This window comes from Urocitellus parryii, chromosome 3, assembly GCF_045843805.1.
Source record: "Urocitellus parryii isolate mUroPar1 chromosome 3, mUroPar1.hap1, whole genome shotgun sequence".
Classification (NCBI taxonomy): Eukaryota; Metazoa; Chordata; class Mammalia; order Rodentia; family Sciuridae; genus Urocitellus; species Urocitellus parryii.
Genome location: NC_135533.1, coordinates 84799894 through 84937953, shown reverse-complemented (window position 1 = coordinate 84937953; position 138060 = coordinate 84799894). Strand labels below are relative to the sequence as shown.

The following is a 138060-nucleotide window of genomic DNA, read 5'->3' as shown; positions in this document are numbered from 1 at the left end:
CAGAATCAACGAATTCTCCTGGAAACAGGTTTTTCCAGTGAAGAGGCTCTGGCAAATGCGGCCCTGCTTAGGCGGGAGGCTCCCAGCTGGGAGAAGGATCCCTTTCATTTGGGGATTTAAGGCAGGAACTGACATAGTACAGTGTGCTGCATTGGGGTCAGCAGAGTTTGGATTCACAGGGTCCTTTCCAGGGGAAGCCATCCCTGGCTTTAAAAGCTGAGGGTTGAAGAGAGGAAAGTCACTGAAAATGTTCTGAAAGAGCAAGTTGGGGACAGAAAACAACTGCCTTCAGAGGGAAGTGGGGGCGGGGTTATGGAATTTGATGTTTGGGGGAGGCTGCAGACTCCCAGGAAGGCAGAATAAAACCCCTTCAAACTGACTCTTAGCAAATGTGGGGTCTGGCAGGTGGACTGGGCTTCTCTCCACTTTGCTGAGGACAGGAGGTGGGCACCTTCTGGGTTCAGCTCCTCTTTCTCTGTCCCACTCCCAGGAGCTTCTATTCTTGGATAGCCAGTCCAACCCAGCCAGAAAGGGTGGCCCCTGCCCCTCTCTCCTTTTCCATGTCCCTTGACAAAGCCCCAGCTTCTAAAGAAATGTTTCTACTGCTACTTTTTTATTTTCCTTTTCTCTCCTTTTTTGTTTTCTCTACTCTCCCTCAAACTTCTTATCCTTGGGGTAATAGAAGTGGTGGAAGAAGCAAGGGGTTTGAGGACAGACAAAAAAATCTCTCCCTACTCCTGTTTTTCACTTCTTTCCCAAGTCAATAAGATGTTCATTAACCTTGCCCGGGGATAGGGGCAGATGTATCTGGAAGTAGTGTCCACATAGATATCTCCACTCCCTAGGAGTCCCAAAGCCACCATCTGCTGAGCACTGCTAGCCCAGAAATCTGGGGAAATGTTTCAGAGATCAAAGATGAGCAACTGGGAGTAGGAAACTGAAATTCCAGAACCTTTTGCTGCCATGGGGAGTCATCCATGGATTCTGTAATGCCCTGCCTTTCCCCACCAGCAGCCAGAACCTGAGGGAGCCCTGGCTTGTTCTCTCCTCTGTCAAAGTCAAGATTCGTGAGTCTTAGTGTTGCCTGGGTTGCCCACTCTCTGTGAGGTTTGAGACTGGGTAGCATCCAATCTCCTTCTCCTCATATCATGCCACTTTCTCATAGACACCTCACTACCCCCACTCCTTGGAGCTGATCCTCAGGAACTCCAGGCTCTGCTGCCCTGCCTCCAGCTTTGCATTCAATGGGAATGTTCTGTGTTTGATCCTCTTTTCCTCTGGATTTTCCCTGAAGATGAAAGCAGATGGGATGTGAGATCAAGGAATGCCACTTAGTCTCCTTCCTGGGTGGGTGGGTGGAGCAGGCTTCCCCTTGCATCCCCTGGAGAGGGCTAAAGGTGCAACCTCTACAAAGGGCCTGCCTCCTTTAAGCTCCAGATCCATAGCTTCAGCAATATCTCCCCTCCATCTGGACCCCCACCCATACCTTTCCAGACTTCAGCCCACCTTTTCAAAGCAGCCTCCATTTCTTCAGTCCTTAGGAGGTACTGAACGCCTCGGGTTCATGAAGAAGAAAAAAATCAAGCAAATGTCACTTGCAAAGCATCCTTTCATCAGTAGCAGGTGAAAAAAAAAGGTTGGATTTTAATGAGAAGATGAAAAAAGGAGGGACTGGTAAAAACTCTTCTTTTGGATTTTCTTGTGTGTATGGGGGTGCGCTTTAATACCCTCACTACTGTATCATGAAGGTTATCCACTGAACAGCCCAAGAAGGAAGGTAAATTCGGAGTGCCCACCAATTCGGCAATCCCACCAAAGCCAAGAAGCGGGCGATTGCAGCCAAAGTGGGGTCCAGCCTACTCCCCTTCCCCCATCTCACTTCCCCGCTGCCCTGTGGGCCTGCAGTCCCTTCCCCCGCTGGGCGACAGGCTCGAGTCCAGCCGGCTCCTCTCAGATTGAAATTCTCTAGACTTCAAAAGTTCCCTGGCTCGCTTCCGCTGGGGCTAGGCTGGGCAGGGGGTGTGTGGGAACCCCAGGGAGGCGACTTGGAGATAAGATGCGCCGGTCGGTCGTTTTAAATGGAATTGGAAACCCAGCTTGGGCCACCAGACTTGCTGAACCGCTGAGATTGCTTCACTTCCCAAGAAAACCCGGCTCAGGAGAGCAGTGGCAGGGTTTGGGGGCTGACTCAGTGGTCCGAGGTCCTCTCGGGTGCCATTCTTTGTGGCCCTGAGCACCTTCCCAGCCTGGAGTAGGGTGGCTCTGGGCAAGCACACACCTTGGCCAAAAGGAAGAAGAGGGAAGTCCTGGAACAAGAGCCAGGAGCTGGTTTGTCCACTTCGTGTCAGCAAAAATTTGATCAGGGGGAAAAAATGTTTTTGTTTCTCTCTTCCATAAAACGTCAGAACAAAGGGAGCTTCATCTTAAACAATAAGTGTTGCCCAGCTGTCATGGATATTTCTCTCCATCCTAGGGTGCCTTCCAGGCTGTGGGCGAGGAACATTGCTTTCAATGTTCCTGTGGTCTGGGTCTCTGTAGCAGGGATAGCCACAGGCAGTGGTTCTGGTGATCAGTTCCCTCTTTACTGGCAGCTGCCAACGCCCCTTTGGGAACCGACCACCACTGGTTGTACCCTCTAAGAAATACCCCTGGGAGAACACCCCCTTAGAGAGCAAAGTCCACTGGATCTCGGATTCCAGAAGGTCAGGCTTCCACAGGAGGGGAGAGCATAGCTGAACCACTCCTCCCACCCCTCCTACAATGGGCAGCAGAGGGAGTTGGTGGCAGTGTACAGTAGCAAAACACCACCTATTTCTCTTACAGACAGGCGGAACCTGATGCTTCTGGAACTGTGGTTTGGACAAGCTCTCTCTCTCTTCTCCGCCTGCCCCTGGAAGAGCTGTGGGCTGGGCATCTGGGACAGGAAGCTGGATGCTTTCTGGCTCTCCCAGACCTGCTGTTCCTCAGGTCACCCAAGGCAGCCAGCCCTACCCTGCTTCTGCCTCTCTACACCTGTCTGCCTGGGCTCCTGAAGGCAGGATCCTGGCAGCTTCCTAGCCCTGATCTGTGGATGTCTGCCTGAGGGGTCTCACTCCTAGCCATCTGGAACAGGAAGACCCAGGGCAGAATTGACAGCAAGCCAGCCAGGCTCCCCAAGCTGATGCTTGCCCCTCCCTCAAGCCAATGACTACATGGACCCAATGCAGCTCTTCTCATCCCAAAGCAGTTTTCCAGCACCAGCACACAAAAGGCAGGGACAGCTTTCTTTACCATCATTGCAGGTGGTATGAGTTCTGCCTTCATTACTGTCCTGAAATTTGCTTTCATTACAAACACAGTAACACCCATTTCTCCTCTAATCTACATAGGTTCCTTTTAAAGGACGCAACAGTCCTTTTCTCTCACAGTTGTGGGTGACCAGTGGTCCTTATTCAGATGGCCAAGGTCTGGCTGAGTGTCACCACCAGGCCTGATTCTTATTTGAAGGCCCCAGTCCTCCCCGGCCTTGAAAGATGCCTCAACCCCCAACAATCCCTTAACTCCATAAGGCAACCCCACAAAGGCAACCTCCCAGCTTGGCTTGCTGGACCTGGTCAGTCCAAGGACCTCTTAGTGTGTCTTGCCTGGACTCAAAAGTACTTAATGGATAGAAGGCTCAGGCAAGGCCCACACAGCTGGTCTAGTCTTCACACTGCCATCCAACACCCACAACACACGTAGTCACAGGTAGTCACAGTCACATACACATGCACACTTTCTCAGGAGGGCAAAAGAAAACCCACTGATAAGAGCAGTCACTGTTCTAAGCATATCATGTGTATTAGCTTTTTCCATCCTAACAGCAGACCCTGGGGAAAATATTATGGATCATCCATAGTTTGCAAGCTGAGAAATCTTAAACCCAGAAAGGCTGCTAGTACATATGTAAGAGGGTTCAAAATTCTCCCTCTGAGTGGGTACTGTGGTGCATGCCTGTAATCCCAGCAACTCAGGAGTTTGAAGCAGGAGGATCGAAAGTTCAAAGCCAGTCTCAGCAACTTAGCAAGGCCCTAAGCTATTTAAACAAGACCCTGTCTCAAAATAAAAATAAATAAATAAAAAGGGTTGAGAATGTGGCTCATTGGTTAAGCACCTCTGGGTTCAATCCTGGGGAAGGAAGGAAGGAAGGGAGGGAGGGAGGGAGGAAGGAAGGAAGGAAGGAAGGAAGGAAGGAAGTCCCTCTTTCCTGAAACCCACTCCAAAACTGGAGGTGTGGCTCAGTGGTACTCACTAATAAGTATGAAGCATTAGTTTCAATCTCCAGTTCTGAAGAGAGAGAGAGAGAGAGAGAGAGAGAGAGAGAGAGAGAGAGAGAGAGAGAGAGAGAACCTTGAGCTGTAAACAAGGTTCTAAGCATGGGGTTCTGTGAGACTTTTCTTAAAAAGAAAGAAAGAAGGATGAGCTTGGGAGAGGGACAACTAAACTCTGGCTAATCCCCTTGAGCAGCAAGAAAAGTAAAAAAAATCATTACAAACTATTTGGAAACTTGCCTCTATATGACAGAGAGCAGAGGCAGAGGCCTGCAGGGAGGCTGAAGCCACCCTCAAATATATGTTGTAGGAGAAACTAATTATTGGGCTCAGGCTTGTGGGATCTTTGAGGTCTAAAGGTGAATTCCCAGGATCTGAGTTCAGAAATATCCAGAATATCATTGCAGCAGCTGACCCTAAGAGACAATGCTCAGTCCCTCTCTGACCATTAAAATTTGAGGCCCTAAGCAACTTTCTGGAAAGGAGCAGCACTTACCAGGCCCACACAGCCATTTTTAACCTATTAGGGGTATGGTTCCTTCACATATCTAGCAGTTTTCTTCCTAGACAGATGCAGGGACACCGAAGTTGGCCTTCAGTTCTTGAGTTGTCCCCATCTCCTACATTCCCTCTAGAGTCACCACACAAGCACAATCACCTGATCCATTAATTAGGAATATACTTTAGCCAGGGTCTTTTCCTTTACATGGTAGCTTCCTCCCTTAAACTGTCTTCCAGGATTGATTGACCCAAGGAACAAAATACTGAAGGGCTGGCCAGGCCTTCCCCATCTGTGACCTGGCCAGAGCACATACACTGCTCAAAACCCCTCAACCCTGGTTCTGCATCAGGGTAGAAAGTGACCTAGCTGTGGCTTCTCCTGTAAAAGGAAGAATTTCCCTTAAGATGAAGACTGAGGACCCAAGCAACTTAGGGCCAGGTTATTACCACATTACTCTGTGAGCTCCTTTTCCTTATGGAGGGAGGGGATAGGTTCTCGGTAGTTTTTTGTTTGATGTTGTTGTTAGCTTGGTGGTACTGGGGATAGAGCCCAGGGCCTTGCACATGCTAAGCAGGGGCTTTGCCACAGAGCTACATCCCCTGTCCTGCTTGTTTTTTGATTTAAGTAGATTTTGACCAGAGGCAGAACTTTCCAGGTGCTGGAGAACCCCAGGGTCAGATGAACGTAACTGCCTTGTCCTCCCCTGACTTAACACCCAATTCTCATCCCATCTATTAATAGTAATAAGAGGAAGCCTGCTCACTGTCAGGTTGGCCCAACCACGGGATCCTGGTTCCTCAACTGGCTGGAATCTTAAATCGTGTGACCTTTTCTCTACAGATTAATGAGCCTTTAATGCTCCCTCCTGGGTACAGGCATCCCTGTGAATCTGTCTTCAAGTGTTTTGTATCTCGCTCGGTTCCCTGAACGGTGGCGAGACCAAGGCTACGGAGGAGGAGGAGGAGGAGGAGGAGGCCATACTCCCTTTCCCTCCCGCGCCGCGTCTGAATCTTACACCCTGGGAGAAGCGGCAGACTAAGAAGGGCCAAAAGGACCTCCAGGTGTCGCCGGTAGAACCACCCCTATGTCCCCTCCCACACCTGAGCGGGTGGGCAAGTCCAACTAGGTGGGCGGGATGAGCCTCTCCCTGCTTTAAAACGGGAAAACCTTTGTGTGGGGATATCTGCGGACTGGCTAGAGACCCCACCCTGCCCAGAACAGTCCCCCCTTCTGTTGGAGCTTCAGAGCGCCCAATGGGGGTACAGACCCTCCCTCTGTGAAACTCAGAGAGGTTGAGGAACTTGCCCAGGGACACATAGCTGAAAAGTGGCCAACCCAAGGTTTTAACTCAAGTTATGTGGCCCCCAAAGGCCAGATTCTGGCTCCGACGTTAGCGCTGCGCCCCCAGGACCGAAGACCACGTTCCCCTAACATCCAATCTCGGGTATGATTGAAAGACGGGGACAGGCTCCACCCTTCCCAAATAGGTTAGGCGGCTGCGGTTCTGGCAGTTACTGTTAGCATCAAAGAAACGGGGCACTGCAGAAAGGGTGTCTGAACAGCAGGAAGGGCCTCAGGGCGCCGCGACGTGGAGGGACTGTGCGCTCCAGTCCCGGAAGCCTGTGGGTAAGTAAGTGAAGGTGCGCGCGTGCCCGCGGCGGTGGGTTTCGGGAGTGGGGGACTGCCATCAGGAGTTTGTCGCAGTGAGGGAGCGCAGGAGCAATGTCAACCCAGAAGACAAGGTGCTGAGGAACCAGGACAGGAGTGCGGAACACAGGCTGGACCCTAGTGGGGAGCCTCAGCCTCTTCCGCTCCTTCCCCAGGGCTGCGCCAGCTGCAGCCCAGGCAGCGTCCCTTTCCGGCCTGGGAGTCAGTCAACCAAACCGTCCTGTCCCCGCAGCCCTTTTCTGCGTCCTCCGCCCCTGGCTGCCGCAATGACAAAGCGCAGCTCCCGAACTGCTGTCTTGGTGCGCCCCCCACTGCCGATCGCCAGAGACGGAAGTCGCCGCTCGTCCCAAGATCCTCGCTGGCTCTTATCCCAGGGTTCTGCCAGGGATATCAGCCCAAAGCCCCCATCCCCAGAAGGCAGCCAATCTACTCTGCCCTATGAGCCAGCACTCGGTGCTGGACCCTAGAGGGAGGACAGGTGGAGGGGCTCGGCCCTTTAGCGTCGGTTTCTTGGGACACGTAATTAACCGCAGGTAAGGGCTGGAGGTAGATCACCTGCGATGTCATTTCCACCCCACCCTGCATCCTTTGAGAGTGAGGGAACATGCCACCCCCGACACTCACATGCACACATCACACCTGTGGAAGCCTGGATAAGGAACCTTGCATGGAGTGGAAGTGCCATACAGATTCCTCTGGTCAGCCAGTATGTTCAGTCATGAGAGGGATTGTGCCCCTCTCATGTCCTGTGGAAGAACAGAATGGAAAGAAGGGCCTGGGAGTAACTGGGAACAACCCCTTGGCCTTAATGTGGCTCAGGTAGCCCAGGAAGTGGGAATTCCACGCCCAGTCACCACCACCTCCCAAACACTGGTGTCTCCACAGGCCTGAGCAAGTCTTTCTTGGTCCTCACCTAGTTTTCAGGCCCACTTATATACAAGACAGCCTGGAAGCAATGCTCAGATTTCCCATCGCAGTGGTTCTTGAAGTGTGGTCCCACTCACCTGGGAATTTCTTAGAGACAAGAAATTGGAAACTATCAGAAAATCTTGGAGTGGACCCAGAAATGTGTGACCAGCCCTTCGGGTGATTGAGTTAGTTGTAAATCCATGTTTAAGATCTGCCCTATGGATCATTTCTGTGATTCTCCACTCTGCCTAAGTGCTTTTTTTTCCCTGAACCCTTAGTGTAGACTCTTATGCATGTTGCCCATGTTTGTTCACCACTGTTTTTTCTACTTTATCACCTCCATGTATCTTTTTGTGCACTTATCACCTCATGATGTCATTATCTAATTTGCTCCTAACTCACCCTCTCATTCATCCACTGCCTAAGGACATGGAAATACTGTCTCACTCTGTGAGAGATCAGAAAGTGATCTGAAACTGCTACAGCTGGAGTGGGAAAACTTGTCCTACCTGGAGATTTCTCTCACAAAAGGAGACCAGGAACCTTAAGATGTGACTAATTGTCTTGCTAGCTCCAGAGTGGAAAGGAGCAAATCTTGCCTATCTGGGTACCATGCCTGACCACCCCCTCTTCCATCCTGCTGGAGAGTAGATAGAATGGAAAGAAGGGCCTGGGGAATAAGTGGGAAAGGTGAGGAATAGAAACAGGTTTTCTGAGCCTAGTGCAGTGGCGCATGCCTATAATCCCAGTGGCTTGGGAGGCTGAGGCAGGAGGATTGCAAGTTCCCAGCCAGCCTTAACAACAGTGAGGCCCTAAGCAACTCAGTGAGACCCTGTCTCTAAATAAAATACAACTGGGGTTGTTGCTTAGTGGTTGAGTGCCCCTGAGTTAAATCCCCCATAGTCCCCCCCCAAAAAAGAGAAAGAAATAGGTTTTCTGTGAGCCCCAAGAACTGGGGTATATTAATCTTGACACATACAGAACTCTGTAAATGCCTCCCACAAATAGCTTCTTAGGTTTGAGTTTCACAAAAACACTTTGTTTTGTTTTTCAGAGCTGAGGGATAGAATCCAGGGCCTTGAGAATGCTAGGCAAGTGCTCTCCCACTGAGCTAAACTCCCCACCCCCTAGTCCCCACAAGGACTTTTCTTTTTAGGAATTTTAAGATGATGATTTAGTGGAGCGTTGTGCACATGCCTGCAGTCCCAGCGATTCAGGAGGCTGAGACAGGAGGATCACGAGTTGGAGGCCCTCCTGAGTAACTTAGTGAGCCCCTCAGCAGGTTAGTAAGACCCTACTCATACTTAAAAAAAAAATCAAAAGGGCTGGGGTATGTCAGTGGCATAGTACCCTTGGGTTCAATCCCTACTACCAAACAAATTAATAAATAAAGCATTTTTTAAAAGTAAAAAAAGTGATTTAGGCATCTGCTCTGACTGGTTAAAAGCAAATAGCTTTAGAGGAAACTAAAGGGTCCAAACCACATAGCTAAAGATATAGATGCTTTTTCATTCTCAGACTTTTCTAGTATTAGTTACATCCTGAGATGCTATTTAATAAGTTAAAAGTTAGAACAAAAGTTATAAATTAGGCAGCATGGGACCATGGTACTCCCAAGGATACCCAAAATAATGTCCAATGCCCAAGAATAATGATAGCTATAAATATCTTCTGAGAACAGGGTACTATTCTAAATGCTTTACATCTATATCACTTAATCCTTGCAAATCCAGGAGGTAACTATAATTATCCCCATTCCACAGCTGGAGAAACTAAGTCCAAAAAGGGTTAAATGTTTGCTCAAGTTCACACAGCCTAATAGTGGCAGAGTTGAGATCTGAATCTCAGCAGTGTGATTCCAGGGGCCAGGCTCCTGCTTACTGAACTAAATCCCTGCCTCTGGAAGCCCTCAAAGGATTGATTTTGTTTCTAAAGGTGGCTAACCTAGTTGAAGCTCTGGAAGAATACTTTGCCAGGAATTCATAGCATTAGTAGCATTAATAATGATTGACAAGTGGAGGGTGTAGCATTGTGGTAGACAGCATGCTTAGCATGCATGAGGCTCTGGGTTCATTCTTCAATACCCAAATAGTAGTATCAACAATAACAGTTGAACAGTCTTTCTTATTCAGGTAACACTTTCATACCCACTGTCTCATTTGATACAATAAGCTGTGAAATAGAAAGAACATCTACTATTATAATCCCCACTTTACAGATGAAGACACTGAGTCCCAGAGAGATTAAGTACCTCCTCCAGGGTCTCTCAGCTAATGAATGGCAAATTGAGGAGCACTATTATTTCTTTAAAAAAATATATATTTTTAGGGACTGGGTTGTGGCTCAGCAGTAGAGTGCTTGCTAGCACATGTGAGGCCCTGGGTTCGATCCTCGCACCACATAAAAATAAATACATAAAATAAAGGTATAAGAAAACAAACTATATATATATATATATATATATATATATATATATATATATATATATAGTCAATGGAGTTTTTATTTTATTTATTTATTTATATGTGGTCTGGGGATTGAACCCAGGGCCTCACACATGCCAGGCAAGCGCTCTACCACTGAGCCACTACTCCGGCCCCAGCCCCACTATTATTTCTTTTGACTTTTTTTTTTCCTTCCATTTTCATTTCAGATACATATTCATGTGCCATCATATCTTACCATCTATGAGCAGCCCAGAAGGACTTCCCCATCCAGCAGTTTGCTGGTTCCTCCCCAGGTCTTGAACAGGTTAAGAGGGGATAGAGTTGTTCTTTCCAGTTTCCAGTTGAGAAAGTCAAGATTTGCAGAGGTCAGAAGACCTGACCAAGTGTACGCAAGATCAAAGTGTCAGACTCTTCATGGAGCAAAAGTTTGAATTTTGTAGTGAATTCTACAGAATGAATGAATTATTCTCAGGCCCTGCCCCATCCTTAAAGCCTGGCAATACTGACAGACTTACACAGGAAAGGCAGACAGTTGTAAAATGCCACCAACAACATACAAGTATCAAGACATAATGTACTGTTAATGCAAGCTTTTATTATAATGGACTTAAGTTGTTTCATTGCTTTCATTATTGGCAATATGTCAATTTTGGAATGTTTTCCTAATTATTCTGGAGTCAGCCTTACTGTTCTTGGAAAGAATTAGAAGAGGAAAGAAAGGTCACTGTGACAAAAATAGTTATGGAAAAGGCCGAAGGAACCCAGATCTGGGATTTAACTTTGTCCTGGTCCAAGGCCCTGAGGAAGGGGTTTGAATACTTTTGCATGTGGCAACAGTCTTTATCAACTGAAGAGCCAAATTCACCAAAAACTGACCAGGTTTTCTTTCATTAGAACTGTGCTGCCATCACAACTCCCATCTTTTCTCACAGGCAACTAAAAAAGGCATGTGCCTTGGCACCAAATGAAGAATATGGCTTGTACGCTCATTTAAATCTCATAACAACTCTCAGAGGGAGAGACCAGTCTCCTCATTTAATGAGTGAGAAAACCAAAGTGTAAAGAAGTCCAGTAACTTGTCTGAGGTCACACGATAATAAATAGGAGAATCAGGGAGAATCTCATGCTTGTAAATTTTGTTTCCAATGGCCTTGAATTCTCTTTCTCTATGGACATAGAGAGGGAAGCATCAAGAAGCTTTTCTAAAGTGGAGTGAGGCCTCAATTTCTAGTCCGGGAAGGAGAAAGACAGATCCTAGGGGTTTGGGGGAAAGGAAGTTGATCTTTAATTGCAATGAGAACCTAACTGATAATGAAGCAATGCTCTCCAACTTGCCCAGCCAAGACTTCTGGTACTTCAAAGAAAATTAGAGACATGGCAAGAGCATGTAGTCGGAAGCCAGACAGACCCCAGCTTGAACCACAGTTCTAGCACTTACCAGCCTGACCTCGGGCAGCCCAAAGCTGTAGGATGTCAGATCTAAGATGCAGCTGTCAGGGGAAAAATAGGAGGCTGCCTCTTGGAGCTGTTCTCAAGATTTAATGAGATGTCAAATGAACAGGGCCTTGCACAGTGTCTGGCCTACAGTGGGCACCTTGTAAGTTCAAGTTCCTGCTCATCACCTTGGCTATACCCCAATTCCACTCTAATATACCTGTAACTCTCCTGTCTCAACATCACTCTCTTGATAAATGAGAAGCAGCAGTGAATGGAAAGGAAGGGTGAACAATGACCAGGGAACTATATCATAGGTTTTTGTACCCTCTCCCTACATGGGAGCTAACATATGCCAGAAATAAATGGCTACAGAGCACAACTAGGATGCATTCACACTTCTGTTGGAAGTAAAAAAAAAAAAAAAATGTGGAGATGGTAAGTGTGAAACTGAAATAAAGAATTATCTGAGCCAGGCCCATTGGTGTCCTGTAATCCCAGCAGCTCTGGAGGCTGAGACAGGAGGGTCACAAGTTCAAAGCCAGCCTCAGCAAAGCGAGGCCTGAAGCAACTTAGTGAGACTCTGTCTCTAAATAAAATACAAAATAGGGCTGGGGATGTGGCTCAGTGGTGGAGTGCCCTGAGTTCAATCCCTGGTAACCCCCCCAAAAAAGAATTAAAGAATTGTCTGAGGGCTCAGGATGTAACCCAGTGGTAGAATGTTTGTCTACAGTATGTGAGACCCTAGAATCAGTCACCAGTACTAAAAAAAAAAAAAAAAAAAAGAAGAAGAAGAAGAAGAAAGAAAGAGGGGGGGGGAATCATCTGGCTTCTAACTTTGCAATGCCATTGTAAATGGCATCCAAGACCCTTTGTCCTTTCTACAAAGGACATTCACTGGGATCTGAAATAATGAGAAGGAAAACAAGATATGCCTAGTAAGATAGTAGAATGTTACTTTTATGGTGAACTAAAGTCAGCAGATCCATATATAAATAATAATAGGGTACAGGTATTACTCTCTTAGCTATAATGGCATTTTTTAAAAAAAAATTTGGTACCACGCATTGAACCCAGGGGCACTTAACCACTGTGCCACATTCTCAGCTCTATTAAATATTTTACACAGAGAAAGGGTCTTGCTTATTGCACAGGGCCCTACTAAATTGCTGAGGCTGGCTTTGAACTTACGATTCTCCTGTCTCAGCTCTGAGCCACTGAGATTACAGGCATGTGCCATCACACCTGGCCCACAGTGGCCATCTTGAATCATGGATAAGAACATAGACTCAAACTAGACTGCTTGAATTCTTTTTTGGCAGGAGCAGGAGGTGGGTACCAGGGATTGAACTCAGGGCACTCAGCCACTGAGCCACCTCCCCAACCCCATTTTGTATTTTATTTAGAGACAGGGTCTCACTGAGTTGCTTAGCATCTCGCTGTTGCTGAGACTGACTTTGAACTTGCGATCCTCCTTTCTCTCGCTGGGATTAGAGGTGTGTGTCACCGTGCCCAGTTTAGACTGCTTGAGTTCTAATTCCAGCTGTGCCTCTCTCATTATACTTCTGTGTGATGTTAGGCAAATTACTTAAATTCATGCCTCAGCTGACTTGTCTGTAAAATGGAGCCAATGAGGATAAAATGAATTAGTACATATAAAACACCTAGAAGAATATCTAACACACAATAAGACTCGATAATTGTGAGATATTACCATTATTGTATGTTAATTTCTTGAATGGGAGTCTGAGGGACCACCATGAGTTTATGGGATGAAATAAAGATGAGTAAAACAAAAACCCCAGGCCTGCAGCAAAAATACCAACAGGCAGCAACATATAGAGAGAGCCCAAAAGACCTAGAGGGTTTTTTGTTGTTTTTGTTTTGTTTTAGTGCTGGGGACTGAACCCAGGGGGGCTTAACCACTGAGCCCCAATCCCAGCCCTTTTTAATATTTAGAGATAGGGTCTGAGTTGCTTAGTGCAGGTATGTAAGACTGCACCCAGCTAAGATCTGAGTTTTAATACTGGCTTCACTACTAGTAGGCTTGGACAAGTCACAATCTTCAGGAGCTTCAATTTCCTCCCCTGTAGAAGGGGATGAATAATCCCTGATTTGCTTTCTTCATGTAGTTATTGGCCCATATAGAGCCCTGCTGCCTGTCATCTTAGCTTTTATCTTTGGACCACAGAGCACACACTCCTGGGAGGAGCTGCATGTTGAGGCATTCCCTGCTCAGGGCCAAGTGATCCATTCACACTTTGCCAAGTTGTAGGGATGGGAGGGAGGAGGGCTGGTGACAAAATGCAGGAACTGAGGAAGACACTGTGGAAAACATGGGTGGATTTCCAAAATAACTCACTGCCCTCATATTGTTATCCAAGCACTTTCTGCTCAGTGTCTTATAATACCTCTTCGACTACTGTGATATCATTAATTACCAAAAACTATTCCTCTTTTTTTACTTTGATGAAAGAGATAGGAGGTATGGGACTTTCTCTGGTATCTGTGGGGGTGAATATGTTTTAAAAAAAAAGAAAGAAAGCCAGCCAGCCAGCCATGGTGGAACACCTGTAATTTCAGGAACTCAGGATGCTGAGGCAGGAGGATCCCAAGTTTAAGAGTAGTCTCAGTAACTTAGCGAGATACTGTCTCAAATTTTAAAAAGTAGGGGGTGGGGTGGGGATGTAGCTCACTGGTAAAGCACACCTGAGCTCAATCTCCACTTACCAAAAATTAAAAATAAATAAATAAAAGAAGCCAGGCTTGGTGGCACATGCCTATAGTTTCAGCTACTCAGTAGGTTGAGGTGGGAGGATCACTTGAGCCTGGAGGTTTGAGGCCTACCAGGGCAACATAGTAAGACCCAATAAGAGGAGCTGGGGATATAGCTCAGTTGGTAGAGTGCTTGCCTCGAATGCACAAGGCCCTGGGTTCAATGCCTAGCACCAAAAAACAAAACAAACAAAAGACCCAATAAGAAAGAAAGACAGAGATAGAAGCTAAACTTGATCCTCTCACCAGATTATTTCCAGCTTGTTGTCCCTAAACCCAAGCAGAAGTTTCAGGTGTTATTAATCTTCCTCATGAAGGTCACAGAAATCCTCCAAGAACACTTTAACTCAATCTAATAACATGTACTGAGTCCCTACTATGTCTCTACTTTGCTTGTAACTCAATTACATAGTTAACTGTGACAGAGACATCTCTCTACCTCTCCCTCACCTCCTCCCTCTCTCTCACTCTCTCAGACAGGATCTTGCAAAGTTCCTCAAGATGGCTTTGAACTTGCCATTCTCCAGCCTCAGCCTCTGAGTCACTGGGTTTACAGGCACGCAACACCATGTCTGGCTCATTCTCTCCTTATATGACGAAAGAGCTTCCAGCCTTCATCTGTGCACATAGCTTTCAAGTCTAAAGCCCATATTCCCCTGCCACACTTTCACTTGCAACAGAAAGTAGCCTTGCAACTAAATTCTGTCCCAATGGAAATGTAAGCAGGAACATCATGTGGCCATTTTCAGGAGCATTTCTGAACCATAAGGTATAAGCCTTTGCATGGTCCTTGTTTGTTTGCTCTCAGTGCTGGTCATCTAATCCAGGGCCTCACAGATGCTACACAAGAACTCTACCACTGACCTACACCCCCAAGTCCCTTGCATGTTCTGTATTTTTCCTGAGTCCTGCCTAGAGCTTGTCTACTAGCCTTCTGGGCCTACATAGACAAAGCAAAAGGGTAGCAACGGGGCTTGCCTAGCATGTGTGAGGCACTAGGTTTGATACTCAGCATCACATAATAAGTAAATAAATAAAGATATTTTTTAAAAAGGTAGCAACAGCACACCATGATGTCATGGTGCTCTGCACCAAACCTGAAGCCACCTGCCACCGCCCCCCCCAGGTTTGTAGGTAAGAAACTTAATCTTTTATCATGGTTAAGCCACAGTTAATTTAGATTTTGTTTTATTTGTGTTTGTTGGCACTGGGGATTGAACGGATAGGCTTATGGGTTTGATATACTAAGCTAATATATCATTAAGCCATATATTCCCAGCCCCTATTCTAGGTTTTGTGAGACTGAGAGTCAGTGTTATTTCTCATTAGCATTATGTGAGACAAAGTTCTTGACCTAAGGAAGCTGAGCCTGCAACTCCCATGAGAATATACCATACCTATTCTGTTCATGTCTTGTCAACAAACAGCTAAAGAGATGTCAAGAGGCTGAGTAGTAGAGCTCTATCCTATCATGTGTGAGGTCTTGGTTCCATCCCCAGCACTGTAAAAATAAATAAGGAAGACACAGAATCATTTAGACTCTGTTCTAAAACAGAGTCATTAGAACCAAACACCTACAAGAGAATAGGAAATGTAGGAGTCATGTTTTCTAAATGAGAAAAGGTGAAACAAATATCAATTTTCCCAGTCTTCCTGAGCAATGATAAAGGTGTGTGTGTGTGTATGTGTGTGTGTGTGTGTGTGTGTGTGTGTGTGTGTTGTGTATGTGAGTGGGGGGCGGATTTTCCACTGGTAAGTTCTACATCTTCATAGAACTGAGACCATAGTAAACTCTTTCCCATGCAGGCAGCTAAGCCAGAGAAAAAGTCGCTGGAGTACAACCAATACCCAATTATTTTTACATGTATAATGTGCTACTTTGTAAACATCATTTTACCTGCACAAATAACACCTAAGTGACATAGACATTGGGGAGGAACTGTGAAGAGGACAGATGACAACTTTTTCTGGAAATGGAATGAGAATGAATAAGCCTTTATCAAGAGCCCAGTTGAGGGGGAAAAAAACCAGCCATCTCTTCCATTTCTGCTCTCAATTTGCTGTAAGACCTTAAGTGAGCCATTAAACATCCTGGACCTTATTAAAATGGGTGGTAATTTCATATAGAGAGGGTATTGTTAAGCCTTCTTGATTTCAAATCCAAATTGAGCTTCTGCCACAGAAACTGTAGCTTTTGTAAGCTGTGCGCTTACTCGAGGGGAGGTAAGGAGATATGTTTGAATAGCTAATGCAGTTACAGATAGATATTCCATATGCTAACTTAACATAAATGCCTCAAACTTTTATTTCCTTGTTGGAGAAACATCAAGGTCTCTGGCCTGTTTTACATGCTTTAGGCTTGGGTGGGAAATACTCCTACGTAAAATATGAAGCCACTTTAGAAGTATTCCTCCATTCCCACACTAGTTATTATCACCAACAATTCATTTTCCATCCACTGTTTTATGGTAGGGAGGCTCCACCACCATAGGCCTTCTGCTAGTCTAGCCAATTCTTTCTGGCTTCTCAGTGGAAAATGGGGAGCAGAACTCAGAATTATGACAGGGCTGGCAAGGGACATAGCTGTTACTTTTCCAGTCTCTATCTACCCTGTAGGTGGCAAGTTTGAAAGTTTGGGGAAATTCTCCTGATGGCTAGAGCTTGCAACTGATGAGCTCTGATGGCTCATGTTGCTCCAGGCTCAGGACTGCAAGTGCAAGTCCCTGTCTTGGGCTTGGCAGGACCAGGCGGTTATGTGTGGGGGCCAAAGGGATCAGATTGGCACTTTCAAACTGGGCAGGTCTATTTTCAGACTACAATTGAGAATGAGAAATACCTGCCCACAATTTTAGGCAGTTGTTTCCTAGACAAAAACTCCACACCTGAAAGCAAAACTCATGCCAGCACTCTTGGATTCTCTTCATTCTGTAAGTGTAGAGAGAGCCAAAGGTTGGTTCAGAGCCCAAGAGCCTAGAGCAGGGTTATGTGCAACATCTTTGGCCCTTGGCTATGTTTTATTAAGGCTCCTGTGCAGCCAGGAGAATGGATCAATGGTCAGGGAGGTAAACTCTAGCTAGGCCTGTCCTTACCACAGTTTAGCAGAGTACCAAGCCCAACTCATGAGTGACCAGAGTACCAAGCCCAACTCTGCCACACACTGGGTGACCTTGGCCAATTCAAATATCAGGAAAAGGGATTTCTTTTTCAGGGTGCCCCAACTGTAGCAGTCTGTGACTCCAGCAAGGGACACACACCAATGCCTACATAGAAGGCTGTCAAAAGAAATGGGAGAAGTGGCCTTGATAACATTAGGAACTTAAAAAGAGGGAGGCAAAAGATTCTCAGCTCTACTTGATAGTATTGGCAGATACTTCATTTTCAAAAGTTGGAAACTGATATTTGTTGAAACTATTTTTTTAAATTTCTATATTGACCAATTACTACAGCTCAGAAGTGGCCTGAGGGGCCAATTTGGGCTCCCACAGTCCAGTAACCCAAGAAAGATGAAGACTCAGTGGGAACCTGGGACAGTGGGGGCGGGGATGCAATCACTACCACTTGGAGGTCACCGCATCCTGGACAAGGTTGGGGTTAGCCATTTGGCCGTTCTGAGCTTCCACCCAAAACAAAAATAAAAATGAACTCCCAAGGCGCCCACATGTAACTGCCTGGTCCTGCCAAGCCCAAGACAGGGATGTGCGCCTGCGGCCCCGAGCCTAGAGCAACATGAAGGACCTTCCACACTGGCAGCAGATTCTGCAGCGGCCTCGGTTTTAGGGACTTGAAGAGGAGGAAGTAGGGACACCTAAACGCGCACTCCCTGTGGTGGCCGCCTGGGCTCTGCTGGTTGCAAGCTCAGGGAGACCTGCAGGTGCCGGGTGACGCGCGCGGCGCCGGCGGGCCCCGGGGCTCTGGCGCCTCCGGCTGTGCGCACAGTCACGCCGGCGGAGAGCCCCAGGGCTCCCGGCCTCGAGGCGGGCGGGCGGGACACTCGGCTGCTGGCGGGAGGGCCGCAGGGCCGGGGCCCAACGGTTCGTATTTGTTGGGAGGAAATTCGACGCTCCAGGAACGGTGGCCCGGTGTCTGCGCCCTTTCCTGTCTGGGCTTAAAAAGGATTCTCCGTCTGCTGAGAAAGACTCGGGCTGCGGGCCGCGAGGTCCAGGCCCTCTGAATCGCAGAAGCCCTGCACCCACGAGGGTCCTCGCCTCGACCCGCCCCTCCACTAGAACCACGCTCCCGGATCTGGTGCTCCTTTCAAGACCCCCACTTATTCCAGCCTACCCTCCACCCGGGAGGAGCTCAGCCAAGTTCAAATAAAGAAACCCATTTTCAATATCATTCAGTTTGTATGAAGATCTGTAAAAACAGATTGCAGCGTGAGAAGACAATGTCACTTTGGTACTATTGGTGAAATGGGAGAAATAACACAGTCTAGTGTCCCATGTTTTAGGCAAGTGATAAATTTTGTGCGTTCTTTATCATGTTACAAAGGAAAAGAAAAAGTAAAGCCTTTTGGGAGGCAGTTTTGACATTTGTAAGTTTGGTTGTTACTCAGTTTGTCTTCAAAGTGTCAATTCTGGAAAATTTTCCTACATCCTACGTCCAAGAATATTTTCTACATCATTTTCATCTTAATGAGAAAATGGAACCAACTCAATAGTTCATCAATATGTAAGTAAAATGATGGTTAAATAAAATTTTTAGCATAGATATACTTGATATGCAAAAGAGATCTGTGTATTCACAGGCAAACAAGTCTAAGCTTACATTAATTGAAAAGAGTAAGTTGCAAGGAAAAAAATTTGTATAGCATGATTCCACATTTGTTAAAATGCAGAAAGAAATTCTAAGCAAATGTCTGCAACTAATCAGATATGATCAGTGACTTTTCATGGGTGATTATATAGGAAACATATGTATATTTTATATGCACATATATCTGGAGGAATATATGCCCAACTGTTACTTTGGAGCAGGGGAGATGTGGGGGAATTAACTTGCCACAGCATATATTTTTTTCAAAATTTGATATCTCTCTAAATGAGCATGCATTAGTTTAGTATTTCCTCCCACACAAAACAAGAATGATTTTTAAAAATCGTATCCCTTTCCCATCCCAAGACTACTAGATTGTTATCACTTGTCTGCTTCTCTCTGATCTTTTCATTACTGTGTTAATTTTCCCTTCAAACTCTTCTGCCTGTACGGTATCTAAGAAATCGGCATTCCTTTCATTTTCACTTATGATTTCCTGTTTTATAAAGGCACATAGTTTTAAATCTTTAAAAAATGTTTTATTCGTGCATTATAGTTACACATAATAGTTACATGTATTTTTGACATATTCATACATGCACTTAATATATTTTCTGTGTTCCCCGGTACTTCCACTTTCCCCCCTACCCCCTCTCTCCTTCCCATACTCTACTGGTCTTCCTTCTATTTATTTACTGTTTTATTTTTTAATTGGTGCACTATAGACATATATAAAAGTGGAAATCACTGTGATATATTTATACATGTAAATCTTTTAAACAAGAGAAAGAATATTATTTCCACTCAAATCGTTCATACAATTTAAATGGAAAGATCTGGTATAGTATTTTTTGACCCTTGGAAGTATGACAGGTTTTGTATTCTTTGTCTGTTTGGGGTGGGAGTGGGGGTTGGACCCAGGGCCTTGTGCAGGTCTGGCAAGTACTCTACCAATGAGCCACACCCCCAGCCCACCATCAGTTTTTTATCCGTTACTTCTCTCAAGTTCTGTATCAGTATGGCCTATTATGTTCTGTAACTGCACATATTCTTTCTCAGTGCAGCAAACCTAAAGAATGGATTTTTAGGGGCTGGGGCTGTAGCTCAGTGGTAGAGTGCTTGCCTAGAACACGTGAAGCACTGGGTTTGATCCTCAGCAGCACTACATAAAAACAAGTAAATAAAATAAGAATATTCTTTCCATCTACAACAACAAAAAAAAAATTTAAAAAGAGTAGATCTTTAAAACACAGTATTTGTTTCTATTCAATTTGGAAAGACTTTATACTGCCTGGAGGAATAGATTGGAAAGGTGAAGAAGATTTCCAGGGGCAGGAATGGGGGTGGGAATTGCACTCTTGGTTGAAGGACAGGCAGTGGGAATGAGGCTGGGGGAGGAGGATGTGAGTTGGAGCTTGGGCTGTGATTCTGGGATTGTTTAAATCAGTCCAAACGTTGTTCCAAAAACTTGATCTCAGTTCATACTATGGGAATGAGCATAGCCACACTTCAAACATTTAGAAATGAAGGGGTTGTCTGGCATTTTAAAATATTCATACAGAAAAATGGCACTCTGCAGCAATAAGCAGGGAGAATCCACCCCCCACCAGGATCTGATGTGGTTCTTATTTACACATGAAACAACATCACATTTCCTTAAGCAAAAATCTTTGGATATTCCAGGCTCAAACTCATACAATGTAACTCAAGATTTTTGCTCAGACTCTGACATCTCTCCTTTTTTCTTAAAGTGAGGATCAAACCCACGGGTGCTTTACCACTGAGCCACATACCCTCTCCTTTTTAGTTTTTATTTTGAGACAGGGTCTGGCTGAATTGCCAAGGCTGGCCTCCTGGCTCATCCTTTCAAGTTGCTGGGATTACAGTCCTGGAACACTGTGCCCAGCTTCTTCTCTCCCCACCCGCCCCCAGGCTTTTAATAGGCATTAATATCATCAGGGTAAACTACAGGTGCTCTGCATTCAAATCCTGATCCTTCAATATATTAGCTTATGACTGTGGTCAAGGTATTTTACTCCTCTGTGCTTCAAGTTTATCATCTCTAAAATGGAGCTAATAACACTACCCAATTTGCAATATGCCATGTAGTTTTTAAAAGCCAGTGGATAGGGCTGGGGATATAGCTCAGTTGGTAGAGTGTTTGGCTTGCATGCCCAAGGCCCTGGGTTCAATTCCTAACACCACATAAAAAAAAAATAAAATAAAAGTCAATGGATATAAGGCTTGTAGAACAGTACCTCACACATACTAATAGTTTCATAAAAGTTAGCTACAATTAATATTTACTCTTTTATCCCCCCCCAAAAAAAGCTTATTCTTCCCCACTCTGCCCTCTTTAAGACACTGTCACCTCCACATTGTACAGCTTAGTGGTTTTTAGTGACTACCAAGTGATGCTATCATCACAATTTATTTTAGAACATCTGCACCACCACTCCCAGTAAGATCCTTCATTCCTTCATAGTCTTTTATAATTAACTGCCCTTCCCATCTCCAGCTTGAGACAACTACTACTTTCTGTCTCTATAAATCACATTTTCTGGACATTTTCAGTAGATGGATCATACAATAAGTGATCTCATATCCAGCTTTCTGTACTTAGCTTAATATTTTGAGGTTTACCCATGACACAACATGAGTCAATAATTCTGTCTGTTCTGATCAGAATAATTTTTCTGCCATCTCTATGAAAATTACATTATATGACAAGATTGAGAATTCATAATTAAAGTCAGCTCTTACTGCATCTAGGCACTCCAGGTCCTGAGTTAAATGCTTTATTTTCATCATTGAACTTAAACTTTGTAACAACCTTATGGGCTAATTAGATGACACTATTATATCCATATTCAAGTTGAGGAAAGTAAAGTTAGAAATATAAACTATATTATGTTACGAAGCTAGTAGGTGGCAGACTGGGGACTCAAATCTAAGTCTCTGGTTCCAGAAGTAAAGCTAGAATCACTCATCTTGCATTTTAAAATGAGTAAGTGGTCTTTGAATTACATACCTTTCTTCTTCACAAAAACAGAACAAAACCCAGGGAAGCATTCATATTAGCCCATGATGGAGAAATGACCACTGGTATGTAAGGAATTCTTACTCTATCATTTTCTCCACACTCATGCTACCCTGTTCTGAGATCTTCTAGCTCCCTTGGTTTAAGCTGGTGGCCTGAGGACTCCACTTTGCTGGATCATGATTTTCATTTCTGAAGAGTTGGTCCTAGGGAGTTTTCTGGTATACCTCCAAGCCAGGCAGTCTGAGAAGGAAGACTTAGGGTGCTCCCCAGGGAGTTAGGCCTCCTACTGTTTATTTTTAGATTAGAATTCAAGGCATGGCCTTAGCACAATGGGGCTGAACCCTTCCCACCACCACCAACCACCCTGTGGTTCTTTAGGGGACTATCCGGCAGGAAGATTCTGCTCACACAAGCAGCAACATCCTTTTCTAAAGCCAATCTAGGAGGACTCTTCAGTTATTTAAAGTAGTAACTTTTCTGGGATTTCATGGTGAGACTCAGGCCCCACATTTGTTCCAACAAGTCTGCTGGAGACACCTTCAAACATATGTTATTATGAATGTATTAATATAATATTTGTATTAGTAATCAGAGCAATAAGCTGCATTCTGAAGCTGTCCTTCTGAGATACCCCCATCTACCCTCATCAGTCATAGGAGAAAGGGTCTCCAGAGAGAAGGCCACCCTTTCACTCCACTGAGGAGGGCCACAGGGATTGCCAGGTAGCCTAGGTGCTCTGTAACAGGCTGGAAGTGAGAAGCCAAGCTCCAGTCCCTTGACAAGACCTAGAAGCAAGTAATCAGACAAATTTCGTAGCAGCTCAACAGTTGGTAAGTAAATAAGGGAACATGGTATTGACAGCACTTTATTGACAGAATGCAATGCCCTCACATATTGCCAATAAATTTCCCAGAATTGTTTTTTTTTAAATAAATATTGATGGTAGATGTTAGAATAGAGGCTCTCTTTGATGACAGTAAGGTGCTGGTTATGTTCTGTTCTCTCGATAGGTTGCTGGTTACACAAGTGGTTTCATTTTGTGATATTTTGTTGATCTTATGACATGCACTTTTTGTATGTAGGATTTCAATAAAACTTCTCCAAATAGACACAAAAATAAATATTTCAGAATGTAAAGTGCCTAGCACAACGCTTACCAAGCCGTGGGTGAATATTAAAAATGTATTCGTTGACTGTATGATCTCATTTGAGCCTAAGGTACCGGGCAGGCAAGCCCACAGTATTATCCATGTGGTCATTATGACGTTTTCTTCACGGGTTACAAGTTCCGTGATTTTGCCCAGGATCACGCAGCGCGGAGCCAGGGGCGCTGGCAAGAAACCTTGGGTTCCTCCCCACCTAGAGGGAAGAGGGTGCGTCCCGACTGACTTCCATCTCGGGACTGCAGCCACATGGGGTTGGGAGGGCGCTTCCCTCCGCGAACCCGGCGGAGGGGAGGGCGCGCGGGAGGCGCCTGTGCCAATCCGCAGCCTGGATCGAGCTCCGAGGACGTGGCCCGGCCCCGCCAGGAGGACGCCTCACTGAGTCTGAGCCCGGCCCGCAGGACTTTTGCCGACCTGTAGCCTGGCTCCGTGGGGCTTCGGTTTCTCGCGGTCGCTTGCCAGGCGTCGCCGGCCCGCCAGTCCACCCACGCCCTGGGACCCCCACTAGGAGCCACAGTGCCCTCTGACCTGTCCCTAAAAATAATGTTTTTTTTTTTTTCTCTTCTCATCACTATTAGCTATGTTCCTACAATGGGACTGACGGCGACAGAGGGGGAAATACAGAAATATAACAACAGCACACTCTTTAGTATTCATTTTTTTTTTTAAACAAAAACAAGCAAAGCCACAAACGGAAACTTCCCACAGGGTTCCCTTTGACCTGATTAATGGCAAATGCCAAGCCCTGGGTTTCCCCTTGTGGACCCTGCTCAGAGTAGTAGAAAGAGGAACTGTCTGCCACTGAGCAGAAAGATCTTACACCAGTCACTAACCCTCTGCCTCTATTTGCATACCTGTGAAATGGGGATAACGCCAGTACTCAGCTCATAGAAGTGTTGTGGGGGACCTGGTAAAATAATCCCTACAAAATACTGCATTTGACACACAGCAGGTGCTGGATATACTTCCTTTACCACCCATCTCTAGCCAAACATTGCTGTACCTAACATCTCCCTTGCATCTCCCCCATGCCCAGACAACTCACTCTCTCTGCCTGCCCAGGCCAGAGATACCCGCTAGACCCAGAAGGACACCCCAACCTCCTTGCTTCCCACCTTCAACCAATCCCCTAGAGCCCTCTTAGCACACTATTCATAAAGCTTCATCCCTGGGTTCTTATCTCAGCTTTTCAGTGCTAATTTATACGGTGATGTCACCTCATCTTTGTCTCATCCACAACCCACACATGCACGCACTTACAGATTGTTAGGGCTACTTGAGGGTAAGGTCCACTAAGCTCATGTTAAATGCCTAGTGGTGCCCAGCACCACGTTTTGCTGACTAGATAAATGTCTGCTCCTAGGAAACTCTGGGCTGTGAATAGAGAAGGCTGGCCCCACCTCCAGCCTCCCCACCCAACCTTTGCAGCCCCTCCCCCAGCCCTGCAGCTGTGGTGCTAAAAGGTAAGCCTCCCCCCTCCACCAACTCAGAGGCCATATTCACCCTAGCCGTGGTGACAGGTTGACGACTCCTATAACAGGCCCCTTTCCTCTTCTGGGGGGGTTCCTGCCTTTACAGAGCCTGGTGGAGGGGCCACCAGCAGGGCCGGAAACCTGGGGAGACCGTCTCTGGCTGCCACTGATTTCTGTTAGTAGAATGGATGTTTTTCTACAATTACAACCTTCCCTCCTTCATTATGTCTCCCATGTTCCTGGAGTAGTAAATACCAGGGATATGCATTACATTTCCCATAACTTACTTTCAATTATCAGAAAAGCTTCTATTAATAGACCCACTGTTGACAAGGAATCTGGCCCTGAAGCTCAAAATAAGGCTTCTAGGGCAGTGGCTACCTGCTTAGCACAGAAGTGCCTACCTCTCCAATAGCTGAACTCTGGGCCACTGTCCCTACCTAAAAAGTTAATAAAAGACAACAGAAATTAGTGGTTAAAATATGAGCCCTGGGCTGGGGGTATAGCTTAGTGGTAGAGCCCCAGGCTTAGCATATGCAAGGCCCTGGGTTCCATTCCCAGCAACAAAAATTGAAAATATGGGCCTGGATCCAATACCTGGATGCAATCCTAGCAAAATAACCCTTACTAGCTGAATAACCCTGGAGAAGTTAATCTGTCTGGGCCTCTGTTTCCCCATTTGTGAAGTGGAGATGATTATAATAAATTTCTAGAATTGTGTTAGGTAGATTAAATGAGTTAATTTTTGTAAAGTGGTCAGCACTTTCTAAGAACCCAACAAGTGCTTTTTGTCAAATACCTAAAGACCGTGATTTTCAAATGGACCTTGCTATCCCTAAATGTCTATAACCCCTTCTAGTACTGAAATATACATACAAAGATCACACAACTTAACCTTCATGTTATTATTGACATTCAAACCTAATGGAACTATCCTTGTGAATTAACCAACTCCTCTTATTTTTAAGTTTCTTCATTTGTGTTCAATGTGGACACATTCTAAAAGGAAATTCAAAAAGAAGGAGGGAAGTAATATGATTAAAATAGTTGATTATAATAAAATCCTTATTTTTAAGTTGATTTTCATCTGCATTATAATAGTAGTGCCAAACATTCAATAAATTATGCCAAATTCACTTTCTCTTGGTCCTTAGCAGATTCCAGAAAGCCTAGGTAAGAGGCATTGATTCAGAATCAAGTTGGTTGGGTCTCAGAGCTGGAGGAATGAGACAGGTGCACAGCTATAGAGCCACTTACCGAATAAGACTCTGCCTAACATCATTCTAGAGACAGTCTTTCACCCCAACATGTGCCACAGGCTCTCCACTCACTGACAACATCATTTACTGGTATAAATTGCACAAAATCCTGACTGTTTCCCACGTCAAGGCCAAACACACCAAAGAAAACAACCTTACTTTATTCAAAAATGCAGAACAAGGTGAGGCCTAGATCCCCCTCCCCTAGCGTTTATCCTGAACACATGGACACACACACACACACACACACACACACGTTTTTCTTGGATTCAGTGTGTTTAAAGGTTTGGATTTGAAGCTACATCTTCTTGATGAGGGTGTTCCAATGGGGGATTCAAGATACCCCTAAGAAGATATTCATGATCCACCTGGCTGTAGAGGCCCAAACTAAAAAACAAAGTATCCACCAGGCTCCCTCTCCAAAATACTAAAGATCATATTAACCAAAGATGTCCACTTTTACCCTAGAAATGCCTGCCTCATAGAGGCTCAAACTGCTGCTCTTAATTGGAGGTGAGGGTTTTTTGCCTCCCAGGGGATATATGGCAATGTCTGATTGTCATTGGAGTAGGGGCTACTGGCCTATAATAGAGGCCAGAGATGCTGCACCATCATCTAGCACACAGGACAACTCCACAGCAAAGGATTATTTAACCCCAAATGTCAGTAGTTTCCAGGTTGAGAAACCCTGGCCTAGGGTAAATCCCACCACCTTGAAAAGAGGGTTCCCTCAGGACTCCTCCAGCTACTAAAGAAAGAAGCAGCCTGGAGCTTAGGAAGGGAAGCCCTTCTCAGGCCCCAACTAAGAATGGGGAGGTACAGCAGACCCCTTCCTCCTCCTGCTTTGCCTCCAGAACACAAAAGCCTGGCATCTGAAAAGATTAAATAAAATCCATGATTCCCAGCTCCTCGGGCTACATAACCCTGCCCCCTCATATCCTATTTCCCTCCCGCACCCCTCACTCTTGGAGCACAGTTGGAAATTCAAATTGGAATCTTTACTGTCCAGCCCTCAAAGGCTTGGCCTAGCTTGCTTCCTCTCCCAGGGACAAAGTCTTCTGGCCGTCCTGCCTCCCTTTGAGATGAACCCCCAACCCTGCTTCTTGCACCAACTGTAAGTTTTTCTTCCCCCATTTCCCTCTACCCTCTTTCTCTTTCTAATTAAGCCACTTCCCTGGTGTTGGGGGTGGGGGAGGGTTCTGAAGGCTTCTGTGCTGCAGGTTCTGGGGGCCTACAGCCTCATGTTTTTTTGTGAGGTGCCAACCATGCTGTGATCATTAAACCCCACAATGGCGGTGGTGGTGGGGTGGCTTTTCTGATTGCTGTTAACCTGGAAGCCTGCTACATCTTGTTTATCAGACTTGTTTTAATTCAGCTTGGTCAGGTTCCAAGTGTTGAGGTGGAGATTAAAGGCAACTGAAGAATCCAATTAGCTGCCCAGTCTTCTTTAAGCCAAAAACTCAGGTCACAAACTAGATCAAAGTGAAATTATTTCTCGACAGCTCTGTTCATTAAGGGGAGGGTGGGAGCTCACACTGCTAAGCTGGGCTCATTACTGGGACTGGCATTTTAAATACAGTATCTCCCCCAAATTACATGTTTCAGAGGTCAGAGGGAGAAACTCAGATTATCTTACATGAAGTCCCTGGCTAATAGAAAACAGAAAGCCAAAGAATGAGCATATAGCTTCTAGGAAAAGATTTAAACAAGGATCCAATTTTCTTGGGCAGGAAAATCAAATCTGGAAATGAATTGGCAACAAGCACTTCCAACCAAGGAATCCCTCCTCCAGGGACCTAGAAAACTGAGAAATGTAGGTCTTCCAGGTGGCCCTATTCACCCATTTCCCAGAGTCCTTCAAAACTCGTTCCACCTCTTTCCCTAGTTGGTTACAATTGCAAGAGAGATCCCCTTGCTGCTCAGACAACCCAGCCAAACCTCTCCCCAGCCTCAGGACATAAGCAGCCTTTGGAGGGAAACCACTCACCGTTTTTGGATTCTGGGTCTCATGCAGAGTCATTTCCAACAGCAAGAGACTCCTCTGGGTTTTTCTGTGTCTCTTTGGGCTCTTTTGAGGCAGCTGAAGAACAGAGGAGGAGGACAGCAAGGAAGAACCTGATCTGGTTCGCTTCCCATAGAGAGGATCAAATATTGTATTGCTGGGAGGGTATTTAGAAACTCAGAATTCTACATGAGAGAAAGAGGGAGAAAGAGGCCAAAAAATTTACATCAGGACAGCAGTCACAGGTCCTCCCTCCTTCCACTATGAACACAGATTTTGATCCGGAGTCAGGAAATGTACAGAAACAATGGCTTTTCACTCTTTGTCTCCTTCTGCTTGGGAAAATCTCCTCAGCCTCTGAGGCAACCAGGCACCCTTGGGTTAGAAGATGGCATGTTTAGGACCTTCAGGCCACATGCTTGTGGGACAATGAATGTGGTTAAATTTTAATTTTTCAGCCTTTAGAACATAGCCACCTCTAATGTCTCTGAAATAAATGAGACGACCAGTGAGATCTTTCCTCAACCTTCTTCTTACCCAGATAGGACCTGGGAGCAAAGCCGAATGCACTTACAGGTCTGACTTCCTTGGGTGGAAGAAAGGCGGGAGACAGTAGAGAATATAGGGAGTAAGAAAGAACAAGAAGAGAGCCTGAAAGCTTTAGTCCACACCTCCTGCCAAGGTCTTGCTGTCTCTAAATATCTAGCTGATGCTTAATTAACTTGTCCTTTCAGGTCTGAGGAAGCCTTGGAAAGCTCATTCTGCAGAGTCACTCAAAGCATAGGGTTCTCTTTGCTGATGCAGCTACCCAGGACCCCCACTAGCTTTTCCATCTGTGGCTAGAGCCTGTACTCTCAAGAGAGAGATTGGTGGTCTTGGCGTCCTCCTCCCACCATTGGTGAATCTTAGGGCCCCAGATCCCAAGCACCAGTAACTGTAGAGGAGAGGGATTCTCTTTGGATGGTGTATTTGGAGCAGGAACAAATCACGTCTGCTAGATTTTGTTTTTCTTCTCTGTGTGAGCGTTGCCCTCCCTGGGATTTCGTCATCCTCCCAGATCCATCCGCGCCCGCCTATTCTCCATGCCCTGGGGCGGCAACAGCGCTGCCAGGCCTCAGAAAATGCGCCCCTGGATCCCAAACAGATTTTCTTACATGGCCCACGACACAAATCGAGCTTCCAATGGTTTTGTTTTGTTTTGTTTAAAATCAGCGACCTAAAACGAGTTTCAAAATCCGAATTTTTTTTTCTAAGGAGACAGGATTTAGGCTCAAAGGCGGGTTAAAGGGAGCCGGGACCCAATGGCTCCCGACGTTATCTCTGCCCGCCTCCAGCAAAGAAGCCCTTAGGCGGGCATCGGCGGCAGCCACTTCGCTGGGGCAGAACTTGTGCCTTGCGGGTCGCCAAACCAGAGGCTCGCCGGTCTGGCACCTGGACTCAGGGAGGCCCCAGCAGGACACCGCGGCCCTATTTGTTTTTGTCCTAAAAATCAAAATGGAAATTTGGGACGGGGAGTGGGGTGGGGGAGCTACTATTGGCTTGCAAATGCACACCTTTGTTGCTCAGGGGCCGGGCTACCCGCAAGGCCTGCTGTTCCTGCAGTAGTCACTTTCACTAGGCGGGAGGGGCCGCAGTTTGCACCCGGGGACCCAGTGTATGTCACTGGGTGGGGAAAGGTGCCAGTACGATACCTTACAAGGTTTCCGGAGAGCCCAGGCTCACGTCTTGGCCACTGGGAGGGTGGGGGATTGACTAGTCCAGAGGACGTGCAGGCCCGGGATGGAGGCGGGGGTTCCTCATCCCAGCTGTTCTCCTGGCCCCGCTGGACCTGGGACCCGAAATAGCAAGTTCAGCCCGGGTCAGCCTTGCCAGGGCTGACCCGGCACCTCACCCCAGCAAAACTAAGTCCGCGTCTTTGAGAACTGCTCCCGGGCCGGGACCTTGGCCTAGCGGTCTTATTTCAATGCCAAGCAGCCTCGGAAACCGATTCGGAGAGGGCGATCAAGGGAGGGTGCGGAAGAGCCCAGAACAACCCTGTGCAGCTGGAGTATCTGCCCCTGCCCAAGGTGGGCCAGCTGCAGTGCCAACCGCCAATCAAAGCCTGGCCCGGGCGTAGGCACTAAGGACCCGCATGGGCCGCTCCTCTGCTGGACTCGCTCGTTCTCTCTCCCCTCACGCCTCCTTCCTCCCTCCCTCCCTCCCTCCCTTACTCAGAGCCCTTGAACCTGGAAAAGAGGACACTTCGAACAATCCGGGATGGGGCGGGTTGGGGGGGGGGGAGAGCCAGAGAGAGAGAAGAAAAAGAAGAACCCAGTTGGCCGCATAAACGCTGCTACTCATTCTCAAAGTTTTCCTGGCTTCTCGTAAAGGTGGCCGGGGCCATTTACAGTAAGAGCAGAATAATGTTTGCGACTGTACGACATAATTATCTCCAGACCTGCCTCTCGCCCGCCCCCAGCTAGGGTTTTCACCAGCGAAAGCGGCTAATGCATTTGCACACATTAAACATCTTGAACGCATAATTACAGGCTGCAGACAGGCTGGACAATAAAATATCTCGGCTCGATATTTTTGGAAGCCTTTTGCGACTGTGCCTGGAATAAATAACAACTGCTTTCTATATCCTGAGCCATCTAACTGCAGTCACCATTATTTCAGTACACCCCCACCCCACTTCACTAGTGCTTTTGAGAAACATGGGGTAGGTGGCAGGAATCAGTGGGAGAGGTCTGCCTGGCCTCAGGCTATGCAGTGGGATGGTATGAGCAGAGATGACTAGAATACAAAGAAGAAAATGTGTTTTGAGTCCTGGGGATCTACTTCCTCATTCCAGTCCCACAAGTGGGGCCCACTAGGCCTCATAGCCTCTGGACACCAAGCCCTCTCCACCATCTCCCTATAGGCGAAGACTAAAGCATTTGAAGGAGGAGATTGTCATGTTCCTGACTCACAACCTTACTTCAAAACGCACCTCTAGGGGCTGGGGTTGTGGCTTAGGGATAGAGCGCTTGCCTTGCATGTGTGAGGCACTGAGTTCCACTCTCAGCACCACGTAAAAATAAACAAAACAAAGGTATTATGTCCATCTACAACTAAAACAAAAAAAAAAATTTTAAATGCACCTCTAGACTGAATTGACTTCAGCCACCTGAGAAATCTGCTAAAAAAGAAAGAGCTGGCTACTGAAGCAAGACTGAGAGGAAGAAGCTCAGGTAGTTGTTTTCATCCATGCGGTCTGGGACTCTAGCTTCCCCATGAGTCTTAGCTGAGGGGTCTGTAAAATGGAGATGATTATAATATCCTTGGGACCTACTTCACAGGTCGTTATGACGAAGCACTTAAAAAAATTTTTATTGCCATATAACTTACATATAGCCAAGCATACAAATCTTAAGCACCCAGCTCACTGAATTTTTATATATGTATACACTTGTGAAACTACTACAAAGATCAAGATATAGGGTATTTCCAGCCCCCAGGAGGCTCCATGAAGTTTTAAAACTAACTTTAACCAGTGATAATATCGTCTCTAACTAGAGAGGTCAGCTCCCTAGTCTAGTATATGAAGCTTCTTGACACTTGGGGGTGAAAACTGATAAACCATGGGCTGGAGATGTAGCACAGTGTTTAATCTCCATCACCACCACAACCACCACCACCACAGCAACTACAAAAATCAATAAACCAAATATACACTACTCTCCCATAGTTAGGAGCTGTGGAAATCTCAAGTCTGGAGGAGCATGCAGGGGTCTTATCTACAGAGCCTCAGGCACTAGGGGTTTGGGGAAAATTGAAGATGCTTCATTTTTTAAAATATTTATTTTTTAGTTTTAGGTGGGTTGTAGAATCTATAACCTGGGTTCTAGATAGTTACTTAAGACAGAATAGTTAAAAATTTTATTTTACATTTATGTGGTGCTGAGGATCAAACCCAGTGCCTTGTGCATGCTAGGCATGTACTCGACCACCGAGCCACAATCCCAGCCCCAAAGATGATTCATTTTTGAGTCAATGAACTTCTGTTGCTGTGCATAGCTGGGGCTTTAAGTCTTTGGCAGGCATCTTCATCTCCAGGTTAGGGGGTGAGCCCCAAAGGAATCTAAGAACCTCTCCCAGGAGAAAGGAGTCTATGTTGATGCCCATAAAACTGAGGTCCAAGCCTTGGGATACCTCCTTTCAGCATTCTCCCCTGAATTCAAATCTGGTTTGATGTATGGAGAAAATTTCCCCCAGAGGGACACTTGACCATGTGTGTTTGAGAGAAGAGGACTTTCTGAGAGTGTAGCTAACACCTAAAACTGGTTCACTTCACAAATAATACCCCAAAAAATGCATTTTAAAAGAACAGTGGGGGCTGGGGTTATGGCTCAGTGTAGTGCACTCGCCTAGCACATGCAAGGCCTTGGGTTTGATCCTCAGCACCACATAAAAATAAATAAAATAAAGTTATTGTGTCCAACTACAACTAACACACACACACACACACACACACAGTGAGAGGCTTCACAATACGTGCTGTCCTGACCTTGGGTGTTTTCCTAAATATTGCCTAAGACAATTCTCCATGACAGGTGTACTGGCTCAAAAAAGTTACGTTCAGACCCAGTGACTCATCGAGTGAAACTGAAGCTAACCTTGTGTGGCCCAACACACAGGAAGGGCTGCTACAACCTGGGTTCTAGATAGTAACTTAATGCTAATGAACTTGGCAACCTTCAAAACAATTGGCTATGTTGGCTTCTCCATGAATACTAGATCCCCCTCCTTTCCTGGGTGATGAGCCAAGCTGGGAGACAATGAATCAATCAAAGCACTGACCATGACTTTGGAACTTCAACCATTCTCTTGGATTCTGAGGAAATTGGAAGTGCCTCTTGGAATTTTTAACTATTCTGTCTTAATAGCTATAAAAACTGTGCTCTGGTCGTTGGTCCACCCTGTGTTTCCATCCCCAATCCCATTTTTCAGTCCACTTTGGAGTTCAGTGGGGTGACCAAGGCTTTGATTCCCCACCCAGGCCTAGGCAGAGGCAGGGGGGCATGGTAGGGACCCAGCACTGTGCCCTGAGACCTTGGACCCCACAGTGTCTGCCAGGAGACATCGGAGGAAACGCGTTTACCACCTGGGCGACCTTGACTGCAACCGATTAAAGTTTAATCCGAGGTGTGTGTTCAGCCTTGCCATGTTATTTAAACACATCAAAGGTCATAAAAAGATTCCAATGGCATGAGCCGGTCGGACGCGGGCCCGCAGGGAGCCAACATTTGATTCTGGTTGATTTCCAGAGCCAGGATGTGGAGCACGGGACGAGGAGGGGGTCGTTAGAGATAAAGGGAAAGGTTTACTTTCTCAACGAAACGCCAGACTTCCAAAAGAGGCCCGGGAAACCGAGTCTCAGACATTGGGACAGAAACAGCATCCTGCAATTCCGATTAACTGGGAAGACATCTAGTGGGAAGAGATCGCAACTGCAGCGGCGTTCAGCGATCATCCCCAGCTTCTGCCCACCGCGACCTCCACCTGGGCTGACTGGGCGCGGGTGGGACGGTGCAAAGAGAAGCCCCTCTCTTCCTAGCCGCCCCTTAGACAGTCGAGTGCTTGTTCGGCTATCTTAATGATCCCCAGGTCCCAGACCGCGCTTCAACTCAGGGGAGAGGCGCCATTTCCACCTTTAGAGGAAAGATCCGACTTTTGTCATTTTCCTCTTCTCCATGTTGGGGTCCTGGTAGCCAAATGACACCACGAAAGGTTCCTGAACCCGGAGCGGGCAGAGCTCTGGAGCGCGCATATGTGGGTTCTCTTGGAGCATCCTGAGTGGCTCTGGGAATCAACAGATTTCCCCAGAAGCCAGGTGAGTTTCTCGCCAACTGCGGATTCCTCTAAGCACGTTAGCAGAGTGCAGGAGCCCCGCTTTCCAAGATGCGCAGGCAGTATTTTAGCCTCCATCTCCTTCGTAGAGTGTCAAATCTTATACCGGCTGGCATCTCCCAGTCAGTCTAATTTCTGTAGAAGACTGGGCTGTCCGGTTGCCCCTGCAAAAATAAGCCTCACATATAGAGTGCTGTCTCGTCTTTGTTCTCACAGCTCTAGCAGCTGTTGCAAACCTTAAGGCTGAAACAGGACTCTGTACAGTCATCCCTACAAGCCACAGAGATAGATGCCAATTGCAGTTTCACCTGCTTTGAGTGGGGGTCCCCTTTTTTAGGAGGCCTCCTGGCTGATTCCTTTGGCTGGGTCTGAGTTTCCCCTTCTTACTCCACTTATTGTAACATCATATCATCCTAGAATTGTCAGGAAGAAAAAATATCACCAGGATGTCCCTTTTTTGGATAATACAGAAGGCCCAGACACACTGCTTCACATTTCAATATATGAATCTCCGGACATTTTGTAGCCACAACTGGGCCTTGAAGCAGGGGGTCTGCATCTCTGCTCATAGACTTTTCAGGTCCTCTGGATGGGACTACAGGGGACAGTAACTGCTATAGGGAATTGCCCTCTATAGGGTTCCTACACCCTTTAGTGCTAGAGACCATGGCTAGCCAGGACTGTAACCTCCTCTTCATTTTGCCCATCAAGTATTGTTCACCACTCCTACCCATATGCCTCCCCAGGGTTTGGACTCTTCTTGTTTCTCAAAGGAGGGCTCAAGTAACCCTGTTCTCTGTTTTGTGCTACCCCACCTTCCCAAATGAAAGTAAATGAAAATGGTGGGGAGTCCATTCTCGGCAAAATGCCTTGGAGTCTTTTATAGATATCACCAACTCTCTTCACACACAGAAGTGCATTCCCCAAAAGTCTGTGCTCCTTTTGTCCCCCCACTTCCAACCCCCATCACTTATTGGTGGGATAAAATTTAGCCATTCAGATAGGGAGACTCCCTTAGATTTTACTGAATCAGCTACAGACTTTTGAAGCAGGATTCGGGGATGGGATGGGAGGAAGGTGTGCAGTTGGATTAACCAGATTTAACTTCAGGGAATGAAAAATATGATGTGTGGATTGCAAATGGGGCCTGCAGTGTCCAGCCCAGGCTGAGCTCAGATGAACTGATGTTTGAGCTTGGAGCCTAGCTGATCCCCTCTTCCCTTCCAACCTGACACAGGATCTAGAAAACCCCCTTCTAGCCCACCTGGCTAGGCTGGCACTGAACTCCTAGCTATATCCAGCCACCTCCACCCCCATTCCCAGCCAACCCCACTCTGCCCCATTCCTAGTACAGGCTGTGGGGACATCTATTCTTCAGGGTGACAAACGAGTCTGCTTGCTCTCAGTGACATCAAATTACTTTGCACCAGCCCAGGGTCCCGTGACCCGACATAACCTCACATTAGATCCTAAAAATGTAAAGAAATATGGCCTTTTTAAAAGTGGCTGAGAGCACATAATTGCTAGCAGGCTTGAGGGTTGTCCCCAACTCAGCTTCTGACCTATGCTTCCAAAGCCTATACCAGCTGGAATTCACATGCTCTGACTCTCTATAGGCAGAAGTTCAATTGCATTTAACTCTGGACCCTAATCACGTTCTCAAAGTCCAGATTATTTTCATGTAGTTATAGAAATCACAGAAGGTTTGCAGCCTAAGCTGTAAGTAGAACTCACCAGTCAGGGATGGTGGGGAAGGGGCAAGGTGACCAGGCTTCGGCATAAAAATAAGTTTCCACACAATGTGGGCTTCTTCTGAGCTTCAAAAACACAGGCCTTCCTTGAGCTACCATGGCTTAAATTTTTGTTGAGAATTATGGTTTCATTATTTTTTATTCTTCTCCCCCCTAACTCCATTCCTCGTACTCTCCAAGCTTGTCTCTAATGCGTCCTTTTCCTTCTCTCGCTTCCTCTGAATATTCTCACTTGTGCAGTTTCCACCCTGACCCTGACCTAAGCTGTCACCCCCATGAGAACTCCATACTAGGACCAGGGGACCATGGACGCCCCTCCCCCAAGACACTGATCCTTAAGCCTGGGAAGAGATCAATCTTCCTAGTGCCCCACAGGCTGTAGTCAGGGGACACATGGGTAGTATTTCCAAGGCTTTCTGGTGCATACAACTGAAATTGTTAGATTGATAGAATATACATAAATATCTCCTTTTGTTTAATTTACACATCCCTTATGAGTTTGGTCAACTAGCTCTTATGCTGTAAAGCAGTTACATATGCTTAGTATAAAATCATCCCAGATATTTAACAACTCAAAAGAAAAAGGGGGAGAGGGGTAATTAAGAAACCATAAACAACCCAACACTTTGCTATAGAAAAAGGACTTGAGGTTAGAACTTATTAAGTAGCTGACTGGTACAGGACTTGTCAAATTCAATAATTTGCAATTTTTTGTTTTTGCCTTTTTGGTTTCTAAAATTGCTAAAGCTTTTAGTTAAATTACCTTTAGCATTCTCTGGAGAAGATCATGCTCCTAGTCAATTAGACCACTGAATTAAAGGAAATCTCAATGTCTTTATTAATCCTTTTTAAAAATCTCTTTATCTCAGAGGGATATTTTAAAAAATATATAGAATTACATTTCTTCTTGAAAACTATGTCCCCTGTGACCCAGTTTTACCAATATCAGTTCAATAAAAAATTTCTCTTCCTAGTTTAATTATGAGAAATCTCTCTAGAATTTATACTAGGGAAGGACATGTGTTGAAATGAGAAATAGTCATTTGCCTACTAATAAGTGAATATATATCAAATTTAGGACATGGAAAGAACCAAGGCAGAGTTTTTCATCTCCCACAAAAATCTGGATGCAGCCATAGAATCTTCAACTAAAGGACAATTATGTAGATAAAAAGGGTGATATAAATTTCCCTCGTGCATATACATTTTTATAAAGATGAGGCATACAAAATTTTAGGTAAGGTATGATCACCACCCAAACTTTTTCATCAAAAATTTTCCTGGGTGGAACCTCAAGTTCATTTTAGATTGTGATCAGAACAACTCAAGTTCAAGTCTTTTTCTCAATCCTGAAATATACCTTCAAAATCTTATGTTGAGAGTGCAATGATTTCATGTCTGGAATTTAATTTTAAATATGAAAAAGGAATGGAGCTGGATGATGAAACATTTAAGACAAGATGATAATAGGTGTTGAACTAGAATTTGGGCGTATAGGGGTTCAGAACAGTTTTTATGTATTCAGGAATTTTCATAACAAAAAGTTTTCTTTTTAAACTGTGTTAAACAAAGGTGGAGAATTATCCCTGCAAAAGGGTCTAAAAAAATAGTGATCTATTGAATATCATCTGGTGTTGCCTATTTAATCTTTGGTTTCCAGGACCAGAAAATGACCTTGTTGGTTTTTTCATTTCTCCGGAATCAGCCGACCATCCCCGATGGTTTCTTTCCGGCAAGCTCCCTTTCCCAACCCATACACTGAGTATCCAAACCCAAGGTTGAGGGCTGATTAATGGAGCTTCCGTACTGGGCTCCCCTCACCAGAGTGTAAAGACCCATAAAAACTAATATCAAAAGTTTTTATTGAGTTGCTTCGTTTCTCTGAGCATTGGGCCAAGCCGGGCTCCAGCTCCGGGGACAAAGGGACGGCGGCTGCTTCATGAGCAGCACCAGACGCTGCAGACCAGCTCAGTGAGGGTCCCCAGAGCCAGCCAGAGGTTCTGAGAAGGACATTCGAACCAGGTAAATGCCAGTGGGGACCTGTTCTTCCACTGAGAACAGGTGTATTTACAAAACCACGGGAGAGGGAATGAAGAGTAGTTGGAAAAATCAGAATGGGTAAAGGGGATGCACCAGCCACCTCAAAGTATGTCATCAGGCTGGTCTGACAAGGTGAAAGTTTTCTCTTAGGGGTTGGTATGACGCCTGTATTTCACCCACACGACATTGGATGTGCACAGTCACTGCTTGTGCATATTCGTTGGATGTGTGAATCTGTGCGTGCTTACCAAGGCGCACACATCATGATTACAATGTATCATGTGCCCGTAAAAGTCTGATTACAACTCAGTGTGCACTGGAAAGAGTCCTGAATTACCCTTCCTCCTGGCTGTACTGGTGAATTTTCTTCCTTCGGTCGCTTTGTGCTTTAAGAATTCACAGCCTAGGTCTGGGGCATGGGAGCCCTTAGGGAGGGATGGACTCCCGCGGGCCCAGGCTGCCCGGCTGCCTGCACTGGTTTCTCGGGGAGAAAGACGCAGCCTGATGGGGCCAGACTTACGTACAAATCCTCTACTTCCTTCAAACGCTGAAATGTCTTCAGTGTATTTGTTGACATAAAGTATCCACAGCCCAGCGCTGGTTTCCTGTTTTGTTGCGGGTGTGAGCATCAAGCTTGGGTGGGGGTGGGGGCCGGCGGTAGGATTCCTTTCGTTCAGTGGAGGGATTGACTACGTCGTCATTGTCGTCGGGTGCAGAGACTCCTCGTCCTTCTCATGTCAGAGTCGCAAGGGGATTCTCGGGGCCATTCCGCTTTTTCCCAGCTCTGACCCAATAAATGGCGATTTCACTCCCTGGGTGGATTGGGTCCCAGCAGGCTGGTGCCCTCACCCGCTGGCCAGCCAGACACTTTGGGAAGGCGGGTCCTCCTCCTGGAGGTTCTATTAATACCCGGGGAGTTCAGTTCCCTGTTCGATCGCACCTTCAGGTCTTTAGGCGGAGGCTGTTTCCAGGTTCAACGAGGAGCATGATAATGTAGGGGGCAAGGAGCCCTCCCTCTACCACCACCTGAACCGCCGGCTTCGGAATCACTCAGAGCCAGATCTCAGGGACCCGAGCACTCTCCCCTCACTCCAAATTTGTCAAGTTTGCGCCAACCCTGAGGAGTCCGGGTGCTGCTGGCTGCTACTATGCAGTGGCAGCTATGCACTGGGAGTCTAGGACTCAGGGCTGTTTGTTTTAAGTGAAGAGGTGCTGCCTGTCTCCTTTCTCAAAGGCTCCCTGGACAGGACAGGGCAGTGCTGAAAGTGGTGTCCTTCCTGAAGTGGTCTTTCCTAGTGGCTTTGTGGTCCTGGATGAAACCTCCCATGCACAGGAGAACTGCTCCTTCAAAAACTTGCTTTCCTCAAAATCCACCCTACAAGGGGATCTTAAAGGCAAGGTGGGGTCAGTGTGGGTCTTCCTCAACCACACATTTCCATTTTCAAATGTTAGCATTTGGTCACCAGGATGGAAAATGACTTCCCGTAGTCCAAACCTAGCCCCACAGCCTTGAAATTTCAGGGCCTTATTATTGCTTCAAATTCTCAAAAATCTAGAACAAAGGCTTGAATGACTCACAATGCACCATTTCCCTACCCAATGGCCAGCTTTAGCCCAGGTTTCAGAAACTATATGCCCCTTCCCTTTAAGAAAAGAGGGTACAGCTTCCACCCCAGCGGAGATAGGGCTGAGGATACTCAGAAAGCCAGCATGAACACAGTGGTCCTCTACTTGCTCACTTCCCAAATGGTGTGCTCTAGCAAGGATTCAGAGGTGCTACCCTGTTTGAGAATTTTCCCCTTCTCAGTCCTTCCTGGTGAGCCTCAATCCCTCAGTCATTTTTTTCTTTCCTTCTGGATCTTTTTTTCTTCCTTTGCCATTATCTCTGCTCTCCCAGTCCCCCTGGGGTGGAAGGGAGAGGGTTAAGATATTCTGCAAAGGCAGCTCGTAAAGCTGCTTGGATACATTAGAAACACATGAATATCCTGAAATACAAAGTGTCTTTAAAACCAACCAAGGAATGTTTATCCTAATGCTGGATAGATGCAAAGAAGTAGTGCCAGGAAGCAGTGCTGACAGCGTCCTCCAAGTTAAAGTGAGAGCAGGTAAATTTCATTTGCAAATGAAAATCAAATTCAATTAAACCTTGGTTACCCTTTGTCCTTTTTTTCTTCCAACCCTGGGAGAGGAGGGTACCCTGTCCCAGGCTGTCATGAAATCCCCCACCCAGAAAAATCCAGCCAAGTCTTTGTCTTCAGGGGGAGGCTCCAGGGAAGCCAAGGCCCGACAGGATGCCCTGGCCCGACCCAGGAGGTAAGAAACCAAGGCATTTTGGAGCAGGAGAAAGGCTGTGGAAACGCCTTGAACAAAGGTTTTGCTGCAGCTGCGTCCTCAGGTTCTGCCAGCATTGCCCTCTCAGGGCTCTTCCAGAGAAATCTGGGCACATCAGGCAGAGGTTGGAAAATTACCCTAGTCTCTCCAGCCTCCACTCCTGCAGTCCTCTGCTTGACTCTGTTGCTCAACTGGCCACTGCTGCCTGAAAATCCCAGTGGGTGCCTTGGCTTCCACAGCCTAACCCATGGGGTGTCTGAGGATTAAATTGTTAAATTGATGGTACTTCTCTGCAATCTTATAGGAATTCCTGAGCCTGGGGAACCAAAAAAAAAAAAAAAAAAGGAGGATTGTGGCTCAGAAAGGTCAGACCCCACTAGCTGGGCAGACAACCAAATTTTCACCTTACTTTTGAGAAAAGACGAAGAATGCTGGGAAGGTCCACAATCCCTTCCCAAAACATAGTCTGGTCTTCATTGTCCTCTGACCTTTCTTTTTCCACAGCAAGCCATTTTTGTGGCTGCCTGGTGGATTAAGAAACCATATTGAGAAGCATTAATGAATCTCATATTCTTCAGTGAAAGACGGAAGAACAGTGATTATTCTTACTTCAAAGTGTGTAGAAATTCTAGAAACTCAGATCCAAAATTATCCACAGAGCTCATTCAAGTTCTATAAACCATTCCTGCAGATTGATGGCTATAACTCAATATCTAGAAGGACATACAGACATTTAAAAATAGTGAAGGCATGCCAAGACGCCTGGTAGAAAAATCACATCATATATATCGAGATCCAAGACAAGAAGGGACAAGCAGGCTGCCTCCCTCTAAATAACCATATCTGGAGAATTTTTTAAAAAATTGATAGGGAGACATAAATCTCAATAATTCTAGCCCCAGGCCCTTGCTTGGAGGGGGTGCCACGTGTGGAAAGCAAAGCAGAATGAATTTGAGAAGCGACCCAAAGCCTTCCTCCCTGCCCCACCAGGCGCTATCGCTCCCAGACAAACCTGCTTGTGGCTCCTCAGAGGACAAGATGAAATCTTGTCTCACCATTTTTGGTGTCGAGGGACCCAGTCGACTTTGGCAGTCTGGAGCTGAGGCCCTTCCTCTGTTCGCTGGTCTCCCGGCTCCTGTGAAGTGGGCGGGGGAGGGAAGAATGTAGAGCTGGCCTTGGCCGACGCGTGCACCAGCAACCGCGCCACGGCCAGAGGTGAGCTGGCACAGGCGCCGGCTGAGGGGGGCTTCCCAAGCTGTGTTTTCGTTTTTCTGGGTCTGGCTGGAAAACAGAATAGACTACGAAACCCAGCCAAGAGCAGGGCGGAGGAAGAGAAGAAGAGTCCGTAAACACCGCCCCAAAAACTCTACGAAGGCAGAAAAAAAAAATGCTGAGTAGCCAAACAGAGCCCAAAACTAGAATTCCGGAGTAAAAGGGAATTAAGAATGTGGGGAGATGAGCGGTGAGCCTTTTGCAGCCGCCTTAGTCTCCAAGTTTGCGAGGCGGTTTTCTCACGCTGACTAGACTGCAACTTTCAACTTGACCTTGGCCTCCAGCCGTGTCTGACCCGTATGTAAAACCGCCCTCAAGTCCCTAGGAACTGGGGCCTCGAACCCTACTCTTTTTCTTTGTGACCGTGAGTTTTACAATGCCACTTGGAGAGAGGAAGGGGGTGGGGGATGAGGAAAGGGCCGGAAAGTAACACAAAAATCAAATCTTTACAGAGTCTGGTTCCTTAGTTTGCAAATGACCAGTCAGGGAGAAGGTAAACTGGGGGCAAATCAATATTTACCCAGAACTGCTAAAAAGTCAAGAGGGAAAGGAAGCACTGGGTGGGGGGGGGAGGGGAGGACTGGGGGGTGTAAGAGAAGGTTTTATTGGGCGACACTTACATTGGTCAGGGCAAGCTTGGAATCTGGGCAGATAAAATCCTAAGCCAGCTTCATCAGTCTGGACCATGCAGGAAGCCCAGGGTGCTTGAAGAGCAAAGCGGTGGGGTGGTACATGCAGTGCCCTGAGTTTAGGGATGAGTCTGCAAGCTGGGACCAAAGAGCAGGTCCAAGCCTGGCTGCTCACCAGTAGCCTGAGAAGGAACGGAGTCCAGTACTCTCCACAGCTTGCATGGTCCCGAATGTGCCCACTTTCATTTTGAATGCCTGTTCCCTTTATGGACAACTGACCAGCTCACAGTCACAAAATCAGAAGTGGAAGTATTTGGCCCCAAAGTGGCAGGATCTTCAAAATCCCTCACTAAAACATGATGACTCCAAGAGGGGTAGTTGCTTTGCTCTGCCAATACCAACATCCACCATGCTCCCAGGAAAGGGTTGCATTTCCTAGGCACAAAGGAAAGACTTCTAGGTTAGTTCTTGGGCACTGGGCACCCTCTGAAGGTTGGAGCACCAACTTGGTGGGGAAGGCATTGAAGCAACCCCTTTCTCTTCCCAAACAGAATGAAATTGTGGGATCCCAGATGCCAAAAGTCAGGTCCACCCCAGGCTCTATGCAGCAGATTACTGAGGCCCCGGATCTGAGTCTGGAGTTCCAGTCAACAGCCCAGCTGGAGCCTGTTCCTCCAAAGCCCCTTCCAGGAGAAGCCAGAAGAACTGGTGGGACAGGAGGACGGTGGATGGTGCTCTTTCCATCTCTGTCTCTGAAGAAGGAGGAAGAATTTTACTGGGTCAGAGTGAGAAACAGACTATATTCCTAAGTGTGTGAAGGCGACTGTGTGCGTGTGTGTGTGTGTGTGTGTGTGTGTCACTGTAGGGTATCATAAGTTGTTCAGAGTCTGTGGGCCTAAATGTAAGTGTATAAAATTGCCCACTGACATAGGTACAAGGAAGGGAAGGGAGCTCCTAAATGCAGTCCAAGTTTTCCAGTGGAATGTCCTGGGATCCATGAGCCAGGCCTTTCTGAAACAACCAACAAGCAGCAAACGCCCTGTCCCTGTTCCCCTGGAAAGAGAGCCAAATTGAGAATGTGACATTGTCGAAGCCAAAATTCGCACAGTAGACCTAGGTTCTCCCTGCTTAAAGATACCTAGAAAGAGAACCTCCCAAAGGCCCCAAGAAATACCCAGCCTGAGCTGGGCTGATCCCATCCTCCCCAGTCTCTCATCCCTGGCCATTGCTGGATTTACCTGACCAGTCCCCACGGCCTCAGGTCGTAACCCAACTGCTTGCCCACGTCCCCTCCCCGACTCTTGCGCTGAGCTGGTCCTCACTGGGATAAGGGAAAGGAAGGGGGGATGCGAAAGTCACGCCCTTCCCTTCCTGTCCCACCCGCCGGGTTTTCTATACCCCACCCGCCTGCGTCCCCCTCCTCTCCCCTGGGTGTGCGCGGCGCGGCAGCGCGGCTAGTGCTAGTGCTGGCGCTGGTGACGGCGCGGGCGGCGGCGGGGACCACGGGTGCCCAGAGCGGAGCTGGGGCTGGAGCCGCCCGCTTTGCATACGCCGTGGGCGGAGCGGGGGGGCCGGGCCAATGGGCGGCCGCCTGGCGCGACCCCGCGGGGCGCGATCCGCCCCCCTCGCTCGGGCCCCGGTCCCGCGCCGCGCGCTCTTCACTTCTTGGGGGCTTTTTAAAACAGCGCCACTGGGGTCTTCTCCATGCGGCTCGGGCTATGACAGCCTCCGTGCTCCTCCACCCCCGCTGGATCGAGCCCACCGTCATGTTTCTCTACGACAACGGCGGCGGCCTGGTGGCCGACGAGCTCAACAAGAACATGGAAGGGGCGGCGGCGGCGGCAGCGGCGGCGGCAGCGGCAGCGGCGGCCGGGGCCGGGGGCGGGGGCTTCCCCCACCCTGCGGCTGCGGCCGCGGGGGGCAACTTTTCGGTGGCGGCGGCGGCCGCGGCAGCCGCGGCGGCCGCGGCCAACCAATGCCGCAACCTGATGGCGCACCCCGCGCCCCTGGCGCCGGGCGCCGCGGCCGCCTATAGCAGCGCGCCGGGGGAGGCGCCCCCGTCGGCCGCCGCTGCCGCTGCCGCCGCCGCCGCCGCCGCCGCAGCCGCCGCCGCCGCGTCGTCCTCGGGAGGGCCGGGCCCGGCGGGCCCGGCGGGTGCCGAGGCCGCCAAGCAATGCAGCCCCTGCTCCGCGGCGGCGCAGAGCTCATCCGGGCCAGCGGCGCTGCCCTATGGCTATTTCGGCAGCGGCTACTACCCGTGCGCCCGCATGGGCCCGCACCCCAACGCCATTAAGTCGTGTGCGCAGCCCGCCTCGGCCGCCGCCGCTGCCTTCGCGGACAAGTACATGGATACTGCCGGCCCCGCGGCCGAGGAGTTCAGCTCCCGCGCTAAGGAGTTCGCCTTCTACCACCAGGGCTACGCAGCCGGGCCTTACCACCACCATCAGCCCGTGCCTGGCTACCTGGATATGCCGGTGGTGCCGGGTCTCGGGGGCCCCGGCGAATCGCGCCACGAGCCCCTGGGTCTTCCCATGGAAAGCTACCAGCCCTGGGCGCTGCCCAACGGCTGGAACGGCCAAATGTACTGCCCCAAAGAGCAGGCGCAGCCTCCCCACCTCTGGAAATCCACACTGCCCGGTAAATGGCGCCCCCTTTGCAACCCCGGTCTTCCGGCTCTGCTCTAGATTCTCCTCAGCTCATGCCCGGGGTCACCCGGGTGCCCCTCTGATCTTTCTTTGGCCTGCCCTAGCGGCGCTGCACCCCCTGGGAGACTGACCCCGGCTGACTGGCGCTGTCCGCACCGCCCTAAGTTGAACTGGCCCTGCTTGGGTAAGGGGTGCTGGGAGGGAGCTTGTGGGGACCCTGGCTACCTTCCTTCTCCCTCTGCGCCCCGCCCTCTCTAGCCCTTGACAAGAACTTAAGGATGAGAAATTGACCTGATATTCGGTTCATCAAATTGCCACTGTTCCTGATCAGAGGAGTAACCTTACTTGTAGAAGCACTGAGTGCTGGGACTCAGAGCAAACTGAGAGGAATCAGGCACATGAGTGTTGTTACTCTGAGTCGGGCGCTAAGGTGTGGGCCGCTGGGCTAAGCGATTGAGGGAAAACACGCTCTGCGTGTGCAGGATAACCCCTTTGGGGTGGTTGGTCACTGGAGCTTTGGGAGATTTCATTTCAGTGCAAAACTAACCATCCTCCGGGCTAACCCCCAGGCTTTGGCGTAAGGCCGGATTGTACAGCTCCTGGCAAAGCGCAGCCGGGCACTGCAAGGCGGGTGGCTCAGATCGAGGTGTCTTCTGTGTCTGGCCCAGGTCTGATCCCTGTGTAACTTGCGTTCTCCCCTGTATTCCAGACGTGGTCTCCCATCCCTCGGATGCCAGCTCCTATAGGAGGGGGAGAAAGAAGCGCGTGCCTTATACTAAGGTGCAATTAAAAGAACTCGAACGGGAATACGCCACGAACAAATTCATAACCAAGGACAAACGGAGGAGGATATCAGCCACGACGAACCTCTCCGAGCGGCAGGTTACAATCTGGTTCCAGAACAGGAGGGTCAAAGAGAAAAAAGTCATCAATAAATTGAAGACCACTAGTTAATGGATTAAAAAGTGGAGCACAGGGCAACTTGAAGAAATGCTTCAGAACTGATTGTTTTTGCCCAGCTAATGGTAATAATGCTTAATAATAATTGAAGAATTGGAAAGAGAGACACTGGTATTTTGCTGTCTTAAGTGGGAATTTCTTTTTAATGGAATCTACAACTTTTTAAAAACTTTTTAAGATGGTAAAGACTGACAGTTCTCCCGCCAACAGACCGTTAAATGACAAATTCTAGAGTCAAACGTCAACCCCTAAATACGAAATTTCAGATAACTTACGCACTTACTAAAATCTTGTAAGTATTTATGTGACCGTTATATTTTAGGACACTGTGTTAGATGGTAATGATTTGAAAGTTGGTTATAAAAGCAAGAGTCTGTTGTAAACATCTGCTTGTTCTTCTTAGGTCGTCATTCCCTTTGCATGTTAAGTGCCTGCTCAGGTAAATCTTAGTGAAATTCCTACCATTGTATGTTCTGAAAAATGTTTCATATATAGGTTTAAAGCAAAAAAGAGAAGGTACTGAAATAATGGTCTTTAACTATTTACTATGAAGGGAGAAAGGAGAGAAAACTCTTCCGAGGATCATTTGTCTTGATAGTAAATACAGCCTTTAATTTTTTGAGGCTAAAAGGAAACACCAGATTGGTAATGTCCTTCTAATAATAGCAAGCATATTTGTGATTGGACTACCACAATATCAGAGATTTTCCAAAGAATTGAGTATTTTTTAAATGTTTAAATTACCAGATGATCCGCAGGGTTGACATTATGTTAGATCTCCCAGAAAGTCCTACCCAAACATGAAGGATTTCAGTTTGAATGCAATTCCTTTTTTTTTTTTAATTTAATTGGCATTTTCCAATATTTTCTGAACGTTTTGCTGGATAAATCATTTTTTTTATTTTTAGAAAACTCTGAATGGAAATCCATTCCCCTGAAATATTTAGATGTCTACATTCTGTATTTTGATCTATTAAGGTGTTAGTGTTTTCCTTGTTTATTGTGTTATGAGACTTCATTAGAAAGTTTAGGGATTCATCTTCACTGCACATTTTAAACCAAGCAGTTATTTCAACCAGCACATTTGTTTTGTTCATATTCACTATAAAATGCTATCTTGTAAATAAAGACATTCAGCACACTGTGAAAAAAATGTATTTGTGCACCTGCTTTTTAAATATTTCTACTAAAAAATTAGACTTGTACATAGTAATATAGTGGTATTGATTCTGTTAATAAAATAGTCACTGCCATTAAAATCTGAAGGAAAAACTCATTACTTTCCTGTGCTAAATGCGCACTTCACCGAAAGAAATGGGAAAGGTTTGTATCATACAAGCCAAGGACCATTCATGTCTATTAATTCAGCTTTTTTTTTTTTTTTGCTACAAATTTTTTAAGAAAAGAGGAAAATTCCTCTTAGCCAAAATCCTAAGTGTTCAAGGAGATGAAAGTGTTGCTTATTCTAAAAAGGATAGAAGAGAAAGGAGGAAGAGATAGTACAAATTCCCAAGTTCCCTGTGAAAAATGAAAACCAGTTGTTTTGTACCAGCAGTGCCTAGGCTATCGTATTTTAAAATCTGCTCTTGGATTTGAATGTGTCTGAAAGGGCAGGTTTTGATATTTGTTGAAATGACAGGACTAGGTAAGGCCTTAAACCTTGACCTTGACAAAAAAAGACAATTTGTGACCTTGACTTTTGACAGCTCATGAATTGGCCTAGGTTGGATTAGTAGATCAAGGGCGCCACCTCGTGTTGACAAGCCTTCTTGTAATTCTTCAACTTTAAGGAAATCAAAACCTCTTACCTCCTTGACTTGTTGTTTTAGAGATTTAACACTCATTCATTTGGCTCCAGGTGGAGTAGATTTGAATATATGTAAATTATACATGTGCCTGTATATATGTGAATATATCATATGTGTGTATACATGTATACATTTGCATATCAGTGCTTGTGTGTGCTTGTATATATAATTGTAGAATCTGTACAGATATAATAACATTAATTGCTGATGACCCAAGACAATGTAACTTAAAGTGATTTCTAGAGTCCAGGTACAAAATATTTGTTACATGATGAAGTTTTGTTCATTTTTTTTAATGGCCAAGTTTGATTTGTCTTCACAGCAGCTCAATCAGATTTCTGAAAATCCATTTTAAAGCTGTACATTTTTGTTACAGTTCAAGAGGTGTTCTTAAATAACCATTTTCTTTCCTGGCCCTCGCCGTCCAAGGTGGTCTCCCACCCTAATTAGAGCTATTGGGGAGTCTTTACGGCAAATAAAAAGTTTCGAATGCCTTGCTAACTCTAGAGTTCTAGAGTTACATTTCAGAAATTCAAAGAAATCCACCTCTCAAGAGGTCATTAAGGAGATCTTATAAATATCTCATATCTACAAAATGACCATAATATGGAGGCAGAAGAAGAGTTATCCTGAATAGCTCAGAGCTGAGTGCTGCTCCAGGGTGGTGTGCAATCTTATATTGATGCTTACAAATCTTTGATTTGATTTGTGGGAGAAATAAATATGTTTAATATTAACAACCACCATCAAAACTATAATAATAATATTATTATAGCATTATATCTACTGTTTATTGACCCCTAATTACACATCAAGTGCTGTGTTCAGAGTCATAAATAATACATATGTATGTTTATATATTTAATATACACATAAGTTAATTTTTTTGTCAAATCTACACATATATTGAAACGTTGGTGGAACCAGTAGCCTTGGGATGCAAAATTTTCAGATGCTGATTAATTTTACCTTTATGTTAGAGGAGAGTAATAGTGACTGGAAGAACCAGATTCATAATGATGGAAAATGATATTGGTTGATTACAAACATGGCTGCTGTAAACCTCTATTACCTTTCCTGAAGACTGAAAGCTTTAGAAATGAGGAGTTATGGAAAGAATCTGAAAGCTTTAAAGAAAAAAAAAAAGGATGGTTCTGAAACATATATTGAATGGTCTCATGAAGTGCAATCCTATTTGGCTGCCCGGAGGATTTTCACTCCACTTGTGGAAACAAATGAAAATGCTGCTGCAGATCCACCTCCTCACGTCTTATTCCACAATTCCATTTCTAAATGAGCTACAATCAAGCCAAAGTAATGACTTTCTCCCAAAATGTTTAAAGTGGTGGAAAATCCCCTCAAAGCTGGATCAAACAGTGTTCTTATGAACAGCTCCAAAGGGGGCTCTCCTGTTGATGGAGGATATTTTTCCTTAGATGTAAGGAATATTTTGAGCCTCAGGCCTAGGAAAGAGGCCAACAACATCTCCTCAGCCGGAATACTGCCCCTTTCAAAAGCCACCACCACCACTGCAGGAACCCTGGGTAAAGTAGTACCCTTCTTTTTCTTTGTCCATTTTTTGAAACTGTAATGCCAGAAGATATGTCAGAGTGGGTCCCCCTTCTAAAATGGTTATTTATAGTGTGAATCTTACCTAATTTCCTTCTTATTTAAAATATTCATGAATCTACCAGATAAGCTTAGGTGGGCATGGATTTTGATGGCTCCTTAATGCCTAAATAGCACTCAGCCTAAGACCTTTAGAACAAAGACAACCAGGAGGACACCAGCCTCCTTTTGCATCATAGGAATAATAATGTCAGACACTAACCCATAGATGGTATTAATGAAAACCTGATCTGAGTATTTGTTTCTAAAAAGAAAATTCTTACTGAATAAAAAAATTACAAATATGAGACTTAAAAAAAACCCTTAGTTTTCCGATATGCTCTTCATATCAAATTTATTAGGTTATTCTAAGTGGATGATTATAAAATGTCCCTGGGTGTTTCACCACAATTTATGTCTGATGCAGAACTGAAGCCATCCAATTAAATTGTTCTTGTAATAGAAAAGGAAAGAAAAAAAATTAAGGAGTAAAGGAAAATTGTTCTTTTTTAAAATTCAATTTAATTGAAATAGTTTCATAGAAATTCACCATAAGGCAGTGAAATTCAGCTGACAGTGATACATTTGTGTGCAAGTACTTAACGACCAAATTTCCCCATATAACAGATATGTGCAGATTACTCTGTTGTGTGTGTTTGGACGGTTGGGTGAGGATGCCGCATCTCTCTTCCTCTGCGAATTCCCCAGTTCGGGAATGGAGACAGAGGTTGCCCAGGACTACTAATCCCTAGACCCTTTTGGTTCAGAGGCGCCCTTCTGGACTCCCGGACCTCTACGAAGGAGACGCTGGAGACGCTAGGGGATTCTGATTTATGGGCATTCCTTTAAACTTGATCGAATGCGTGTCAACAGCCCAAGACCTGCAGAATCAGAGAAATGTGCAGCGAGTTGCTCGCGTCCCGTTTTTCATAAGCAAAGATGTAGCCTTATCCGAAAGGCCTGGGGAGATTTATTCCTAGGTTTTAAGACAGGCATGCTAATTCAGTTTTTATCTGCTCAGTCGCGCGGTAAATAAGAGCCAGTTGCCTTCTTGATGAAAATATCCACTCAATCCTCACGCATCTAGCCAGCACCGACGAATGCCTGAGAGATGCTTGATATTTTAAATTTTATTTTAAAGAAAAAAGACGCTGGTACAGAAAAATTCCTCGGTGAAAGCCGCCAGGGCCTTGCCACAGTTGATTTTATTTCTGAAGGGCTCTATCGCGCGGCTAAAGAGCTGGATCCACCCGGCAGAAATCATTACATTGGGTGTCAGGTTTTCAAACCTTTGGTAGAGGTGGTGTGGCCGCGCGAGGCCTCCTCCAGTGCAGGGGTGTGGACAAGTAGGAGAAGCCCCGCTGTGGACTCAAGAGAGTGGCCTGGTGTTGTTGTACCGGTGGGGACAGAGGCCCCAAGTTCTCCACGCTTCCACATGAACCCCCTACTCAAAATGGAGGCTCCAACCCTTACTGAACCTCCTGTACTCCGACGGCTCTAGGGCGAGCCAGAGACGCGCGGCAGGAACCGAGGCAGAGGTCTGGACAGTGGAACCCGAGGCCCGCTGGACTTTGGAGGGCCGGGGACCCGCTCGCTCGGTGAGTCTCCCCAAAGCTGCTCGCTGACGTCACTGCAGGCCAAACTGGCCCAGCGGAGCTCGGTATTTAGCTATTTGATGAGGACAAGCCGATTCAAAAGAATGTTTTGTGCGGGTGCCCCCTTCTCCGCCCCGCCCCTCCCTCCCCAAGAGAATAATCGGGTATTTAATCTCTCCTGGTCTTAATTCTTGGCAGCGTGGAAGGTGGTTTGCAACGGGAAATAAAACTTGACAGGAGCATTTTCTCTAAAAGGGGTTTTCAGACGGGCTGAAAAGAAACCGTGTTTTTCTCTACCAAATACTTCCGCTTTCTGAGCCCGGAGTTGAGCGGTGCGAGGAGATCCGAGGGAGCCAAGCCCCAGCTGGGCACTTAGGCCATGTTTTGGACGCGAGCTGCCGAATCCCGGCGCTCCAGACAGTCGCTTTCTCCACCTGGGCGTGGAAGCGCCTGGGGCCTTGCTGCGCCCAGCGCATCTGCCAGGTCGGGCTCTGTGGGCCCCGGCGCCGCCCGCAGCCTGACGCCAGGACCCGGCGCACCGGGCCTTAGCACAGGCGGGGGCCGGGGTTGGCATCCAGCGTAGTACCCAAGCGCTGGCTGAGGGTACCTGGGATCAGGCGAGAGAAGAGGGCCCTGGAGAGAGTGTAGCTTTAGCTCTGCGCCTTCTGACCTGGGGGGATTGGGACTAGAGCTCCCAGGGGAGGTGGTGAGAGCAGCGCTGGGGGCTTTGTTTCTCCGCCGCCTCCGAAGGCCTGGGAACACTGCACAAAATGGAGGGGGGTAAGGGGGTGAGCTGCGCAGCATGCGTGGGTTGTCTGGGCTGCTATTGGGTGAAAGAGGCTGGAGACAGCCGCGTCCCCCTCCCGGCGGCACAGAGAGCTCTCTCCTCTCTCCATAAAGGTCAAGTCCTCGGCGCCACTGCCGCCTCCATGGTCAGGGCCGGTGGCGGTAGCTCCCGACCGCAGCCGCAATTTCAGGAAGGCGCAGATGTACAATTGGCGGGGTCATCATTCCTGCTGCAAGTGGGTTCTGGTACCTTGGGTTCCAGCACTGGAGCGGTATTCTTTCTTGATTTCCAACGCCCTTACTCCTAGCCCTATTGGAAAGGAGTCCCCGGGAACAGGGATGACCCAGGCTATGTCCTCGTCCAGGAAGAGCGGGATCTTCCCCAGCCCAGAAGACTTCGGAACCGGCAGAGGCCTACCCGGGGCAAGAGGGAGCACCTGCAAGCCTAAGGAGCAGATGTGACTGGGATGGAATTCTGGGTCCGGTAGGAACAAGTGGCCCACAAGACCAGCGGCCTAGTGCAGGATAGGAAAGCAAAAACCCTGCTAAGGTCCCGGAGTCCAGGCCCTTCATGTATGGCAGACCTTTGGGGACCCTCTATGCTCTTTTGCCAGAAATCTGCACCGAGGAGGACTCTGCCGATGTAAAGATTTCAGATTCCTGGACCCCAAGAAGCTTTCACTATGCTATGCAAGGAGGGGAGCCCTTTAATGCCCTGCCCATAGCCTTCCTGCTGTAGGTCAGTGCTTCTGGCTCAGCAGCAAACATCTTGAGCCTATTCTGCTTCTGTGCCTATCACTCCAGATGAACCAAAGAGGACCTACAAATGATTTTTTTTTTTTTAAGACTGAAAAGCTGGGCTTTACCCCAGGGCTGCAAAGGCAGGGTTGGGTCTTGGGTGGGGATAGGGTGGAGATATATAGCAGAAGGGATTCCATGGCAGAACTGCCTGGCAGTGTGGGTAACGAAGGCTTCTTGGGCAGGGGTAGATAGGAGCAGAGGCTCTTTTCAAGCATGGAGTATGAGCCACCAACAACACTGAGTAGAAATGGAGCTTGGGGTAAGTTGGGATCCTGTGAGCCATGGCCTTGGGAACTAAGACCAGGATATAGAGACAACCTTCTGGTTGGACTGCCCTCTTTTGTCATCCTATTGCAGGTACATTCAGCAGGAGAAACCCGTTTGGGCCGAAACTGCAGGGAAAATAGACGGCAGACACTGAGAACCAGGGCTTTGTGCTTTAATTTTCCCCATCTACTTGTTCCTGCTCTGTAGGAAAAAAAAAATAAAATCTTCTCTAATGAGTTGGCAACAGTAAAAATAAAAATAGTTCTCAAAGGTAGTAACCCTCCCTTCTCCCATCAGTTTGAGACCCACTAAACTAAATGATAACCAGATTGCTTGGGCATTTGAGACACTCAGCTGAACCCTGTGCCCTACCCCCCAGTGGCCAGAGGAAGAATATGGACTTCTTCAGGTATTGAGGGGCACTGGAGGATGATTCTACCCATTGGTCAGACCAAAAACCAACTATGAGGTCAAGTTCAAGGCACTATCTGTTCCTGTGCTTTAGGGAAGAGTAAGAGAATTTAAGGGGAGGGTTGGTGCCTTGACAAAGGGACAAATTAATCCCTGCCTTCACCTTGTAGTAACAGAAGTGTTCCCATGATTTTTTATTGAAGCAAAAATGGTAGATTGACCATGATCTTCCAATAAACCATTCCCTCAGAACAAATACTTAGAGATCTCTTGGGCCATTCCATTCAATCCATCTCCCTAGCCCACTACCAAGGACAGTAACCCCAAGGACAACTCCTACTTGGAAGGAAAGATTCTCCAAATAGAGGCCTGGCCTTCAGTCCTGTCTAGAGCTCTGTGGCCATTTCCACCTTCATCCTCCTGGCTGGTTCTTGCACCTGTGTGCAATATGGTCATCAGGGTAGCAATAATCTTCTCTTCAGCTTTTTCAAAACAGTCAACATTTGGGACAAAAGAAAGTAAGAGCTTATGTCAGCAAGAAGAGGCAAAATATTAAAGGTGCCCTAAGAAATCCATTAAGAAACAACTGTAGACAATTAGGAATGAGATTTGGTCTGACAAAGGTGTCCAACCCTTCCCAGGTCAGCTACCGTTGGAGATTGCGGAGGCCAGAAAAGCAGGAGCTGGGTCCCCAGAAGAAAAGTGTTGGTGAAGGAGGGAGTGAGAAAAAGAAAGCAGACATAGTAGGGATTTGAGAAGGAGTAGTCCAAAGAAGGAGGTGAGAGACCCAGTACAGATCTGGAAAGGGGAGGTGGGAAATCTAATAGACCCCTCTCTCTATGCCTGCATACTAAGTGCCCTCCAGTGGCATCTTAGCTCTTGCACAGCCTAAAAAACACATCAGAAAAAAGCAGGAGAACTGAGAAGGGAAGACTGGCTGGAAAGAGGCAGGATAGGAGAAGAGCTAGCAGGAACTGCAAGAGAACAAGACCGGACTGAGAAGGAATGTGTTGAGTGGGGGCAGCTTGGTTTGACATTCACACTGTGGATCCTATGGACCACTCGCTTGCATTCAAAGGGCTGCAAGTATAGACTTCAGATTTTCAGAGTCAGGGGACAGGGAGCATCCCAAGCCAGGGAGCATCCCAAGCCAACCCCAAGGATAGCGAGGACAGCCTTGCCAGTTGGGGTTAGGAAGCTTGGAGACCAGAGGTGCTCTCTGCCCCACAGCTCTATCCTCCCTTGGAGTGAGAAGGTGTTAAGCTGACTGTCAAGTGATGGTTCTTGCAGCACCTGTCCCTTGAATGTGTTGGAAATGCCCCAGGCACAACAACCGGGGTAACGGGCTTCCAATTGCCCAACTGCGCAATGACTGCCCCGAGGCCACCCCGCCCAGGCTTTGTGGAGAGGCTCGCCGCTGCCCAGACCTCCCCTACTACAAGAAGAAGCGGATGCGGCAGAGGCGCCTGGACAGACTTTATTCTGATATCCCGCCTGGGAAGGCGGGTGGAGCGCGGGTTGCACTAACCACCATCCTCAGACGGTGGCAGTCAGCCCTCCAAAGAGGGTCCGGGAAGCGATGCGCAGCACCGCCCCCACCCCCGCAACTTTAGAACAAACCAGAAGAAGCCTCAGAAAGGCTTGGCCAGTTTTGTTGACCAAATTTTGTTAGCCATTTCCGCCTGACAAGGCTGGCGCGGGCGCCGGCCTTCTCTCTGGGTGGCCACCTCCAAAAGCTGCGCCGGGAGAGACAGGGCCAGCCCGGCGGAGATCTGCCTAGAACTTGAAGTTCGGAAAAACAAGGAGAGATTGAACCGGCTCCCTCCCTTCTTTACAGACACACACGCACCGTCAGGCCGCCGCCACTTCCTGCCTTTGTTTTTCTTCCTCCAAACATTTTTGGCCTCGCGCATTAGCCGCCGTGGAGCTCCGGATGGACGATTAAAGGAAATACACGCCGAAGAGTGTTTTCTGAAGATGGCCCCGCGCTGTGGAGCTCTTGAGAAACAGCAGCTTATGGGAAAACAGTCGCCAGGGCCAATGTCACAACCTTGCCCGCCGCGGTCTCTTCAAGAATTGGAACTCGGACTTGGCTTTCCGGGGTGGCCTTATTCCCATTCGGTTCTTCCCCAGAGCCCAGCTCTGCTTGACTGCTGGGCCTCCTGCAAAGCCGAAGATTCATAGGAAAGTCAAAACCAAGGTTCTGCAGTTCTCCCTCCCGTTTTTCCCCAAGATTTGGTCCGAACCTCAGAGCGGCGCAGACCCCTTACCCCTGCCGCCTGCATAGAAGAACATTCACACTACCTGTGCGTATTCCGCGCAAGTGGGGCGGAAGCGGTCAAAGCTGGGAACGTTGCGCAGCCTTGGGATCTGAGCACCGGCTTCTTGTTCCTGCTGGGGAACTAAAAGCATTCGGCAGCTCCTCCGGGGCGTTTTCCCTTCTGCTGGCATCAAAAGCCTCTTCCCTCATTCATCTTCACGGCAGCGCCCCCACACGCCCCCTTCCAGGTTGCAAGTCCCTCTGGGCACCCGGCTTCGGTACAGCTTGCCCAATTGCCCTGCCAACCATTCCTGGAGCTCCTTCCTCTGTCCCCATGCTTTCCTCGGGAATTCTCCTTGTCTCCTGCAGACACCCTTAGGATCCAGACAAGCAGGCACCCACTCAGCTTGGCCCTGGAGGACATGGAAGGCAACGGTTATGCAGAGCACGCACAGACCCATACCCACCTTTCTGCGAGAACTCCTTCCCCCTGGCACCAGGGAAACCGATCTAATTAAGAGAGGGGCTGTATTCTGCCTGGGGAGGTAGCTTGGCTTCCCCCAGCTGGTGGGCCACCGTGGCCCCACTGCTCAGACACAAGCTGAAGTTGACTGCCAAAACTGCTATAAAACCGCAGGTCTGTCTAGAACTGTTTTCGGTTCTCCTAGACGCCCCCGGGTTCAATTATGGTCTTAAAAGCCCTAATACAAGTGCAAGAATTTGTTTGCCTTCACCCGGGGCGGGGCGAGCCCTGCAATGGTGGCGCCTTTGTTATGGCAAAGTCACTGAAACCCTTCATGCATTCCTTTTGTTCAAGGGTTGGGGTGGTGAGGACTGGGTGGGCTTCTGGGAGAGAGTTTGGAAGAGTCAAAATCAAGACAGAAAGACAAGAAACAACTCAAATACTGCTGTATGAAACCTCTGTCTCTCTCTTTCATATTCTGTCTCCAAGAAGCAGATACTGTATAGCGAAATAAATATTTTGCCTTGTTGATCACTGCTGGAAATAGAAGTTTTTTCACTGCAGGACAATCCCATAATTGTGATTCCCAGCTTTAGGAGGTCTCAAGGTACCCTTCCTCAATAACCTTCCCTCCCACTGGACTTTCTTATTCTCACTGCTGCTGCCCTCTACACAAGCCACAGTGGACAAATATGTCAAGCTGAAGATACATGAATAATTTCAAGTTTAGCTCTCAGGGATTCAAGGGGCATGAAAGTTCTTGCAGCAAATCCTGAATAAAGAGTTCATTAAACCATTGTGTCCAAGTAGCTTGATTTGTAATAAGCAACCCTTGTGTGTGTGGGGGGGGGTCACATAAACATTAATGCTAATAAATTAGTTTACTCCACTACAGAGTAATTACTTGATATTATTGATATTTACAGAGTATTCAAATGCAATGGTGGGTCATTATTTGGAGAAAAGACATAATGAGAATATTTTTTCCAGTGCAATACATGATTAAATTTGTTATTGAGTCGGTTACAGTCAGCTCAGCAATAAATACATTAATCGATGTTGACACTTAAATACCAAAGACCTTAGAGTTTATACTCTAAATCTCTCTACATATATAAAGATCTTTGGCTATTTCATAGATGCGGGAAGGGAAAAGGTTTTCATTTTTGATTTTTGGACTTCTTTCTCTGACACCCCCACTCCTTCCTAGAGTTGTGGGGAGACCTTAGGTCTGGGTCCCCTTCCTGTTCCTGGCCCTACCTGTCTGCTCTGTGCTCTCTCCCTTCTTTTATTTCCCCCCAAATATTATTCCTTTAATCCTGCAGAATGATAAACATTATTTTGCCTATTTAATTTCCCAATTTCCTTCTCCCAGGAAAGGTATGTTCAAACCAGCAACTATGGCCTCTGCTTTTATCTTTAGAGCAAACCTAACCGTTTTAAGGCATCCTTATTGCCCAAGGTGCAGGGAGTTGGAAAGCATCTCTCTCTCTCTCTCTCACTCTCTCTCTCTCTCTCTCTGTGTGTGTGTGTCTCTCTCTCTCTCTCTCTCTCTCTCTCTCTCTCTCTCTCTCTCTCTCTCTGGTATTGTGCTCCTTCTCTGGAATGAGTAACCCAAAGACACAGAGCTTTCTGAGTTTCTGCCTTGCACATCTCTCACTTTCATTCTTAGGATTTGCAAGGGGGAAAAAAAGAGGCAGATCACCCCTTTCTTGGTCAGGACTCCTTGACTATCACTCCCTCCTTGCTGGCCCCCCTTTTCCCTCACAGCCCCATAGCTCAGCAAGCATCCTGGCAGGGTCCCCCAAAGGTGCAGCATACCCAGGGGAAGGCTCCTCGGATGTCAGCGCCTCTAAAACAGCCCAAGGCTTGCCTCAATTGCATGGTTTCCCGATTCCTCAGCTCCAGAAGACCAGGCAGGCATGCGGACCGGAGAGCAGAGGCGCAGCCCCAGAGCGTCTGGCTCTGCCGAGTCACTGGAACCCAGGCAGGCAGCTAGGAGAAGGGGGTTTCTCCAAGGACAGCGGGTGGGGTGAAGAGACAGGCGGGGAAGATTAAGGGAAAGGTGGATCCCGGGTGAGACGAAGGACCTTCCGGACCCCGCGAATCATTGACAAACCGCGGGGGAAGCCGCCTTGGTTCTTGGCGGTTTAGGGACGGAAGGCACTAAAGCGCTTCGGAAGTGACCGTGAATGCGAGCGTGTAATCAAGTCACCGTGCAAATCGGACAAGCCTCGAGGCGGGCACATCCACGGCTGCGAACCCTGGCCCCAAAAGGGGTCTGGCTAGCTTCTTAGGCTGAGGTGCTTCCCAGAGCAAGCCTGTGGGAGGGGGGCGGCTGAGAAGAAGGGGGGTGAGAACGTGAGTCTCCAGAAGAACACACTCTGAGACCACGGGCCACACAGCTTCGGGCTTCCACCTGGTCACCCCCAACCCAGAGCATCCCTCACCCACCCGGGGAGTGGGGGTGGGGATGTCGGGAGTTGAGATCTCTCACCGCCCAGGGCGCACTCGAGGGCCAGGATCATGCAGCTGAGCAAAAGCGAGCTGCACCGGGGCGCACCCCAGCCTCACCGCGCGCCGGGAGGCCCCCCAGCCAACATGAGTTACACCGGCGATTACGTGCTTTCGGTGAGAACACCGAGTGACGATCTGTTGCTTCCCCTGAGGTGGCTACAAAGAAAGGAAGCCGAGGAGGGAGGGGAGGGGAAAAAAAAGGAAAGGGGGGAAAAAGGCCCGGACTAGCTCGCAGCTTGTCAATTTCAACATCGGGTCACATGACCAGCACCTCCCTGCTAAGGATGGGGATAGATTTCCACGTCAGCTTACGTCTCCAAATTTCTACTTCACGGATCCGCTTCAAAGAGGCAGCTGCAGTGGAGAATCATGTTAAGCTCGGCTACTGCGGAGAGCCCAAGGTAGCCCAATGATGGATTTTGATGAGCGTGGTCCCTGCTCCTCTAACATGTATTTGCCAAGTTGTACTTACTACGTCTCGGGTCCAGATTTCTCCAGCCTCCCTTCTTTTCTGCCCCAGACCCCGTCTTCGCGCCCAATGACATACTCCTACTCCTCCAACCTGCCCCAGGTCCAACCCGTGCGCGAAGTGACCTTCAGAGAGTACGCCATTGAGCCCGCCACTAAATGGCACCCCCGCGGCAATCTGGCCCACTGCTACTCCGCAGAGGAGCTCGTGCACAGAGACTGCCTGCAGGCGCCCAGCGCGGCCGGCGTGCCTGGCGACGTGCTGGCCAAGAGCTCGGCCAACGTCTACCACCACCCCACCCCCGCCGTCTCGTCCAATTTCTATAGCACGGTGGGCAGGAACGGCGTCCTGCCACAGGCTTTCGACCAGTTTTTTGAGACGGCCTACGGCACCCCGGAAAACCTCGCCGCTTCTGACTACCCTGGGGACAAGAGCGCCGAAAAGGGGCCCCCAGCGGCAACGGCGACCTCCGCGGCGGCGGCGGCGGCGGCCACCGGCGCGCCGGCAACTTCAAGTTCGGACAGCGGCGGCGGCTGCCGGGAGGCGGCGGCGGCGGCGGAGGAGAAGGAACGGCGACGGCGCCCCGAGAGCAGCAGCAGCCCCGAGTCGTCTTCCGGCCACACTGAGGACAAGGCCGGCGGCTCCAGTACGTATAAAGGCAGTGTGCCCCGCGCTTTATGAAAGGGGAGTTGGAAATCTAGCGCAGCACCGCTGTTAAATTTTTATATGCTGTTTTATAAGCATATAAGGTTTATGAAGGGCCTTTAGGTTTCCCCCAACAAAACTTTGTTATAAAAGGCGGGATCACGTGGCGAGTGCTGAAATTGGCCGTGAAATACCCACCGGCCAAAGCATGCCTGCAAAAAAAAAAAAGAAAAACAACTCCCCTTTTCCCTTTTTTTCCTTTCCCAGTTCCCAAACTCGGCAGCTCGATCCCGCTCGGGGCCAGCTCCAGGCTGGGGAGCCGGAGGTGGGCGCCTGTAAATTCCCCCTGCAAGGGCTTCAGGAGCCTTTGATAGCGAGGTAATCCGGAGATTTTTATAAAAGCCATGTGTTGCGCCGGGACTCTGGTCCCGGCTGGGATTCAAAGGCATCGCTGTTTAATGATGGCGCTAGGAGAGCGTTTAACAGATAAAGTGGCCCGCTTAGCTCGAGCAATATATTAAAAGAAACAAATTAACCCAAAGTTGGCCTTTTTGTCCAAAGGAAGCCATTTTCCTCTGGCGCGGGGGCAATTACGTGCAGTCTTCTGTCCAACTGCATGTTATTCACAATTGTTATTAAATCTGTCAAAAGTGAATTTTTGGTTTTTTTGTCTCATGGGTTTTTTGTTGTTGTTGTTTTAAGTGGGGGGAGCAAATTGAGCCTGCCTGAAGCTTCGGAAAGCCTCTATTGCATCCACCCTACCTAAAATAGCATCCCTGCAGCCCCCGAAAGCCCCCTAGGTGTGTGGTGGTGGTGCTTAACTGAAGACCAAGGATAAGGGGCCTTCCGCTGCCACCTCCCACCTCGAAGGAACGGGGAGACTGGTGGAGGCAGCAGAAGGTTGTGGCCAGGCTGACAAAGACCCGGCAGCCGCCCCAGATGTTAACGATAGAGGAATCGTGGCCGCAACAGGGAAAGACTGGGGCCCCGGCCGCCTTTACTACCTCGGGAACAGGCGGTCCAGGTGCTGAAGGTGAAATGTCCGCAGGCGGCTGTTTGTTTAGTCTGGCGGGGCAAGAAGCAGCCAGCAACCCCCACTCGGCTGCTTTCAAAGCGGCTTCAGCAGAGCAAACTCGCCTGTTGCTGTGAGGAGCCCTCCTTTCTGCTCAGGGGGCAGCAGGAGCACCTTCCCCGGGGGCCTATCTAGGGAGCTGGCTTTTATCTGCGGCTGAGCCTCCCACTGCAGCTCGTCCCCTGCCGGCAGTAGGAACTTGAGGCCAGGGCCTGGAGAGACCTTTCTATAGACTTAGGCTGAGACTCCAGATCCTGTGGTGAGCCCCTTTCCTCAATTCTGGGCTCTAGTGAGGGGGGATTGCAGGCACTGTGCCTGACTCACCCCCTGCCTTTCTCCCTCCATAGGTGGCCAACGAACCCGCAAAAAGCGATGCCCCTATACCAAGTACCAGATAAGAGAGCTCGAGCGAGAGTTCTTCTTCAGCGTCTACATCAACAAAGAGAAGCGCCTGCAACTGTCCCGAATGCTCAACCTCACCGACCGTCAAGTCAAAATCTGGTTTCAAAACAGAAGAATGAAGGAAAAAAAAATTAACAGAGACCGTTTACAGTACTACTCAGCTAACCCACTCCTCTAAGGCTCCAGCCTTCTGGAAATGGGTGGGGGGGCTTCATACATATGAGATCATATGCAGATTTTGCCCTTGACAAGGTCAAGCCACACAGTGACTTTTGAAAAAAAGGAGGTGTACAAGAGAGGGGAAGAAGCTGCACCAAGATAGCTCAACAGGAGGGGGCCTGGGACTCTCTTGGTTAAGATCTCAATGGTTAAGTTTCCTAATAATAATTGGATTCTGGGAGTTGTGCATAAACTAGAATGAATGGTTTGGGACCCCTGGTGGTTCATTCTTGGAGCCTCTGGAGCCTGAGGCTGGGTGTGGTCTCCCCTGGGGGACTAGGCCTCTTGACAGGGCCCCTGGAAACCAACCCCTCCCAGGACCCTCCACACAGAGCCTGCCCGACCCTAGGACTCCTAAGTCAAGAAGCTGTGTGCCCTCCAAGCCCAGTTCAGCTTGAGGACAGGACAAGGAAAGGGGAGGATTCCTAGATGCCCAGAATGAAGCTGCTTTCCAAAACCAATGTGAAAGTCAGTTGAACTAAGAAGTAGCTATGAGGTGGAAGAAGGCTGAAAATCCTTGAGGGAAAAGAAATCTACTGTCCAGGTGGTGCTGGTGTCTTTCTATCCCTCCTAGCTACTCACCATGCTGTTCCAAGCCTAAGCTCCTAGCAGTCACCTCCTGCAGCCCACCTGGATTTTCTTCCTGCCAAACAGGGTTCTTCTTCCCAGCCTGCTGCTCAGGCCCAAAGCCTGGTTGCAGAGTGGACTATTCCCTGAGGTGGAAGACATGAAAAAGCAGAGAGGCTGCACCCAGGCCACTGGCCCCTGAATCTCCACAGGAAATGCCTGTGGAGTGCAGCAGTTTGGCAAAGTCTCCACCACATTTAATGAAGCTTGGACTTGCTCAGTGTGGGGCAGCAGAGCAGCTGGCCTGGCCATCAGGTCCTAGGATATGGCTATGAGGGGCTGGAGTCCCCCATAGTCCCCGGTTTTCTTGCCACTGTCTGCTCTCATTGGCTCAGAACTGAGCTTGGAAGGTTCCGGTGGCCTTCCAAGAGCTGGAGAATGATTTGGAATTATTTTAAATGATAAATATTATATTATATTATATATATATTTCCCTGAAGGAACCAAAGCGAATTTTAAAAGATGCAATGTAGAAGGGGTAAAATGAAAATATTTAAAGGCTCTAACTGTTTACAGTGTTCCACGGTTAAACATGCTCACTGCTAAGAATATTTGAATGTACGCTTCATACAGGGATGGTGTTCAAAAGACTTGTAAATAAAGAAACCATAACCTAATTTGTTTGAATACACTTTTTTTTTTGTCATTAGGTGATTCCCTTTGGGGTGTTAGAGGGTGGGGAAGGGTATTGAGAATGGTCCTTTTAATCTCTTGCAACATTTGGAAAGTGTTAGGGGATGTTTGGAGGCAGTTCAGCCTGCCAGGACCTGAGGACCTCATCTGAGAAAGCCTCCCTCTGAATCTTTTCTGCCTCCCTATGTTAAGAAGTGTCCGGTGGCTCTGTGTCATGGAAGGGCTGGCCTGTCCTGGATTCTTACCCACTGAATATGTCACAGCATATACAGGCAACAGGGCATCAGGAAAATAAAGACAGTGAAAACCTGAGTATTGGGTCCTGGTGTGACATTCCTCTCCCTGCTTGCTTTTTACTGCCAAATGTCTCCCCTCCCCAACACCCTTTTTACTAGTAATAGGACAAGGTTATCAAGCCCCTCAGGGAATGAGGAGGTGACTGGATCAGAATTTGGGTACAATAGAAACCAATCTTAAGAAGCCAAGGTGGTTGATAAACCATGTCCTTGTGGAAAGTGGGCTCCTAGGGGTGGGATCTCAGGCTCTAGAATGTGGTACTTCATCTTCTCAGAGTAACCTTAGCCCTAGAGAAAGCCTTGGGGCCTAAAGAGGCCATGGGCCTGACCCCAAGTTGCCCTTGCTTACTTCAGGATTGGGAGGCCTGAGTAGAACCCCTCTGGGATGCCCTTTTGATCCCCTTCAACAAGAAGGGAATCAGTCTGGGTACCAGAGCAGAGCAAATTCTCAAGAACCTCTAAGTGTGCTTTCTCCCCAGCTCCTAGATGAGGCAGCCTTTTCTTTGGGAGAAAAGATGCCGGTTTCCTCTTTGTTTGCTGCCTTTGAACTTCTGCCTTAAATTTGGACATCACCCATAACCTTGAGGGGCAGGGACGAAAGGACAGAGCCTTTTGTTGCCCACCCCACCCTCTCTCCAGCCACCCAGACAGGGCCAAAGCAGCAAAGAGGGTCGCATTTGAAGAGAGGCCCCAGACCCTGCTCTGTTTGTTTGTTTGTTTGCCTAACTGGCGCGACAGGGGAAGCCAAGCTGAAAGGCGAGCAGAACAGACCCCTAGATGAATGTCTAGGTTGACAGACACACAGAGAAGAACAAGGGCCCTCCTTGGGGGGCTGGGAGGGGGGCTGGCAGGGAAGCCCGGATTTAAGGAAAGACTTCCTTTGGGATGGTTAAAGATTAACCAAAGTCTCTCAAGTTGCTAGAGAGAGTCTAGCCAGGAGAACTGCTCTCGGGCGGGCGGCGGGCGGGCGCGGGTTTGATTTCTGAGCCCTATAAAAGCCCATCCTCCGATGGCTGTGACAATGTGGTCGTAAACCCGTCCGGGGCTGGCCAATTTGCATATTTGGAATGCGCCGCTATAAACCCGGCTGGGGTTTTGCAGCAATTTCTTAGATGTAAAAATGAGATCTCAATAGCAGCGGGCTGGGCACATTCTCTCCTTCTGTCTGTCCTCTCTTCCTCTCTGCCGGGAGCTGGCTTCCCTCTCCTGGCTGGAGGCTGGAGACTGGAGCTCCGTCTGAGACTAGTCGCGCAGCCGCCACGAGATGGCGCACTTCCGATCAATGTCAAAGCCGCCGGGGAGCCGGGAACCCCAGCGTGATTCTTGGCCTTTGTTTGCTTCTGATTCTAAGAGCAGCACGGTACATTATTTCACTTGTGCCGCTCCCCTTCGTATTAAAAGGTGTGTGTGTGGGGGGGTCACGCATAAGAAGTAGTTGGTGTAGTCTAGAGCAACGTGCCTTCCCTAGGCCTCGCCGGCGTCGCGGCGCGGAAGAAGCCACTTGGCAGTGATTTCGGAAATGTGTCAAGGTAAGAGGACACAAGTTTAGCACTTTCACTATTGTATGGGTGGGAGTGAGAAGGTGGCCGTTGTCTAAGCAGGGGCCGGGAACTTAATTGGGTTTGTGGGGTGACGCAGTAGACGTTCGTCCCACCACCCCCACTTCTCCCATCGCTCCCTAAGGTTGGAAAGCAAAAGGAGGCCTAAGTGAGAAAAGTTGTTGATTTTAGCGCCAGAATTTCACCCAAAGAGGTCTTTTGATTTGGTGGAAATACTCCAAATAGGATGAGCTGAGGGTGGGAGGCCTCCAAGCTAAAGGGTTCCAGCCCCGCTGAGATAGGGAGCTATGGTGCAGGGGAGAAATTGGAGGACTGGGCAAACAGAAAGTTTCTACTCAAAACAATGGGGTGGTCTTCATCGGCAGCTCGCTGGAGCAGGCTTATTCCCTGGGGCAGACTGCCAGAGGCTGTTGGTTTCCTACTAGGTGAGGTCTGAGGTCTGCCTAGCAGACAAGGGAAAACCTTTGTTTCCAAAAAAGGCCAATTCGGTGAAGTTGCGTTTGATTCTTAAGACTGCTGGAGAAGTCTTTGTATTGCTTATCTGGAATGTGCTGTTATAAACCTAGCTGGGATTTTGCAGCAATTTCTTAGGAGAGAGGGAGAGAGAGAGAGAGAAAGGGAGAGAGGGAGAGAGGGAGAGAGAGGGAGAGAGAGAGAGAGAGAGAGAGAGAGAGAGAGAGAGAGAGAGAGAGAGATCTTTTAAGGATTTTACAAATATGCAAAAACGCATTGGTAAATACCTATCCATTTTCAAAGCGGACTAGAGGATAAAGTCTAAACAAGGGGTCATTCCTTCAGGACTGTCATATCTGGAATTTTAAATTATCAAAATGCTTACAATTTGGAGTCCAAATTAAAATTCCCTTTTCCTCCTGTATTTAAAATTTTATTTCAATATTTTAATAGTTTTTTGAAAGCATTATTTTCTTTTCCCAAATATGCAGTATGTGAGATTCTACAAGGAATCCTAGAAAAAGTAGATGTTGCCTCTCTACATGTATGTAAATTTTGCTTATTAGAATCACTAGTCTTTGTTGAGAATGGGATCCCCCCCCCAAAAAAAAAAACTATGTCAGAAAAAGGCAGCCATGAAAAAAACAAAAAACACCCAAACGGTGAGTGGCTGTCTGCACTAGGAGCTATTCCTACAACCTCAGATGGGCCTTTCGTTTCAAGGCAAGGGGTCATTTATTGTGGGCAAAACTAAGAATATTGCAATTTAAGGAGTGTGTGAAAAGGCCTCAACACTCCCCCCACAATGTGGAAAGAGCTAGCTTGGTGATTAGATTTAGAATAATTTTAAAGCTTGTTTAAGAATAGATTGCACATGACCGGTTCAAAAAAGACACATTAAATATCCCTGGAACTGTTGACATTCTTAAAAAAAAAAAAAAAAAAAAAAAAGCCAACAGAAAGAGAACGTCATTGTTTTGGGAAATTTTTTAGTTATGCCCAAATTCGTGAATTAGAGAAAACACAAAAATTTTGTTAATGCTGAATATGAAAAAATAGCATTCTTTTTTTTTTCCTTCTGCGGAGCATCAACCCAACCCCACAGCCTGCTGGATAATTCAGAAGCCAGAAAGTATTGAGAATGGCCTCCAGATATAAATTGTTTACTAGCTATCTCAAGCTAAGGACCTCATTATTTTTCCTGTAAAAGAGCACAACTTGTTTTTCTTAATTTATTTCTCCTTGTTTGGAAGGGCCTACTCAAGAAGAGGAATCGGCTTCTAGTGAACTGCAAAGTAATTCTCCGCTAACGGGCTTGCATGTTCCACGGGCCTGATGTTTATCTCAGGCTCCGTGGAGGGACCCAGTGTTATCATCAGGTAGAAATGGGCAGTTTTTACTCCTGAATAAAACTTAGGCTCTGGCTGCCGCTGCAGAGGCGGCGGAACCGCAGCGGCACAAACCTGGTGGAGGCAAGCAGGCACCGGGGGTTTTAGGTCAAAGGCATCCTGAGCAAGAGAAAGAAATTCAGGAAGGAAGGGTGAAAGGTAAGAAGGCAGACGGGCAAGAGGGAGAGACAGTGGACAGAAGCCGACCCATGCGGTAGTTGAATCGCTTTTCTTAATCTCTCTGGAATGGGAAACCTCCGGAAACCAAAGCGATCGATAAACGAAAGGAATATTTTATTGAGGAGGCTAACACCTAGAGAAGCCCAGGAGGCTTGGGGCTGGTCAGGAATACTGGGTGCTCCCAGTATTCAAATGGCTGAGGAGGCACAAAGTGCCATTTAACTTGAGTTTCTGCTGCGTTGATTCTCTAGCTCGACGAACCAGCCACAGCAGGCCAGTCCGCGAAGGGAGCGAAGGGAACCAAGGGAGCGCAGCGCGGGCTCTTCTTTCCCAGCTCAACAGTCCCAGTGCGGGTGGGACCCAAGGTCCTAGGCAAGAGAGGATCTTCCATACAAGCCTACACACTTTTCCCTCCCTTTAATCTAGAAAGTTCAAACTCAATATCCGATTGCAGGGGGTTGGGGGAGTCACGCTGGAAGAACTCATACCAACCACCGCAAAGGTCCATGAAGACCCAAGTGTCAACCCCAGGGGCTGTGATGCTGGTGGCAGGCCTTCCCGCTCCTTCACTCTTTAGCAGGGGTGGCCTTTTGTAGCAGATGCAGTATGCTAAGCTAACTTTTGTAACCTTTGTTGGCACTGCAGGCTCCTGGATCCTATCCAGCATAGAAACCCATTTGGCGGTCCTACAGGGCCCTGGCCAAAACTAGCCTGAGGGCTGCCTGCAGCAGGGCATCAGGGTGTCTTACCAGCCAAATTGGCAGGGTCTCTGGAGGCCCAGGAAAGTCCTAGATGCTCTGGAGAGCTACAGGAAAAGGCTTTGAGGGGTCTGTGAATTCCTTGAAAATGATGGTTGGATTGTGGGACTGCATAGATAGGCATTTTTCAGTGTAAATCAGATTTGCCTTTTATTTTTCAGGGGGGGGTTCCTGACACTCTAAAAGGTTAAGAAAGACAGGTTTACATCAATGTCTCACTTTATTTTTGTAGCTTCCACCATCTCAAACATACTCTCCAATGGCAACGGCCCTTTCCAAATTTGAGCCTGGAAAGTTGCTTTTTACATTGGATCCGGACAGGCAGGACGCTGGGCCCTAATCCCGGGCATGCTGGCCTGCTGGGGCTCATTCTCCTCAAAGAGCCTTTCTCACTCTTGCCACCTATACTTGCCACATGACCTTTCCAGAGAGGCACAGGCAGTGCTGAGGAGCAAAGTATCTTTTTTGGGTAGTCCCCAGTTTTGTAGCATACCCAGGTGGCACTGCTAAACACAATTCCAGTGAGTTTTACCCTCTTATTGAGCAGAGCAGGGACCAGGCAGATCCCGAAAGCCCAACGTAGGGCCCTAGGCTGCAGCGCTGTGAGCTCTTCAGTGCTCAGATTTGCTGGCTACTTAGGCATAGGGGGATGAAAATTTGTCTTGGCCTGGGGTGCAGGAACAACTCAGAAGAGTGGAGAGTTAGGGATGTGTCAGCACAGTCTTGATTCTGATTGTGCTAAGCAGCTGCTACAGTTTGAGGACTGAAGCTGGAAAAAAACTGGCTCCCTCAAGCTCTCCTCCTCTCTCCTTTTTCTTTGTCCGTCTCTCCTCCATTCCTCTTTATTTTTCTCTCCACTATCGCCTTGTTTTGTATTCTGATACCTAGTATGTGTACAGCCGGTCATCACAGGGATGGAGGTAGAAGTGACTGGAACACTGTATGACCATAGCAGTGGCATTGCCTCTTGGGCACCAATTATAAAGCAGCCACAATGGCAGCTGTTGGATTCTTAGAAACCAGAGCCTGGGCTGTACCTAGCTAGCTCTCTCCTGCACTCTCGGGATTCTCTCAGGATGCTCGTCTCCTCCGGTTGAGTTCATCCTGGAAGGAAGCATAACAGACCACCCGAATGCAAGAGTCTTTCCCTGCCACTGGCAGAGAGGTCTGATTGCTCTACTTCCTGGGATCCCCAGGGTCAGTAACTCCAGCTTTAATTGAAGCTGGATGAGTAGCCAGCCTGGGTCATTCTGGAGACCTGTAGCCCACAGGTCAGGGGCAAGGCAGAGAACTCCCGGGTTCCACTGGATCCGGCCGGAAAAGGTCACATTTCCTGAGCCTGGTATGGAGGCCCACACTTGGGGGCTAGTGCCCCAGGCTGGCCATTTCCAATTGGCTAAGAAAGCACCCCTGAGTAGGATCCAGTCAATGTTTGTTGAGCAAAGGGTCTGGCTTGGAACTCTCCTATAAAAGGGTCACAAGCCCAGCTCAGTCGCTGAGGTAATAGATTTCTTCACCCTGGGCCTTGTTAAAATGTGCACACCTTAGGAGGAAGAACTGCCCCAGCCATAGGTTTGGAGAGGATGGAGTAAGAGAGGTGGGGAGAGGCAGAAGCTTAGTGATATCAATTTTTGTTATAGCCTCCAGGAACATAGGAATGCCATGGCCCAAAGGAGAGAGAACAGTGGCAGAGGTGTCTGCTGGGCACCTTCCTCCAAGTTTCCCCTTCCAGGTCTCCCCATCCTAGAAGAACAAAAACCCTAGGGCCAAGCTTTCAATTATCTTAAAGGACCTGAGTATGGGATTTCCTCGGGGTGTTGGTGAGGGTGTCTGGACCTGGCTCTGGCCTCCTGTCTGGTGGGGAAAGTCTTCCGGCCAAGGATGCCAGTCACTTCCCATGCTCACTTACACCAGACCTCCAAGGTTCCCCAACAGGAGATGTATAAGGCAAGCCAGGTGAGCACTGAAGAGGAGTAAATCCTGTGGATGAATCCACAGGGTAGGACAGTGTTGGAGGCTAAAGGATCAGGGATCAGCTATTGCATTTGGGGGAGTATTTGGTGTGAGATGTCAGAAGTATGGCAATAGCTAACTTCCAGTTTACTCCAGACACTGTGAGGATCCCAGTGGTTTTGGGACCAGGTTTGCTACTTTTGGAAACCAGATTCCAGAGATGGGGCCACCTCCAGGTCCAGAGCTGAATAGGAAGAACTTGAGTCCCCGACGGGGTTCCTATATGTAGTCACAGGGCACCTGGGCCTAGTGGCCACTTCTGCAACAGGGATGGGAGCACCCAAGGCAGGCTGGGGGTGCGCACCGTAAACACCCCACTTGTTAACTGCGCAGGGCCCAAGAACACTTCCAACAGACCCCGGCTTAGGGCTCACATCAGAATAGGGGCGGGGCGATCCTAGGGCCAGGCCCCCCACCAGCCACTTTAGGGCAACCCCCACAGCTCACAGCCTTCGGGCCAAGGTGTCAGGCCTGCATCTCCTGGCCCATCAATACAGATTACATATTTATATCAATCGCGGGCTCTGAGGGCGCCCTCGGAGAGCGGCCCTGCGCCTACGAAATCAAACTGGGAGTGGTCGCGCGGAAACTCTGGCTCGGGATTGGCTGCGGACGCCCGCCGCGGTGCGGGGGGATTGCTAATCGTATTCAGCATGTTTTGCACAAGAAATGTCAGCCAGAAAGGGCTATCTGCTCCCTTCGCCAAATTATCCCACAACAATGTCATGCTCGGAGAGCCCCGCCGCGAACTCTTTTTTGGTGGACTCGCTCATCAGCTCGGGCAGAGGCGAAGCGGGAGGTGGTGGAGGTGGCGCTGGGGGCGGCGGCGGCAGTGGTTACTACGCCCACGGCGGGGTCTACCTGCCGCCTGCCACCGACTTGCCCTACGGGCTGCAGAGCTGCGGGCTCTTCCCCGCACTGGGCGGCAAGCGCAATGAGCCGGCTTCGCCAGGCGGTGGTGGCGGTAGCGGGGCCCTGGGCCCCGGAGCGCACGGCTATGCGCCGGCGCCCATAGACCTGTGGCTAGATGCACCCCGGTCCTGCCGGATGGAGCCGCCTGAGGGGCCGCCGTCGCAACAGCAGCAGCAGCCACCTCAGCAGCAGCCGCCGCCCCCGCCACAACCACCCCAGGCCCCACCACAGGCCACCTCGTGCTCTTTCGCCCAGAACATCAAAGAAGAGAGCTCCTACTGCCTCTACGACTCGGCGGACAAATGCCCCAAAAGCTCAGCGGCCACCACCGATCTGGCCCCCTTCCCGCGGGGCCCGCCGCCCGACGGCTGCGCCCTAGGAGCCTCCAGTGGAGTGCCAGTGCCCGGCTACTTCCGCCTCTCTCAGGCCTACGGCACGGCCAAGGGCTACGGCAGCGGCGGCAGCGGCGGTGGCGTGCAGCAGCTCGGCGCCAGTCCATTCCCGGCGCAGCCCCCGGGGCGCGGTTTCGACCCGCCACCGGCACTCGCCTCTGGTTCGGCCGATGCCGCCCGGAAGGAGCGAGCCCTCGATTCTCCGCCGCCCCCAACGCTGGTTTGCGGCGGCGGCGGTGGGGGCTCTCAGGGCGACGAGGAGGCGCACGCGTCATCCTCCGCCGCGGAGGAGCTCTCCCCGGCCCCTTCCGAGAGCAGCAAAGCCTCGCCCGAGAAGGACTCCCTGGGTAAGCAGGGCGCGCCAGAGGGCTGCAGTCAGGAGGGTAGACAGGCAGACCCAAGAAAAGGAAGGAGCAGAGAACCAGGAGTCCGCGCAGCAGCCGGCCAGCCTTGGCCCAAGCTGCAAGCAGGCTGACCTTGTGAACTCGCTTTTTAATATTTGGGCGTGGGGATGCAGTAAAAATTCATGTCCAGCTTAGAGGCCCACACCAAGACATTCTCAGCGCTGGCCCCGGCTCACCCTGACTGGAGGCGACGACACCAGCGAGCAGCCCCCCTCCTGTGCATGATCTTCCCTGTGGCCCGGAGCACCCCAACCCCTGGTCCGGGCCCAGCCTGCACGGCGCGGCCCACGCGGGGGGAGGAGGAGGGAGGGAAAGTGGCTCGCCCGCAGATAGTGCGGATGTTTGTAAGGCATCCAAAATAAGCAGCCGCCAGCGCCAATAAATAAGCCCATTAACCGGCGAAGTTCGAGTTTACGATCCCCCATGCCTTTTTCAAAGTTGCAGGAGGGGCGGGAATCCCTGTTGCCAGAGAAGAAAAGACAAATCCGGCCTGGACGCCGGGGCCCAGAGCAGAAAACTAGAGAGGGGCTATTTCATTTCCCCTGGAACTCGGAATCGCCCAGCTGCATACCCCTGGCTCTTGCAGAGATGCAAGGGAGGGCCCTTGACCCCAGAATCAGTTTTTCTTGCCTTCCCCATTGGCCCAACGATGCCCTTCTCCTCTTCATCATGAGCAATCAGGGGGGGCTGTAGTAAAACAATCCGCTGCCGGTCCCCCATCAAAGAAAGCAGTCCTTTCCCCCAACCTGGAGGCTTCAGGAAATTCTTGTCTGCCATAGAGGAGATGAAAAGAATGGCGTTAAGTTCAAGATGTGCAGCCTGCCCTCCCAGGCCTTTCATTCTACAAGTACCCTGGCAGCTTTGTGCTGAAACAGGTGTTTGGGGGAAAAGTGGAAGAAAATGTAAATTTGAGGGGTGGGTGTAGATTGAAGGCCCATTCAATTTGCCATGACTTTTGGAGGAACTGCTTGTTCTCCGCAAGCCAAACAGGGGCATAACCCTTCTCTCTGTGACTTGGGGCATCCCTCTTATGGGAAAGACGTCTGGAATTCACCCCCGCGTGCAGCCCGCGTGGCCTCGACTTAACCTTCCCCTCTGTATTCTCTTAAACGCCAGGCAATTCCAAAGGCGAAAACGCAGCCAACTGGCTCACTGCAAAGAGCGGCCGGAAGAAGCGCTGCCCGTACACCAAGCACCAGACGCTGGAGCTGGAGAAAGAGTTTCTGTTCAACATGTACCTTACTCGAGAGCGGCGCCTAGAGATCAGCCGCAGCGTCCACCTCACGGACAGACAAGTGAAAATCTGGTTTCAGAACCGCAGGATGAAACTGAAGAAAATGAACCGAGAAAATCGGATCCGGGAGCTCACAGCCAACTTTAATTTTTCCTGATGAAGCTCCAGGCGATGCCGGTTTTTTTTCCCCCCCGCTGCCAGAGCGCCCGTCCCCTCCCTCTGTCTTCAGCCTCTTCCCCAGAACTCGCACCTGTGTTGGAGCCCCATTCTACCCTTCCACACTCGCCATCTCCCGGGCCGTTACATCTGTGCAGGGCTGGTTTGTTCTGACTTTTTGTTTCTTTGTTTGCTTGGTGCTGGTTTACTTGTTTTCAGGGGGAAAAAGCCATATCGCGCTAAATTCTATTGAAATAGATATTGTCCTAAGTGTCAAATCCTGACTGGGCTTGGTTTGCTGTCTAGGGGTCTCAATGCTTGAAATAACCCCTATCCTCCTCCTTCCATCCTTAGAGCTATTTTCCTGCCCACCTCAGACAACCTAGCCAGAAGACCGAGGTCCCACTGTCGGTCCTAAGGTGCCTGGCCTGAGGTCAATGGTGCAAGGAGCCGCCACTGGGTCCGCTTGCCTGGAGGGCTGGGCTGTGTTTAATCAGGGGATTCAGGCCCCTGGGTTTCTTTTTTCTTCTTCCTTTCTTCCTTGGCCAAGAGAAGGGCATACAGGCATAGACATGCAGGTTGGCAATAGAGCTTGGCTTTGGCTGATTGAAAAAGCAGAAAGAGAATTATTATTTTTTTCCTTCCTCTGTAAGATATCCCAGCTTTAAAAGAAAAAAAAAGTGACCAAGAGAAGGAAACTTCTCTTCTAGATTGTGTAAGGTCTTGCATTGCCTGACTAAAATGTTTCATTTACCTCTGAATTTCCATTTTCTTCTGGCTGTTGAGAATAATGTAGTTTTGTTTATACATGTGGAATTAGTGGATTTTTTGTCATTAAAATCGTTACCACTGGTAACACCCGAAAAGCACACCACAATTCTCCCTGTCTTGTGGAGGTTTATTATTATTATTATTATTTTACATTTTTTTTACATATTTTTGTGTGTGGATGGCTTTCTGAAATTCACGGAAGCCTAGGAGGGCTGAGGCAAGCAGAATAAACTAGAGAAGGGAGACATTGTTTGGATTTCCTTTATACTGTGAAGTTACATGCATAAAAGGGTCAAACCTGTAGGTGCAGAAAAAAGAAAAAAACTATAAATACAAATCTGTATAAATGTCTATTATTATGAAAAATTGCCAATCATGTTTTAAGCAAATGCATTCTATCATTATTATAAATGTTAGTTCTAGCTCTATTTACTTCTAATCTTAAATCAGAATAAATTAATATTGTATTGCTGCTGTGCGTGGAAAAAAGATGATGTTTATGTTCTTATAGAATAAAAGCTGTGGAATGAAGCTTTTTAATTTTACCTCTTTTTTTTTTTTTTTTTTTTTTTTTTTTTTTTTTACTTCTTATCTTCACCTTCCACTTTATTCCATCCACCACTTTTACAACAGGAGTACTAGCCTGAGCCCCCTGCAATTACTTTAGGCATCTATTTAAATATTACCTAGACGGTCGTAATTTGTCTGGGCCCTATAGCCCTGGTGCCTTAAGGTTTGTCGGCTTTTGTTCAGTTTTATGACTTGCTAGTATATCTGGATTGTGGCTGTCTTGGACCAGTGGTTTCAGTTGAGAGGGGAGCTGCATAGGCAGAGGAAGCTAAACAGGATTTCTTTCGGGAGCCCCAGAGAGGCTCGCCGAGGCCAGTTATTTTGCGGGTGCCCAGGTCCCAGATGACCCGGGGAGCAGGCCTGGTCCGCTGCGCATCTTAGTGATGCGACCGCGGTTAAATGGACCCAGGTCTGGCCGCCCCCTCCCCCAGCACAGCCTCCCCCACCTGGATGCCCTCCGCTGGGCCACGCGTTTCCTGCTCGCCGGAGGTGGGGGGGGCGACGTTAAGGGGGAGGGGGCGCGGGAGCGCGCGTCTCGGCGGGCGGGCGGCTAGGGGAGAGAGAGAGGGGGAGAGCGAGCGGCCGAGGGGAGCGAGCGCGGAGGCCTCTGCCAAAGAACCCGGCTCTGTGCTGTCCTCTGGCGCTTTGAATCGCCCACGGCTGCCGCCGCTCAGCGGCGGTTCTCGAAGCTGCAAGATTTGGGAAACCAGCACGCGCTCTACTCTTTCCCAGCTCTCTTCTCGCCTTCTTCCCTCCTTCCTTTTTCCTTTCTCCTTTGCTTTCCCTCGCTCCCTCCCGCTGTCCTTCCCTCCCCCAAGCTTACCTTTTTGGGGGACCGGTGGCTTCTCCCTCCGTGACGGGTTTGTGGCAGCCCGAGGCATTCGGTGGCAGCGGTGGGCGCAGGTTGCCAAGGGGCTGGTCCAGGCATGATCTCAGGGTTCTCTCCTTGGCGGCGGCGGTGGCGGCAGCGGCAGTGGCAGCGGCGGCGGCGGGCGAGGGAGCCCCGCGCGGGCAGCACCAGAACTGGTCGGTGATTTAGGTAGTTTCCTGTTGTTGGGATCCACCTTTCTCTCGACAGCACGACACTGCCTTCATTACTTCAGTTGAAATCGTCTCCAGGTACCTGTACGCGCGGGGGCCGGGCCGGGCGGGGCATCAAGGCCCGGGTAGTGCCAGGCCTGCGGTGGCAACCTCGGCATTCTCAGCGCAGGAGCCTCTCTTCTTCCTTAGCGCTGTGCCAGCCAGCAGGCCTCACCACTCCCCTAACAACACCTGGCCTAGAGCAGGTACCATCAGGTTAGTTGCTCCTTCGCGGATGCCGGGGGGCGTGGTAAGAATTCTGGGCCCCGGGCCATTCAAGGTCAGGGGCGCTAGCTTCAATCCTGAGCTGCTCCTACTACAGGCCCGCGCCTGGCCTGGGACCCCCGCCATTCCCTAGCAAGGCTTGGATACACACACACACTCCAATCTGGGATGTGAGCTCCGGAAAGATCCCTTTGCCAGTGGGAGAGCCAGAGAGCCAGGCCGAGATAGGAGGGATAAGGGTGGACAAGGGCTGGTATCCTAGCCTTGTCACTTAACCCTTCCCTCTGAAAATGCTCCCTCTGCTCCCAGGAGCCACCTCTGTCTTTTTTCTTCCTTCTTCCTTTGCTCCTTCTTCTTTTATCCTTTTATTTTCTTTGCTCTTTTCCCCCTCTTCCCTTCTCTTTATTTTTTCTTTCATCTTCTGTTTCTTTATCTGATTCTCAGTCTTGCTGCCTACTCGCCTTTTAAAATCCTGGAGAAGAAAAGGGCTGGTTTGAGAGAAAGCCAGCGGTCTTATTTTTCTCTGGGCGCTTAAGTAAAGGTCGGAGTCTGAAGAGGAAGGGTTTGCGTGGGACCGCTGTCGAGGACGTGGGTTTGGCCTGATGTGCCTCTGTGCAGACAAGGCCTCGGTTACGATCACGACCGGCTGGCGGCGGCCTTGCGTTCCTTCTCCCTGTCGCTAACTGGCTGTCTGGGAGACCAGATTAGGGGGCACCCGTGGTGTCTTTGTGTGCCCACATCCAGGGCAAGGAGGCCTTCACCACCCTCACCCGGAACACGGGCTGAGGCCCAGCCAGACGTAGTGGAGCCAGACCACTCGGCTCCATCAGCTCCATCGGGAAGTTCCTTGCTGGCTCTGCCGGGCCTGCAGGTCCCATCTCACTCAGGCTTTGACTGTGATGGGGGAGCCTCCTTAGGGCAGAGCTTGACTGTTTGCTTGCCAGGGGCAGGCACCAGGTTCAGAATATGTTCGGTCTGGCCGCTTTGTACAACTGGGTGCTGGCGAAGAGGGTTCTTTGCAGCGCCAGTAGGTTCAAATAGGTGAAAGGAATCCTAAATTCTAGAGTCATCGAGATACAAACTTAAATCCTTGTCTTAAGCTAGAGGCTATGGATGAAAACCAGCTTTGACCATTCTCCCCACCGAAAACTGAAAATAATCCATCCCCCTTTCCTCCAAAACACTCACATAGCCTCCAGACTCAGAAGCTGTACTTCCCTTCCCAGCTCAGCTGAGGCCCAGGGATTGTTTTCATTGCTCGGTCGGCCAACCTGTTATCTAAAAGACCGGCACACCCGGTTCCCTTCAACTTCTCTCTGCTATTTTCCGGACCAGTGTATTGGATTTATTTCAGAGGTTTATTTCAAGGTTTTTGGAAAATTCTCAGCCAGGAAGGGGCAGTTTGTAATTACACCCATTTATTATTTCTTTATGGACATGCAATCCCTTTAATAAAAGCAGAAGCAAAAGTATGAATATTCTGTTTCCAAACCTCTGGGCTCAAGAGGGCCAATATTTGGTTTTGTGACCCCCCCCCCTTTTAGGCACCAGTATCAGCTGCTTAACACTCAATGCTTGGTGATTATTTAGTAATTCGCCTATTGTGGGATAAGGCTATTTAAAGCAACAGCTTTATATTTATTTTAAAAATACTAACAATATATCCGTGTCTTCTCTGGGTACCAATGGAAAGGACAACCAAGCATGCTCTTCCATTTACAAACAATTACAAAAAGGAGGGAAGTTTTCCTCCAGAGTTAAAATTTTAAATGGAAAATCTGAGTCCCTGTGGACTGTGGGACATTTAGGACACCTTGGGCTGTGATAGGGGTGGGGATGACGCGGAGGAATTTACACGGAAAGGAAAATATTAGGGGGGAGGGGGTTGTGGCGGCCAGGACAGGCCACGTCGGAGTTCATTGTGTAGGCCACCTTTCTCAGCGCGGCGTGGAGCAGAGGAAGGGGCACACGTTTGGGATCTGCGTGGCTTCCCAGCGTCCCTCCCCAGTACAGACTAACAATTGAGGGTCTCAGCCTTTAAGGATAGGGATATGTTTTCATGATGTGTTTTTTTTTTTTTTGGGGGGGGGGGGGATACTCGAACTTTTGGTGAGAATGAAAGCCAAAAGTTAGAAATAAATGCCTGAGGTCGCCAGCCTTGCTGCCAGTGAAGTGGACTAATGAGAAACACACTTCCAAGCATAGTGTTCACACGTGAATTTAATTACCCCATTTTAGGAGTCGCTACTTTCTGTTTGGAATTGTGATGGGTTTTCCTTTTACCTTTTCTTCCAAAAAAAAACAATAGAGGCTGCGGCCTTTTCATTTGCTTTCACCCCCCCAAAGACTCCAAGGGGTGAGAAATAATCTCCCCAATTTGATCAGGTCAAAGGATGAGATTAAAGTCAATGCCCTGTGCCCGATGCCCCGTTTTAATTTCTAGTCCTGGACTTGAGCTGCGGCCGCCTTGCTTTGGGCCTTGTAACTCTGTAAAGTTACTCGGTTCGGTCGGTAACCGAGGTTGGGCACCGGGTGATGGCCAGAAGGGAGGGAAGAAAGGATCCCTGAAGGGCATTCATACTGGGTACAGGACCTTTTATTCCAGTGCGGGCTTCCCAGTCACTGGAGCCTTGGAATGTCTTAGGCGGGACTGCCTTTTAGCAAGCCGAACTCCCCTTCTATTGATGCTATCTGGCGATTTTTAACCATCTTTCAGACCTCAGCTTAGGGCCTTGGCGAATAGAGCATAGGACCAGGTCGCTAGCCGCCTCCAACCAGATGAAGAGGTGCAAAATGCGCTGGGCGAAGGAGTGTGCAGCGGGGTCCTGGGTCAGGGGCCTAGCGCTGCACAACCAGACTCTCAAAAGCTTCACCTTGTGGCAGTTGGCCGCTCCCTCACTGCCAGCTCCTGGATGAAACAAATACGAACTTGGGGGCTATCCGGGTGCTAGGCTTTCTTTTACCGCAGCCTGGGGTGTGGGTGGCAGACCAGATGGTTCCCCCCTAGATAGTCAGTCCCTGCTGGGCGCGCTCTGGCAGGGGCCAGTGACTACTCTACTTGGGACCCATACTGCGTTGGATTTGACTTTTCGCGTCCGGCCAGGGGAAGACTCCCGAGGACCGCAGGGATTATTTACAGGGAGCTCGCCAACCAAACACAACAGTCTAATTTAACCTTTCCAAGTCCTCGTAAATTTTTACAGCTGGGAGCCACGGCGAGGCAAACGAATCTGTTGGTCGTTCCCAATTTCCCAACCAGTCTGTGTGGCTTCTGAAACAATAACTCCTTATGAAATATCATAAATATAGATTTAAATACAGTAGAGCGAGAATGCGATTTGGCTGCTTTTTTATGGCTTCAATTATTGTCTAATTTTATGTGAGGGGTTCCTCTGGCCGCAGTCGCATGCGGGACCCGCGCCTTCCTGATGGCGTGATTAATTGTGATATAAAATAGTCCGCTTAAGAAGTGTGTATGTTGGGAGGGGGCAGGGGAGAGAACAGAGGCAAGGCCAGATTTGATCTTTTAATCTTCGTTGGCCACAATTAAAACAAACCCGATCGTGGAGCGGCGTGATCCCTTTGCATAAAAACATATGGCTTTTGCTATAAAAATTATGACTGCAAAACACCGAGCCATTAATAGCGTGCGGAGTGATTTACGCGTTATTGTTCTGCCGGGTGGACACGTGACGCGCGCGGCCAATGGGGGCGCGGGCGCCGGCAACTTATTAGGTGACTGTACTTCCCCCCTGGTGCCACCAAGTTGTTACATGAAATCTGCAGTTTCATAATTTCCGCGGGTCGGGCCGGGCCGACCAGGCGCGGGACACGGCAATGGCCACCACCGGGGCTCTGGGCAACTACTATGTGGACTCGTTCCTGTTGGGCACTGACGCGGCCGACGAGCTGAGTGCTGGCCGCTACGCGCCAGGGGCCCTGGGCCAGCCCCCACGGCAGGCGGCGGCACTGGCCGAGCACCCAGACTTCAGCCCGTGCAGCTTCCAGTCCAAGGCGGCGGTTTTCGGCGCCTCGTGGAACCCGGTGCACGCGGCGGGCGCCAACGCCGTGCCTGCTGCAGTGTATCACCACCACCATCACCACCACCCCTACGTGCACACCCAGGCGCCCGTGGCAGCGGCGGCGCCGGACGGCAGGTACATGCGCTCCTGGCTGGAGCCCACGCCCGGTGCGCTCTCCTTCGCGGGCTTGCCCTCCAGTCGGCCTTATGGCATTAAACCTGAACCGCTGTCGGCCAGAAGGGGTGACTGTCCCACGCTTGACACTCACACTTTGTCCCTGACTGACTATACTTGTGGTTCTCCTCCAGTTGATAGAGAAAAACAATCCAGCGAAGGCGCCTTCTCGGAAAACAATGCTGAGAATGAGAGCGGCGGAGACAAGCCCCCCATCGATCCCAGTAAGTGTCTCCTCCAAATCAGCCGCCGCCTCCACGCCGGCCACCCGGATCTGCTGGCCCGTCAGCTTTCTTTGAGCCTGCCTTCGTCCTTGCTGGGAACCTTCCGAGCTGGGACCGGGAACCAGAAGTTGGTGTTTGGGACACCTCAGACGGGGCCCCAAGTCCACAGAACTATGGCGAGCAGGCCTGCGGGGCTGGGGAAAGGGGAGGAGGCTGTTGCAGCGAGAGGGGGCGGGGCGGGCGCTACAAGCCGAGCCAAGACCCGCCGCCCCTCTACTAGGCTGCCCAGGCCCAGGACTGAGCTACTTTGGGCCGTTCTTCGAAAGCAGCAGCGCAGCGGAGAGAGTCTTTTGTGCAGCTAGATTGTTCGCGAGCGGCGGCAGCAGCAGCAGCCGGGCAACCTGACCCCGGGACTCAGGGGGACACGGTCGATTCCATCCACTTCTTGCCTTCAGCCGGTGGCGGCGTAAATCCTGCCTAGGATGAGGCTGCGGGAGATCGGGCCGCAAGGGTCCCCTTTCCAGATTATTCAAATAAACCGGAGACATGATTAAAGGCGTTGGGGGCGCCCTGCCGGCCAGCCTAGCTTTCACGGCCTTCCAGGAAGGTCAAATAAGAAGTGGGAAGAGTGGAGGGAAATCTGGGGAAGGAAAGACAGAGTCAGAGAGTCAGAGAGAGAGAGAGAGAGAGAGAGAGAGAGAGAGAGAGAGAGAGAGAGAGAGAGGCATTCTTAAATTTTGCTACACAAACACAGTCAGCGTCTCGTTTCCCTCTGCGTGGCCCAAAAGGAGATCTGTTTCTAAATTTCACTCTCTTAGAATGTGCAAAGAATGGGGAAAAAGAGGTAGGGACAGAAGGATAGAGGAGAAAGGAGGGCGGCGGAGGGGAGGGGGAGCCTAGGTTTTACTGCGGGCAATTGTAAGTGACCGTCCGTGCGTCTGTCTGCCAGGGTTCCATTGTGTCCGAAGCTGGGCTGCCTTCCCTAACCAATTCAGCAGCGTCCTGCATATCGACCAGACACCCAGGAGGCTCCCTCGCACCCGGGGAGGGTGCTTCTCCTTCTAAACCCAGTGTCTCTCTCCTCCGCAGATAACCCGGCTGCCAACTGGCTTCACGCACGCTCCACGCGGAAGAAGCGCTGCCCTTATACCAAACACCAGACGCTGGAACTGGAGAAAGAGTTTCTGTTCAACATGTACCTCACCAGGGACCGCAGGTACGAGGTGGCCCGACTGCTGAACCTCACCGAGAGGCAGGTCAAGATCTGGTTCCAGAACCGCAGAATGAAAATGAAGAAAATCAACAAGGACAGAGCAAAAGACGAATGATGCCATTTGGGTTATTTAGAAAAGAGATGAGCTAGAGAAAAAGAGACAGGACTGCTTGTCCCCTTGTCCCTGTTCTCCCCCAACCCCAGCCTCCACCACCCTGCACAAAGCGGCTCTAAAACCCCAGGCCTCATTTCCCCCCTGGCAAACCCTGCTCAGGCTGGCTCCTAGGCCTGCAGCTTTGATGGAGGAGGTATTGTAAGCTTTCCATTTTCTATAAGACAAAGGGGGGGGGGTGTGCATTAGCGCTGATGGCTGTGTGTGCTAGCTTGTATATATTTAAAAAATCTACCTGTTCCTGACTTAAAACAAAAGGAAAAACTACCTTTTTATAATGCACAACTGTTGACGGCGGGCTGTATAGTTTTTAGTCTGTGTAGTTAATTTAATTTGCTCTTTGTGCGGCAGATCGCTCTGCCTAGATACTTGAACACTGTGTTTTATTGTGGTAATTATGTTTTGTGACTCAAACTTCTGTGCTGGGTGATGCACCCGTTGTGATTGTGGAAGCTAGAATTCAATTTGAACTCAGGTTGTTTATGAGGGGGAAAAAACAATTGCATAGAGTATAGCTCTGTAGTGGAATACGTCTTCTGTATAACTAGGCTGTTAACCTATGATTGTAAACTAGCTGTAAGGATTTCCCAGTGAAATAAAAATTTTAAAATGGGGGGAGGTTCTTCAGGATGCATAGATTGATGGTTTCTCTACTTAAGAAATGCAGGCATTTTAGTCTCTACATATGCTTTATAGTCTTATCTTGTTCATGTACATATAATCTATATATTAAAGAAAAAGTTCATAATCAGACAAGCTTGAATATTGTTTTTGCACCAGAGGAACAGTGAGGAAATTCGGAGCTATACATATGTGCAGAAGGTTACTACCTATGGTTTATGCTTAATTTTAATTGGGGGAAAATGCTTATTGTAATGGAATTAATTTTATTGATAATAAATTATACACCACAAAACCGCCATTGGGCTACTGAACATTTGTATCCTTGAATAATCTGGATTTTCCATCGGGCTGAACATACACTGTATATTTTGCAATAGTTACCTCAAGGCCTACTGACCAAATTATTGTGTTGAGATATTTAACTTTTTGCCAAATAAAATATATTGATTCTTTTCTATTTTTTTTTTTTTTTTTTTTTTTTGCGGGTCTGCTCTTTGCACCTTCTCCGCCGTCGGGAAACCTGGGCAGAGTCTCTGATTGGAGGTCAGACTAGGGGTGTCGGGGAGGGAGATCCCTAATTTTGCGTCTAGCCTGCGTTGGAAGCTGAGACCTGCCTAAGCTTTCCCAACGTAGCCAACTGCCAGGCGGCACAAGCAGCGGAGGAAGACTGGAAAAACACGAGGCCTGGGCTCACGACCTTGGGTCTATTCACTGGACCGCAGGGAACCTCGGACGAGATGGGCTGGGGCCTGGGTATCTCTGACCAGTACTGGTCAGTACCGGTGGAAAGACCACTTGTTCATCCTGGTGCCTCGACAAATTTCCCAAACTCGGGTCCCCGGCCGCCTGCGGCCTTTCCTAGCAAGGTGGGAGGAGTGAGAAGCGCAGGACCCACAGGGCCCGCCTCCAGAGGAGGCTCTGAGGAGGGAATCGCAAACCTCACCCGCCATCGTGGCTGCCCGCTCACGCAGCTGCGGACTTGCACCGGATTCAAGGCCTGCGCTCTCTCCCCACTGCGTCCTGGAAGCCGGGCCCGGGAGAATCTGCATCCTGCCCCACAACCCTCTCCCGAGAGCACAAGTCCTGGCAGAGGCAGGGCCCAGGCAACCGAGGAGCCCCGAAGCGCCATAAAAGAAAATGAGGGCTGTTACCGTTTATGGGGTGTAAAGGGCTGCGGAGGGAATGACCACAACTTCGGAGGCCCGAGCGCTTTCCAGATGTGGCCGGAGGGTTCATCCTCGCTCCCCTCTTTTCTTCTCTCGCCCTGCCCCCCCCCCGTGACTCCTGCAAAGTTGATCGTGTTCGGAAGCGTGAAAGAGGAACCAGGCGCGAGTGGATGGAGTGTCCCCTCACCCCCACCCCCACCCCCTTCCCGCCGCCAAGTTGGGACGCACTCTGTTGTTGTAGACAGAAGGAACTTCAAAGAATGGGCAGTGAGGGTGTGCCATAAAGACCGGGTCTGCGAACTGTCTGGAATTCGGTCCTTAATGAGTTTACAACTGTCCAGCCCCAATTAGGATATTCCACCAAAGCCCTTTCATTTGTTTGCTCTGTCTGCCGCCGATAAAGCGGTTGCGGAAACAGCTCTCTTTTATGGGCATTACCCGCTCCGCGGCGTAGATTCCAGGCCCCACGCGCCACCCCTCCCCCCGCCCGGGACTGGGTCCTCGCCCCGCCCTTGGGAGTGAGGCGTTTTGTGGACCGCAGCCGCGGTTGCCGAAGTTCAGGCTGGCCAGGGCTTCGGGGGCTGCAGTGCCAAGGTAAGGCCAGGAGATGGCAGTGTGGCTCCACCAAAGAGGTGCTTGAGCCGCCATCTCCGGCCGCTGCGACCCTGGGAAGCTCCTAAGATGTCGACTTGACGCGAGCCTTTCTAGAATGGGAGCCCCAGATTTAAGTGGACAACAGTCATATATTATTGGTGCTACTCATGCCAGGCTGGAAGCCTTCCTGGGAAGCATGCATGCGGTGGGTGCTTGCCTGACCCTCACCGCCCGCGCCTCCTAGGCCCCATCCCAAGGGCGCAGCGCTTTGGGGCTGCAGCTCCAGGCGCGGGTAGACTCCAGGGGTCACCGCCCTCAACCCAGCACAGGCTTCGGGGTAGCGAGACGCGCGGGGAACCTGGCTCATCGGCAGATGGACACAAGGACCAACGTCTACAGCCCTCGGACCTGATGAACCCACAGAGGGAAAGCAGAGGGCGCACACCGTGACCACGGGTTCCCTGGCGGCCTCGGAGGCATCGGAAACCTGCGCGGTGGTTCAGGGCCGGGTTCAGGACCCAGAAAGCCAGCACCGAAGAGAACCAAGACCCCCCGGACTCCACCGGTTTGAATACGTGACAATAAAATTAGGCGGGTGAAAATTGGGCGTGAAGCCATCATTGGTGAATGCCTAGAGTAGATTAGCCGGGAGTTGCTTGGGAAGAGGAACCTTTTGGAACTGACCAGGAACTATTTGGTTGTTCTAAAATAAATGTGATGTTTAAAATAACAATTATAATATTATCCAAGCTCCAGAATTGGAGCGCGCGCACGTCGTGGAAACATCTTTTACTTTGGCTGCGGTATTTCCTTGATTTTAGGTGCAGAGATTACTCTGGCGACCCTGCTGAGCAGGCCAAAAGGAAGGGACCCCAATCCATGCTCAGTCTATTCCTATGCTAGGTGAGGAACATGCTTCGAAGCCTCTGCAAAGGCCACCCATAGCCCTTACAGGAGGATCAGCCACGGGTGTAGAATGGTTTCGGAGGGAAAACACAAAAGCAAACCGAATCCTTCGAAGCACCCCGGAGCCCTGTGAACATGCCGCGCGGTGCATTTATTTGGGATTGTAATAGTCTCTGCCAAGCCCACAAAATGTTTACGACCTGCATCTCCTCGCTGAACATGCTGTAAAACTGGGGACTAGGTTTTGGCTGACATCTCTCCTGGGGGTTTGCCTCACTCGCTTTTTCTCTTTCTCCTTTTTTCCTGTATATATATATATATATATATATATATATATATATATATATATACACACACACACACACACACACACACATACATGTTAGTATTAGAGGTTACATCTTCATTATATTTCTGTATAAAATGCATACTATTTCACAACATCCGATTGTAAGAAGGGTTTTATAAGGTTTTTATACCCGTGGCTGTATATTGTGTATTCAAAACTGCAGATAGAAAGCTTGATTTCTGTAACTACAAATAAATGAAGTCACAAATAGGTTGCACCGCTCACAAAGGAACTGATCACAAAGGAACCAGGTAAGTGCAGGCCTCCCAGAATCTCTGAGACCAGCTCCGGCAGAGCCTCCTTGCCCTTGGCTGGCTGGCGGCTGGGAGGCTGTTTGCTCTCTTGGCTGCCTAAGAGCTGCATGCCGCAACCACTCTTCGAGCCCAGACCAGATTCTGCACCAGTCGGAGCTCATTTGCCCGCATCTCATTTGCCCGCATCGGGAATGGGTCTTTCCCTGTGCCCTGGCCAGGGACCTCTCACCTGATGGGGAATGGAGGCGAGAGGCGTGGGTAGAAACATTTAGAGAAGAAAATCGCTTCCTGACTCTCAGGGCTTTTCCCTTCGGAGAGCTGGGTTTATATATTTAACTGGATTTAAATATCCAGGACTATTGTTAACAAGAAATGGGAAACACTCCGACAGTGGGGGAAAAGCTAGCTTCAAGAGTACAGTGGGAAATTATCTAAAGATAATCAATTTGGCTGATTAGAAACCAGCCTACAAGGGCCTGTTCCAGGCCCTGCATCAACAAGGATTTCCATGATTATAATTACACATAACCCAGTGTATTTGCATCTTTTTAGTCAAATAAGTAGGTAACCAATGGCTCAAGAACTCATGATTAAATAGGTTTTATTGAAAACCTCTTTTTGTTAGGCCGTTTTCGTTTTAAAATCCTTCCACAGGAGGCAGGACAGAGAGAAGCAGAGAAAGGAAAGAGAGGTTGAGATGCCTTTGAGAGTGGCTCAGTTAACTTGACTTGGGCCCAGAAGAACCTAAGCCTTGTAGGCAGCATCTGGATCCTCCTTGGCCTAAGGAGAGGAGCAGAGCTCCTGCCCGGATTGCTGGGTTGCAGCCGGGGCCAACCTGGGGCAGAGATAGGCATGTGGAGTTTGCATACAGCTCTTTCTTGAGGTGGGTGAGTTTCTTCCTGCACTCCCTGAAATCATTCCCCACCGGGCCTGTTGGATCCCCCTACCTAGGGCAGGTTCTATTTTTAAAGGAGGTATCTTTCAGCCATCCCAGCCGCCTGAGTCTAGACAGACTGTTGCGGCAGAGCCAGGTCTTTTTCTTTGCGTCTTTTTATGTCACCCGAGGAACAATTTATTGGTCTAAAGCCGTCTAATTCTGCTTCTTTGATCTCTTCTTGTTGCTTCGTCTTCCTTTAGCTAACTTAGGTTTTTATCTCTCTCTCTCAAAAGGCATTGTTATTTGGAATTTTTTTCTTCCTGGTTTATGCCCTTCATGTCCCATCTGAAATTCTGAGACTGTATCATCCTGACCCACCATAAAGGGCATCCCCGGATATTGTTCCTGTAGGTTCTCTGTACCCCCAGGCAGCCCGGGAGCCCACCTGCCCCCACCTCCCCCACCCAAGTATGAGCCCTTTACTGGGCAGAAGCTGGGGATCCTAGCTGATTTGAACTATCTTACTGCCTTTTGTGCCCCAGGACCCCCTGAGAGGGTGCTGTGAATAAGGGGGCATCCTGGACCCTCTAAAACTGATGAAGAGTGCTTTGTACACAAGGAACCAAACTCTATAATTTAGAGGAGAATTTCCGGAGCAATTCCATTGTGAGGTCGGGTTTATGGTGTGCAATCGAGCTGGGCAGTAAAAGGTGGCCAGGCTTCCAGTGCGGCCTGGGCAGTTTATGAGGCGTTTAGAGGAAGGGTTAGCCCAATCATCCTCTGCAGAACAGTGGGCAGCAGGGCTTCAGCTGATCCAACACCACAGCAGGGCAGGGAAGGTAGGAACCGTGGGTTGAGGGTCTAAATCAGAAGAAGTAAGACTACTATGCACTCAGCTTTCTGTGAGCTGGGTACTTAGAAACGTAAAGCCACTGTAGCTGGGTGGTGTGGGAGGGAAGGCTCCCGTATTTGTTTTTGTTATCTCCTAAAGAAATGGGGTCCAGGATGGGCTGCAGTCCCCAGATGCCTGGATCCCCTCTCCTGTCCAATTCAGATCTAAAGCATTTATTGCTCCCAGGCATCCAAAACCACAAGGTGGAGGTCCAAGGTTGGCTAGGGGGAAGACTGCCTGGAAAGGTGTGTGGTGGGGGTCAAGGTTCCTCCAAGCTGAAGGGAATAGAACCAGTTCTCCAGTGAGCCAGGGGGGAACCAGGGGTTGTGGGAAGGACAAAGGAGTGTTAAGCCATTTATTGGTTTGCCGGAGGCTAGCCAGGTGCTCAGGAGTGAAAGCACAGAGCCTGCAGGGCCCTGGTGTCCAGGAGGAGGGAGAAGAACCTCATGCTAATAAATCTGTTGGCAAATGAGGCTCATTAATAGATAAATATTTCACTGCTTCCTTTAGTGCGGATAAACTGTGCGCTGCCGATTAAGGAAAGGAAGCCGGGAGAGGTTGAGTTTATTCGAACCACATGGTTCCAGTTTGCGGTGGCATTCTCTCTGCAGCTGTAAGCGACGCTGCGCCTGCCGGGTGTGGATCGGAGTTTAAATCTGGCCTGTTGCCCATCGAACATGATAAAGACCTAGGAAGAATAGAACTGCCCATAGTGAAGCCCTGCCTGGGAGGCCATAGGGTGGGCTGGTGCGCAGGGTGCGGAGAACCTCCAGGGACTGGGTCAACACACAGAAGATGGACAGGGAAGATCCACAAGGTTGGTCTGGGGTTCGCTTCTAAGTATGAGGAACTGTGCTGCGCGGACATTGCCCAGAGTCCGCAGGCTCAGGCGCCTGAGTTGGCGGCCAGCCGGGTGCTCCCGCGGAGCCTCGGGGTCCTGTTCCACAGGGTGCTCCAGGCTCGCCTGGCACTGGCGGATTCGTTGGTCGAATATTTGAGCCTCTTCCCCTTCCATTCTAGGCGGCCGCGGGTCCCGCGGAGCGAGACCACCTGTGAGGGCTGCTGAGATTGGCGGAGGCGGTCATGTGGGCGGTCACGTGCTGCCGCGAGCTCCGTCCAAAAGAAAATGGGGTTTGGTGTAAATCTGGGGGTGTAATGTTATCATATATCACGCTACCTCGTAAAACCGACACTGAAAGCTGCCGGACAACAAATCACAGGTCAAAATTATGAGTTCTTCGTATTATGTGAACGCGCTTTTTAGCAAATATACGGCGGGGGCTTCTCTGTTCCAAAATGCCGAACCTACTTCTTGCTCCTTTGCGCCCAACTCTCAGAGAAGCGGCTACGGGGCGGGCGCCGGCGCCTTCGCCTCCACGGTACCGGGCTTATACAATGTCAACAGCCCCCTCTATCAGAGCCCCTTCGCATCGGGCTACGGCCTGGGCGCCGACGCCTACGGCAACCTGCCCTGCGCCTCCTACGACCAAAACATCCCCGGGCTCTGCAGTGACCTCGCCAAAGGCGCCTGCGACAAGGCAGACGAGGGCGCGCTGCACGGCCCAGCCGAGGCCAATTTCCGCATCTACCCCTGGATGAGGTCTTCAGGTAGGCGCAGCCACCAGGCGGGGCGGGCGGAAAAGTAGCCGGGAGCTCGGCGCTCGGTAGCGCGGGGCCAGAGAGAGCGGAGCCAGGCGGCTGTGTGCCGGCGGCCCGTGACTCCCGGCGGCGCTGCCTCTCTGGTTTTAATTAGAGCTGAGGCGCCATTGCGTGGAGAGCCCATAGTATTGTATGTAAATGAGGCTCATAAAACTTTTTATGGCCCAATTAATGGATTCAATCCTCGTAAATTTATTTAACTCCCTTTGCCTTGAAATTTTAACATTAAGTTTGTTCGCTATTTTCCCCGTCTCTCTCTCCTTCTCTCTCTCTCCTCTCTCTTCCTCCCTCCCTTTCTTCTTTTTCTCTCCCTCCTATTCCTTTCTGCCTGGCTTTTCTTTCTCAGAGGCCGAAAGAGCCAAGTCCTCTGGGGGCCTCTCACCCACCCCTGTGCCAGGGGCCATTTCAAGACGTGGGCCAGGAGGGAACTGGGACAGAGGGTCAGAGTGCCCTAGGAAGGTCTGGAGACAGGGGCGAGGGTTGCTCAGGAGGGTCGCCCACTTGCATAGCGAGGCTGGGGAGCGGAGGGGCTTGCCTTTGAATGGCAAAAGTGCAGCGGCTCCTACTTGCCCACACTCTATATTTACAATTTCCCTTTGTCAGGGGGAACCAGGACATTGTGGAAGCGTAGCCGCCTGGAAAGGTCGGTTGTAAAGTTGGGATTCTGTGCCTTTGCTCCTTACAGAACTGCCTACACGTCTGGCACCATAGTTGGTGCCTTCTGCTAACATTCCCTCTCCTCCCCCTGTTCCGTTCTCGGTTGAGGGGCAGAGCTGGTTTTACGGTCTGGGCAAGGAAGAAGGTGCAGGCTCTGGGATAGTAGCCTGGCTAAAGCACTGTTCTGTCCATGTTCCTGTCTGCTTGTCTTGTCCATGTGTCTGCATTTCTACTCTTAGGACCTGACAGGAAGCGAGGTCGCCAAACCTATACGCGCTACCAGACGCTGGAGCTGGAGAAGGAGTTCCACTTCAATCGCTACCTGACGCGGCGGCGCCGCATCGAGATAGCCCACGCGCTCTGCCTCACTGAGCGCCAGATCAAGATCTGGTTCCAGAACCGCCGCATGAAGTGGAAGAAAGAACATAAGGACGAGGGTCCATCCGCCACTGCAGTCCCTGAGGGTGCAGTGCCCTCCGCTGCTGCTGCAGCCGCTGCCGCGGACAAGGCCGATGAGGAGGAGGAAGATGAAGAGGAGGACGAAGAGGAGGAGGAATGAAGGGCCACACTGGGGCCCTGGCTGCACTGGACAGTCAGAAAAGCGTCTTTGAGAAACTCACTGGTTTTATTTACAAAAATGGGGAAATAAGAAGAAAATGTAAAAAATAATAATAAAAATAAAAACACCCTGACTCCAACCCGTACCCCACCCACCCCATCACCCACCCTAGTTCCCAACTTTTCTGGACTGAGTGGCCACCGAGACTAGGTCGCCTTGGGATCCCCTCTGCCTATGAGTATCCCAGTAGATACCCCAAACCCTAGGCCAGCGCTTGGCTCTGGCATGGCCAAAATACTACCTAGCACAGGCCTCCTTGAGAGGCAACCCCCAAACTACCTATGGGCCCAGCCCCAGTGGGCCTCCACTCCCAGGAAGCCCCCTTCAACACTGGCAGACACCCAGCACCACCTCCTATATCCTTAAGAATGGTGATTCTCTCAGTACTACCTACTAGCCCCAAACTACCTATTTTGTGCTGGCTGGCTTGCCTGCTACTTGGTGCCGGCCTCTCCCAGGCCAGGCCCCATCTTCTCCCAGTGGACTGCCTTTGAGGCCTCACTGAGAAGGCATGGGGGTCCAGGGACCAGGGCATTGGCTTCTATTTAAATTGAAAAATAATATATTTCTTCCAAAGCATACTATGTGCTGCAACCTAGAATCCCTCTTTCTCTGGCTTGGGCACCTCAAGTTCAGGCCCATCACCGCCCCCACTTCTGGAGGGAAGCATTCCTGAGATGGCTGCAGACCTCTGGGTTAGCTTCTGCTTCATAGAATTGCAGAGATGCTCCCAGCCTCCCTGTCCTCTTCCCTAGCCCCTGTGTCCTACTGTTCAGCCATGTCAAATATGTACACCCTGATTTTTCCTACAATAACAAATACTGTATATTTGAGGGTTTTTTTTTTCTTTTGTCATTTCTGTAGTCTTGGAGCTCATTTACAAAGGAATATCTTGACTTGGAAAGGATGTGTTAATGGGGTGACTTTGTAGCATGGTGTGTTGTCTTGAGCTAACTCTGTAGTGGCTGGGAGGCCCGATGCCCTCCCTGATGCCTTTCATCTCCTGTGTTGTCTTGTGTCCCTCTTAGCTCCAGCCTGGGGTTCAGGGAAAATATGCTTCCCAGCCCAGCTAATTGTGTTTTATGTAACAAAATAAAGATGCTTGGTGACAAAGAAACATGGACTACTTTATCCAAAAGGTTGGGGAGAAGAAGAGGTGGCTATAGATGAAGGGCAAGCCCTGGGTATGCCTGTTTGCCCAGGATGGCAGTAGGGAAGCAAAAATAGACTATCCTTGTATCCAAATGTTGGGTGTACATGTATTAGTGTATAAGTGTGTCATGTATCTTTTTATGCTTTATGTGTAGATTTGTGTGAGTATGCATGTGCCTATTTTTGCATGTTTGTTTTTCTATACATGCTGTGTATATTCTCATATAATTTCATAATTGTGTATATTTCTGCATCCACAATTGTGTGTATATCTGTGCCCATAATTGTGTGATTATTTCTGTGTCCATAATTGGGTGCATGTGTTTTTGTGTGTTCATAATTGCACATTTTCCGTGTCCATAATTGTATCTCTTTGTAGATTTTTGTCTGGTGTCTGTGTGTACAGAAGATCCCTTGAAAACGGAATCTATGACAGATTCATTATGTTCTACCAACCTCCCTAAAAAAATCCACAAATTCCATAAGAGAATTCGAAATCTTCCCTCTCCTCTAAGGATGTGGAGCGGACTCAGAAAGGGACATCATCTACCCTACAACTGATCCCCAGATTCCTCACACCCTCTGACCCAGCCCCAGGATAGGAAATGGGATTCAGGGACTCTGCCGCTGCACCCCCACTCTGTCTTTAGAAGAGGCTGAGGGTGCCCTAAGGTTCAACACGCTAGCGGAGGGGTTCGGAGAGAAGCAGGAACCGCAAAATTGGCTACGCAGCCTCGGCAGGGGCATCTCGGTGTTGGGGAAGGGGCGAAAAGCATCCTGAACTCTGCCAGCGAAGACCTCCATTCTATCTCCTGCCCGGTGGGGCCAGCTTCTTAGAGCTCTTTTAATAAAACCCGGCCCAAAATGGTCTGTAAAACCTGCGGCCCCAAGTAGGGGCCGCCTCGGTGGTAAGATGGCGCCGGTGTAAGAGCTGCCTCCTCTTAGTGATGGGGAAAGGGTCATAAATCCGTTGTTGTTTATGAAAATTTACAACTTTGCAATACAACTTTATGAGTTGTTCGGCCCTTCCATTGGCCGCTGTCGGTCATGTGGATAGGAACCGTGAACATGAACTTTTTTATAATTTCCCTTGCGAGAATAGAGCCGCATTCTTTTGCTCCGCTCCATCCTGCCTGCTTCGGAGCTCGGCCTTCCAGTCCCCGCTGGTCCGCGCTTTGTCCCGCGATGGCGAGCAAAGGGAAGCCCCAGCCAGGCCTGGCCGGGCTGCTCGCGCTGGAGGTGGGGCGCGCCCAGGTCCTGGCGCTGCAGCGGCCGCTTTGCAACTCGCAACCTGGCTAATTTCCTGCGTCCTCTGGCACCAGGAAGGAGGACAATTCGTCTCCCGGGCTGCGCAAGCGACAGCTGTCAGAGGGGCAGGAGCTTCTGGCAGCCGCCATCTGAAGGTGAGACATGTGGGAAGGAGACAGGAGCAAAGGTGGTGAGGTGCTGTGCAGGGTGAGAGAGGGAAACCAGCACGGCTTTGAAGGGGAGCAATGCAATACCCACCCTTACCCCATAGTCCCCAGTTCACACTCGCCTGCATTACCCACCATAGCCCATTGTGACACACACATACACACACTCATTCACACACACACACACACACACACCACCACCACCACCACCACCACCACCACCACCACCATCAGCACCACTCCGTCTTTCTCCCTTCCCTGGCTCATCATGTCAGTAAATGCCATCTTCCCATCGTGGCACCTTCCCATTGACCCCATGTTCCTGGCAGCAGTATTTGAGTCTTCTCTCGCCCTTTCTCCACTGACCCCACACTCTGTGTTTCCTGCCAGCCTCTCGGTTTGGATATTTTTGTTGTTTTTTTCATTCATGGCCCAATTAGTTCGATGGAATTCTCCAACAACAGGAGATAGTTCCCAACCCGGGAAGGTGGGAAGAGGTGAGGACAAAGTGAGTTAACCCAGAGGCATCAAAACAGTACTCTCTATTCCATATACATTGGTTTCAGAGAGAAAGGAACTTACTAGTTCAGCCAGAGTTCTCCGCAGATTGCCTGCATCCTTTCCCCGGTTTTCCGATGAGAGGTGTCTGAAGCTCTGAGAGCGGGAATAGGTGGATGGGTGGAATTCTGTGTTGAAGGAGAGGATGGGGTTAATTGTCTGGTTGTTGCTTGGTGGGACATTTCGGTGCAAAAAAAAAAAAAAAAAAAAAAAAACATTGTGGTGTTAGTGTGGGTGGCAAGGGCCCGCCGCTAAGGTTGAAGGACGGATGCAAACCGAGTCTTGGCAATAACGGGAACCCCCCAACCCACCTCGGCACAAGGGTCTGGCGTCCACTAGCCCCACCTCCCACAAGCAGGGAGAGTACTGCGGACCTAGTCGGGTGGAGGTACTGAGGGTCTGCTAGCGGTGGCTTTGCCTAGCGAGATGATACGAACTGCGGCTCAGTTGGTGCGCTTCAGCCCAGATTTGCCCCGGGGAGCTCCCGGGACAGCGACAAGAATCAATCCCGAGATTCTAGGCTTTAATTCTTTTTATTTGTTTTTTTTCTTTGCTGTTGTCGTTTCTCCGTTTTGAGAAGAAACCTTGGTATGCATTGGATAATTTAAAACGGAGTGTAGATGTTTGGGACATTCGCCCGCGCGGTGGGTGCGCTTGGGGCAGATAAAGCGGCGAATTCGCATGGTGGGGCGTCCGGCTGCCTGACTGCGGCTGCCGCGGGCAGATTATTTATTGCGACCGAGTCGGGGGCTCGCTGCTGCCACGCTGTGGCCGTCGCCGGGACCGGCGCCAGCCGCAGCCCGCCTCTTACAGCCTGTCGCGACTGCTCTACCGGCCCCTCAGAGATTCCCCAGAAGGCAGTGGAGAGGGGGAAGAAGGGGGTCTGGGGGCTGTCTCCCAGGGTCTATTTGGCTGGGAAATCTTCCTGCCTCCGCCACCCCTGACAGCCGGACGCCGGAAAAGACTCGGGTCCTCCCTTCACCCTCACCCCAGCACCATGGAGACTGGTCGCACAGGCCGCCTGGCACATCATGGCTGCTTCTGTCCAAACTGCGCGTCCCAAGGCGCCCTGAGGGCGCACGCCGATTGGGGGAACACGCTGGCTTTGGGATTCTGACATTGGAAAGACCACTTGTAGTCCTGAGGCCTGCTGGCCTGGCTGGCCCTGAGAAGAATTGGCTATGGCAAGGAAGGCGGGCTGTGTCTCCAGGAGAGGGCCTGTGAGGGACAGAGGCCGCACCTGTGTGTTTTGGGTTCTGATCCTGGCTAGTGATTTGGCTGAACGGAGGTGGGCCTTCGAGGTCCCCACACTCACACCAGCAGGCCAACCTCCAGGTTGGCGGAAATGGAGGAAGTGGACGGGTAGCGCAGGGCAAGGGTGGACTGTGTGACCCTATTCGCCATCCTGCCCCCGTTGGAGGAAACTGAAAGGTAAGTCTGCTTTCTGTGTAGCAATGAGAGAGAAGAGAAATTCCTGGGACGGACATTCTCACCGTCCCAGGAGAGGCTTTATGGAGGGTCTACGGAGACTGTGAGGTTCCTATTATTGCTTGAATGGGTCTGTCCAGTGTGCTTGCCTGCCTCCCCCTGCCCCATATATATACTCACACGTGTGTGTCTGGTCAGAGAAATAAATTCGTTGACTGCCAACATAATATGCACCAGCCTTGGGTAACATGTAGATTTTAATTTAATATATTGTCCCTTCTTAGTGCTTACAGAAGCTAGAAATATAACGTTTTCTGACTCTTAGCTGAGAAATCAAATTCTCTTATAGGCTGTGACAATTATTAGATCAAGAATCTGGGTCAAAGCATAACAATAATAGTAGTAAAAAACTACAATCTCCAACATTGTGTGGGACATGAAACAAAAGAGAATTGTAAATGTAAATATTTATCAATATTTGAAAAACGATTTTTTTCATTTTAAATAATAGCTTGCTTGAAATCACTGCCATCTAATGATTTTAAGAAACAATTACAGAAATACAATATTCTTCAAACTTGACTTTTTGAGAAAATAATTTCCTTTTTACGTTTTGATTCCTGAGTTTTCATTTTCACCTATTAGATCATTCCCCTGAAGAAATGTGTAGGAAACGACAAATTTTGTCTAAGAATGAGCCTTCTTTCTATGTAAAGGAAAAACTTTCCCCAGTGAGTTTGATCAAGACACTGGCACAAGGCTTCCTGGCAACCTTGGGCTTTGTGTAAGCTGACCTTAGGCCAGTCCTTTTCTGATTTTTTTTCTCCCTTTGGGCAAAGGGAAGTCAAGGAAAAAATTGAAAAGTAAGGAAGGGATTAAGAAAGTCGTTCACAGATTCCTATGGGAGCATTGCCACTTGCCACTCCCCCCGCTCAGTCCTGAACCCCATTAGCCTCTGTTGGCCAGAGTTTTATATCTGACAAACAGCCTTCTGAAATCAAACCAAATCACGTCAATACTCTTTCTTCAACCTCCACAGAATTGAGGATTTTTAAAGCTAATTCAAGGGATTTTACAAGCCTAACAAACACAGTCTTAAAAATGCCATTGGACCGATATCACATTTTGCAAAATGAGGTTGATCCCTGTGCTGTAAAAGGCAACTATCTTGAATGTACACCTCTCAAGCAAAAGAGAGTAGCCCAGAACTGGTTTTTCATGTCCTATCTGGAAACTGCCAGACTTGGGACAGCGGTAAAAGCAATTCAGGATTTCTGGAGCCCTTGAGACAACTATTCTGGGTTCTGGAGCTACTGCTTGTGGCAGCTCCCTGAGTAGTCTCAGGAAGGACAGGAAAGAGGGTACAACCCACACAGTGTGAGCTACTGGGGCTCCTGAAACCAAGCCCATTAATTATCCCCTGTCCTTAGGCCCCACCGGGTTGTTCTCTCTGCCCTGCTTGGCCAAGGGCCCTGCATCCCCTGTGCCTCTGGAATGAAGAGGGAGCAGGTCTGCATCTGGATTTGTATCTGTCTCAGCTCTGAGCTGTACAAAGGTGGAGAGTCCCCCATGCTGGGTGAGGGGAGCAGGTCCCATCTCTGGATTCAGATCTCAGTCTCACAGCTGTTCTTCTATGGTCTTTTCTTGTTGAGACAGTGGTTTCTGGTCTCTTCATTGCTGGGGTTCAAAGACAGGATGGGAATGCGCAGTTGCTGGCGGTGCTTGCTTTGAGACCAAGAAGGCAAAGGCCATTGTAGAAGAGCCCATCAGTGCTCAAGACGTGTTGTATGTGGGAGGAAGAGGCAGCAGGAAGAGCTTAAGTTTGGCCTTGTGCTGGGTAGTTGTGAAGTGAGCTTTCAGCCTTTGGCTGCAAGGCCCAGACCTCTGGTAAGAGTGAGAAGGAGAGAATAAGGGGCTGTATCGATTTCTGAGGTACAGGAGTGAAGAGCAGACAGTGAAAGCCTGGCTTCTAAGAGTCCCTTGTCTAGCTCAAGAACCCACATCCACAGTAGGGGAGCGCAGTGGGAGGGGCAACTCTGGGCCGTGCCTGAAGTGCAGGCCAGCAGGGAGCAAAGCCGTCCGTGTGGGTTGTCAGGTTTCCTGTTTGGAGGAAAACCCCAGCAAAATCCAACCAGGCAAAATGAGGAGGAGGAAAGAGCGAGCCTGGCTGGGCCTTCCCGCGGCCTGGACGCTGGTTCCCCCTACCCGGGTCTGATCTGTACATCCCTGCCCCGGCCGTGCCCGCCGCTGACGTTCGGGAAAAGGAGCTGGGCCGGCTGGCTGTGCGCGCCCATTAATCTGCCGGGCGGGCGGGCGGGCGGGCTGGGGGCTGTTTGTAACTTTGCTGCCTCGGTCGCCGCGGTCCCCGGGGAGCGGGCTCCGGCGCTCTCTCCCATTGGCCGCCGCCGCGTCAGCTGGTGCGATTTGCTGCTGTCGCTTTTGGCGTTCGGCCATCCAGAAACAAACCAGTTCGATGACTACTAATAGTTATAGCCAGATGTACTAATACACAACAAATCACAGTCCTGCAGAGGGGCGCGCAAATGAGTTCCTATTTTGTGAATCCCACTTTCCCCGGGAGCTTGCCCAGCGGCCAGGACTCCTTCTTGGGCCAGCTGCCCCTCTACCCAGCCGGCTATGACGCGCTGAGGCCCTTCCCGGCCTCGTATGGGGCGTCGAGTCTCCCGGACAAGACATACACCTCACCTTGTTTCTACCAACAGTCCAACTCGGTCCTGGCCTGCAACCGGGCATCCTACGAGTACGGGGCCTCGTGTTTCTATTCTGATAAAGACCTCAGTGGCGCCTCGCCCTCGGGCAGTGGCAAGCAGAGGGGCCCCGGGGACTACCTGCACTTTTCTCCCGAGCAGCAGTACAAACCCGACAGCAGCAGCGTGCAGGGCAAAGCCCTCCATGACGAAGGCACCGACCGGAAGTACACGAGTCCTGTTTACCCTTGGATGCAGCGGATGAACTCCTGCGCTGGTAAGGCTTTTCCCTGCAACTCCCCCCACCCAAGACAGTGGAGGGAGAGGGGAAAGGAGACAGGGAAAGGAAGAAGGAGAAAGTGCCAGAGAAAGTAGGAAGAGGAATTAGAGAGAGTGGAGGAAAGAACGAACAAAGTTTCTTTGGCTTTTTAAAAATCGATTTTTAAAAAGAAGAAAACCATTCCCAATGGAGCCATCAGGCTGATGCAAAGGAAAGCAAAGGCAGGGTCCTTGTAAGGTGATACTTTAGGGGAGGGTGGGGGGAAATCACTACCAGGCTGTGTGAAAACCTTGACAGGGGCAAACTTGAGGGAAGGTGGCAACCAGAAAAGGAAGCTGGTTGGGAGAGCCTGCCCCTGCTACACCTTGGTAGCATCCTAGTCGGGTTCCCAAGAAGACTGGGCCTCCTTCGGACATTACTGATAACTTCTTTCACCTCTCAATTCCCTCTCCTTTCTGCCCTTCAGAAACCCAGACAGAGAGGGCCCCCCATTTGACCTCTTCCAGTGTCTCCTCAAAGCCTTTAAGGGCCACATTCCCAGCCTCAGGGTCTCCCTCTCCCTAGCTCTCTCTCTCCCCCTCCCTCCCCTCCTCCCCCTTCCACTCAACTGCTCACTCTTAGCCAACTTCTGCCTCCTTCTGAGCCTTACACTGGCTTGGGGGGATCCTCCCACCCTTGGGAACCTTTGGCAGCAGAACAGACAGCCCAACACATCCCTATTGCTAGAAACTCCAGCTCACCTATAGTGCCATCTTTTCGGCCCTGGTTTTCAAAGACTCCACCGGGAGTTTCTCCCCCCTTGGAGGAAGACAGAACCTAATGTGGATTTTAAAACTTAGAGTTTTGCTGTAAAAGTCACTTTTCCCCAAGTGGATCTCTGTATTTTTCAGATGGGTCATATAATTTGGGAGAATTTGCAGAGATTTATCAAGGCTGACCATATGTAACTTTCAAAAAAAAATGTGTTGAGTCTTGACATTGGTGGCCTCAGTAGCGTCCTTTCAGAGACCAATGTGTGAATTCAGTGTCTATACTGCTCACAGGGTTCCAGTCCCACTCACCCCAAGCACACATACTACTCCTCACACATACAAAAATGACTCTGGTGTTCCAAATTAAGAATGTTATTCTATTATTTCCCTTGTAATTGTTTTCTTACAAGCCCCAAATTTCAAAAACTGTAACTTCCCACTCCAAGTCGTTTAAGGTGAAAAACACCTCGCTTGCTATGAAATATCTTCTCCATTCAGCCCGCTTTCATCCCCAGATGTAGTGGGAGAGGCTAGAGTGGAGGCGGGGTGGTTTCCAGCCCAGAGGCCCCTGGCGGGAGGCAAGGAACTGACTGGTTTGGCTATCGGGACCTCGCTTACCGGCACCCGGCCATTTCTGCTTGCAGGTGCGGTCTACGGGAGCCACGGGCGCCGAGGCCGCCAGACCTACACGCGCTACCAGACGCTGGAGCTGGAGAAGGAGTTCCACTTCAACCGCTACCTGACGCGGCGCCGCCGCATTGAGATCGCCAACGCGCTCTGCCTCACTGAGCGCCAGATCAAGATCTGGTTCCAGAACCGCCGTATGAAGTGGAAAAAGGAAAATAAACTCATCAATTCCACACAGCCCAGCGGGGAGGACTCTGAGGCAAAGGCGGGCGAGTAGACGCCTGGGCAGAGACCAGGCCAGCGCTAGAACCTCCCTCAGCTTTGCCCCTTTGCCCTTGCCTGCTCCCTAAACTTTTCTCCCCGCCTGCTCCCATCCAGGGGCTTCCACAGCTTTGGGGGGTGCCAGGAGCTTTGCAAGCCCTGAGCGTTTATTTATTACAAAAACCAAGAAACCCACACACGGCAAATCCCAGCGGTCGAGCGGGGAGCACTGTACACACACAGGCCTGTTCCCCAAGGCTACCCAAGACGGCTCCGGGGTCCCAGGGTGCACTCAGAATTCGTCTAGGCCCCTGTTAGCATCTCTGTGCTCTCTGAGCTCAGAATTCGGGGTGGCCAGAAAGAAAGAGCCCCAGGCTGTGCCCGGTTTGGTGTTTGGGCATCTTTGCCGGCTGCCCCTCACCATTAATTCCTGACGGGTATCACCAAGTCATCTCTGGCCACTAGAAAGACAGGGCCTAAGGGGGCCCCAGCTTTTTGGCGGCTTATGAGGCTGCCCCCAAACAGGAAGAAGCTCCAGGAACAAAAGGGCCACTACAGAGTCCAGTCTCTCAGGCCGGCGCACAACCGTCAGTGGAAAAGCAGCAGCCTCAGTCGTGAACAGCCAACCTGGGAGCCGGTGGAACATTACAGCCCTGGAAGCAACTGGACTCCCACAGGCTCCCACTCCAGATTCCAGATTCTTGCCTCCGACAGCGCTGGCGCCGCCACCAAGCGGCTTTCAGAACACAACAAGGGGGCCCAGGGCCATGGGAGCAAGAAGAGTCCTGGCTTCCAAACGTGCCAGGGGCGCCTCGGATGCTGGGCCTCCAGTGGGGAGACTCCCCTCGCCTCTTAGTGGTATTTGTGATTTACTTTCGTCTTTCAAAGCCCAGAAAAATAACTGCGGAGATACTAGGCACCGCTGCGAAATGATTCCATTAACTTCCTCATTTCATTCCTGGAGGTCTAAGCAAGACCCCAATAACTCGACCCGCGGACCCGTAGGCCCCAAGCAGCCTCTGTGGTTGAGGGAAGCGTGGACCCATTCGCTGGGTTCACCGAGAACCCTCCGACTTGGGCCCGGGCTAGCTCGAGGAAGGCAACCCGGTGGTGAAGATTCTCCAGGCTGGATACGTAAGCAAATCAAATAGGAAACTAATGACACGAAAACCATATTTACAAGAAAGAAAAAATCGACTCTAGTTATAAAAGTGTATGGAATTTGACCTTGCCTCGAAGAAACACTACACAAAAGCTATCTTTAATAGACGCCTGTCATTTAAGAGCGGCAGGGACACTGTCCCTCATGCGCTCGCAAAAACAGAGCCGTAATTGTAGCTGCTGCTGCGGGCAGGATTTATTTCTTCAATTGGCTAAATGGCCTCCTCCCCTTCCCCGAAGGTGATATCTGTATTTCAAAATTCAGAGCTGCCGGCAGGACGGGTGGAACCGACCCCAACCTCGACACAAAAATAAGAGGGGATGCAAAGCCGGGAAATAAAGTTGTTGTAAATAAATTCCAAGTCACCACCTCCCCCTAATCCTCTGCATCCTCGCCGGGCGCGCGATCGGCAGCTGACGGCCTCACAATTGGTACATCCTAATGGAACTGCGAGGGAAATGCAATAATTTTGCCATAATGGGCTGTAACCTCAATTCGACCCCGGCCCTTGCAGCCCCGGGTCGGAAGCGGAGCGATGCGCCCTGCCTCCAGCGGGTGGCGCTCGAGTCCGACTGAACGGCGGCAGCTGGTGGCGGGCACGCGCCCGAGGGGCGCGCGCCACCCCTCTCGCCTCCACCCAACTCCCCCATTAGTGCGCGAGTTTACCTCTAGAGGTCATCAGGCAGGATTTACGACTGGACAACAAAAGCACGTGATTCGAAGTCGTACCCCATATTTGGGTGCCTACGTAGGAGGGAACCAAGTACATGTCCCAGTCATTTCCATAATTCATCATAAATTGTGCAAGGGTGCTATAGACGCACAAACGACCGCGAGCCACAAATCAAGCACACATATCAAAAAACAAATGAGCTCTTATTTTGTAAACTCATTTTGCGGTCGCTATCCAAATGGCCCGGACTACCAGTTGCATAATTATGGAGATCATAGTTCCGTGAGCGAGCAATTCAGGGACTCGGCGAGCATGCACTCCGGCAGGTACGGCTACGGCTACAATGGCATGGATCTCAGCGTCGGCCGCTCGGGCTCTGGCCACTTTGGCTCCGGAGAGCGCGCCCGCAGCTACGCGGCCGGCGCCAGCGCGGCGCCCGCCGAGCCCAGGTACAGCCAGCCGGCCACGTCCACGCACTCGCCTCCGCCCGACCCGCTGCCCTGCTCCGCCGTGGCCCCCTCTCCAGGCAGCGACAGCCACCACGGCGGGAAAAACTCCCTGGGCAACTCCAGCGGCGCCTCGGCCAACGCCGGCAGCACCCACATCAGCAGCAGAGAGGGGGTTGGCACGGCGTCCGGAGCCGAGGAGGACGCCCCCGCCAGCAGCGAGCAGGCGAGCGCGCAGAGCGAGCCGAGCCCGGCGCCGCCCGCTCAACCCCAGATCTACCCCTGGATGCGCAAGCTGCACATAAGTCATGGTAAAGCCAGCCCTTTTCTAAATCCATGCGTCCGCGGGGGCGCGGCTCTTGGTCCCCCTCTCTGCTTGCCGCTCTCTCTGGTTCTTTCCTAGTCTTGCCTTTCCCAGCCCTCCGGAGCTTCTCCCTGCCATTCTTCCCCTGCCTTCATCCTTCTTCCTCCTCTTTTCAGCAGCACACTGTGCTCGCAAATAGTAAGGGAATGAGCTGGTGGGCAGGCAAGTTTAAACGTTGAAAGTGGGAGAAAGGGGGAAAAAATCCATCTCAAACCCCAGCGCCTCTGAATGCGCTGCGGGGTCTGGAGAGCCGAGCAGATAGCAGAGAGGTAGAGGATGGCAGTGGGGGCCGTGAATCGGGCTTGTCAGGGCGGATAATTTATGAGGAGGGCTACCCTGGGAAAACAGCCTTACTAATTACAGCCCCCCAAAAAGGATTGGGGGGGAATAATCGAGGCGAGGGCCGGCAGGATTCTGAAGTTTGGGGGTAAGAGGGAGAGAGGAGGAAAGGAAGAAAAAGAAAGCAGGCGCCCCCAGCATACAGGATGGAACAGGAGGCGGCTCTCGGGGCTGGAACTTTAAGGGAGGGTGACCTGGAGGCCACTTAGGCACTCAGAATAGGGCCGTACTTCGGCTGGTTTCCGAGGAGTGGGCAGCCTATGAGGGCTGTGCCCCCCAATCAGGGGTGTCCAGGGCAGGGCCAGAGGGCAGAAAAGGGGCGAGGGAAAGCCCGGCGGTCCTTCGGGACCCGGTTCCAGCCTATGATGGGCCGATTGTTCCCAGAGTTCAAATCGTATTGTTTCTCTCTAGAAAGGAAGAGGGAAGGAAATTCGGGAGGGGAGGGTGGACAGGCAGAGAGGGAGGACTTGTTGAGTCTTTTGCCCAGGTTCCCTGCTCAGGACCCTGGCTTGTCAAGCTGGTGGACTTTGGAAGCCAAGGACTGAGGAGTTGGTGGCTAAACCGCTGACTTTTCTGTTGCAGACAACATAGGCGGCCCGGAAGGCAAAAGGGCCCGGACGGCCTACACGCGCTACCAGACTCTGGAGCTGGAGAAGGAGTTCCACTTCAACCGATACCTGACCCGCCGAAGAAGGATTGAAATAGCACATGCTCTTTGCCTCTCCGAGAGACAAATTAAAATCTGGTTCCAAAACCGGAGAATGAAGTGGAAAAAAGATAATAAGCTGAAAAGCATGAGCATGGCGGCGGCGGGAGGGGCCTTCCGCCCCTGAGTATTTGAGCGTTAAAAGTACTGAGCAGTATTAGCGGATCCCGCATAGTGTCAGTACTAAGGTGACTTTCTGAAACTCCCTTGTGTTCCTTCTGTGAAGAAGCCCTGTTCTCGTTGCCCTAATTCATCTTTTAATCATGAGCCTGTTTATTGCCATTATAGCGCCTGTATAAGTAGATCTGCTTTCTGTTCATCTCTTTGTCCTGAATGGCTTTGTCTTGAAAAAAATAGATGTTTTAACTTATTTATATGAAGCAAGCTGTGTTACTTGAAGTAACTATAACAAAAAAAGAAAAGAGAAAAAAACACACAAAAAAGTCCCCCTTCGACCTCGTTTAGTGCCAATGTTGTGTGTTGCACTCGAGTTGTTTAACTGTGCATGTGCGTGGAAGTGTTCCTGTCTCAATAGCTCCAAGCTGTTAAAGATATTTTTATTCAAACTACCTATATTCCTGTGTAATTAATGCTGTTGTAGAGGTGACTTGATGAGACACAACTTAACTTGTTCGACGTGTAGTGACTAGTGACTCTGTGACGAAAACTGTGACTCCAAGCGGTGTGTCCCTGCGTGCCTTTGTAGGACCCTTTGCACGAACTCTGGAAGTGGCTCTTATAAGCTCAGCTTCAGTGATGTATGTTTTTGTGAACAAAGTTACAAATATTGTCCAAGTCTGGCTGTTTAAGCAAACTGTGATCAGCTATTTTTTTTTTTTTTTGGTATTTGTTTTTAAGGAAAAAATACTGACTGGAAACAAAAAAATAAACTTTCTATTGTAAGTTCTCTTGGTCTGGTTTGTGCCAAAACAGTGAGCGGCTCTTTCTGCTTTTCTGTCTGTCCAGTCCTGGAAGTTGGTGAGCCTGAGGCCACCTGAGCAGCCTGCCTGTGCATGGAGGCCTCAGACCATCCTAACCAGCTACCTCCCTAACTTTGATCCATCAGAAAGTTCAGGGCAGAAAGTGGGAAAAGCAAAGCTGTTCCAAAGTCCACTATGCCCATTTCTGAGGAAAACAAGTTAACTTGCTGGGTACAAAAAAGAGAAAAAGGGAGAGAAAGAAGGAGAAAAATCCAAGGGCTTTGTTAGCTGCCCTTGGGGCCCACATAGACCCTGCCTCTTTCCTAAGGCTGTCTTAGGCCTCCACTTGCTGAAGAGACTGCTATGCCAGGTTATGGACCCCAAACCCCCTGCCCCTAACCCATCCCAGCACCCCTTCCCCACTCCTCACCCTGAACCCAGTTGACTTCTTTTGCTACAATTAATTTGCTACAAATGGAAGGTACTTACCCCATCCTAGCTTGATTGGGAAACTCCTCAGAGCGGCTAAAGCCCAACTAGAGATTTGCACATTTACCGACTGCTTACACTGATGCCGTCTTTCCTTTTAAAAGTTATAAAACAGTAAACTTTATAAGCCCCAGTTCCGGCTATATGACATTTGGGTGCCAAATGAATAGGGTTTTGTCTATGAATTAGATCGTAAAATCATCCATAGCACAGACAGATCGGCTCACTGGCTATAAAACGTCACGTGGGGCCATTAAAGTAAGTTTTATGGTTTTGGGGAGTTGACATCCAACATTATATACCACATAACATATAATCTCACTGACGCTGGACTCCATTTGACTCTTTTGCAGGCTACGTGTGCCTCCTGGTCATTCAAATTGTCAATTTTAGGTCCAGAAGTGTCCAAACTACAACTTCTCAAAACTCTGAAAAATGGCTCCCTCCGAGTTAAGGTAAGGTAAGCTTGCTTCCTGAGCTCTTTCAAGTTTATTTGTGCTCTGAAAACTTTCTCTCTCTCCCTCCCCCCCTCCTCTCCGAGGTTGCCTCTGAATCCAAAAAGGGACAGCAAAGTTTTCCTCTGCTCAAATTAGCAGAGCCAAGAAACCAGCTTTGCGGAGGCAGCCCAGTGAACAGCGCCTGTGGCCCTGCCGCATCCCCAGGCCTAACTTTAATTGCTGCACAACCGCGGATGTTAATGACTTCCGCTGCTCCCGCCGGCGTGCAAAAAGATGATTTTTGTGTGGGAATAGGCCTGCGTGTGGAGTCTTGGCAGGCCCGCTCCCCATTCCGCGCCTGGCCTGTTCCGGGCTCTTTGGGGGTCGAGGAGCCCTGGGGTGGGGGCTGGGAGACAGTGGGGCGCCGGCTGCGGGCGCCAAGGGCTGCGTTGAGCTTCGGAGTTTGAAAGAAAGGCCCCGGCAGGGCCGAGGCGGACTCTGGCGGGATTCCTTATGGGGCTGTGGCAATATGTCTTCGCGGGCCAGGGTCATTTGGCAGGACTGAATTGAGGCGGCGGCCTTCGGGGCCGGGTTTCAGGCTGGCGGGCGAGAGCAGGAGGGCGTTTGAGGCCCGCGTGGCGCAGGCTGCACCTCCAGGCTGGGCCCCTGGTTGCGAGGCCGAGCCCAGGCTGCTAAAGCCCACTGGACGCTGGGGGACCCTAGGTCCCCACCTGGGGGATGGCTCAGCACCCCCTCCCCCGCCCCAGGGACCAGGCCCTGAACCTTGTTTGCCTGCACGTTCTTTTTATTTCTCTGGGACTGTTCTCACCCGCCTGTGAGTCTGAAGCAATAAACTTTATGGCCGGATTTAACTTTAGTCTTTGAATCCCCAGGCTAATTGAAAGGGGTTAAAAACGCTTTCTTTTCTTCCGCCTTGCCCGTTCTCCCGCTCTTCTTTCCGTTTCCTCTCCTTCTTTGTAGAATTAAAACACAGGACCCTCAAAAGGCAAATTAGGCATTCCCCTAGATAACACTGAAGATTAGAGCAATTTACTCCCCCTCAGCATACAGACAAATTCTTTTTTTCCAAACTGTGCCCTAAAGTTTGGGGGGAAATCGAGGTGTCTTCAGTGCTCAACTTAAAAGTCCCTAGAGCCATTAGGTTGTTTTTCCTGACACATCATAAAGGGTAGTTTAGGAAAGAAATTGGTAGTTTGTCAGTAGGAGATTTCCGCCTCTCTTTTGTTAGTTGCTCTTTCTGTTTGATCCCAGGAAATTTACATAATCTGTGATTTCCAAAACAGTCTCCAAAATTGCACCAATGGGTGAAGTAAGGTGAAATGAATTTTTCCCGGGTACAATTCCATCTTGGTCCCAGCTACCCCTTCTGGCCCCAGCCCCCTACATTCTTCAATGGCACAACTAAGCCAAGTGACTGGGGACATAGAGGCCTGTCTTGGTGTCTTTTTCTGGTGTCTTTTTTTGGTGGGCACCCAAAAGGGACCTAGAAGATTTCCCCCAATCCTGTCTGAGGAGTTAAGCCAAATTCTCTAACTGCATTGAGAAATGAAACAAAAAAACAGGATCTGATTTTCTCTCAGGAGCTGGGCAGCTTTCCTGCAAGTGCTTATTGGTAGAGATATTAACTAAATAGTTAAAGAGAAAAATTTTGAGGCATAGATTTGGAATTTTGACAAACTTTATTGCACAGGTCACCTGTACTCAAAGGAAATCCAACAGTTGTCCCCAGAGTTAGAGATACCAAAAGCAAAACCTTGAAAGTTTGTTTTGTTTTGCAAAATTAGAGCCCTCCTACCTAACTCCTACTTTTCATGAATAGTGGCAAGATAAAGAATTCCTGAAGTCATTTTGTGTAACCCATTAAAGTGATATGGATACTACAGCACTAACATATGTGTCCAAATCTTAAGTGGAGACCGGAATAAGAATTCTATGTAGGGTCTGAGAATTCTGGATCCTTTCTTTTGCTACTATGGCTGTTTTTCTTTATTGGCAAAATATTGGGTGGTGGTTCTATTTTGGTTACTTATTTGGTAATCTTGCTTGAGTGATTCCTTGGTGACTGAAATTAGAAGCAGAAGAGTCACAGGGATCCTGGCAGGTTTGTCGGAGAACCTTGCATAAAGAAATTATCTTTACCACGTTGGTGGCATACCCCAACTTGGGGTGAGAGGTTGAAAGAAAGACCGTTGGAGTCATATCCAGCACCATACAACAAAGAGAATCTTTCTGGTTAATTTTTTAAATTACAGGCTATAAATACTGTCAGCTTGTCCATTTCTATTTTAATCTTCACAAAACTTGAGTAGAATTTAAGAGAGCAGGTTGACCCACATGGAGTAAAATGGCTTTTTAAGAAATACAATATCCAGTCGGACCTATGTAAGTGTTATTAGAGGGATTTTTTTCTTTCTTCCTAATTTCATAGCAAGCTGGCTAAAAAGGATGACTGGTTATCTACTCATTTTGTAGACAAGTTATTTCTTTTTGTGATTATTTTTGGGGGGGTTGTTTTTGCAAAGGAACTTACTTAGGGAAAAAAAAAATCTCTGTCACTGAAGACATCCAGCCTCAGCCGGTGGCAAAAGTATGTCTATGCTCCTCTCATCTTGTAAAGGGAAAAGGCGGCAGGAATGTGCAGGGGCTCATTTGTTTCCACAAACCTGAGAGAAAATATTTCCTGACCTATAAATATATTAGGAAGCTTCTGGTCACACTTACTTAGGGGTTTGTTAGGGTTTGCATGGTCTATTTTCACAACATTATGCCAAGAGTCCTTTTCTCCTGTGTTTTCCCCTGCTTCATTGCTGGTGGCTCTGCAAGGAGAGTGTCTTAGAATTTTCTACCAGAAACAGTAATGTTCATTTGTTGAGCTTCAGAGAGGATTATGCCCAAACAGCCACATCCTAAAAGATGGGCTGATAAGAGGAAGACTGTCATTTTAGCTTGAAAGATGCCCTTAGGGTCTCCCTGCCTTGGCTGGGGGTCTATCCATGGCTTGCCCACCATGGAGAGGGCAGAGCATTGTGGGTTCCATCCCTTTGGCTTCTAAGAAGGGGTTTCCTTGGAGTCAATGACAAAACTATTAATGGGGCTACTAGGCATGGGCTGAGGGGGTCAGCCTAGGCTCCCACCCACATAGGGGAGGGATCCATAATTCTAGCCATTCTAAGCCCCAGAACTAAAAGATCAGCCCAGGTTTGTTTTGTTTGGTATTTTTTCACAAAGAAATTTGTCCTTCTCCCACCAGATCCTTTCCCCACAAATGGGTCTTTTTAATAATAATATTTGTTATGAAGGTTATTAGGTAATTATCGCAATTTTGTGAAGCAGCCCTTGCTGGAGGTGAAGTCTGTCATCGCCTAACAAATGACGCCCGCGCAGTTCACTGCCGGGTTAAGTAAATGCAGAGAAGATAAATCTGCACACCCTAGGAATCGCCAGCAGAGCACGCTTTAGTACAAGTTCACAGTCAACTTGCCCGCCTGGGCTAGCTCTCCCAAACAATTAGGGCTGCATCTTTATTTTTAAATAAAGAAAAAAATGTTCCCATTTCCCATTGATAGTTCCCCCCATCTTCGCTTTCATTTTTTGAAAAAATTTTAAGTACCCAAATTTACCTTATTACTGAAATCATGAATGATTTCAAGTTAATCTAGTTCCTATGTAAGTGCTGACAAAAAAATAAGTAGCAGACTAATTTGACAGGAAATACAGTCAAAAACACACAGAAATATCCAGTTCACCCTCCAGTTCCAAAAGGCAGTGGCAGAAGCACAGTATCCCAAGATCCTCAATCCAGGGGGTTGGGGTGGGGGAGCTTCTCCCTGAAAGAAGAAGCTCAGCTTTGTGTATCTTTGTGGTTAGTGTGCTACAACTGCAGGTCAAAAAGTTGAGGGTCAAAAGTTTACATTGTGTAGCACTCTTAGTCATCTGCGCAGACAGAGTTTGATGTCAATGTTAGAGCTGCGATCTTGACTATCAGCACAAAAGATAAAATGGCTCGGAGTGACGCGTGTATCACAGTATGGACTCCAGGTGAACCCTAGTGGTTGAATGACCTCAATTACGGAGGAAAGGATAGAAAATTCCTCTTTTCAAGAGTAATACATGCTGTATTTCATGTTGAATTATTGCTTCCATTCTGAGGGAATAGCAGCAGGTAAATAGGCATAGATTTCTGAAACACCAACACCTTAGATGTTGGAGAGCAGGAGTGGTTTGTAGGTTTGTCAGCAAGAAAAACATTCAAAAACTCATCAGTGTACCTTTAAGAAACAATGTAGCAACTTTCCCATGTTCCATTGTACCCACAAAGGCAAGAGAACTGAACAGGAAACCTCTTTTATTTGATAAAGTTGATTTTGATTGGCTAGGTTTTGTTTTTTTTAAGTACCTATAATGACCTCAAAAGTGTGGAGAGAAAGGGCAAACACAGGCACTTCATGCAAAATGTATCCTTTGCAATTTTCAAACATAGAAAACACTTTTTCTGAAACTAAATGCAAAGTTCTGAGAGCTTGAAAGAGGAGGGAAAGACATGGAAACACTCTAGAAAGAGACAGGATTCCTACCACCACCACCACCAGGGAGAAAACATTCATGTTGTTGAAGAATTTTTTGTTATATTTATTATTAACCCACAACTGAATGTAGACAAATGCTACGACACAATTGAATAACTAGAGAATGCAAGAAGGTGGAATCCACAAATGCCAGGCCACACCATAAGATTTCTGTTCTCCAGAATATACTTTTGAAAATTACCTGTGGAAATGGGTGGGGTGGTGGGTAAGGAGTGGGGAAAACAAGCTAAGCAGGAAGAGTGGGCAAGTAGAAAAGAAAGGGAATAGTGTACTATGGAAGCAGGCTGGAACCATAGCTCCTGTGTGAGTTGCAACTGAATAACTAAACAATATTTTCTTTTTCATGCATTAAGTTGGTTTTAAGTGTTGATGCTGTTAGAATCTATTTCCTGGGGGACGTGGTTTCCTTTTCTATGTATTGACCTTCAAGTGATCAATGTAGGAAAGTAGAAGAGAAAGATAAAATATTTTCTAGGTTTTTCTTCTTAATTTTGGAGATAATCCAACTACCCAGAATGTAGACTATTGCAAGGATGTTTGAGATCATCTTGATATATTCAGGTTGATTAGATTTAACAGTGCCAGGTATGTTCAGTATTAAAGTAAATATTTCCCAAACACTGCCTTCATGGAAGTAATAAGGGTGCTTCTACTGTGCAATGTGTAAAGTTTCTACCCTGGCCAAGAGCTTGGAGCCAAATGGGGTTTTGCCAGATGAAATAGAAGAAAGGAAACAACTGTGGTGATTACTGTTACAGCAGTACACACTTTACCACATCTGGACTAGTGAAATGAAGAAAGTGGAAACCCCTCTTACTGAGACAATTCTATGTCTCTTGTAGAGGACCTTACTATTGTATTTCTGGTTAAAACCAAGTAACACACCTTAGAAACATTTTAGCTTTAATACCCATAGATACCTCCCAGCTAGTCTTTAAAGGGAAAGAAAAAGGCACTTGCATACTGCTTCCAGAGTATTCAGAGGATTTCAATATTTAGGCCTCTCATACAATCCTGATCTTAATATAAATTTTAGGTTTTCTGTCTGGGTTGTGTTCATTATTTTAAACTACTACAAGGAAATTACCCCCCAAACAATTAATTGGTCAAATAGCTGGTAACATGTTGTTCCTTTACAATCATATGCCTCAGGGTAGGTGGGGGGAAGCCCTCAAAAGCCACCATCAGGCATTTTGAAATTCTACCATTCCCCAGTTTGCTCTAAAGACGTGCTTCAGATAGAGAACAATCTGGGGCTCTGCCTCTAAAGAACAAAGGACAAATACAGTCAATACATTCCATAACGTTTACATTTCCTTTGCTTTCCCCCCTTGGTTTTTCCCCCTTGGTTTTTCCTGAGAAGTGACCTGGGCAAAGCACCCTGCTCTCTAAAAGACACTGTATAGACCTTTTAGAAGCGCAAAGTCCAAGGCCGAGGTGAACTTCAGGTCAGCGCGTCTAACAAATATGAAAATGTCGGCTGGTGAAGGGCGCGCCTTGTGATTTAACAAAGACTGTCAATGTGTAAGATTAATAAGAAACAAAATGCACACGGTGTCACTGTTCGGTCACTTTGAAACTTGGGACAGGGTTGCATTCAAGAGGAAAGGCTGTTCCAAACATATTCAAAATGATTCAAATCAGATTCAAACCAAACTGCAAATACTGCCTCCCTTTTGCCCTCCCTTTCCCTAGGACTCCCTTCACTCTCCTTCTCCATCTGGGATGCGAGGACATGATGAAAAGTTATTTTACTTAATGGGATTTTAAGAAAGCTTTTGTTGGGAATATATGTTATCCCTGCACATGGAAATGAGCAAATATGCTTACCAGTTTCCCAAGGAAAGGATAAAGATTTCACTCGGCTTGGGACTGGAGCCAGTTGGTGTGTGAAGATTAGCATGCTCCCTCTCTGCTCGATTTCAGGGCATCCCATCTTTTCTCGGGCAAGATGCTGCTGGTAAAACTTCAGGGCTTTGTTTTTCTTTTCTTTCTTTCTTTCTTTCTTTTTTTTTTTTTTTTGAGTTAGTATCTTCCTAGTTTTTCCTTTGCTGTCTTGGATTTTATGTAAAGGCAAGAGGTGATTTAGAATATATATACATGTATGTATAATTACATATATACATATTTAAAAGATTATTTGATTCAATGGAATTGTGCTATGGTTTTTGCAAAGGAAGATTGTGGAAGGTTCAGAAAGGTACTGGGATTGTTTATTACAGCCATAAATCTTGCAGTAAAATGTCAAAATGTCGGTGTGTGAGATAACACTTGGTGGTCCTGGCTCCGTTTGTGTTTATGATACGAACCCGCAAAGACAAGTTACAGGCCTTGGGGGATTCTGTGTAAGCCCATCTTCCTAAAGTAATAGAACCACACGAAACACAGGCACAGTTAGCTGGTTTAGCTTATCCATATACAAACAGTGCCTGTGTCTCCTTAATACTTAAAAATAGAAATTTCGTAGAAGATTCTGAGGCTAAACAACATGAATTTTGTGTTTTAGTGTCCATAAATAATATTAAACAGACATAGTTAAGACCCTAATACTCAAGGTTGATGACTTGAGGAGAGCAAGATTTCCTTGTCACGATTTTTCTCCCCTTGAAGCACAGAGAGCTCAGATTTGTAATACATATTATCTATAAGTATATTATTTCTATTACATAGTATACAATCTAGGTACCTATTATTTTTTTCTTGCTGGCAAGACATATTGGTTTAGGTTGCTGTATCACAGGCTAGATTTTCCCCACCCGAGTCTAGAGAAGATGTCTAAAGATTATAATCAGCGTTGATATTTGTCTGTGGCTCAGATTCCATTAAAAAAATTCAGGGTGCCTCAAGTCAGTAGGCTGCACTTTTCACACACACATACACCCAATGCGGAAAAGCTCTTTATACCACTTCAGGACGTTCCAGTTAGAAAGCTAATATGATCCCTTTTTTAACCTCTTCTCCTAAATTAGTTTAAAGATTAGTCCCATATAATAGGCTTTATGTGGCTAAGCATTAAACGACTATCCATCAAATAGATATATTCTAGCATTTAGTAACTCATATGAGTAACCGATATAAATGAAGATAAAATTGACATTCTTTTTGAAGTGTCTCCAGGCTTAAGCTATAACTTTCCTTGTCTGCGTTCCAGACTCAGTTGTGAGAAGGCTGTTTATACTGCTCTTTGAAAAATCAACTAAGGTGCACCAGCTGAAATATCCTTGCTTTGCCTGCCAATATGAAAGTTATTTTTAGAATGATGACTATGCTAGTTTGCACTGCTCTAATCTAGGCTGAAAATTGGAGGATCTAGTTGTGTCTGGTACTCACAAAAGGAAAAGTACACACTACGAATAAGGCATCAGTATTTACTTCAAAGATCAACATTAGGTGGAATTAATAAGTAATTTATTTGTTAATAATGGCATAATTAGTTTACCCATCAAATTTCAATTACCAAATGGCAGGCAACAGTCCCTTTCCCTCCTTTCCGGAGCTACTGATATCGTTAATATGCTAATTTTCAGCAATTCAGAAATTATAGATTGTTCTGTAAATATAACTCTAGTCTCAGCTACAGCCTGAAAAAGCAGCAACCAAAAGAGAAAACAAAATTCTTAGCTGGAAAAGACCCCTGGGGATCAGATCTGGCAAAGGTCTTATTCTATTTTAAGCTTGCTTTTATTTGGGGATTGTTCTGAAATAGGAAGTTATTTATTTAAAAGCTCGGTTTTATGGAAGTGTTGCTTCTATCCATTCTTATCCTTGAGCCGTCGTCTGACTGCACAATCGCACTTCGTCAACTCAGGCATGTTTAGTTCTTAGGTCGACCCCTCCATCAAAAAGATGCTATTAGAAAGGTGGGTTTTGTTTTGTTTTTAATAAGGTAAAAACAAAACAGACTGTCTTAAAAGGAAACAAATAAGAAATGTCTGTCTGATCACACTGGAATGGCTTCGCTGTACACCCCTGTGTAGATTTCTCAGCTACACACCCAATCTTTGCAGCTCCTGCCAGTCTTCTCAAAATAGGGACGAGTCAGCAGGGTGTAGGAAAGGAATAAGCGGGTGGGAAAATTTGTCGGTCGGCCACGTTCGTTTTATTCCAGTGCCATGATAAAAAACAGGATGCCCCTTGGTGTCGACGCCTTTTCCCTCCCGCAGCGGGCCTCGAACCTTGGAGGACGCGGGGCCTGACTGGGCTGGAAATCAGCGCTGAGTCTGCCCTGGGGCCTAGGCTAGAAGTAGGGCGTTCGCGGGGCCCAGGGGAGCTACAGCCTGACAGGCCCTGAATTCCCTGCGGTAATCCAAATTGGGGGGCTGGAGGACTGAAGCCCCTGCTCACTCCCCCTCCCTGGGCCGGACAGTGGCATCCATCACCCACCCGCGCGTTTCCTGATCCGGGTCCGCGCGCGCGGCGCGCCCATTGGTGGGGGAGTTGCACGTGGGGCGCGGGGCGGAGCGCGCGCGGGGCCGAGGCGGAAGGCGCGCGCGCGGGGGGAGGAGCGGCGCGAACTTTGGTGGTGGCGTCGGCGGGAGGGGGTGGGGTGGGCACTTGACAGCGGGGGGAGGGGAAGGGCGCAGAGGAAGGGGGGGATGGGAAGCGAGGCAAGAGGGGGAGGGGCCTCAGCGAGCCCAGAAAAACGACAACGCGAGAAAAATTAGTATTTTTGCACTTCACAAATTAATGACCATGAGCTCGTTTTTGATAAACTCCAACTACATCGAGCCCAAGTTCCCTCCCTTCGAGGAGTACGCGCAGCACAGCGGCCCGGGCGGCGGAGACGGCGGCCCAGGCGGGGGCCCCGGCTACCAGCAGCCCCCGGCGCCCGCGACCCAGCACCTGCCGCAGCAGCAGCCCCAGCTCCCTCACGCGGGTGGCAGCCGTGAACCCCCTGCCTCCTACTACGCGCCGCGGGCCGCCCGTGAGCCCGCCTACCCCGCGGCCGCACTCTACCCCACTCACGGTGCCGCGGACGCCGCCTACCCCTATGGCTACCGCGGCGGCGCTAGCCCCGGGCGGCCACCTCAGCCGGAGCAGCCCATGGCACACGCCAAGGGCCCGGCGCACGGCCTGCATGCGAGCCAAGTTTTGCAACCTGGGCGGCAGCCCCCGCCACCACCTCCCCCGCAACACCGCGCTGCGCCCCCTGCGCCCCCGCGGCGCTGCGAGGCAGCCCCCGCCACTCCAGGCGTCCCGACAGGGGGCAGCGCCCCCGCGTGCCCGCTGCTCTTGGCGGACAAGAGCCCGCCGGGCCTGAAGGGCAAGGAGCCCGTGGTGTACCCCTGGATGAAGAAGATCCATGTCAGCGCCGGTACGTGGCGCCGCTGGGGAGGGGCGGAAGGGTGGGCTGGGGCCAGACCAGGGTTGGAGGGTGGGGACGGGGGTCAGGAGCGAAAGGCCCGGGGAAGGGGGCCTCAGGAGGGGAGCCCCCATCTGGCCCCGGCTGCTGGGGGATATGGGTGTGTGCGCGCCAGGCTGCAGCCTGATCCAAACGTGAGAACCCTTTTGTACCCAGGGTCCCTTTATCGGGAGATTTACGAGACGACAAACTGTTAGGGCAGTAATTATAGCCCCCATAAATTTAATTGCCCTGGCAGAGGCTTCGGGCCATGTGTCTTTGAAGCTTTTCTTCAGCCCCAATGCCCAGCACCATTCTTTATGGCTCTCGGGTGTTTCCCGTTGTCAATAGCCTGTGAAACATTTTCTTTGCCGTTTTATGTATCTTGCGTGAACTTGATGTCAGGTTATTATATAATGATGATGTCCAATTGCTCTTCCCCACCCTATCTTCTCTCTCCTCCTTTCCCGCTCTTCCACTTCCTCCTCCTTGGCCTTCTTCTTCGGGGTTCTGGGCATTCAGTCAATCCCAGTTATAATGGAGGGGAGCCCAAACGCTCTCGAACAGCCTACACCCGGCAGCAGGTCTTGGAGCTGGAGAAGGAGTTCCATTTTAACCGCTACCTGACCCGGCGGCGCCGCATCGAGATCGCCCACACTCTCTGCTTGTCCGAACGCCAGGTCAAGATCTGGTTTCAGAACCGGAGAATGAAGTGGAAGAAAGATCACAAACTGCCCAACACCAAGATGCGAACCTCCAACCCGGCCTCGACCTCTGCTGGCCCGCCAGGAAAAGCACAAACTCAGAGCCCACACCCTCATCCTCACTCTCTTCCTGGTTCCTCCACACCCATTCCCTCTTCCATATAATGTTCTAGAGACCTAGTCAGTTTCTTGTCCGTCCCTTACCTGTTTTTCTTCTCTCTGCTCCTGCCCATTTCTCCATCCCTCTCTCCCCATCTGGTTCATAACAGACACCAAAACAAAGCCCAACTTGGTGAAAAGGATAACCAAAAAAAGAAGACATTACTCCCAGGAAGAGTGTGTGCTGCTTGCCACCCAAGAGAGACTTGTCCAGGTTGCTGCTTGGTGGCACAACCTGCTGGCCTGGGTTTGTATACCTGAGAAGAACTACTTGGCATCTCCTATATTTAAGATGTCTAAAGTCAGCTGGACATAACATACTGACTGGAGACAATGTACTTGTATATTTGTTGCAAGAGGAAAACAGACCTTTTCCCACCCTCTTTACCTCCTCCTTCTCCATTAGGGCAGCTCATACAAACTGTGTATTGAACTGAATAAATGAGTGGACATTGTGGGCCTCACACGATTATTTAATTCTCAAAATGTGTAGGTGTGATGGTAGGTGTGCCCATTAGTTTCCCTTCCTTGCATTTATTTAAGATATTGTTAAAGAGATACTGTCTTATTCAGGGGCACAATCTCCAGGGAGAGGGGAAAGCATTTAGATCCATGTGCAACTGTACAAATTGTGATATGGCTGTATAGAAAGCCATGTGCCAAGAATAAACTTTGTTTTAAAAAACATTAAAAACTAAAAGACAGATGTGTGTGTTTCCTAAACTTTTCATTAAAAATAATAATTAAAAAAAAAAACTTCTGGATTGAAGTGTTTGCCCTTGCATGTAAAAACCTTGTAGATGGCTTGAGCTGTGTAACACAGATTCTGACTGATCACATAATTTGTGTGTGTGTGTGTGTGTGTGTGTGTGTGTGTGTTTTCAACTTGAGTTGAACTCTTGTCGGGCTTGACCCGCTGTGGAAATGTTCCAAAGAGCAGGAAGGCTCTTGAGCTCTGAGAGGGCTCCTCTTCTTCCCAAACTTGGCCAGGATTTCAGGTTTCAAGTCTCTGTAAGGCATAGAAACGTGTCCTTCCCTGCAATGAAAGGTGAAACCATGCAGTGCAGCGGGGGCCCAGGAGTTTCTGCAGCTGTTCTACACACTGAACTCTGAGCACACTTGGAAAGAAGTGGTCCCTTTGGTATTTGTTGCACCTTCCCGTTTAATCTGCCTGTTTCCCTGGAGATAAAAAAAATAGTTTGTGCAAAGGGTTGAGATTGCTTTTCATTTCTAGGCTGGTTGTAAGAACCTCATCACCAAGTATAGCTTGGGTATTTTTGTTCGCTTGTTTCTCTTTTATTTAAGAAGAGCTTTCAAAATAAAAGAGATTTTCCCTAGTACATCCTCCAAAACATCTTCTGAGGAAATAAAAGCATAATGACACCCCAAAATGTACCTCAAGCAAAGTAGACCTGGAAGAGTTCACTGCTGGAATAAAGCCAAATTGTGAAACGAGGGTCACTTTCCTCAAATGCTTTGGGATCTTTCTTCTCAATTCCTAGAACTAGATCCAAAAGGTTGAAAATTAAAACTCACTTCTTGATCTCTATAACTCTAGTATTTGTATACTGAGTCCAGGTTGCACTCAAGGCAGAGAGTACCCTATAGAAAGATACAGAAATGATGATGATGCATACTGATGCAAGAAGAGTAAAACTGTCATCTGTCCTTGAAAAAGTGAAGTTTTTAGGTCACCAAGTAATGTAACAGAGATGGGAGTGGGTGTTCACCTACCTGTACAACATCTGAGGACTCTTAAACCCAAATTTCCATCAGCAGGGTACAGTATTGGTGCTGGTACCCCTTTCACCCCTGCCGCCTTGTGTGTGATATAAGCAGGGGTGATCTGTTCTTAACCTACAAACAAACCAGATTTGAGAGAGAGAAATGATAGGCACCAGTCTCTGAGGGGTCAAGAAAAATTCAGGGGCAAACAAATACACCATGTCAGAAAAAAAAAAAAAAAACTAGCATAAAGTGCATTTTATAAGGTGTGAACGGGTGCCAGGCTTTTCTGGAAGCAGTGCAACTGCTGCTGAAACTTATTAACCCTCCCCCTACTACACGTACTTGTAAAACGAAATTAAATCACGCTGAAAATAGCAATTTTCCCAGGAATCATTAATCACCTCATACAATAAATACTTCTTTGTAATTCAACAGCAGTTCTGAAAGGCATTCTCTGGGAAAAGTCTGTGAAGGAGAGAGGGATCTTCTTGCAAATAATGTGGTCTCAGGCAAAGACACAGCATCTTGGTTGTCTGCTCAAAAAAAAAAAAAAAAAAAAAAAAAAAGCCTAAACTCTTGGTGGAAATTGAGTGTCAAGCTGCAAAACCTCAAATGGCAGATTATCATCATTTAAGGTAAATACTTATATTTCCTTTGTGGGGAGGAAGGGTTTGGGTAATTTAGCTCCATGTTGGATATAGAGGTAAAATGGATGTTTTTCTTTCATTTGCTTTTATATCCAGAAAAGGAAGAGAGGACTGAGATAATTTTTCTGGTATTCCAGGACAAAGTGACACTTTTGCCCAAAATGTATTGATTATTAAGGTATTGGAGAGGTTTTATAAATCCAGAATCATCGGAAGTAATCCAAATGATTATACCATTTCTTTGCACTGTTTTGTCTGCTTCAGGTTTGGCCTTAAAAGAAGCTTGTTATAACAGCTTGGAAAAATCTCACTTTGTGTTTCAAAATCCTGCATTGTCTGCCCTTTGCTAGGGCAACCATAAGAGTTCACTGAGAGGACAAATTTTCTATCTCATTAATTGTCTTTTTTAAAGGCAAACCATGCTAGCCCCTCAAACCCTTGACCTTTAAAGACAGTATTTTGTGTAAGCTCTATAATTCTCCTAACAAAATGACCCTTACACATGCTCTCCTGTTCCCTCCCTTTTCCTCCCTCCCTCCCTTCAATACACACTCATCTGCTTTAGTCACAGAGCCAAGTTGTGCATGACTTTGGAGATAAAAGTTTTGTCAACATCTGAAATCAACCTAAATAGGATAGGAGACACTTTAATGGTCACAGTTTGAATTAAGTACTTAACACTCTCCCCCTTGAAGAAAAATGGCACTTTGCAGGCTTTCTTCCCTGATTTTGCTGAAATCTACGATATACCCGGTGTTTTATTACAGCAGGAATTCAACTGTGACAGGCATAGTAGAGTACTTAATACCCAGGATGGAGCTCTTGGGAAGATTACCTAGATATATGGGGACAGGCCTACCGCAGTGTCTCTGCCTTTATATCCACCTGTCCCAAGGTGCCCCTTTTCCCCCACTTCTCACCCTTCTCCCCATAGGGTGGGTATCATCATCTCTCCTGCATCCACCTGTTCCCCTGAGCTTCCAAATCTGTTGTTCTTGTCACTGATGGCTATTTTCTAACAGTTCCAACACAGAAAAAGATCAGGGACTCTTTAAAATGGAAGGAAAGAAAAATCCCAAAGAACAAATGCAATAGAAATCTGAAGCTCCCCATTCAAATGCATAGGTTCTGTGTACAAAATAGGCTACCCTCAGCCAGGCTTGGTCTCTACATACCTAGGCACACTCCTATGTTGAAGAACATAGGTTCAACCTTTTCCAAGTGCTGCTTCTGGCAACCCTTCTCTATATTACACACTGGAGAAAAATTGCTTTGTACCTCAAAGAGTATGGGCTGGAAACAACAGAAGGAGGAGAAGATGTGTGGTTTATCTCCTTGGTAGCATCAGGGAGATGGCTGGGGCTGTCAGGAAATCTAGTCTGCAGCTTCTGGCTTGGAACTCTTGGCATCCTTCTTCTGAAAGTTCCAGACTTATGAAGCAGCCCCTTTCTCTCTAGGATTGATTTTTGAAGATGAAAGAGATCCCAAATTGAAAGAGACCTGGAGACCATTTTTTGATCAATCTTTTCAATTTACACAAATGAGGAAACTGAGGCAGCTGAATAATCTCCCATCCTGATGTTCCTTGTGTAAATGAGTGGGTAGATTGAGTAGAGCCTTTGCTCTCACGGAAGATGAGAGTAAGTACAGGCATTTTCCCCTCTGCTGAGGTTATTCTTCCAGGAATGGAAGGTATACATTTAGGCTTATACTTGATGTGCAAGGCCACAGGTGTGTATAGCCTGGAAGAAGGTAAGTTCTTGCCTGATGCACTATCAAAGCTGCCCTGGTATATTATGTAACCAAACTGCCCTACTCTTGGTGATCAGACAGGTGGTTGACTGCTGGATTCAGGATGTGATGGATGTCAGGGTGCCAGAGAGAGCAGTGGGTTCCCCACTGTCTACAATGCAGAATAACCAATTTCATTTTCTCTCTTGTTACTTCCTCGGCAGTCACTTGCTGGATCAGGGCAAGGGTGAATGCACTCCTGAAGCCTGGGGAGCAAAAAAGCCAAACAAGGATCCTGGCTGCAGCTGATAAAGGTGTAGCGCCTGTTCCAGGGAGATATTGAAATTGTAATCTTTGAGATCACGTGACTCATTAAATAATTAATGCAGATCATCAGGAATGGATCGGAGTCGTCAGGGCCTCACTAGGAATGAATCTCTCAGAAGTGAGACTCCAACTTCCTATTTGATTTTTAAATATATAACTCTCAAATTTATCTCCAAAGGTTTTTAACTCCTTCAGGAAGGCAGGAAAGAACCCTTCAGCGTGGAGAACCAGAGCTGGCAGGCCCTTGCTGGGTCCTGGGGCTTTTCTTTTCTTCAGGGTTTCTTCGGGTCCAGGGAGCACACTGCATCTGGTGAAACGTGAGTTCGGGCTTGTGCTTTTTGCGGTCACATCCTGGCTTTGGTGATGAAGTGGGACGGATGCGCAGACAGTTGGTAATGTTCTGATTCACGCTGGGGAAGGCTGCAGAGATACCACAGGATGGGCGAGCGGCTTTGTTCAATTTTCCCGGCGTTCATAAATCACCCGCACTGGGCAAGCTAGGGAGCAAGCCAACGCCAAAAACGTAGAGAGGGGCCACAGCAGTGGTGGCAGCCATTGTAGAGCAAGAGACCTAGGCAACATCTTTCTGTGATTTATTAGTCTAAAAGATTTATGGGGAACAATAGCCATGAATATCAGACTTGGGGATAAGGAAATAGCAATAATAATAATAATTGCAATACTCTTAAGCCTGGAGCAGGGTGGTGGTGGTAAGTCTTGGTGGCATAGCGTGTCTCTTTCTGGGGTGAAGTTGAGTGGCAAAGTGCAAGATGGCTGAACTCCACCCTGCCCAGGGTCACATAGGAGCCCTAAGGACAAGGGCAGTCCCAATGAAGGCAACAGTGAGAGTTTGAACAAGAGAAAGGGGCCCAGCATGGTTTCTGAGTCCCAAGTACCAGACTAAGAGTAAAGGCTGTGAGTCTAGTAGTGGCAGAAGGCAGCTGCCAGTTTGCTGCTACTTGTTCAGCATGCTAGTGGGCTGTGAAGCCAGGGGTCAGGAGGCTTGTCAGCTATTTGGTAGTCCCTCTCAGTGCTCTCAGCAGGATTACATGGATGTAGGAGACAGTAGAGGACGAATTTGAACCAAGCTGCAATGTGGGAAGTTATCTAGGTCTGGATTAAAGAGGAATGGGTTCAGGGTTAGGGCTGTAGAAGCAAATGCCCTGCGGAGAGTCCAAGTAGAGGGTAGAACTTCTCGCAGCCAGAGCCCAGAGCTCTGGGATGATTCTCTGCTCCTTCCCCAGCAACTCTCACCCCAGAAAGTTGGCTGAAGTCTCTACAACCCATGATTGCTGGTAAAAGTGTAAGAGAGTTGCAAATATTGTTACCAATGAGGTTGAAGCAGTACTACAGAGTTGAGCCAGCTTGTGGCTGTTGTGCAGGGCAGGGCAGGGCAGGGCAGGGCAGGAGTAGGCCCCCTGATCTAATATTGAAATATTAATATTGCCCAGAGCCCTGGCTTTGCCCATTTCCAGCAGAAGTATTTGACTGGCTCTGAGAAGTGGGTGCTTGGGTAGTCCTGCCAGCCCACCAGAACCAAGAAGTGGCTGGTCTAGTACTTGAATGAACCTGAGGACAAAACCTCCCAAGACTGTCTCTGGTTTGTGGACTGAGCTGGGGTCTGATTTCGCGCCAACAGAAATGAACGCTATTAGTGAGGTTTCTGGAGAGTCTGTGATTGAATGCTTCCAGACAAGGCTTCCCTTTGTTAGCAAAAGAAAATAAAGCGTGCATTCACATTCCCCAAGTTGGGGTGCCCGAGGAGCTCTCCCAGAGGAACCAATGCGACCAGCAAAGCCTCTTCACCTATCTTCCTTCTCTGTCCATTTTCTTCTCCCTCCTCTCCCAAAAAAAGAAAGAAAAAGGAGAGAGTGTGGATGTGGAGATGGAGTATGTATTTATTTTACAGAAATAAATCACCATCTTCGGGCCATTTGTAGACTGGAACATTTCGAGCTATGAACGCGTCGCATGGACGAGTGCCCTGGCGACTCCTCCGTGTCGGCGTCACCCCCGGGGCCACCCTGGCGCCCGCGCAGGCCGCATTTCCAACTCCGATCATCCGACTCCCTTTCTTCGCAGCGACCGTTCACCCTCTGCTGTTTATTTGTCCACAGACCGCCTGGACACCGGAAAAGGAGATTCCCTGAGCGCCTGGAGTTGGAGACAATTCCTGGTTCAGATTTAAACATCTTTGGAGGTAAGCGTTCTGCCAAAACTCTTCCCAGAGCAGGACTTTGCACCAGGCATTTGGGAGGAGTTTGTCCTTCCCCAGCTCCTGGCAACTACAGCTGGTTGAAAGAGATTCTGGTCAATATTTAACTTTGGAGGAGTTTGGGAGCAGGCTTCCCTTTAGCTGCACGCCCCGACAATGCGGGACTTGAAGCAGACAAAGAGTCTGCCCTAAAGCCAGCAGATAAGCTGAAGGAGATGAGCGGTTGCAGAAGCCAAAGATGGGGTGGAGGGAGCCAGAGGGGGTGTTTGTGTCTTCCTGTAAAACACACAAGGAACTGCAAGGTAAAAGCAAGTAGAGGCCATGGGCGCAGCGGCGGCTGCGTGGGCTGCTCCCCTTTTCTTCCGAGGCAGCTGCACTGGGGCTGTGAGTTTGGAAATACCAGCTCTCGGGGTTGAGGAAACTTGTCTCAGTGCCTTGCAGTTTCACTGATTCTTTTTCCTATCCAGTGAGAGAAGTCGCTGTGTTTGAATGTGTAGGCCTTTGGAGCCAAGGGATCTCCTTCAGCTTTTCATCAGGGCTGACCCACGGTTCTTCCTACAGGAAAAACTACTGCTTTCTAATCCTAACATTTTCTTTTCCTATTTGGAACAAGGAAAAACTCTTTAAAATTCTTTTCAAGTTCTGACTTAATTTGTTCTCTTAGTTTGGGATGCAGGGAGGTAATTACTGTGGTTTATTACCTTGTAAAAGATCCATAAATTATATGCCTGTTTGGGGGAGGGGCTGCTGGAATAGCTTTCAGAAGCTTGGTATGAACAAATGAATTTGCTTTATTGTTTCAGGAATTACTTATTTTAAAAGAGTTTTTGAAATTTTGTTTTCTATTCCTTAGGTCTAAGTGCTCCCTAAAATTTGCTCCCCAGATAGATATCAACTTGTTAATTAATTGCAACATGCTATTCAGTGGTAGTATGGTGCTCTAGATAAAATTATTATTTTATCAGATAGGAAGTAAACAGAATAATAGTAATATTTTCTCAGCAACTGTATATCTGTTCATATCAAATATAGATGGAACAGTTTAGGAACTTGCAACTCAGTGTGTATACATGATTTGCATTTCTGCAAACAACAGAACAATTGCAGGTATAATAGCTGCAAGAGTTTGGGGCCATGTGTATAACATGATACACATATCCAGAGAATTTGGAGCCCATTTATACTGCAGTTGCAACCACAGGGAATATCTCATGTTAAATAATAATCTATCATCTACACATACACATACACACACACACTCAGTGGGCTGAGACCTGATGCTGAGTGGCAAAACCAATAGAGTCAACAAAAATGTTGAGTGTAGTTTTGATAGAGTTATCAGATTGCAGTATTTGAGTATAGATATAGCTAATCTGCTAACAGCCTTGCAAATATTGACTAAGGGTCTGTATCCTTGGTTGCCTGCTCCTTTCAAGCCAACTTTCTTCCTATTTTGGCTGGTGGCCTGGATCACAGCCTGGTCAAGTTGGAGGCTAGTGGGGTGAGTGGAGCGAGATTGGTAGCTGAGGTTTTAAAAGGCTTATAGCTTGGCTCCAGGAAAACAGAATTCAGAGTGTGAAGGAAGACTCTCAGCTGTTGGGTCTTCTGTGAATTGCCCAGCTCAAAATCTCTCTTCTAGGGGTGGGGGGTGTCATTTTTACCTCAAAAGTTAAGTTCTTTTGGCTTTCCTTTTCCCTTCTCATCCTACCAAATCACTGCATCTCAAGTGCTTCATGTTAATTTTTAAACAGCAGTTCGATTATTAACTGGGATGGTAACTGCATACAGGCTCTAGGATTGAGCTGAGATGCTTCTGGGCCCTGCTGGCATTAAGGTATTTCTCTGAAGCAGTACCAGTGCCTTCTGCCGTTGATTTATGACCTCAAAAGTTTCAATTTGTCCAAAACTCTCCTGAGAGTTCTAAAGGGGGCCCCTTTCCATCTGTGGGTAGATACTTCTATAGAAACTGTGGTGGGGGAAGTTGTCAGCAAGTGGGCAATACTTCCAAGTTCTTACTAGGGTAGAGTGTTCGATGTGAATGAATAGAGGTTCATAAGGTGCAAGAGGCACAAGAATGAATGGACTAAGTCCTTGGGGGACAGGAGAATTCATTTTGGAAACCAACCATGATCCTGTTCCCCATCTCCCAAATCTGAGAGAGGCAAGTTTTCACTTTGGGTTCTGACTTTTCAGCTTCTGATTTAGGTCAGATGTGGTAAAGGTCACATAGAGGTCCTCTTCCAGCTATACCACAAACAGAACCTTATGGCAATACTGCCACCAGCTTTGTCCAGGGCTTGCTTCTAAGGGCTTAGGTCTTTTATTGCCTGCCTGATTTGGACACCCCCATGACCAGGCCCCCTTATTAGGGCGTTATATTCTCATCAGACTCCTGTTCCCTTTCAAGGAAGGAAGGAAAGGGAGCATTCTGCAGCTGCTACAATTGATTTCTAAGACTTAGAGATAACCAGCTTAAGACACACTCTTAAGGAACAAAAGAATATAGCTTGAGGAGCTCACTGGCCTTAGAGCACTCAAAGTTCAGAAACTAAGACCAGAAAAGGGAAACTTGTGAAGGGTTGAAGTATTGAAATGAATGGGCAGTGTCACCAAGCAAAAGGCACAAGTTGGGGTAAAGCCTGGGGTGCAGCTTATTTATTTTAACCAGATTCTTCCAGAACAGAATTGGTTCAGTTCAGCTTCTGCTGATAGATATAGAGTTGTCTTAGGGGAGGGTAGACAGACCCTCCTGCAGAGAGGGTCACAAGTTATCTTATAGGTTAGCACAAAGGACCCCAGTGAAGGTTGGTACTTTCCCCCCACCCCTCTTGTAGAGGCATATAGATCATTTCCCCTTACATTTTTCTTCTAACAATTTTATGTAACACTCAGCTATACACTGAGTAAATGTATAAGTGCAGATTTGGCCAGGGCATATGTCCTCCAGATTTTTCAAAACTTTGACTCACTGCTTTAAAGCCAAGCATATCTTTGCTAGTAGGCGCCCATTGAACAGAATTGGCTGGACTTGGAGAAGAAGTTTTAACATTTTGTCAGGTAATCATAGGCCTTTTTTCATGTCTCCAGTAGATATAGTATATTTTGTGGGTGTTACAAACTCCACTGGTCATGATAGGCCAGTTGTTTTCAGGCTTCTCTCTTGCCTTTCCATATTCTGGCCTGTGTGCCAGAGGAGACAGGGGACTTGGGAGTGCTGAATTCAGTTTGTCTACGGTGGTAGGAAGGTCATAAGGAAAGTTAAGTGGACTCTCAGAATATGGATAGCATTGCTGTTCCCTCATGTTTGGAGTGTGTTTTAAGAAATATAAGTGGAGATAAGCTCCTTGTGTGGCATGTCTGTGTGTATGTAGTGGGGGTGGCCCCCAGCATCCTACTACTTAGTATACTTACTGACTACTGGTCAAGGTCCCCCTTTTCTCTTCCCCTAAAGCTAAATGTTCGGCTTGGAAACCTAGTTCCTTCAGTGATTCCCTATTTCAAATAAAAGGATTTAAGTTGACGTATGACCACGTGAGCACATAATACAGCACATTATTGTGGCATTTGGAGCGAAGACCCAGGCAGGCTTTGCCTGTGATTACGTTTTCTAGATTCTCTACACAGAGAGAGCTTTTCCCCCACCCCCACGTACCCACCTCCTCCTTCTCCTTCTCCTTCCCCTTCTCCGGAGAGTGCTCTTCCAGCGGGTTGCAGTTTTCAGTGCTCATGGAGCGGTTCTAGGAGAGCTAGCTGATGGGACTGGAGGCTACACCGAGAGGATGGAATTTATTTTAAGGTATTTCCGTTGATTGTTCATATCTAGAGTGAGTTATAGCCGTGAGAGACAAAGGTCAGGCGAGGAGACCCTGGCTTATGGACAGGACCCTCAGCCTTTCTCTTCCTTTGTTTCTCTTTTGGAAACGAAACCGTTTGAAAGATTCCCAGTAGTACCTCAGACTCTGAGTTTAATTCCCTGGAAAATTGAGGGTTATAAAGAAAGGAGTACTTGGGAGCTACTAGGTGGGCCCAATAGTCTCTAGTATGGGGGTGGCTTTGTCCACTGCCAGGCTGGAGTCCCAGGAGCTCAGCCCCAAGCAGAGGGAGGGTTTTGAAGTGCCGGGCGCAGGCCGAGGTGGCGGAGCACAGAGCTGGAGGGCAAGACCTCATGGAAGGCGTGGGGGACGGGTAGAGAAGAAGGGAAATATTTCCTAGATCAGTAGTGTTTGCCGGTGGGGATGGAGGGTTAGGGCTGACCTGGGCAGCCTGAGCAGATGCAAGAGGAAAATCGATGGAGGAAATGTACAGATGCGCTGCCATTTTATTGATGATGCTTCCAACCACTTTGTTCAGTGCTGGGTTGCAGGGCATGCTTCCCCACATGCTGGGACCTAAGGAGCCAACCCAGAGGGAGCGCCATTGTTTCCAAGAGCACCGAGGACCGAGCACTGTCTGCCTGGGAGGGATGGAAAAAGACAGCTCAGACCTAGGAGAGGCTAGGGGTGGTGGAGAGCATGCTGATTGCCTGGAGGCTGGGTTATTCTCACATTCAGAAGGGAGCTGGTACTATGTTTGGGTTTCATCGGTGTGTTCAGTGTGGGTGCTCCCTGAATACCCCCAAGCCAGGTTGAAGAGTTTAAGAACTGACCAGTGTGCCCTGAGTGGGACAAAAGTCTAGAGACAGAGTTATCAGGAAGCAGGGGCAGACATCTCTGGCTTCAGAGCCCCAGGAACAGAGTGGTTACCAGGATGGAGGAAGATGAGAGTTAAAACTGTGCATCCAAATTACAGGGAAAGCCTGAGCTAATTGGGCTTTGGGGACCCCACACTCCTGGAAAGTGTGAAAACTCCTTGAAAAGGTGGAAGAAATTCCACTTTCCTCTGTTCCTTGGAGCAGGAAAAAAGGTGCCTGTGAGGAGTTAGGAATTGGATTTGCCTCTACTTTTTTTTTTTTTTTAAATCTCATTTCCTTAAAAAAAAATAAAATAAAACCAGACTTCCCCTACTCGAGTGGAATTTACTTCCCTAGAACAGAAGGATTGATTCTGCCCTTCCCTATGCCGATCTCCGCCGTAACTGTTTAACTGAAGCCATTTCTAGTGCTCTAAAACACCCCTTGGAAATAAAATGTAAGCTTTAATTGCTGTTCAATTACTTGTCAGCATTTCATATGATTTATGACCCAGTTCTGGCACATTTTTGACCCAGTTAAAGACTCATAAATAATATAGTTTTGCTAGAAAGAATGAGAAAGGGAATAGAGGTTTGTTAGAGGCATCTTTTTATTGTTGCTTCAATGCCAGCAAACAGAATAAATATCTAACGATGGACTCTTGAGCTGGTTCTATATAAAAGCATGCACAGTGAGAAGAAGCCAATAGCTGCTTTTATAGAGCATGGGTTGGTTTATCCTCCCAGGAAAGAACTAAAACCACTCCATTATAGCTAAACTATCAGCTATTTTAAAAAGCCGGTCCCCTTCTACCTTCAAAATGCCAGCCTCACTCTCACAGGCAAGTATAATTCCTCAATGACTTTTCTCCCCATTCTGAGATTTCAACGCCTCTTCTTGCCCACAATTACCCCTCACCTTCTTCCCTGGTTGCACAGGTAGCCTTGGAGCCGCTGAGGCTCTCTCACAGATATGCAGGACATTGCCTTGCATGGTAGAAATGTACCACCAGGCACCTTTGTTGCTCCAAGTACTCTTCTACTGCTGAGAAAATGTTTTCTTCTAGTCCCCTTGGAAGAAAAATTAGGAACCATGGGGACTTGAGGTGAGTTCCAGGAGCCATTGGGTCCTCTCAGCAAAGAGAAGCTTGGTGAGTTTGAAGAAGCCCGGTGAATTGTTGAGGGATTTGCCTAGAAAGGGCACAGCCGGCAACGGGTAATTTCTGAAGGCAAAAATCGACAAGCGTATTTTCTTTTAAAAAACAATAACAAACCAACAAACAACTTCAGCCGTTATAAATTATTTTCAATCATCTTGCCTGTGCTTGCTCCAAAGCCAATCCTTTGGATTTCAGAAGAGAAGAATGAGGCCCGCCTGTCGGGATGCCAGACCTTAGTCTTTAAGTCAGAGCCCCACTTCTGCCTGGGCCTGTGACTCGGAAGCCACCTAGTCAAGGGCGGGTGGAGGCCCTGATCCGAGCTGAGTTCCCACCCCAGATCTCCCCGGGCTCCTGCCTTTCCTCAGGTCCAGTCTCCGTGGTTTACCCGGCTTGGTCTTGGCGTCCTGAAAAGGTATGGGCTCTAGGCGCCCCAGCCTTTGCTTGGGCGCCCTCAGTCCCCTGGGCCCTCTGGGCCCATCCCGTCCCCTCCCGGGGCAGGTTCTCACAGAGAGCCGGCCTTCCCTGCAGCTGGCTTAGCTGAGAGGGCGGTGAGAGTCGCGTCAGCAGTTTGGAGGAGAAAGTGCGGGTTGATTATTGACCCACGCCGCCTTTCTTCAAATGCCATATCCGACTCTCGGGTTTGAAGAGAAAATGCCGCGGAGCGGATTTTTGCGGCTGACTCTCACCTCCTACGCGGCTAGCTCCAGCTTTCAAGTTGTGCCGCTGCAATATGCCATAAGGAGCAAGTGTTTGCTGTTTTGTGCTCTGTTTACAGCTTTGGGGCGCCGAGTCATAAATCTTGCCTGGCCATAAATGACAAAAACCATTGGTATGCATGAGGCCACCCTGGCCCAGAGTGCTTTTTGATTTCTCCCTTTCCCCTGGCTTTGTTTTTGCTCTAAGGTGACACTTTGGCTCCCTGACAGTTTAAACATACTACTTATATTTTTAACACCTTCCTTTGAGAAGGACCGGGCCATTGACGCCTTGGAATTGCAGGAAAGCTCCATTTCTCTCTTTTTGCCACACTCATACATGTTGCAGAGTTTGCTTCTGAACCTATAGAGCTCAGGGAAGACTTGGGAGGAATACCATCCTTTTTAAAGTTATGACAATATTACCAGGCAAACTCGTGCCTTTTCTCAGCTCTCAGTTCAGTAAAGGAAGACCACTTTACTAACGCGGGTGTTGGGGAGAGACATATCATGCATGTCCATTTGTGCTGGGATCAGTTTTATCTGCCTTCCCTGTAGGTGAGCTTCGTGTCTGTACTATTCAGTGGGCAACTGGAGAGCTGCTAGGCACCCTTGCTTGTGCTTGAGCCCAGACACTCATTTCACCCCTGGGTCAAATGTGCCTCTCCCCCAGGACACTTCCCTCCTGCCTACCAAAATGCCAAGAGTTTCTGCTTAAAAATATCACCAAAGAGACCGGTTGGCTCTTGAGAAGGTCTCTGGAGAAAGGCCCTATCCCAGCACCCTGAGGATTGGCTTTGGGGTGCCTGGATCAGGAATGGCAGGTGAAGTAAACTCCCAAACTCTGGGGAACTCATTTCTGGTTCTCTCTTTACCTTTACCCCCACCCCTAACTGGAATTGACTAGGGGAGAGGGTTGTGTGGTTTCTCAAACGGATTCTTAAGAAATAGAGCCCAGCAAGAGAGCCCCTTTGTGAGAGCCGTTCGTCCTCATTAGCATAATTTTCCTGGACTTTAGTGACGCCTAGGAGCGAGGAGAGGGAGGGGTGGGGGGAGGCTGCCCTCCTCCCGCCGCCGCAGAGCTCCCTCTCGCTCCTATCCCTCCCCTCGCCTCAGCCCCATCCCCCACGCCGGCCCGCGCTTCCCCTGCCGCCTCGGTCTTCCCTCCCGCCCGCCCCCAGCACCCCCACCGCACCCCCGACCAGACGTTGCTCCGCGTGTAATATTCATAAGAAACATACCCAAGTCGGTGCCACTAGCCCAGGCAGAGCCCGGCGCTGCGCTAGCGCTTATCTCCTGGCCGCGGCTGCTGCCCTCAGAAAGGGCAGGGGGCGGGGGTTGTGGGGGAGGGGTGGGCGGGTGGGGTGGGTGGGAGGGGGGTCCAAGCCGCCCCAGTCCGCCCTGGGCGAGCCGTGCCGGAGCAGCAAGGCGACCACGCTGTGTGCGGCGGCGTCCGGGCCTTGGGGTCTCCAGCCCGCCCGCCGTCTCGGCTGATGCTGAGGGTCGGTGCCCATCCCGCGCGAGGGGACCCGGCGGGGCAGCGGAGCCGGGCTGGGGGCTGGAGCCCGAGCCTGCGCTCGCGGCGCTCTTCAGAAGTTAAGGTAAGCAGGGGCACAACCGGCCGCTCTGAGCGCTGAATGGCGGAGTTTACGTCTCGGTGATTTATAGCTGCAGACTTAAATCTCGGTTCAAGAAGAGTTCACAAGCCGGAGCTTCCTTCCCGGCAGTGACTGATACCCTTACACTTTGAGTTCAGGCCGCTTTCCCATCCCCGCCCCCACTCACCCCTCTCCCCTCATCTCGGCCTCAACTTTTCTGGGTCCGGAAGGGAGCTAGGGGGCAAGGGATGCAGGGGCTCTTTCTCGATGATCTTGTTCAAACTCGGGGTGAAAGCAGACTAAGAAAGGGACTGGAGTGGAAAGAGGGGGCAGTATCTAGAGGAAGGAGGTCGAATTTGGGCATACCTTGCAGAGAGACAATAGCTCTTGTTGCCTGCACTCGATTTAGCCTCCTTCAGCTCCTGCACCTGGGGGTTATTGTCCAGAAACAGATCTTTGCAGAAGAAACTCCCTTCACTCCCAATCCTTGCTTGGGGGGTACAAAGCAAAGTTTCCTGGCTGGCAAATCTCCAACTTCTTTACTAGGTTGGAAACTTTGGGGGCTGAGTTGTGGGAGAATTGTGTGAGGTCCAAGGTGATTGCGGACCTCAAACAATAGGAAGGATTTTGGTGGGATCTTGGTGTTGAATGCATATTTTAAGTTTATGGGGGCTGTCCTATGCTCTTTGATTTTTTAAAAGGTATTTTCGTTATTTTACAAGACAATGCACAACTTGATGAAAAGGCTTAAGTAAGCCGCAGGCCCCTGATAATGGATTAGCAAGTCACTAGAAACATTGCAGGTTCAAAATTAACTTAATTTTGTTTTATCTAATATCTTGCTGTTCAAGTGTCTAGAATAATTTCTTGACCTGACGTTTTTACACAAGTCTAGTATCTAAAAAATTTTCTAATGCCAGACATTAACACTGTCAAATGTAATAGAAACTGTTTTCAGCGAAAGAACAAGAAACCAAGACAGTAAATTGCTATTCAGTTTTAAATTTTACTTTATCCTTTATTTGCTTTCCACCATGGTGTCTGTACCTGCTTATCTATTTCCAAAAGAGTAACAGTACTCCAGGGCTCATGATTATGCACAGTAACTCCGGATAAGTGATGCTTTAATTTTTAATTGAGGTTCTGGAAAATTAATTGTGCCTGTTTTCCAGATGTTGGTCAGATTGTTGGTTTAATAATGAAATCTAAAGGAGTCCATTATTAAAAACAAAATTATAATCATCCACTGGTAGATGCTTATTAAATTATTTTTTTCTAGTTAACATCTGCTATCCCTGGAAAACTTGAATAATTCTGGGATTTAATATACATAGTTGGGGCATGAAGTGTATACCATTTTCTTAAAGAGTTATCATTACAATGTTAATAGAGGGACTTACATTTTGAATGTGTGATGTGTGTGAATATATGCAACTCATATGGAACTTTTCTTGTTGAGAGCTAGAGGTTAAGCATGCAAAGGTTGAAAACAAAGAGAAAATGTAGATTTCATTTCTGCAAACTAAATTAAAAAGGGTTAAGGTTTTCACTTGCTTTTCAGATTGTTGTTACTCCTCACCTTTTCTTTTCTTTTCTTTCCTGGTGGTGCTGGAGATCAGGGACTCTTGCAAGATAGGCAAGTGCTCTACCACTGAGCTACATTCCCAGACTTTAGTGTTATCCTTTACTTGGTGTTTCTGAATCAGGTAAATAGACCAAATAACAAATATCAACAACAGCAGCACACAAAGATCAGGGAACTCTGGCAGGATTTTATAGCTTGTGCTTCCATGCCTCGTCCAGAGCCAAATGACCCCCATACATCAAATTACATAGCAGTTCCTAAGACAGAACCTATTATCGTTAAGTTGGAAAGAGAGTTCAAGCCGTGGTCATGGAGATGAACGCTGGTTTTTCAGGTTCCTGGTGGGCTGTTTTTTTCTCTAATCCATCATGTTTTAACAGGTAGAATTTGATCATTGCTCTGAATAACAGCACCTCAGAAAATCCAAGACAGGGGGATCTGGGAACTTGTAACTGGGGAAAGGAGGTGGGGGTGACTTGCTGCAAAGTGCCTGAGAAGTAGCAGAGGAAAAGAGTAAAGAACTGTCCATGATTTGAGTTGTGACTTGCTGGATAGGATGATGTTGTTGGTCCCTTCCTAACATACACACAGACCTGTGTTCCACCCAAACTTTTATCTCTGGGCTTCTTAGCCACAGGAGCTCATTTAGAGGAGGTGGGTCCTATCCCTGAACAAAGGTAGATTAACTGCCTAAAAAGCTCAGCTTCTGAAATCCAGCCTGGTCAGATAAGGCAATTGCTTACTTTTTTTTTTTTTTTTGTATGTGTGTGTGTGTGTGTGTGTGTGTGTGTGTGTGTGTGTGTGCAGAAACCTCTCTTGAGGACAGGAAGATCCAAGCAGGGGCTGGATGAGGAATAACCACATCTTATGGCTCTTTTTGGCAAGTGTCAGTACTAAAGTGGGGATTCCAGGAAAAAGCGGGAAGACCCCCAAGCTCCCCTTTGCCTTCTGGCTGGTTCTCCAAGATCCAGACAGGGGAGAGGCTTGGGGTCTCTGGTTGATAGTAAAGGGACAGAGATGAAGGGGCACCCACGTTTCTTTCCCCCCCATCCAAAAGAAAGATTCCAGTCTTGTTCTTTCCAGCCTACCAGGCCTTTCTTGTTTTGGACCTCGGCTCCAGAGACTCAGCTTCCAGCCTCAGTCATTCTCCTTTCTCTCCCCGGAAAATCCCCCAACTCCAGACGCAAGTTAAGCAAATATTTGTAGCTGCCAGTAAATTCCAGCGGCTTTTTATAGTGCGGCTCCCTGCGCCCGGGGCCAAGTCGTGCTGCTAAATATTGCTGACCACTTTTTCTTTTATGGCTTTCATGTCACTTAGCTATTGAGAGTAAGATGGATTTGCGCAGAGCCCTCACCGCGCTGCGCTTCTCGCCCCCCTCGCAGGTCTGCGGCAAGCGGCCATTGGCGGCGGAGCGTCACGTGACCTCGGGGGCGTGCCAATGTGCGCCCTTACGGGTGTCAAGCCCCTGTCAGAGTGTGCGATCAAGATTGTGAGACAACGCGATGCAAAAAGCGACCTACTACGACAGCGCGATCTACGGTGGCTACCCCTACCAGGCAGCCAACGGTTTCGCTTATAATGCCAGTCAGCAGCCATATGCGGCATCCGCTGCTCTGGGCTCTGATGGCGAGTATCACAGACCTGCTTGCTCACTCCAGTCTCCCGCCAGCGCAGGGGGCCATCCAAAGGCGCATGAACTGAGCGAAGCGTGCCTGCGCACCTTGAGCGGCCAGTCCAGCCAGCCCCCAGGCCTGGGTGACCCGGCTCTGCCCCCACCGCCACCCCAGGTTGCACCCCCTGCCCCACAGCCACCCCAGCCCCCACCGCAGCCCCCTGCACCCACCCCTGCGGCTCCCCCGCCCCCTTCTTCTGTCTCCCCTCCTCAGAATGCCAACGGCAACCCCACCCCTGCCAGCGCAGCCAAGAGCCCCCTGCTCAACTCGCCCACCGTGGCCAAACAAATCTTCCCTTGGATGAAAGAGTCGAGGCAAAACACAAAGCAGAAAACCAGCGGCTCCAGCTCAGGTAAAGGGGTGCTTTCTGAAGGAGGCTCCAAGCCACTTCCAGCCACAGCCAGCAGAGTGTAGAACATTTCCAGAAATCCACTGCTCCCACTCTCCTTCCTTCCCACCTCAAAGTTTTCCAGAATCTTGGCAATTTAAGGAGGTGATAAGGCCTCTGTGTACCAGGAACCCCCAGACACAGACCTGATGGGAGTCTCTCTGGACCTCCCCAAGAGCAAGTGGAGACTAATGAAGTTGGAATCCCTCCATTTCATTTTTGGAGTTCTGATCTCTAGGCAGAACCATCCTCAGCTTCACTGTTTCTCTTTTAGCACAGCTCCTGTATTCTAATGAAACAGTGACATCCTCCTCATATTGAAATGTGGCAGAATAAAAGCAGGCCTAGTCACCCTCCAAGTCAGATTCAATGCTTTGTCTATGATTAGAGCCATTTTTGCTCCAGCAGATGGAGTGGCTACCTCACCTCTGGGAAGGCTTTGCTCAGACTTAGTTACAATGAAGGCAGCCAGGGATTTCCTGGGGGAGGGGATTCAGCTTGTCATCTTAATGGAAACCACATGGGCCTCCTGGAACTGGAGTCCAATGGAGGAAAGGCCCCAGGCCTTGGGCTTCCTAGCATCTTGGCTACCTTTGCCCCTGCCCTCTCTAGTTGCCAGGGCTCTGCTCCAAGCCTGAGCATCTGGGGCCTCCAGAGCCAGGATTTGGGGGCCAAGGAGGACAGGAGGGCATAACACTTGTAGACAAAGCTCTTGTAGGCTGCTTAATGACATGGGGAGCTCTAATGGATAGGTCATCATGAGGGACCTGAGCCTCCCCACCAGAAATGGATAGCATCAAGGAGATCCTTTCTGGGCAGAAGCCTTTCAGTTTGGGATTTTCACTCTGCCCATCTCTGGATAGTTGGAGAATTGGCCAGTTGAATCTGCTGCCTCATCATTCAGTCAGCTAAGGAGGAAAAGAAGGTTTGGAAGTATACATTAGGTGTGCCAAACTTACTGGATACTGGAAAAGAATGATGGTGGTGAGACCTGCCCACAGGAAATCTTGTCTGATGGGCCTAGAGGACCAGTAAATGTGTCAGTGCCAGGAAGGAAATACAGACCAGGAAGGCTAAGTGGAGATTTCTCTCCACCTCAGTGGAGATTTCTGTCCACCTCCCTATTTGAAGAAACCTATAATTTGTTCCCTAGCTGAATGAGGGACTAACCACCTATACTGTTTCCCCCACCAGGAGAGAGGACAGCACCTAAATCCTATTCCTCTTGGGGCCCTAACAGATGGAGGGATCTTTGGGTCCTGGAGAAAGAGAGGCCAGGCTGGTTCAGGAGCTGGGCTGGGCCATATGCAGCCCCTGACGTGATCTTCCTCTCTCTGTCCTGGCAGGAGAGAGCTGCGCTGGTGACAAGAGCCCGCCTGGGCAGGCTTCATCCAAACGCGCACGAACAGCCTACACGAGTGCGCAGCTGGTGGAACTGGAAAAGGAGTTCCACTTCAACCGTTACCTGTGCCGGCCGCGCCGGGTGGAGATGGCCAACCTCCTGAACCTCACAGAACGCCAGATCAAGATCTGGTTCCAGAACCGCCGCATGAAATACAAGAAGGATCAGAAGGGCAAGGGCATGCTAACGTCATCGGGAGGCCAATCTCCAAGTCGCAGCCCCGTGCCTCCTGGCGCTGGTGGCTATCTGAACTCTATGCATTCGCTGGTCAACAGTGTCCCATATGAGCCCCAGTCACCCCCACCCTTCTCCAAGCCCCCACAAGGCACCTATGGGCTGCCTCCCGCTTCCTACCCTGCACCCTTACCCAGCTGTGCCCCACCACCACCCCCACCCCCACAGAAACGCTATGCAGCGGCAGGGGCAAGCGCAGGGGGCACTCCTGATTATGACCCGCATGCTCATGGCCTGCAAGGCAACGGCAGCTATGGGACCCCACACTTACAGGGAAGCCCCGTCTTCGTGGGGGGCAGCTATGTGGAACCCATGAGCAACTCCGGGCCGGCACTCTTTGGCCTAACTCACCTCCCCCACGCCACCTCAGCTGCCATGGACTACGGGGCTGCTGGGCCGCTGGGCAGCGGTCACCACCACGCGCCAGGGCCAGGGGAGCCACACCCCACCTACACGGACCTTACCGCCCACCATCCTTCTCAGGGAAGAATTCAGGAAGCTCCCAAGCTCACCCACCTGTGATGGTGGGCTGGGGCTGCGTGCCGGGAGAGTCCCCCCCCACCACCACCTTTTTTCTTTCTTTCTTTCTTTCTTTCTTTCTTTCTTTCTTTCTTTCTTTCTTTCTTTCTTTCTTTCTTTCTTTCTTTTTTTTTTTAATGTTTTTCCTGCCCCTCCCTTTTCTCTCTCCTCCGCTCCCTTCCCCCGCCCCCCCCCCGTTTTGTTTTCTTTGGTAATGCATTTTTATAGTTTATGTGACGTAGCAATTTTGGTTGCTGGAATGGCTGTCAGTATCAGTAGCGATATTTATCTCTTCCCGCCCCTCGCTTGGCCACTGGCCCTGCGCCCTTTACCTTCTCCACTCTTTGATCAGAAACAGGGTATATGAACAAATTTTCTAGTCGAGTTTTCAAATGTGAATTTGTTCGTACTTTATGGTTCCCGAGGGGGAGCGATTACTTTTTATTATTTTTTTTTAATTTTTAGTTTTTTAAATTGCACTTCTTGTAAAGAGCGAGAAAAAAAATCAAAGGCGCTTTGAAACAGGGGCTCCCTGTACAAGGATGACTTAAGTGTACGTCTTTCCGTGTGTGTATGCTGGTGAACAGTCAGATTTATTTATATTTTTTTTGCAAGCATTGAATATTCTAAGTTTTAAATATTATTTATCCCCATCCGTTCGTATTTATATTAAAGAAATTCTGTACCCTGATTGTTCAGAAGGTTTTCTTGGGCCTTTTGTTCAATGGTGTATTGGCGTACTTATAAAATTTTTATTTGAAAGGGAAATGTAATTCCTTGATAAAACGGTAATGATGCAATAAAACCAGAGAGGATCCAGCGTTTGAAAACAGTGATTTAGGTTTGTAACATCCGGCAAAACTGAACAACCAATCTGTAAACGCGAAAAATGCTAAGATTTGTTTTGAGAGTTCTACATTCCTTGCTGCTCACATTCTGAGAACAAAACAAAAAAAAATAAAGTTTTTATTCTGATTAACATCCGTGTTCAAAAGGGGTTCTTTGGCTGAAGATGGGTGTCTGCGTGGACTTCAGGCGGAAGCGAGCTGGCGGAGTAGGCCGCTACCGCCTACCCATCTCCTCGGGCTTGGGGCCTGGCCGGCGGCTCGCCTAAAAGCTCGGCGAATATTCCGGAAGGCAGTCTGGGTTCTTGGTGGCGGCAGATATGGAAAGGCTGTGTGGCGGACCTGCTGGGCTGCTTGGTTCCCAGCTGCCGCGGAGGCAGGCGGAGGGCGCAGGGCTGTGGAACGACCGGTTGTCAGAAACAAAGGCAGCCGGGCCCAGGCGCGGTGGGGGGCGCACAGGTGCCCCGCGGCCGCGCATAGGGAAAACTCAGGGCAGTCGTCCCGCGTTCTTCAGCTCCGGTCAAAGCGAACCAGCCGACGTCTTAACCCCGTGAATCACCAACCATGCAGAGGATGCAGAACTCTTTCCAAGAGCGTTCAGACTTATGGTCTCCTTTGCGGACGCTTCGCAGTCGTTTATCGCGCCAGAAGATGAACCATCTCTCCCGAAATCGCCTCGAAGAGCCAAGCAGATCTAAAGGGATTGAAACTCCCCCAGACCTCCAGAAGAAGAAAAAAAAAAAAAAAAAAAAAAAAAAAGAGGGCTAAACTCAGGAGAATCTCCCTGATCCCTTCCTTGGACTGCCTGAATGCTAGAATCTGTTTCCTAGAGGAATTTAGCATTTGCCATTCTCTGGATTTATTTCCTCTCCTTCTTCCCTCCCAGCTTTCTTTTTATGGCCCCAGGGGGAGGGGGGGAGAGAAAGGAGATTGGTATCTTTCTAATAAAAATGCAATTGTATAAGTACTTCTTTCATTTGATGCTACAGGAGCTAAATATTACATTTCCACTCCTGCATTTAAGATAGAGCTGCCTACTGACTGGAAGAGGCAAAGACAGGCACAGTAAAAGAACATATTTCCATCTTCTGATTAAATAATTGCTCAGAGAAGGATCTAAATTCAAAAAATGCAAACCTCAGAGCTGCATTCCCGGTCATCATCATCCTCAAAACTGGGAGTAAAGAACCGCCTGCGTCTGGGGATCAGAAGTATCTGATGTAAGAAATAAGCCCCATCCTCTCTGGATTGTATCTCTCAGAGGCAGAAGTGAAAAATGTCGCCATTTTGTTTGCAATCCAAAATATCCATCATCATGGCCTTTATCATCCTCCCGAGAAGTGCCCTCAGAGGATCCTTAGAAGTAGGCACTGGAGCCATTTCTGGGTACCTGTTAGGTCCCAAGGAACTGCTTTTAGGTAACCTTTTCTTCTTTTAAGAAAAAGAAAGTCTCGGAGGCTGCAAAGCCAGGCAGCTTCAGAGAGCTGGGTGTTTTTCTTACACCCAGAGGTGCTTTCTCCACATCTCTCCTGCAGCTCCTAATATATATGTTTTCTTTTCAAAGAGTTTGGTCTGTAGGGAAATGGTCTTGCTCCCCCTACCCCAACCTCCCTGGGGAAATATGATCAGACCTCAGAAATGCAGAGGCAAGAAAATCAGCCTTTGTGAGGATTGGAGGTTCCACCTTTTGGTTGTTCACGCTGAGCAGATACAGGAGTCTTCTTTTTAAGTAACTATTTTAGAGACATGTGTAAGTTACCTGGGAAAATAAGGAGCAGTATATACGGAGGAGGTGAAGGAGGAGGAGGAAGAGGAAGAGGAGGAGAAGGAGAGAAAGAGAATCGAAGAATATGGATATCCACCTAAGGATGAAAATCTTTCTGGGTTACCACCATTTGAACCATTTCTAAAAATCTACTCTAGCTGAGAGAGGAATGCTTTAGAAGCTTCTTCCTTCCCTCAGGGCAGAAATTGTAAAATGAGAATCTAATATGATTTTCCATATCTTGCCACTCTAAGGCATTCATTTTGGCTTTCAAAGAAAAATATTGATCTCATCCCCAGCTTTCTAGATATTCAAAGAAATTCTTATTAAAATATATCCTGAGTTAAAGTAATAGATTTGGGGACTATTTCAGTGTTGAGCAGCTTCAGAAAAGCATTTTCTTCCAGATGGTATTTGAATTAAGGGGGCTGAAACAGGCAGAAAGCTCTCACCCACGCAGCCCCTGACAAAGCCCAGCTATATAGAGGCAGTGCTGCTTCCTCTATGCATCTCCCCTCCCCTTCCCTCAAAATTTTCTGATAAAAGCAAATGCCAAAAGCCACCATCACCAAATCCACAAAGCACCTTTCCTAAAAGCAACCCTAGAACCCTTCCACTGCCAAAAAATATCTTTAAAAAGACTAGTTTTCCTTGTTTACTTGCGTTTCCTGCTCTCCTCTTTGCTCGGCCACATTTGATCTTGGAAAGAGCTTGAAGCTGAAATGTGTTCTTAAGGGCCAGAAGCTGTCAAGGCTTTT

General features: G+C 48.7%; 9 protein-coding genes and 2 long non-coding RNA genes across 14 annotated transcripts; 9 read left to right on the top strand and 2 right to left on the bottom strand.

Annotated features, from left to right (window-relative positions):
• The first annotated feature begins 43255 nt into the window (after positions 1-43255).
• On the top strand, positions 43256-48196 carry Hoxa13 (homeobox A13). Its single transcript, XM_026400222.2, has 2 exons — positions 43256-44249; positions 44967-48196. Exons 1-2 carry the CDS (start codon positions 43331-43333, stop codon positions 45209-45211), a joined length of 1164 nt encoding a protein of 387 aa, XP_026256007.2. The 5' UTR covers positions 43256-43330; the 3' UTR covers positions 45212-48196.
• A 4555-nt stretch (positions 48197-52751) lies between these two features.
• On the bottom strand, positions 52752-70400 carry LOC113190747 (uncharacterized). Its single transcript, XR_003301819.2, has 3 exons — positions 70332-70400; positions 54798-55166; positions 52752-54655 (listed from the first exon to the last, which is right to left on the bottom strand). It is a non-coding gene; the product is annotated as an uncharacterized LOC113190747 (long non-coding RNA).
• On the top strand, positions 58143-61538 carry Hoxa11 (homeobox A11). The gene is made up of 2 exons (XM_026400251.2): positions 58143-58848; positions 60267-61538. Exons 1-2 carry the CDS (start codon positions 58143-58145, stop codon positions 60497-60499), a joined length of 939 nt encoding a protein of 312 aa, XP_026256036.1. The 3' UTR covers positions 60500-61538.
• Hoxa10 (homeobox A10) lies at positions 63383-72843 on the top strand. Of its 2 annotated transcripts, none has more exons than XM_026400250.2 (2): positions 63383-63625; positions 71272-72843. In XM_026400250.2, the coding sequence occupies exons 1-2, from the start codon at positions 63616-63618 to the stop codon at positions 71544-71546; spliced, it is 285 nt and encodes a 94-aa protein (XP_026256035.1). In that variant the 5' UTR covers positions 63383-63615; the 3' UTR covers positions 71547-72843. The 2 variants fall into 2 exon arrangements, with proteins under 2 accessions (XP_026256035.1, XP_026256034.1); XM_026400249.2 differs by lacking the exon at positions 63383-63625 and adding an exon at positions 69117-70098.
• On the bottom strand, positions 71584-73999 carry LOC113190748 (uncharacterized). Its single transcript, XR_003301820.2, has 2 exons — positions 73710-73999; positions 71584-72147 (listed from the first exon to the last, which is right to left on the bottom strand). It is a non-coding gene; the product is annotated as an uncharacterized LOC113190748 (long non-coding RNA).
• Positions 74000-76963: 2964 nt separating this feature from the next.
• Hoxa9 (homeobox A9) lies at positions 76964-81047 on the top strand. The gene is made up of 2 exons (XM_026400252.2): positions 76964-78611; positions 79701-81047. The coding sequence occupies exons 1-2, from the start codon at positions 78029-78031 to the stop codon at positions 79937-79939; spliced, it is 822 nt and encodes a 273-aa protein (XP_026256037.1). The 5' UTR covers positions 76964-78028; the 3' UTR covers positions 79940-81047.
• Positions 81048-86373: 5326 nt separating this feature from the next.
• On the top strand, positions 86374-89704 carry Hoxa7 (homeobox A7). Of its 2 annotated transcripts, none has more exons than XM_026400237.2 (2): positions 86374-87266; positions 87664-88172. In XM_026400237.2, exons 1-2 carry the CDS (start codon positions 86888-86890, stop codon positions 87969-87971), a joined length of 687 nt encoding a protein of 228 aa, XP_026256022.1. In that variant the 5' UTR covers positions 86374-86887; the 3' UTR covers positions 87972-88172. The 2 variants fall into 2 exon arrangements, with proteins under 2 accessions (XP_026256022.1, XP_026256021.1); XM_026400236.2 differs by lacking the exon at positions 87664-88172 and adding an exon at positions 88214-89704 and having other exon boundaries at positions 86386-87266.
• A 1362-nt stretch (positions 89705-91066) lies between these two features.
• Positions 91067-134725, top strand: Hoxa3 (homeobox A3). Of its 2 annotated transcripts, none has more exons than XM_026400242.2 (6): positions 91067-91148; positions 103227-103328; positions 116285-116484; positions 120672-120754; positions 131859-132501; positions 133884-134725. In XM_026400242.2, the coding sequence occupies exons 5-6, from the start codon at positions 131979-131981 to the stop codon at positions 134693-134695; spliced, it is 1335 nt and encodes a 444-aa protein (XP_026256027.1). In that variant the 5' UTR covers positions 91067-91148; positions 103227-103328; positions 116285-116484; positions 120672-120754; positions 131859-131978; the 3' UTR covers positions 134696-134725. The 2 variants fall into 2 exon arrangements, with proteins under 2 accessions (XP_026256027.1, XP_026256028.1); XM_026400243.2 differs by lacking the exon at positions 91067-91148 and adding an exon at positions 92525-93149.
• Positions 95690-99081, top strand: Hoxa6 (homeobox A6). Its single transcript, XM_026400248.2, has 2 exons — positions 95690-96131; positions 97531-99081. The coding sequence occupies exons 1-2, from the start codon at positions 95690-95692 to the stop codon at positions 97788-97790; spliced, it is 702 nt and encodes a 233-aa protein (XP_026256033.1). The 3' UTR covers positions 97791-99081.
• Hoxa5 (homeobox A5) lies at positions 97807-102283 on the top strand. Its single transcript, XM_026400246.2, has 2 exons — positions 97807-100366; positions 101341-102283. Exons 1-2 carry the CDS (start codon positions 99472-99474, stop codon positions 101589-101591), a joined length of 1146 nt encoding a protein of 381 aa, XP_026256031.1. The 5' UTR covers positions 97807-99471; the 3' UTR covers positions 101592-102283.
• Hoxa4 (homeobox A4) lies at positions 112521-114827 on the top strand. The gene is made up of 2 exons (XM_026400247.2): positions 112521-113231; positions 113781-114827. Exons 1-2 carry the CDS (start codon positions 112604-112606, stop codon positions 114125-114127), a joined length of 975 nt encoding a protein of 324 aa, XP_026256032.1. The 5' UTR covers positions 112521-112603; the 3' UTR covers positions 114128-114827.
• Positions 134726-138060: the final 3335 nt, after the last annotated feature.

Excerpts from the sequence above, each read along its gene's own strand:
- Hoxa13 (XM_026400222.2), top strand. The coding sequence starts at position 43,331 with ATGACAGCCTCCGTGCTCCTCCACCCCCGCTGGATCGAGCCCACCGTC. Across the intron at positions 44,250-44,966 it reads CTGGAAATCCACACTGCCCG|ACGTGGTCTCCCATCCCTCG; the intron begins GTAAATGGCGCC and ends CCTGTATTCCAG.
- Hoxa11 (XM_026400251.2), top strand. The coding sequence starts at position 58,143 with ATGATGGATTTTGATGAGCGTGGTCCCTGCTCCTCTAACATGTATTTG. Across the intron at positions 58,849-60,266 it reads GGACAAGGCCGGCGGCTCCA|GTGGCCAACGAACCCGCAAA; the intron begins GTACGTATAAAG and ends CTCCCTCCATAG.
- Hoxa10 (XM_026400249.2), top strand. The coding sequence starts at position 69,117 with ATGTCAGCCAGAAAGGGCTATCTGCTCCCTTCGCCAAATTATCCCACA. Across the intron at positions 70,099-71,271 it reads GCCCGAGAAGGACTCCCTGG|GCAATTCCAAAGGCGAAAAC; the intron begins GTAAGCAGGGCG and ends CTTAAACGCCAG.
- Hoxa9 (XM_026400252.2), top strand. The coding sequence starts at position 78,029 with ATGGCCACCACCGGGGCTCTGGGCAACTACTATGTGGACTCGTTCCTG. Across the intron at positions 78,612-79,700 it reads CAAGCCCCCCATCGATCCCA|ATAACCCGGCTGCCAACTGG; the intron begins GTAAGTGTCTCC and ends TCTCCTCCGCAG.
- Hoxa7 (XM_026400236.2), top strand. The coding sequence starts at position 86,888 with ATGAGTTCTTCGTATTATGTGAACGCGCTTTTTAGCAAATATACGGCG. Across the intron at positions 87,267-88,213 it reads CCCCTGGATGAGGTCTTCAG|GACCTGACAGGAAGCGAGGT; the intron begins GTAGGCGCAGCC and ends TTCTACTCTTAG.
- Hoxa6 (XM_026400248.2), top strand. The coding sequence starts at position 95,690 with ATGAGTTCCTATTTTGTGAATCCCACTTTCCCCGGGAGCTTGCCCAGC. Across the intron at positions 96,132-97,530 it reads GCGGATGAACTCCTGCGCTG|GTGCGGTCTACGGGAGCCAC; the intron begins GTAAGGCTTTTC and ends TTCTGCTTGCAG.
- Hoxa5 (XM_026400246.2), top strand. The coding sequence starts at position 99,472 with ATGCGCCCTGCCTCCAGCGGGTGGCGCTCGAGTCCGACTGAACGGCGG. Across the intron at positions 100,367-101,340 it reads CAAGCTGCACATAAGTCATG|ACAACATAGGCGGCCCGGAA; the intron begins GTAAAGCCAGCC and ends TTTCTGTTGCAG.
- Hoxa4 (XM_026400247.2), top strand. The coding sequence starts at position 112,604 with ATGACCATGAGCTCGTTTTTGATAAACTCCAACTACATCGAGCCCAAG. Across the intron at positions 113,232-113,780 it reads GAAGATCCATGTCAGCGCCG|TCAATCCCAGTTATAATGGA; the intron begins GTACGTGGCGCC and ends CTGGGCATTCAG.
- Hoxa3 (XM_026400242.2), top strand. The coding sequence starts at position 131,979 with ATGCAAAAAGCGACCTACTACGACAGCGCGATCTACGGTGGCTACCCC. Across the intron at positions 132,502-133,883 it reads AACCAGCGGCTCCAGCTCAG|GAGAGAGCTGCGCTGGTGAC; the intron begins GTAAAGGGGTGC and ends CTGTCCTGGCAG.